Source organism: Symphalangus syndactylus, chromosome 1 (genome assembly GCF_028878055.3).
Source record: "Symphalangus syndactylus isolate Jambi chromosome 1, NHGRI_mSymSyn1-v2.1_pri, whole genome shotgun sequence".
NCBI classification, from domain to species: domain Eukaryota; kingdom Metazoa; phylum Chordata; class Mammalia; order Primates; family Hylobatidae; genus Symphalangus; species Symphalangus syndactylus.
In genome coordinates this window covers 100,269,163-100,398,281 of record NC_072423.2, presented here as the reverse complement: position 1 = coordinate 100,398,281, position 129,119 = coordinate 100,269,163, and the positions used below count along the sequence as shown (strand labels likewise).

At 49.0% G+C, this 129,119-nt stretch overlaps 2 protein-coding genes, 1 long non-coding RNA gene and 2 other non-coding genes across 31 annotated transcripts; 1 reads left to right on the top strand and 4 right to left on the bottom strand.

Moving 5' to 3' along the window:
• Positions 1–11,243: 11,243 nt before the first annotated feature.
• Positions 11,244–62,262, bottom strand: NAP1L4 (nucleosome assembly protein 1 like 4). Of its 20 annotated transcripts, none has more exons than XM_063644955.1 (17): positions 61,388–61,969; positions 57,964–58,017; positions 48,465–48,495; positions 47,545–47,603; positions 42,911–43,010; positions 38,989–39,166; positions 38,335–38,421; positions 36,632–36,763; positions 31,472–31,543; positions 26,539–26,678; positions 25,171–25,316; positions 22,525–22,547; positions 21,317–21,436; positions 18,561–18,590; positions 18,040–18,096; positions 16,024–16,061; positions 12,282–12,453 (listed from the first exon to the last, which is right to left on the bottom strand). In XM_063644955.1, exons 1-16 carry the CDS (start codon positions 61,455–61,457, stop codon positions 16,056–16,058), a joined length of 1,305 nt encoding a protein of 434 aa, XP_063501025.1. In that variant the 5' UTR covers positions 61,458–61,969; the 3' UTR covers positions 12,282–12,453; positions 16,024–16,055. The 20 variants fall into 20 exon arrangements, with proteins under 20 accessions (XP_063501053.1, XP_063501042.1, XP_063501034.1 ...); XM_055271675.2 differs by having other exon boundaries at positions 38,989–39,130; XM_063644983.1 differs by lacking the exons at positions 16,024–16,061; positions 57,964–58,017 and adding an exon at positions 62,097–62,136 and having other exon boundaries at positions 11,244–12,453; positions 38,989–39,130; positions 61,388–61,604.
• On the bottom strand, positions 30,567–30,689 carry LOC129461606 (small nucleolar RNA SNORA54). The gene has a single exon (XR_008650613.1). It is a non-coding gene; the product is annotated as a small nucleolar RNA SNORA54 (small nucleolar RNA).
• On the top strand, positions 62,233–66,017 carry LOC129479118 (uncharacterized). Its single transcript, XR_010122230.1, has 2 exons — positions 62,233–63,347; positions 65,648–66,017. It is a non-coding gene; the product is annotated as an uncharacterized lncRNA (long non-coding RNA).
• A 921-nt stretch (positions 66,018–66,938) lies between these two features.
• On the bottom strand, positions 66,939–122,656 carry CARS1 (cysteinyl-tRNA synthetase 1). Of its 8 annotated transcripts, none has more exons than XM_055271614.2 (23): positions 122,537–122,654; positions 112,900–113,148; positions 107,314–107,405; positions 106,038–106,126; positions 104,966–105,062; positions 104,320–104,418; positions 103,178–103,327; positions 94,510–94,650; positions 94,204–94,292; positions 92,896–93,017; positions 86,420–86,532; positions 85,317–85,445; positions 84,798–84,927; positions 84,589–84,692; positions 84,029–84,126; positions 83,279–83,468; positions 81,952–82,020; positions 78,093–78,174; positions 72,852–72,932; positions 71,333–71,400; positions 68,533–68,592; positions 67,954–68,045; positions 66,939–67,258 (listed from the first exon to the last, which is right to left on the bottom strand). In XM_055271614.2, the coding sequence occupies exons 1-23, from the start codon at positions 122,559–122,561 to the stop codon at positions 67,198–67,200; spliced, it is 2,430 nt and encodes an 809-aa protein (XP_055127589.2). In that variant the 5' UTR covers positions 122,562–122,654; the 3' UTR covers positions 66,939–67,197. The 8 variants fall into 8 exon arrangements, with proteins under 8 accessions (XP_055127589.2, XP_055127581.2, XP_055127598.2 ...); XM_055271606.2 differs by having other exon boundaries at positions 67,962–68,045; positions 122,537–122,651; XM_055271623.2 differs by lacking the exon at positions 112,900–113,148 and having other exon boundaries at positions 67,962–68,045; positions 122,537–122,656.
• Positions 113,502–113,664, bottom strand: LOC129461782 (U1 spliceosomal RNA). The gene has a single exon (XR_008650690.1). It is a non-coding gene; the product is annotated as a U1 spliceosomal RNA (small nuclear RNA).
• Positions 122,657–129,119: the final 6,463 nt, after the last annotated feature.

The window sequence follows — 129,119 nt, the reverse complement described above, 5'->3', positions numbered from 1 at the left end:
CTGCCCTGTCCAGGTGCCTGGACCCTTGGCACCAGAGCCCAGCTGTGTGAGGCTGTCAGCAGCTGGGGTAGGATGCGGGCACCTCTCCGAAACTCCCTGAGTGAGGTCACTTCCTTATGGTGACTACGCCAGGCCCTCCAGGCACTTGCCCAACGAGCCTGGCCATCCTCCCAGCCTGTGAGGAAGCTGCGTGTCACAGGGCCCGGCCCAATGTCTGGGGCTTGACACCACCCTCTTGTGGGAGGGGTTGCTCAGAGAGAGCCCTGCAGAAAGGCCCACTGCTCCTCAGTTGGGAAGGCCCACCCCTAGCTCCTCTCACCTCCTCCAGGAATCCCTCTCAGATTGCCAGGGCACACTCGAAGGCCTGCCTCCTGCCAACCACATACTGCTAGGCGGTGGGTCTCCAAGCCTCCGCCCACCTGAGCCTGGGGAGGCTGGGGGAAGACCCAAGCTGCCTGGAGCTGCAGCACCTGAGCAGTGCATTGGTGCCACCTCACTGGTGCCACCTCACCTGAGCCCAACGTGGCCCATGTGCCAGGGCCTGTGACTCAGGCCTGCCCTCGATCTGTCTCCTCCCAGCCGCAGCCTGAGGAAAGTGAGAGGACCCGTGGCATGACCCACCTGGTTTTCAGCCTGACCTTGGCCTCGGAGGGCTGTGCTCTCTGTTGCTGTGTCTCTTCCTGATCTCTTCCACTGGAGCCTGACAGGCAGGTCCTACCTCACAAGGTGTTGGGGATTGAATGAGAAGCCAGGAACACCCTTCTCCTTGGCCCCTGATGAGCTCCTGTTTATCCCTCAGTGCCCTGCTCAGAAGCTATTATCAGCTCCTTAAATGCAGTGATAATGTTTTATTCTTTGGGACCCTCAGGGACCAGCCCAGGCACTCAGGAAATGGCTAAAAAAGCATCCTGAGGCCAGGCTCGGTGGCTCACGCCTATGATCCCAGCAAGTTGGGAGGCTGAGGTGAGCAGATTGCTTGAGCCCAGAAGTTTGAGACCAGCCTGGACAACAGAGCAAGACCACCCCATCTCTACAAAAAATAAAATAAAAATTAGCCAGGCATGGTGGCGTGTGCACTATAATCCCAACTACTTGGGAGGCTGAGGTGGGAGGATCACTTCAGCGTGGGAGGTCGAGGCTGCAGTGAGCCGTGATCACTCCACTGCACTGCAGCCTGGGTGACAGAGTGAGACCCTGTCTCAAAAAATAAAGGCATCCATGTCATTGTCCAAAAGACCCCCTCTGCACTGACTACCGAATGTGCAGACTGTTGGCGTGTGTATGAGACCAGACAGCCCCTGGCTGCCTCGGGTGAGACTGGGAGTCAGGCGTGCCAAGATGAGGGGGCCCTGTGGGGCAGAGTGGGGCCTCCGTCAGGCTCCATCAGGCTGATGTTGCCTCCACAGGGCTGCTTGTGGGTGGCTGTGGAGCCTTCAGAGGTTGGGAGATGGGGCCAGGACACGGGGAGCTCAGGGAAGGGCCCTCCCAGCAGCCACTCGCAGATGGAAAAGAAGAGCAGCCAACATGACTGCCCTGCACCTGGCTTGTGGGGATGTCTCCAGAAGCTTGAAGGAGTGAACCAATGAACAAAGGAACAAACAATACAGGAAGGGAGAGAGGTAGGACTGAGGTGGCCCCATGCCCTGCACAGGGCTCAGATTGCAGAGTTGCTGGGGCAGCCTCCTCACAGCATAGATGCTCACCCTCCTGGCCTGAACTTCTCATTCAGCGGGCCTGGGGAAGCCCTGGCAGGTGTATCATCATTAATTATTTCCAACATTAAAAAATTACCAAAGATAGGCCAGGTGCTGTGACTTGTGCCAGTAATCCAGTGTTTTGGGAGGACCAGGTGGGAAGATTACTTGAAAATGGGACTTCAAGACCAGCCTGGGCAAGACAGCAAGACCCCATCTCTAAAAAAAAAAAAACAAAACAAAAAAAAAAAACAAAAAAGGCCGGGCATGGTGGCTCACACTTGTAATCCCAGCACTTTGGCAGGCCGAGGCGGATGGATCACGAGGTCAGGAGATCAAGACCACGGTGAAACCCCGTCTCTACTAAAAGTACAAAAAAATTAGCCGGGCATAGTGGCGGGTGCCTGTAGTCCCAGCTACTCGGGAGGCTGAGGCAGGAGAATGGCGTGAACCCAGGAGGCAGAGCTTGCAGTGAGCCGAGATTGTGCCACTGTACTCCAGCCTGGGTGACAGAGCGAGACTCCGTCTCAAAAAAACAAAAACAAAACAAACAAAAAAAACCCTACCAAAAATAGTAACCAATTGTTGATATAAAATGTAAAAAAGAGGCTCGAATTATTTCAGAATTGATGCTGGGCATGGTAGCTCATGCCTGTAATCCCAGCACTGTGGGAGGCCAAGGCAGGCAGATCACTTGCAGTCAGGTGATTGAGACCAGCCTGGCCAACATGGTGAAACCTGTCTCTACTAAAAATGAAAAAAAAAAAAAAAATTAGCCGGGCATGGTGGTGCACACCTGTAATCCCAGCTACTGAGCAGGCTGAGGCAGGAGAATTGCTTGAACCTGGGAGTTGGAGGTTGCAGTGACCTAAGATTGCGCCATTGCACTCCAGCCTGGGCAACAGGGCAAGAAAAAACGAAAAAAAAATAAATAAATAAAAACAAAATTGAGTGTTCATCTCTCATGTCCCCACCTAGGGCCACTCTCATCCTTTTTTGTTTGTTTAAGATGGGGTCTTGCTCTGTTGCCCAGACTGGAGTGCAGTGGCATGATCTTGGCTCACTGCAACCTCCGCCTCCCAGGCTCAAGCAATCCTCTCGTCTCAGCCTCCTGAGTAGCTGGGACCACAGGTGTGTACCTCCATACCCAGCTAATTTTTTTGTATTTTTGTAGAGACTGGGTTTCACCGTATTGCCCAGGCTGGTCCTGAGCAAGCAATCCACCCATCTCAGCCTCCCAAAGTGCTGAGATTACAGGCATGAGCCACTGAGCCTGGCCTCTTTTTGTTTTATTATTATTATAAATTTTTGAGACAGGGTCTTGCTCTGTCACCCAGGCTGGAGTGCAGTGGCGCAATAATGGCTCACCGCAGCCTTGACCTCCCAGGGTTGTGATCCTCCTACCTCAGCCCCCTGAGTTCAAGTGATCCTCCCACCTCAGCCCCCTGAGTTCAAGTGATCCTCCCACCTCAGCCCCCTGAGTTCAAGTGATCCTCCCACCTCAGCCCCCTGAGTTCAACTGATCCTCCCACCTCAGCCCCCTGAGTTCAAGTGATCCTCCCGCCTTAGCCTCCTGAGTAGCTGGGACTACAAGGCACATGCCACCATGCCTGGCTAGTTTGTATATTTTTTTTAGAGATGGGGTCTCACTATGTTGCCTAAGCTGGTCTTGAACTCCTGGGCTCAAGCAATCCACCTGCCTCATCCTCCCAAAGTATTGGAATCACAGATGTGAGCCACTGTGCCTGGCCTCATCCTTTTTAAAAAAGCATTTACATTTGCTTTAACAATTGCTTTTGTTTGTTTGTTTGTTTTTGAGATGGAGTCCAACTCTGTCATCCAGGCTAGAGTGCAGCGGCACGATCTTGGCTCACTGCAACCTCCACCTCCTGGGTTCAAGTGATTCTCCTGCCTCAGCCCCCTGAGTAGCTGGGACTACAGGCATGTGGCACCATGCCCGGCTAATTTTTTTGTATTTTTAGTAGAGATGGGGTTTCACCATGTTGGCCAGGCTGGTCTCAAACTCCTGCCCTCAGATGATCCACTCAACTTGGCCTCCCAAAGTGGTGGGATTACAGGAGTGAGCCATAGCACCCAACCTCCTTTAACAATTAAATATAGGATTGCCCTGTGATCCAACAATTCCACTTCTCATTCACATGCTCACAAGAACTAAAAGTAGAATCTCTCCTACAGATCCATGCACACCCATATTCCCAGCAGCATGCCAAAAGGTAGAAGCCACCAAGTGTCCACTGACAATGGGCACACACAATGTGGTCCACCCACACACTGAATAGTCACAGCCTTAAAATGGAAGGGAATGCTGGCTGGGCGCGTGGCTCACACCTGTAATACCAGCACTTTGGGAGGCCAAGGCAGGTGGATCACCTGAAAAATTAGCCGGGCGTGGTGGTGCATGCCTGTAATCCCAGCTACTTGGGAGGCTGAGGCAGGAGAATCGCTTGAACCCAGGAGGCAGAGGTTGCGGTGAGCCAAGATTGCACCACTGCACACCAGCCTGGGCAACAAGAGTGAAACTCCATCTCAAAAACAAAAAAAAGGAAGGGAATTCTAACACAAGCTACAGCATGGATGGACTCTGAGGACACTGTGCTGAGTGAAATAAGCCAGACACAAAAAGACAAGTACTGAATGATTCCACATGTACGAGGTCTCAAGATCGTCTGATTCAGAGACAGAAGGTAGGAGGGCAGGTGCCAGGAGCTGGAGACGACAATAGGGAGTGTTTAATGGGGACACAGTTTCCATTTGGGGAGATGAGAAATCATGGAGGCAGATGCTGATGGTGGCTGCACGACAGTGTGAATATGCTTGGTGTGAATATACTCAGTGTGAGTATGCTCGGTGTGAATATGCTCGGTGTGAATATGCTCAGAGTATGCTCAGTATGCATATGCTCGGTGTGAATATGCTCAGTGTGAATATGCTTAGTGTGAATATGCTCGGTGTGAATATGCTCGGTGTGAATATGCTTAGTGTGAATATGCTCAGTGTGAATATGCTTAGTGTGAATATGCTTAATGTGAACATGCTTAGTGTGAATATGCTCAGTGTGAATATGCTTGGTGTGAATATGCTCAGTGTGAATATGCTTGGTGTGAATATGCTTAGTGTGAATATGCTCGGTGTGAATATGCTCGGTGTGAATATGCTTGGTGTGAATATGCTCGGTGTGAATATGCTTGGTGTGAATATGCTCGGTGTGAATATGCTCGGTGTGAATATGCTTAGTGTGAATATGCTTGGTGTGAATATGCTCGGTGTGAATATGCTTAGTGTGAATATGCCCGGTGTGAATATGCTCAGTGTGAATATGCTCAAAGTGAACATGCTTAGTGTGAATATGCTCAATGTGAATATGCTTAGTGTGAATATGCTCGGTGTGAATATGCTCGGTGTGAATATGCTTGGTGTGAATATGCTTAGTGTGAATATACTCGGTGTGAATATGCTTAGTGTGAATATGCTTAGTATGAATATGCTCGGTGTGAATATGCTCAGTGTGAATATGCTCAATGTGAACATGCTTAGTGTGAATATGCTCGGTGTGAATATGCTCGGTGTGAATATGCTCGGTGTGAATATGCTTAGTGTGAATATGTTTGGTGTGAATATGCTCGGTGTGAATATGCTTAGTGTGAATATGCTCGGTGTGAATATGCTCAGTGTGAATATGCTCAAAGTGAACATGCTTAGTGTGAATATGCTGTGTGAATATGCTTAGTGTGAATATGCTCAGTGTGAATATGCTCGGCGAGAATATGCTTGGTGTGAATATGCTCGGTGTGAATATGCTTAGTGTGAATATGCTTGGTGTGAATATGCTCGGTGTGAATATGCTTGGTGTGAATATGCTTGGTGTGAATATGCTCGGTGTGAATATGCTCAGTGTGAATATGCTCAATGTGAACATGCTTAATGTGAATATACTCAGTGTGAATATGCTCAGTGTGAAAATGTTTAGTGTGAATATGCTTAGTGTGAATATTCTCAGTGTGAATATGCTTAGTGTGACTATGCTTAGTGGCACTGAACTGTGCACTTTAATAAATGGTTAAGAATGTAACTTGTGATGTGCCCTTTACCAGTTTTAAAAATGCATTTACATATGAATATCCATGCATGCGGGGGTATGAGCTTGTGTCTCTTCCTATGTCTGGGCCATTTTCCAGAAACCCCCCACCCCAGCCCTCATTATCTGGAATCCTCCATGTCTCAGCCACCCCTTGCGATGGATGGGCTTGTGCTGTGTCCCCTGTTGCTGTCATCTTACACGGCGCTGCCTTCCTGCACACCAGACATGGCACTGCTGGGCTAGCAGGGCCCTCAGATGTGTGGTAACTGCCAAGATGGCCCACCAGTGGGGCTCTCCCTATTCACCCTTTCCCCCGAGGGCTGCAATGCCAATCTCCCAATGGCTAGGCCAATGGTGGGCACTCTGTACTAAAAAAAAAAATAAAGTCAATCTGGGCAATGGCTCACGCCTGTAATCCAACACTTTGGGAGGCCAAGGCGAGTGGATCACTTGGGTTCAGGAGTTTGAGACCAGCCTGGCCCACATGGTGAAACCCTGTCTCTACTAAGAATAGAAAAAATTAGCCTAGTGCAGTGGCATGCACCTGTAATCCCAGCTACTTAGGAGGCTGAGGCAGGAGAATTGCTTCACCCTGGGAGGTAGAGGTTGCAGTGAGCTAAGAAAGTGCCACTGCACTCCAGCCTGGGCCATAGAGTGAGACCCTGTCTCAAGAAAAACCAACCAACCAACCAAACAAACAAAAAAACAATAACAACAACAAAAAAATCCCACAAACTGGTGGTCGAAAACTGAGGTCTTGTCTTCACACACATTTCTCTATCCCTGGGGTGGGGGCAGCCATCTCTCTGTGTGTCTGTGGCCTTTGGCATGGTTGTCTTTTCCCCTCTTCATGTGCTTGGGTCTGTTTGAAAGGCCCCTTTCATGGGCTGAATGGTGGCCCCCAGTAAGACGTATCCATGTTCTACTCCCCAAAACCCAGGAATGTTACCTTTGATGGCAAAATGGTGAACATTACCTTAGTGGCTAGGGTGTGATATAGGCAAGGCCCCTGAGAGCAGGAGCTTCCCCTGGACTACCCAGGTGGGCTTCACAAGGGAGAACTATGGAGAAGCAGGCATAGGGGGAGGAGGCCATGTGAGACAGAGGCAGAGATCAGAGGGAAGTGGCCACAAGCCAAGGAGCGCCTGGAGCCCCCAGATGATGAGGAAGGGTCCCCACATAAGGTCTGGTGTTCTGGTCCTTGGGGAGGGCAGCCCCTGCTGAAAAGGGGCAGGTTGAGACCCAGGGACCACCTCAGGCCCTCGCTGGCGGCCCCCAGGCTGGGGGCAGCAGACCCTAGCAACTTTGGCCAGTGCCTGCAACTGAGGCCCCATCTCCAGGCGTTCCCTCTTGTCCTCCCAACCCTGCACCTGCCTTGCTTGGTGAGGTGCTGTTCTCCCTCCTCAGACTGGCTTCCAGCCAGGCAGGCACTGGTAAGGGCTGGTGTGGGCAGCCCTGCCATGCCCAGGGTCTGGGTTCTGAGGAGGTGAGGCTTCTCCCCATGTCCCAGATACAGAAACTGAGACCTAGGGAGATTTGGAAACTTGGTGGACACCATAGACTTCTTGAGGAGCTCGACAAGGGTGACCTGTGTGGGTCTGCCCTGAGTGGGGTCCTGGACACAGCTGTAGCTGCCTTGTTTCTCCTGGGCTGGGCTGGGCTGGGCTGGGCTGGGCTGGGCTGGGCCAGGCTGTCAGGTCATGGTAAGTAACATCCGGCTGCCACCCTCGGAGAGCCATGAGTCAGCATGGCCAGGATGGGCTAGTGATTGGCACCTTGGGGACAGCCTAGCAGGCGGGGCCTCCCTCAGGCACACCAAGGTGACCTGGTCTCGGCAGGAGGCGTCCAGGCCTCACCCTGCAAGAGCTGGGCCCTGGCTTCTGTCCTGAGACTCGGGTCTGCATCTCTTAAATGGGGAAGGTCCCAGGCGCATGAGGTGCCTGGAAACCCACACCAAATTCAGCGCATCAGAAGCTCAGCCAGGGCCAGCCTGATGAGGCGTCCTTCCAGGAGGCCCTGCTGTTGGGGGCCACTGCTTGCCAGTGTCTCCTGGTGGGTGGGGCCCAAACAGCTGGGCCTGGGGTCCCCTGGGCCCCCCACTCCACATGGGGATGCTCCCTGGGGCGGGCTGGGGAGGAGGTGCCTGCTCCAGCAGAAGGAACCTGGGAAGGCACCTGTTCTGAGGGTTTTGGGGCAGAGGCCGAAGTCCATGCCACGCTGTGGCCAGGCTGGGCTGGCTGGCAGGGAGCCACAGGCTTCTGCACACAGCAACCCCTTCTACAGGCCCAGGGCTCCCTCAGGGCACTGCAGCTGGGGTTGGCTGAGTCTGGGATGGTCACTTCTCCCACCGCTGCCCCCGGCTGTTCCTCTGTTGCTCATCAGTTGCCCAGCCCTGAGCCCTGACTCAGAGCCAGGCAAGCCAAGGACCCAGCAGGGGCAGGTCAGAGGTCAGTAATATCAAGTTGTGCCTGGATGAGCCAGGCAGAGGCCAGGGGCTCCACCTACTCACCCTGGCTGCCCCCTACCCACCCCACCCCTGCCTCTCACCTCAGGGGCAAGCTTGGATCCTGGCAGCTCATGCTGACTCAGCCTGCCCAGTGATGGGGCTGGGGGCAGCCTAGGGCATTTTGAGAGAGGGACAAGATGGGTGAGGTGGCAGGAAGCCCTGGACCTGGGACTTGGGGAAGGGGGCTCTGGTCCCACAGGTGGCCCTTGGGCCTGGAGAGGTTTGCTGGGCAGCAGGACAGGAGCAGAGTAGGATGTTGGTTTGGTCCCAGCTCCACATTAAGGGGAGTCATGAGCCTAGAGAGCAGACTGGCCAGGTAGGGTGACGTGGGGGACACACCACTCGCGGATCCACATGCCAGGCAGCTGTGGACGAGGGTCCCAGGTGACCCTGCTGGGGAAAGCAGCAGCCGTCAGGTTCTAGCTCCTGACTCAAGGGAAAAAACAGAATTTTGAGTGGAATCACCCTGTTTGGGGTACTTCTGAAAACTGAGCTTCAGGCCGGGCACGGTGGCTCACACGTGTAATCCCAGCAGTTCGGGAGGCCAAGGTGGGTGGTTCACTGAGGTCAGGAGTTCGAGACCAGCCTGGCCAACATGGTGAAAGCCCTTCTCTACTAAAAATACAAAAATTAGCCAGGTGCGGTGGTGCATGCCTGTCATCCCAGCTACTTGGGAGACTGGGCAGGAGAATCGCTTGAACCCGGGAGGTGGAGATTGCAGTGAGCCGAGATGGTGTCACTGCACTCCAGGCTGGGCGATGGAGCGAGTCTCCATCTCAAAAAAAAAAAAAAAAAAAAAAGCTGAGCTTCATTGAGGACTAACTTATATACAACCAAATATACCCATTTTTGAGGTAACTCAATGAATTTTGACAGATGTATACACCTGTGTAACCACTTCCATCCCTCCAAAGTGTTCCTTGGTCAATCCCCCCACCCCAGATCCCTCCCAGGCAGTCACCGGCACTGTAGCTTTGCAGGCTTTAGAACCGGACAGAAACAGGGCCCTCCAGGTCTTCTGTGCCTGGCTGCTTGCTGTGTGGGTTCTTTCCTTCCTTGCCCAGGAGCACCCATGTGATGGCAGCTGACAGATACGTCTGAGCCACCTGTGTTGGGGGGTGCCCCAGGCCCCACCTCCCATCTCCCGGGCTGCTCCCCAAACTCCCGCCCTGACCCCAGTGCCACTGGTTTTGAGTCTCAGTTCCCGCACAGGATGAACAGTCACAGGGAGGGCAGGGGCTGGGGGAGCCCCAAGTGGGGTGGGGTGGGGCTGGACGGTGAATGTCTGCCTCCCCAGCCAGGGGCTCAGTCGGGACAAAGGAGGGCCTGGGCTAGCAGAGCTGAGGTTCTGTGGCAGAGCCCCCTGGCCCCCAGGACCAGAAGAGAAGCAGCCACCCTTCACCCAGGCCAGGCTGGGCGGCCGCCACAAGCCCCCACTTCCCAGCTGCCTTCCAGATGGTGGCTCTGGGCAAAGCTCTCAACCACTCAGTGACTTTCTGTGACCACTGATGGCTGAAGTCCCTGAGCTGACAACGGCCTGGGCCTGGGATGGTTCCTGGGCTCCTTGGCCACTGGAGAATGACCTTCCCTTTTCTGAGACCCTGGGGTGCAGGCAGGACACAGCGGCCATGCAAGGGTGACAGAGGCCAGAGGTGCTGAGGTCCTGGGGGAGACCAGGTGCCTGCACCCTCGGGCCTCCACAGCGCCCCAGGCTTCACGTTGAGGTCCTGCGCCCAGATGTCCTTGGAACTCGGCAGCATCCACGAACCATGTACTCCCAAGGTCAGACTCAGTGGGGGACACAGAACTCAGCTCTGTGAAGGATACACGCAGGTGGGTGCAGGGTCCTCACACTCTTCTCACTCAAAAGGGAAAATCCAGATACCCCCACCCCCAGAAGACACAATGTTAACATCCCCTTTCCCCTCGTTGTGCAAATCTGATCTAAAAGTGCAAATCTGAACTAAAACTACCCAGCTAGGTAGTGAAGGGCACTCCCCAAGCCTGTGGAGCCCTTCCTAAAAAGGCACTCTGGGCACCCAGTGGACAGGGCAGTGTGCAGGGCTGTCTCCGCAGCTGAGGGGTGGGTCACTGCAAAATGGCACATGCCCCTTGGATTATGGGGTCTGACCCTGGGCAGACCAAGTAAGGCCAGAGTGCTGTTCACCCATGGGGCCACCCTGAGGCTGGGGAGCCTGAGACCAAGCTCCCCCAGGTACTTCACAGGATGGGGACGGAGGAACAGGTGCAGGAAGCAGACGTCAGGCTCCACAGCCCTTGGGGGTATGCTGCAAGCATTCACTTCCCAGCCTGCACCTCCCCTTCCTGCTGCTCCGAGAGAAGGCAGCCCATGGGTGAGCTGGAGGCAGCAGGGCGGGGCCAGCCACGTGGGGGAGCAATGAGCCAGCTCCATGGCTGCCTTCTCATGACAGCGTTTCATTCACCAGGTGGCACTGCCAAGGTTGGGATTCCCACGGTCAGGGCAGGAAGCGCCGGTGCGGCAGGTGTTGAGTGGAGTGCCTCCTCTCATTGTGGATGGAAGAGATACCAGGAAAAGCTTCAGAGAGCACAGACCTAACATGGGCTTTATCAGGAAGCTCTCCTCTTGGAGCCTTCTGGATCTACAAGGCACCGTCCCACTAACTCTAAGAAATGATTCCCTCCTGGGGGCAGGAACAGTCTTTCCCTGGGCCCACAGTGAAGCTGCCTGCATACAGCAGCGACTTAGGTGTAGTGTGGTGGCTATAGCAGCCTCTGCCTCAAACTGAGCTTTCAAGGCCTCAGAAGTAAGCTGTACAACTAGTCTTGGAGTCACCAATACCCAGGGCTCAACAGAGCCCAACAGGGTGTGCAGCACATCTGAGCCACCGGAAGGGAGCCAGATGGCACCCACCCGCTTCCCCACCACATTCCCCTACAAAGAACCACACGGCACAGTGCTGACTCAATGTTTCACAACTTTAATAGAATATTCTAACTATTCTGTACAAATTGAAAACACTGTATTCAGTTACAAATGTGTTCTAAGGTTAGGCTGAGCACTCTCCACAGGCCTGGTCAGTGCGGACACGGCCATCCCCGGCTGCCGGAGAGCGCCGTCACCTACTTGAAAACCCCACCCACCAGCCGCCAAGCGGTCACACCAAACCCAGGACTTTCAGACAGGATGAATGGTGGGGCCCAGCAATGGGGCTACTGAGAAAGCAGGACTTGACGCTCATACGCTCAACTGAAACGCAGGACTTCCCAGCCCAGTCCCTCACTGGAGAAGACTGCCGAAACCCAGTTCCGGCAGCAGGGTGGCGCCTGCGTCGTGAGGACGGGCTCGCATCTTCAGCCCTGGTGGCAGGGAGCAGCGTTTCTTCCACACAGGCCTTGCTCCTGCTAAGAAGTGGCACATCTTCCTGCTCAGGTCACCAAGGTGGTTCAGAAATGTTAAGGACGAGCGACAGCAAAAAGCCGCAGTCCTCACAGGCAAGAAGGGATAAATAAATATGAGGTGAACCGCATCAGCTCTCACCTGGGCTGGTGTGTCACAACCCTGACCCACCCCTTAAAAAAAAAAAAAAAATCAAGAAGCAACATCCTAAGGAGAACACGGCCCTACTCTACACAGCCCTTCTGAGATGATAAGCATACAACAGGTGACGCAGGCTGCACACTCAGCAGATTAAGCGGCTGGAAACGGCAAGTGGGTTTCTTCGGATGAAAAGGAAGAATTCAGTCCAACTGCAGGAGGGGTGGGAGAGGTTCTAGATCCTGGGAACCACATCACCAGACCTCGGCCCTTTTGCCAAGTGACCCCCACCCCACCCCGATGTGGTCTACAGGGCCCTCCCACAGGGAAAGGCCCAGGCAAGTCCAGAGCTACAGGCACCAAGGCTGCAGAGGGTGCTGGACGAAACCTCCTATTTCTGAAATGCATTTCAGTTGCCACTGTACAAGTTAAGCAAAATAATAAGGAAAAAGGAAAAGTGAAAGTGAAAATCATGCACTTGAAAACGAGTTAGATGGAGTAAGCTCTGTCCACGGGATTGTGCTGCGGCAAGGACCGAGGCCCCACCCACAGGCCTGGAGTCCCGACAGCCGGTCTGCCAGGCACCCGCCTCCGCTTCCTACTGCTGCTTGCATTCCGCTGGCTGGCTGGGTTCCTTCTGTCAATGAAAAAGACAAGGCTTGTAGAGAGCAAAGCCAGCTCCATTCACCAATTAGCTCCAATCAACAACGAAAGCCAAGACTGAATGAGTTCATTCTCATTGACAAAAATGGTTACTGCAAATATACTTTTAAAAATAGTGACAAAAACAAAGCTAACTCCCCCTACGCCCGCAGTCAAAGCAGGGCTGCTTATTTTGTTTTTAAAGGTATGCCCTGAAGCATTCAAACTCATGGCATGTTCAGCAGGAGGGTTTTGGGGCTCCATGGGGTGGTGGAGCTCCAGGGGGCTGCCCATGAAAGGGCTGGGAAGCAGCCAGCACCCCTGCCCACACAGAGCACAGTGCGCTCAACACGGGCAGCTTCACCCAGGAAGGCCACTGCGGAGGCAACCCCTCTTGGTGCCAACAGTCCTCACTTCTCAAGGGCACATCTGTCTCGGGGTAGGCCAGACCCTTGGTGCTCATGGAAAGCAAATCTCTCCTCTAGCGGGTTCCTGCTCTTTGTACTACCAGGGAGCACCCCGGCAGATCCATCCTCTTATGGTGGCCTGTACTGCACCAACAAATGACGAGCTGCCGCTCCCAAGAGCTCCATCCGTCACTCACTCTCCTAACAGTCTCACCAAGGGGCAATGCTATCCTTCCAGTAACAGCATCCGGGAAACATGATTCCCCTCCCAGAGGAATGGATTAACTCCAATATTATCTAACACAGAGATCTTGTACCCTTTAAACCACATCCAGCAACTCCATGAATTTGTGTGGAGGCCAACAATAGCCTAAGAAATACATCACGATCTTGCTAATGCTTCTGAGCTAGTAACTTTACGAACCTGTAATCTATGATTTCTGGCTAAGATTACAAATTGCTCTTAATCCAGCGTACCTATGGAACCTAAGAACTTGTACCGTATGGGGCAAAAAGATCCCTGGGTTACCATAAATGACATCTTCCATGGTATAAGCTGAGGCTACAGTTCATTCTTTTGGAAACCACATTTAAGGGATGGCCAAAAAAATATGTATAAAAGATGCAAAAAACAAAATCAATAACCTTGAACCTTGGTCTAAGCTCCCAATCTCAGCCATCCCAGAGGCTGCCCAAAAAGCCTGGCTGAGACAAAACGAGGCTGACCAAAAACCCTCGCCATGTCAATCTGACATTCAAGGGTAGACCGAAGGTGGCCCAGTGCAGTGGCCAAAAGCACTGCGCCATTGGCCTTAGGAGTGTGGGGGATGCAGGGTGCCCCGAGCTGGAGCAGTGAGGGGAGGAGTGGGACAGTGTGCCTCCACCAAGGGACTCGCCTAGAAAATGGGAGGTCAGTAAAGGAGCTGTGCAGGGACGGGGAAGACTGGGGCTGGTAACAGACTCCATCTTTATGTACATTTAAATAATGCAAATACTATGTCATGTCATACACAGGATTTTATAATTTATCCTACCACAGATTGAGCATCCCAAATCCCAAATCTGAGATACTCCAAAATCTGGAACCCAAGACAAAGAAAATGCTCACAGGAGGATTCCAGATTTGGAATGCTCAACCAGAAATAAATCTAAATTATCCTAAGTTGCAGAAATGATGTAATAAGTATTTTCAACCACCAGAATGTAGTATTCATCTGTTCTAAATAAAACCAATATACTGGGTGAAGACTGCTAGAGGGAATAGAGTCCGCATAGAACAGACTCTCAAGACCGGTGTCATGACCCAGTGCCTTGTTGGAGGGGAGTAGGCCATGTACCTGACTCTGGGAAAAGCTGCCTCCCTTGCGCCTTGAGGGCACAGCCCCCTCTGGGAAGGCAGGCAGCACGTGGTCCACCCTTGCCAGGCTTTGGTGCTCACACAGCACACTGGAGCTTCTGCAAGTGACTGACAGGAGTTTTAGAAGTGAATTTTACGTATGAGAGACACCAATTGTTTTTAGCTTGTGATACATGCCGAAAAAAAAAAAAAAACTACACCTAAACTCCCAAACTGAAGCATCCTTTATCTCATGTCACAAATTTTAATGATGGTTGAGTCATCAATCGATGCTAAGATTATCAAGGGAGGAGGAGCTGGCATTTTAAAAGGTACCAACTAATAGGAAAAAAATCTCATCTCTCATGGGACCATTTAAAAGGTGGGGTTTTAACAGATAACACTCGACCTAAGAAAGGCAACAAAGACATGCCACTAAAACACACTCGACCACAGCTGCACTGGCGAAGAAGCCCCAAGTGCCCAGAGCCCTGTGGCTGAAGAGGCAGTGGCCTCAGTGTGACACTCCTCGGGGATTGCTGCTGTCACACCCTGCCCTTCTCTTCCAGGGACGCATACTGAAATACGGATAGGTGGCACGCATTGAGGATTCTCTTCAAAAGAGCTGGTGGCGTGGGAGGGGTGGCTTGGGAGGAGTGGGTGAGGGTACAGGTGGAACAAGAGTGGCTAAGTTCTTCAGACATGCGGGGACAACAGGAATTAACGGCAGCTAGACATAATTTTAAACATAAAGGCATATTCTCAAACCTGGCCCTGGAAAACAAAATCATTCCAAGAGCTGCATCCGCCCTATGTACCATCAGTTTCCCATGAAAGCAGCCTACATGAGGAAGACAGGGAGGCGGTGGTGCTAAGACCTCAAGGACATGTGGTCTACGGGCCGCCAGGATCATGCTGATGTTCCGTGACGAGACCCTTAAAAACGGAGTGCCTACTTATCCCGGCATGCAGAGGCCCTGCTATGGTTGTGGGGTTCCTCACGGCACCTCTTGTTCCCACCTCTCTGGTTTCTCCCACTACATCCCAAGAGTGCTACGAATGAACAGGTCTCATCACGGGCAAGGGCCTCTGTCTACTTACGGCCTCCTGTCAGCATTCCAGGACAGGGCAGAGCTACAGGGACTGAAGAAAGTGGGGTGGGAAACAGCTTCCAGGCTTACTGATACTCACTTTCATCTACAACTGGTTCTTGCTTCATTCAACTAGCACCAACCTCACAACAGTACTTTTTACTGCTGACACCAAAACAGATGCCAGTTAACATTTCAGATAAAAAATGCTGGCGCAGTAAAAGCTGTTACCCCTCTGTGTACCTATTGGTCTGCACAAAACATGAATTCAAAAAGTATAGATATTCAACAGACATGTGTTGGTAATGACAATGGGCCAATTTCAACTGCCTGTGACACAGTGTGTGTTCTGAGCACAGCTGTGACAGCCCAGTGTGTTATGCTCTCTGCAAGGACTGCTTGCTTATGGTGGCCTGTGTGTGCCACCGTGCAGACTGCTGACCATCCAGGGCCCTCTTGATGGAAAGCAGTACCATCAGCAATGAAAATAACACCCAAGTTACATCTTTGCTACTTGGTTAGCAAGAAACACTGGGCTCAGAAAGCAGGGACCAAATCTACGTTTGGTTCGTTGCTTTTAAAAGTACATGTAACAGACACCTATGTCAAACCTGTGACACAGTGAGTGTACCTGGACAGCAACTCCCTCTTTATTCAAAGTAAAAACAATGCATTGTATAAAGTATAGATCAGAAGTTTGGAAGTTAGGTATGAATGGAATTCCACCTTACCTAGAAACGTATGAATGATTAACAGACAAAAATTACACCTAAATGGGGAAAAAAATTGAAAGGAACTGTCAGCATGAAAGAAAATGAAATGCACAAAATTATACAGGAGGAAACGGCCACAATTTCTCATGATACAAAGGGCTGCAAGATACTGAACTCGGGGTGAACAACTTCAACACTAGATCATACTTTCAAAATGGGCAGAAGCATGATTTTCCCTTCTATCAGACTGCTCCCAATACTAAAACCTCCCTTCCTTCCTCGTTTTCTTTTGCTTGCACAGACTCTAACACTGCCCATCTCTTTGGAAGGTGCATGTGACAGGGACAGCAGGCTTGGCCTTATCCCGGCCGGCCGTCTCTGAACTTCATTCACACCATTAGCCTGAACATGTTTTTAGTCCCTTCTCCCCCAACCAACAAAACCGTTTATCAAAGGTCTCATGGGGTGTTAGCATGTGTAATCCACCACATCATGTTCTCTATAATGGCTGGTGAGAATGCTCTTTGAGAAACCTGGGACATGAACGGAGACTCAAGGTTCTCCAAGGTGACAGAAGAAAGCAGAACAACAGAGGGGAGGAAAAGAGAAGCTGAGGCACAGAATACAGGGAGGGGGAGAGACAAGTGCAACAAGGACAGAGGCAGCTGTACACGGAGTCTGAGGAGGTGGCCCTGCCAATTGTCCCCAGTCCTTGCTTTACAACTGCAACCTTGAAAGTGTCCATTCAGCACCCACAAGGCGGAAACACGGCCCAATAAACACACATGGCCCTTGGGTCCATCAGACACCCCGCAGAGCAGTGATGGGCAGCATTTATTCACCCAACGTTGTTCACTGGCTGACTGACAGCCCTCACCTTCCCTGTCCCCACACTGTGATGCACGCAAGGCAGACCCAGGCCTTGATCTCCTACAGCCCTCACTGCCCACCACCACGGTGCTGAGCACAGGTACACTTTCAGCAGTCCTCCCACATCAACAGGCCAAACTTTAGAAGATGAACATTTCCATGAGCTGATTATTCCCAGAGTAGTCTTTGTAAGACACATTCTCAAAAAAGTTTTAAAAGCTCTTCTCCCATCCCTTCCCTGAAGGAACCACAACTGTGAACATGCATTCATGGAAATAGCCAGTTTAAACCAACTGATGACAAAGCCAGGATATCACACTGACAGCTTTTAGTGCACACTCCAAAAAAAACAAGGGTAAAAACAAGCAAAAAACGTCTAGTCGGACAGAGACACATTACAAAAACACCAGGTAACGTTAGTATTCTGACAGCCCATAATATAATTAATTTTAAGAGGCAAGTGAACTACACATTTCGTGTTTTTCAAGAGGAAACTCTTATGATGATGTAGGATGACATTTAAGCAGTTCTGATTTTAAAATGTGCCAAATGGTCAAAGTACCTTGATTTAAGTTACTCTGAGACCACAAATAAAAATCTAAATTTGCAGGTAAAATTAATGGGGTTGCCCACTCATTTTCAACTCAGTTTTCTTTAGTAAACCTTCCCAATTTATTTTAAATTATCTGAGACATATGAGATATCTAGACATATCATCTGGGCATGCTCAGCTCAAGTGCAACTGTCAAATGATGCCCACAATCCCATTATTCTGTTCCTTAACAAAAAGAGCCCCAAAGTCCCTTCTTTGTACCTTTTCCAAACACTCACAAAGAAAAGTTTATTTATGTTGTCGGTTAAATCATTACCTTACCTTAAAAGAATGAAACATTTGGAAAGTCAAGTTGCTCTACTGAGGAGTCTATGTAAATAAGACACAGCTTGAGACAGCTGGAAAAGCTTCCACTGAATATGCACACTCAACACTCAAATTATATACACAGTGTCTGAATAATCATTCCAGTATTTTTCTGACACATTTTAAACTTTCTAATTAGGGGATAATGAATATTGTTAACACTACTGCCTCAAAGTGGGGAACATTTTTGAAAGTCTAAGACTGCAGCATAATAAGTAGGTCTGGGTGGCCCCTAAGTTACCAACCTTGGGGTTAATTTCCGCATCATCCTCGTCTTCTCCCTCCTCGTCACCTTCTAATTCCTATATTTAAAAAGTGAGAATTAGCTGGAATGACAACATTTAAACTTTCGTGGCATTCACAATCCACAAACACACGAAGCAAAACACTGCCTTAGACGGAAATCAATTACTGCTACCCACAAGTGACTCATCACTTCCTTTGGACACTTAGAATTATTTCTAGGTATCTTTTTGTTCTCACAGAGAGCCCTAAAAGAAACAAAATTCTGAAAAAGTAGATTTTGTTAAATGATTATTTTCTAAGATACATTTTCATGAACCAACTGCAGGGTCAAAAAGGATGGAAACTGTCACAGCATTTGCTATGCATTTCTGCTTAGTGGTTTCAAGAACGTTGTGAGAGTCAAAGACAGCATCACAAAAAATGGGTATAACACAGCCCTGTGAGTCCATAACCTTCAAGCAGAGAAAGCCGAAGAAACAACTTCAGGGAGTAAGTGGCACCACATAAACCTGTCTCTTACCTCCTCTTCTCCTTCTTCACCTTCTTCAAACTGGAAAAACACAGAAAAACATTTTAAGGTTTACAAAACATGACAGCAGCCTGCCCAAGACACCAGTCCCATCAAGTGACTCACTGACCAAGCCTAAGAGGAGCAGAAAGTCCAGCCACGCTGCCTGCTGGGCCTCGCTTGGCTGAGGAGCCATTTGCTTGTGTGCAGTGCATTTTAAAAGCATGCCAGGAAATTGAAAGTCACGCAAAACAAGGAATAGGATAGGACGCTGGTCAGCCAGGGTGTACACTGGACATAGCTGGGAACCTGGCACCACAGCTCTGCCCTGGCTGTTCTCACACCAAGGAGCAGGCACACAGGAAAAGATTTTTGTAAACCGATGAATTTGCTTTCCTTAATTTTTTTACAAGGCTGATCTAACCAGTAGCATAACGTTACTGGATACAGGAGTCTGGGTATCATTTTACATCTCATACAAAGGGAAAAGAAACCTTAGTAGAAATATATTAAAACTTTGGTGTTTAATCTTTAAAGTGATCAATAAGGTGCTCAAAGGCGAACCTCCACCATTAGTCAATTGTCTTGAATCAGTTTCTCCTACATCCAAAGACATCATTGGTCAGACTGAAAATCAAGTTTCAAACATGAGACTTACACCAAAAGCAAAACCACCTTATCACTACTGGTTGCATAACGAGGGTAGTATATGAAAATGCAGCTTCATTTATCAACATTTCCCGTTTTGTTGAGCTCACACCATGTATTCCTTAGAGCCAACTTCAATGGAACTTAGAAGGATCCTACTGTGCTGGTGTGGAGTTCACACAGTCTGCACAGCCTCCTGGCGCCACGCAGCAGCCAGGATGAGATGTGACTACAATGCAGCGCCCTTTCGCTCTAAGGATCCTAACTGGCATCAGGCAGGGAAAGACTTCTTAATAATCTTCCATTTCAGGTCAGATCCCAACGAGCCTCAAGCAGGCTCCAGGGCCTATTCCAAGGCTCTAAGGACAGCATTTTGCCCTTGAGGGGCTGTGCACAGGGGCTGCTCCAGAGGCATCGCCCACCTGGGCAGAGCAGGAGCTGCCATGTGCAGAGAAGACAAGACCAGGGTTCCCACATTCACCTCCTCCTCCAACAACTTTCTAGTGTTAGGGTACAGTCTAGAATGTAACATTAGTAAAACACTTTTTATGCCAACACTTACTGAATCATTGCTCTGTGCCAGGTGCTATGTTAAGGGCTTAACAAGTAACCAGAGTCTTCACCATGAGCTCTACTTACAGCTGAGGAAACTGAAGCTCAAGGAGGTGGTGGAGCTACTAAAGGGAGAATGGGGATGCGAGTCTGAGCAGTCTAATCTGAGCTGGCACTTCTAGCCTCTGACACTGCTCATCAGTAGTACCTGTGCTGAACGTATTATGAATGAAATGCACATTTACTATAAGCAAATGTGGCACAGTGCTCACCAGTAGTACAGACACTGCATATAAGTAAGCAAATAGCACACATGCATATTCAAGTCCTTTAAACTGACGGGTGTATGATCAAAAAAGTTTCAGATAAGCTTTCCAATGTGTAGCGACTAGCCCTTAGCTCACTATTTAAACTTAAACTAATGTAAATGAAATGTTCAGTTCTTCAGTCTCAGCAGCCATATTTCAAGTCCTCAAGTGGTCAGTCCTACTGTGCTGGACCAAGCAGGCAGAGGACAGTTCCATCAACGAGAAAGTTCTACTGGAAAGTGCTGGTCTAGAATCCATAAAACTATGTCTTGGCAGCTACCTGACTGTCCATGTTCCCTGACCTGCAACCACCTCCCAGCCTAGGGAGAGCCAGCAAGTTGAGTTTTAGAAGTTAAATGAACAGTCTAAGACCTAACAGCTGATAAAGAGCACGCTGGCCTATTCTCCCCACTGGTGGAACTCAGTACAATGGGAGAGGTGTGAGGAGATGTTGGCCTTTACTGCCACAGGGGGCTAAGGCCCTTGAACCCACCTAAGCTCTTGCCACCCTGTCTGAAGCCCCAACAGACCAGACCTTCTAAGAAAAGAAACCTAGTGCAGCCACAAAACCTAAGAGCTCCACAAGAAAGAGAATATCATCTAGAACATACTTCCAGTAACATTCTATAAAACAAAACTTTATTTTCCACAGATGAAGAAGACTTGAAGTTGCCTGAGCCTTGGTGAGAATGGGAGTTTCTAAGCGGTACTTGGGCTGTGTGCCCGCAAGTTCTGACAGTGGAAGAGCTGGCTTCCCTCAAGCCCAGAAAGGAAAGTGACATGCAATCTTGTTGTTTTCTTGGGGAGCACGGGTTTCTTTTTTTTCCTTTTTACCTAGTTAGATAGAAGTTCAGGAATTTCTATTTCTTTTGGGTTGATGAACCCAGGCTAGCATGAGTCCACTGTCAATGTTTGTTGTGGCCAGACCTCCATGAAAGAGATTTTCCCTGTGTTTAGAAGTTCCCTGAAGCTTAGGTTTTTAGAGAATATTGTTGAGTCACTAGGCAGGGCTCACATAGGAAACTGGCAATCACCTCTGAAACTGCCTCGCAGACACCTGCTTTTCCTGCTCTGTTCCTCAGACTTCTCCTCTTCAAGCATATTCCCCCCACAACAAGGGCAGCAGCTTGGACTACATATCTGGCTGATGATGTAATAAAAAGATTAGGCATGGGGGTTTCCCAAGCCACAATTCAGGGCCACTCTGCACCAACAGAGATAAGCACCCAGGTGGGAGCCCCCCTTCCCCGAGCCTCATACATTGTCATCATCCTCTATGGCCTCCCCAGTGAAGTACAGCACAGCCCGCGGGACTATCCGCTCACGGAAAAAGTGTCCAATTTCAAAATCAGAGGCTAATGTGAATTCAGAATCTTCATCCTGAGGAGGAAAAACCCACGTGTTAACTCATTTTAATGGGATAAAAACATTCACTTCACCCCTCTCAGCCAAACCTCAGCCCCTCACTTTTGATTTACTTAACACACCAAACTCCTGCACTGCTGGGGGACAGCCACTAGACACTCAAAGCCCCTTTAAAACAACTTTAAGTAGCTTTAAAGAGCTACTGAAGCAAAATGGCAGAGAAAGTGGGAAGTGAGGGCCCTATAGCTCCACGACTTGTCCAAAGGTGTCACCCAGAGTAGGGGGTATGAGTCTAACATATGGGAAACAGGCAGTATTAAAGCACTACACGTTTGCTACTGAAATCAACATATGAAACACATACTTTTACTTAGATGTGTAATGATTTCAAATTAATCCCAGAGTTTTAGGAAACAAATGGATTTTTTTATTTTTAAGAGACAGGGTCTCATTCTATCACCGAGGTTGGAGTGCAGTCGTGCAATCACAGCTCACTACAGCCTCAAGCTCCTGGGCCCCAGCGACCCTGGAACTACACAGTGCACCACCATGTCCAGCTAATTTATTATCTTTTGAGATGAAGTCTTGCTCTGTCGCCCGATGGAATACGGTGGTGCAATCTCAGCTCACTGCAACCTCCTCCTCTCGGGTTCAAGCGATTCTCCTGCTTGAGCCTCCCAAGTAGCTGAGATTACAGGCGCTGCCACCGTGTCCAGCTAATTTTTTTTTTTTTTTTTTTTGGTATTTTAAGCAGAAACGGGGTTTCACCATGTTGACCAGAACATGAACTCCTGACCTCTGGTGATCCACCCACCTTGGCCTCCCAAAGTGCTGGGATTACGGGAGTGAACCACCACATTCGGCCAGCTAATTTATTTGATTTTAATTTTTTGTAGAGATGGGGTTGTGCTATGTTGCCCAGGCTGGTCTCAAACTCCTGGACTCATGCAGTCCTCCCACCTCAGCCTCCCAAAGCATTAAGATTACTGGCATACCCAGTACACACACAGCCAGGACTGGACTTTTTTAAACAAGGAGACACGTAGACATTCACTCAAGAGAGACTTCAATAGGAAAATAAGACTATTAACAACGTATCTTACCAGTGATTCTCCATCCCCGGATGCTAGAAAAAGACAAGACAAAACATATTTAAGTTACAGTGACAACTTCCAGAATTTTAAAGCCCACACAGGAGGAAACTGTGCCGGTAGACAAAATGTAACATTTCTCACCTTGAGGTTTAATAGAAATCCCCAAAGCCTTGCATCTCCTCACAGACATCTTTGCAAGCTCCATCCACCGCTTCTGAAGCTGGCCTGAGTGCCTCTATGCCCCCCTCCCTTCTCCTCCTCCATCATGTGCCATGGGCTGGCACTCAAGCTTGAGAAAATCATTTTGACAGGGTTAATATATTAACAGGAGGAACGGCAAACAGCCCCCAGGCTGTGTCCATTCAGTGCATTTGTGCTTCATGGGGAAATTTAACTCATGTCCTGCAGAACTATACATGATGGTGCAGGAAAGAGAAAGTCCTTAAGCCTTATAAGCTGTGAGTGTTACTAAGGCACTGCAACTCAGTGAGACAGAAACTGCATTTCTATCTGTTTGGAGAGTGCTGAAATGCCCACCAGTGGCCCCCGTAGAGTGGCACAGCTCCTCAGCAAAAGCTGATGCTCAGACAAGCTAAGCACACCAAGACAGACAGGGACTTCTAACCACACTCAATGAAGCCATGCAACATTCAAATGGTACACGATCCAACCCCCTGATTTCAGAAACATTTACTACAAGACCCTGACCTTCATCAGGAGTTGAATGTTTACTCTGCTTAGTCTCATACCTGCCTTTTCAATCTTCACTGGGCTCTTCTCTCTGAGTCTCCCTTCCCATTAAGCGGCCACAACCCTGGCAGCACTTGCTGTTTGCTGCTGAGACATGAATGTTGGCTGCGTAAACACCACCCATGAGTGAGGCAGAGTTCCCAAGCCTCAGTGTGCTAGCATGGCCTGGGGTTTTAAGACATGGGTTAGGAACATGGCTGGGTGTCTAAATGCTAGAGCAGCATGCTCCCCAGGGCACTCTGGCCCAGGTCATGAATCAGCACAAGGACTCTGAGCACTCAGACTTCTGGACTGGCTTTGTAGTTTTAAGGACAAAGAAGGAGCTGGACTCATTAGCCAATGCCTCCTTCACTTCACACCACAGGGGTCCATTTTGTCTGTTCCTTCACTACCCCATTACCTACTCCGTAGCCATCCTCAATGTTTTTCAAAGCACTTACCATTTGGTATTATGTGTTTGATTACTTTAAAAGTCGCTTTATTGATGGGATTTACATACCATTAAAAGGCATACACTCAATGTACAACTTTATGACTTTCAGTGCGTTTAGAGTTGTGCAACCATCATACCCCTAAAAGTTTTAGAACCTAAAAAAAAAACACTTAAAAATTCCCTTGAGTCCACTATCAACTCCATTTTTATCCTAAAAATTATTTTTAAATCAGTTTTAAGAAAACTTCCTACACAAAGTGATTCTAGAAATTAAAGCCTCCCTTCTTCACGGTGAATTCACAATCTCCAGTATGCCCAACCCAAGTGTCTAAAATGAATCTTCCAAAAAAAGGAAATGTAATATCTAAATTTATGACTGCTCTCATTCCCCAAACCGTATAAATTTGCATCTTCTAGGTTCAAAATCTAATTGCAGAAAATAGGCATCACAATTAAAATAATGGACTGAACTCTGAAGGGTAGCTTGATAAATAAGGGTGCTAAGCTCAGAGACAAAATCAAAAAATCAACCACTCAGACTAGAGAAGAGATCCGCCCTGTGGCCCCACATACAAACACTCACTGATTATCTGCAGCAGGGGCTGGCATCTCTTAACTTCAAATTATGTTTTAGTTCGTGGAAACTAAAGAGAATATGGATATTTTAACACTGACAAGTCGCTTGACCTTCACATTTTCTCACGATTAGGAAATTATATGAAAAAAATCCCAAGAAATTTACTCTTAAAATCAATTGGTCAACCTTTACTAGCTCAAAGGTCTCATCTTTATTTTACCACTTAGGAAAATTTTAAAAATAAATAAATAAACAAAAAGCAGCAGCTTCCAAGCTGTGATTCTGCCGATGTTTTTCAAAACTGAAAGTCCCAACTACTTGTGTTTCTTACAATATATAAATTCCAAAAAATTCTATCAAATTATGCATAAAAAATTACAAGAAAAGGGGGACTAAGCAGATGATCCAAAAGCAGCACAACTAGAACCAGCGTACAGCAGTAACGGGTACCTGGAGAGCAAACCCAGCAGCTCTCCGAGGCTGGGAGTGGTCCCCAGGGGGTGCAAACCACACACAAAAGCGGGGCAGAAATGCCACCTGGTGGAGAAGGGTGCTCCAGGTGTCCAAGCGAGGAAGCAGCCCAGGTGCAAATACTCGATTCAGTTTTCTTAAAACAGAACTGCAAGTTTTTGCCTGGGCTGCAGCCAAGCAGAGTAAAGCTCTTCCCTTTCCTGCAGAAGATGACAATCCTACTCTTACTGTCCTAGCTACCTCTGCCCCCCATGATAAACTTGCCAGTGCACCAACAGAACAGCCTGGGACACAGCAATGTGCCCCTACTGACCACACTTGCCTGAAAAAACAGGACTAAAGTCTCTGGGTGTTAGGAATCTATCAGGTGACCAAAATTATTTTATACAAGAACATAATGAATATTAACAACCAACAGACTTGCCTTTCAATGGATTGAAGAAGTTGAAAAAGGACTCATTGGGTACTTGTTTCGTAATTGTTCTAACAGTGCCTCGACCCTTATGCTTCTGCTTTTTCTTGATGGTTTTGACAGTAACATTCTTTCCTTTCTTCCAGTCAATAGTACACCTACCAGGACAAGACAGCTGTCATGAACACACAATCCATGAGACAAATCCATTACAAATGCATGCAGGAAGCAAACCACAGCTCTATGCCAAACCTGGAAAACTAAATAAAACCAATCTGCAAACCAAATACAATGGCCCATGAAGTTCATCTGGAGGTTGGCAAAAAGAGAAACGGCCTGGTCCTCTTTCAACTTGGGTGTGACCACTGCCTCAAACTTCAGACTTTTGGAACAACGGTATTATTTTCCCAAGACATTTCATCAGGACTCTGAACTGTATATTCTGTGGCAAAGCCCTGTCAAGTCTGCACGATACACAAGAACTTGTCCGTGGCTTCCCAAGGAAGGAGGAGTTGCTGCTGTTCAAAGCAGCCAAGTGAGCAGGACAGCTGAAAAAAGGAAAGAGGTGGCCACTGGGAATATTGATGGCCAGTGCAGACCACTCCAGCCCCAGGGATGTTGGCGAGGGCTGAGCACAGCACGCTCTCTAACATACAATCACCATGGACCTAGGCAACACCTGGCAGATCTCAATACTGCCTGCTTAAGAACACGCTTGGAAAGGCCAGGCCTTTTTCTCACATGATGGCCTGGCCCTGGAAAATCATCTTTCTAAATTACTCCAGCAGGATTTTAATAAAGTCCTGAATTAACAATTAGTACTTAGTTCTGGTAAATAAACATAATTGTTTCAAGTCAAGACTAAAACCATTTCTCAGTCAACCCAACCTGGAGAAATTAATTCTAAATCAAATTCTCTCTTTAGTGATTTATAAAGACTGAAATCAGTGACTCAAACAACAGCTATGCTGCCCCCACCTATCTCCAAAGCAATCAGCTGATCAATACAGCCCTGGACTCAGACTCATTCATTCAATAAGTATTTATTTGCTGAGGGTAATCCATGAATTCAATTTTAAGAACTCCAATTCATGATGTCTAGAGAACCCAATACTTTCATTTAAATGAAGAAACAGGGCACTATCCCAAAGGCTTGCATGTGCAACCACGTGACTCATTTCCCAGGTTCAGCCGTCATCTCCAAGTTCTGCACTGTATACAAGCATTCCCAAACTGAAAGACTATTGAAATATCCATCTACCAGGCTTTTAAGAAGACTCAAGACTGTACTTTATTCCTTACTTCTATCTTACCCATCAAGTTACAAAATTACCTTTTGATTTTGTTTCAGAAAAACAAGGTAGAATGACATTTTCTTACCCGTCACAGTCCACAATCTCAGGACCTTCAAAGGAAAAGGGATCAGCCTTATCTGGTTCTGATTTCATCTTGTAGGTTTTTGTCAAGACTGAGTTGGTAAAGTAGTCGTTGGGTTCAAAGTGGAACTCTAACACAAAAGACTAAAAGTAGAAATTCAGAGTAAGCACCAGTTAAAATAGAAAAATAACGAGGACAGATTGCTTGGAGTACAAAACACTTACTAGAAGCTATTTTGGGGAAGCTCAACAGATAGGGCCATGGAACAAGAAAAACTTCTCCACCGCAAAAAAGACCAGCATGAAGTTAAAAAAACAAATGATGGACTGGAGGGAAATATCTGTTCAGTTCATGAGTAAGGGGCATGTTCCCCCTCCAATGCCTCCTCACCAATAGGCGTCAAGCTCTCCTAAGGAATCCTAGCTTCTCTTAGCGGCTCCCAGCCCTTGCTTCCTGGAAGGAGGGAAGGTGACCAGGGGAAAGTAAGGGGACCAGCAGGCCATCCTCCTCTCCTTTTCCACTCAGCCTAAGCCCCAGCCCCCGCCCTGCTGGGGGAAGCCAGGGTCTGTATTCTGTGCTGTGCAATAAAAGCAGTGACCCACAGCTTTTCTCCCGGGAGGTGGGTGGGAGAAAAGGACAAATCTCTACAAGGACAGAAAGCTCATCCCTCACTTACAAAGCATGCTACAGACCTGGAAGAGACGTGAGCACATCGGGAAAAAGGATGCAAACATGAACGCAGGCATAGGTAACATCCAACAGCAGCAACAAGGCATTCATGCTCACAAGTAACAAAACACACGAACACCAAAATGAGATGCCTTTCTTCGGGGCAAAATGTACAAAAATATGTAGACCCAGCCAGGATTTTGGGGTACTGGGCACACCCATATACTGTCAACAGATTTTATGAAGGACAATTTGGCAATATAAAAAAAAATTAAATTAAATTAAAAGGCATATTCCCTGACTCAGTAATTCTATTTTGAGGAATTTGTTCTATTTGAGAAAAATACCTGGATGGATGCATCGATATGTGCAAAGACATTGACCTCATCCCTAGTTATAGAAGAAAAACATGGAAGATGAGCTTGGTTGAGTAATTTATAGACAGTTTACAAGACCAGTTCTGCGCTCAGACAGCCTGGATTCAAATCCCATCTCTGCCTACAATGATAGGCAATTCGTGGAAGCTACTCAATGTCTCCCTGCTTTAGTTTCCTCATCTGTACACTAGAAATAACTCTCTCCCTTTCTAGGAGCCGCCTTGATGGTTAATCTGTATCACTTAGAGCCGGGTTTATAGGCAAGGCTGGCTAAATGTTAGCTGTTTCCATTTTCATTGTAATGGTAAAACCATCAATGGAGGGCAAATTAAGAAGACTAAAAAAATATATACAGCAAAAATTTCCTCAAAAAAAGTTTATACATTCAAACAAACCACTTGCACAAAGGAGAAGTGCAAAGACAACTTTCAAAGAAAGATGGAGGAGGAGAGGGGGGCCATGAGGGCTTAGGAAGTCAGGATCAGGGAGACAGTCTAGTTGGTTTCTAGAATGGATGACAGCAGGATCTGGCTAGGAGCTCTCCACTGGCCTTGGCAAGAGCAAAGGAAGGGGGTAGGGCACTGCAGATGAACCACAGGCCAGTCACCTGCCTGGCAAAAATCACAAGGAACGGAAGAGGTAGCTATAGGGAATCAGCATCAAATAAAATGCCTATTTCTCTCCCAACCCTCCAGGGCTTAAAAAATAAAACCAACATAAAGAGGGGAGACAAGTAGCCAACCAATGGAGAGATTACTATGATCCCAGAACTGTTTAAGGCTGTGACCACAGTGTGGACAACCAACCCAGGGCACGGGGTGGCCCCAATAAAACAAATAGTGCTATTAGACTTGTGGTCCTTCACCATGTCCTACTCATTTTTTCCCCTCCTTTTTACTTTCTCTTTTAAAGACCAGTTCTCCCTATGTTGCCCAGGCTGGTCTCGAACTCCCAGGCTCAAGCAATCTTCCCACCTTGGCCTCCTAAAGTGCTGGGATTACAGGCATGAGCTACCACACCCAGCCTACTTTTCTATAGATAGATTCATATTCTTCCTATTTTCCTTTTTTCTCTCCCCTCTGCCTTTGTTCAGTCAAGAGTAACCCAAAGACAACTGAAGATGATTCAAGAAACTGTTCAACTGCCCAAATGAAAAGTGGCTTGAAAATAAGACTGCTTCATTCACACATGCATTACAGCCAGGTAAGCCATAAATATGCTAACCATGCTCAATCTTACAATCAACTAAATAAATGCAAAATTAGGCAGGGCCTGGGTGGCTCATGTCTGTAATCCCAACTGAACGACCTTTGGGCCTTCTAAAGCTTCATCTTCTTTTGACTAGTAAGTACACTGAAAGGAATCTAAACTAAGGAAATCATCAAACATTTAATGTAACACAAATGTGGGTTCAAGTATGCTGATCATAAATGCAACAATTTACAATGGGGGAGGTGGTGCATGTAGGGGAATGTTAAACCATTTTATAGCCAATGGCTGCAGTAACAACTATTCCCTCCGGCAAGCCTGTGTCATCGATGTGGCAGCAGGGTGACACTGTGCACACACCATGTGGTGCGGCAGGAGCCGTGCAGCACACGTGTGCACTGTGTATCCAGGCAGGCAAGCGCTCAAGGGAAGGGAATGAGGCATGGTCATCAGGAGCTGCAAAAACACCAGCCAAGACTCATTTTGAAGTTTCATTTATCTTTATAAACTAAAATGAGTTAGACGCTTCATAATAATTTTACGAAGGAAAAAGAGTATGGGGAAATTCACTAAGCTGCTGAGATTTACTTTTAGAAGACAGATTTGTATAGTGTTCTTTACACTTGCCTGTATTTTCTACATATGACTTTTATAATAGGGAAGTAAAAAGAAAAAAAAAAAATTACTGGTCCACAGTCTACCACAACCAGAGCTCTAGTCTATGAGTCACAATGAGATGGAGGAAAATAAGACGACAGGCTAAGAAAGAAAGAAAATTGACCTCGGAAATCATCGAACAGGTGTCCAATAAGAAAAAAGAGGCCGGGTGTGGTGGCTCATGCCTGTAATCCCAGCACTCTGGGAGGCTGAGGCCGGCGGATCACGAGGTCAAGAGATTGAGACCATCCCGGCCAACATGGTGAAACCACGTCTCTACTAAAAATACAAAAATTAGCTGGGCATGGTGGTGCACGCCTGTAGTCCCAGCTACTCGGGAGGCTGAGGCAGGAGAATCGCTTGAACCCGGGAGGCAGAGGTTGCAGTGAGCCGAGATCATATCACTGCACTCCAGCCTGGCGACAGAGTGAGACTCGGTCTCAAAAAAAAAAAAAAAAAAAAAAAAGAAAGAAAGAAAGAAAAAAAAAGAAAAGGAGAAAAAAGAAAGGGAAAAAAAAAGGAACTGACCCAAAGGGGAAAAAAAGTTAATAGCGTCTGGATGAATCACAGGTAAGAAAGAAGTACAAGGAAAAAACACACAGAACCTTAAAGCACCACACGCTCACACCATGGGGAAGAGAATGCACACCAATGAGGGCAAACTAGGCAGACGTGCCCAGGCGGCTCCTGGGGGCCCTGTGATAAAGTCTAAAGAGAAGTGATGCAAGCCCAGAAAGAAGGACCTGCTATAACCCACATGGGGCAGGGAAGATGGGGTGTCCCTTCTGGAGGGCAGCCCCCAGCTGGTGAGCAGGCATCACTCCCGGCTCCCAGTGCCCCACCTAGAGAGGGACACCTGAATGTCACCTTCCATAGTGGAAAACAGACAGGAAAAAGTAGAAGGGACAGATACAGGTACATCCACTGCCCACCCCTGCTGCTGCCCCAGGCATTACTTGCAGCACTTGCAGTGAAGAAATCCCACTCCTAGTGGCCCTCATCCATTAGCCCAGGCCCCAGTGCTGAGATGTGGAGGAAGGAAGATACCGGTGATTGGCCCCAGGTCCCTACCACCATCACCCACCCCCAAGATCCCTAACCCACAGCCCGTCATGCAGCATTTGTCTCCAAGACCTGAAACTGAAAGCCACCAGTCAGTCAGTCATGTGTCGCTGGAAATCCTATTGCACCGGAATGGAACCCGTTAGCTACAGCCAGGCTAACAGGTTACGAACAGTGCTCCCTGGGAAAACCAGGCTGGGATGAGACAGCCTGGCAAGGCCATTTGAAGATGAGCATATGGTTCCTCAGATAAAAGTAAGAGCTGACCTAGTCAAGCTTATCTTACCAACTGGCAGGCTGATCCACGCCACTAACGTTACAAGTGCAATGATATGCCATAGCAAGCATATTGTAAAGATGTGTTTCAGGACAAATCAAAGAGCAGGAAAACATTTTTCAGTCTTATTTCCGCTTTTTTTAGGGTAAAACCTAGTAGGTTCAGATTTCTGAGTAAGTGCTGATCATATGTGTATATAGCTCCCATCTTTTTAAACATTAAAAATATACATTAGACGCATGCAAACTTCAGAGACACTTGGGAAAAGAATGGTATCATCTCCACCCAACACAGTAAACAAACAAACTACAAGACCGAGGCCTGGCACAGTGGACAGCACCACTACAGCCCAGGAGTTGCAGCCTGACTCCTGCGTTGGTGCCCACCCGGCTGCAGGGTCTGGAGCATCACATGGTCTGCATCACTGTCAAATTATCCAGCACAGACTCACGACTACAGCGCCAAGCATGACACAGAAAGGCAATGGGATCCCCATCTAACTCAGGGAGCAAACACACAATGCAGTTCTCAGTCTAACTCTTGGAGAGCAGTCTCACCCAGGGCTGCCCAGCAGATGAGTGGCTGGGTGTGGGTTTTGTGGGTTTCCTGCCCCTGGCTCCAAGTTCTTCCATCTTTGTGGACTGACCCTGTCTGATGCCAACCAGAAGGTCAAGTCAGTACTCACCATAGGCTGTCCAGGGTCAGAAAATTTCACTTTAATATCCTGCAGGTGTTTCAAGATTGGTTCATCATATTCCTAATCAAAAAGAGAAAAAAAATTCCAATAGGCTTTTAAAAAAACAACACATCTCTCCCGAAGTCATGGTTGCATAGGCTCCCAGATGTTGCATAACTAGCCCTACTGGAATTCTGTCCTTGTCAAGTAATAACTACCAGGAAGAAACCCAAACTTATTCACCAACTCCCTGTCACAGAGAAGCAGCACCAAGGTGTCCCCTTTCCCTAGTGTGGAGCAACAGTGGCTGCCACTGCCAGCAAAGGGCAGTGCCACTGACACCGGCCTGCCTGCAATACTGGGGCAAGGGCCTTCATTGCTTTCCTGCCACCAGCTGCCACTGCACACAGAGATCAGAAATGCTACCAACGAAGACTGTTGGTCCTCAGCCTCTCTGAGGAGACAGAGCAGAAACCTGGAAGTCAGAAGAGAAGGCTAGATCAGCTACAGCCTTGGCAGCCAGCTTCCCCACCTGTGGCAATAAAGTTGTGCATGGCTTAACAATGGGGGCACCTCCTGAGAAACACATTGTTAGGCAATTCGGCGTGCGTTCATCAGAGTATATTTACACAAACCTAGATAGTGCAGCCTACTATCCACTATTGCTCCTATGCTACAAACCTGAACAGCATGTGACTGTACTGAATACTGGAAGCAGCTGGTGATGATAATTATTTGTGTATCTAAACACAGAGAAGGTACAGTAAGAATATGGTATCATAATCTTACAGGACTGCCATCCTATATGCAGTCTGTTGTGACCAAAATATGTTATGTGGCTCATGACTGTATCCAAAACTCACAATACACACGGTCACTTCTTTATTTTTTTTGAGATGGAGTCTCGCTCTGTCGCCCAGACTGGAGTGCAATGGTGTGATCTCGGTCACTGCAAGCTCCGCCTCCCGGCCTCACCCTCCCAAGTAGCTGGGACTACAGGCGCCCGCCACCATGTCCGGCTAATTTTTTGTATTTTTATTAGAGACGGGGTTTCACCGTGTTAGCCAGGATGGTCTTATCTCCTGACCTCGTGATCTGCCCGCCTCGGCCTCCCAAAGTGCTGGGATTACAGGTGCGAGCCACCACGCCCAGCCACACATGGTCACTTATTTAAGGACACTTACATAGAGCGTGTCTGAGATCCAACTTGCGGGCACCACGGAAGAGTGGGGCATCATAGAAGAGCACACAATTCTTATCTGTGTCTGTTATCATTTTACAAGTGATATTTCTTTAAACTCAGTTTGCCAATACCTGTCAGCTTAGAAAGTCCCAGTGAGGAAAGTCAGAAGAGGAGTGGGAAGACCTGAATCCTCAGAAACACGCACTGGCAGCAGGCGCTTCGTTTGTAACATGGCAGTCGCTTCTCTACCCCCAAAGTCTGGGCACTGAACCTCAAAATGTCTTGAAGTTGCATTAAGTTTTTCTTAAATAATTTTTTCTCTTTTTTAGTTGTATGTAATAACTGTACTATTTATGGGACACACTGACATTTTGATGCACATATACAATGTGTAATAAATCAGGACCATCACCTCAAACATTTATTTTTGAACATTCAAAACCCATCCTCTACCTTTCTGAAAATACACACTAAATTATCGTTAGCCACATTCACCCTACAGTGCTACAAAACACCAGAACTTACTCCTCCCATCTAGCAGTCACTCTGTATCTGATAACAGACCTCTCAACAGACCTCTCCCTATTTATCCTCCCCTTTCTCTCCCTCTTAGCCTTTATCAACAATTCTCTGCTTCAGTGAGCTGTTTTTGTAGCTCCCACATGAGTGTGAACATGAGGTATTTCCCTTTCTGTGCCTGACTTTCCATTAAGTGAGTCCTAATTTTCAACTCTTCTGACATTATAGAACAAAACAGAAACATCAACAAAAAGATACCTGCAAGTATCTAGACAAAAAGTAACCCAAAGGCAGTTGTGAAATGGCCCACACCTGCATGCAATGTTCAGTCTCCAACGCTGCGAGTGCCACCCATGGAGGCATGCGCTGGCTCTAGATCACCAAGACAAGCACTTCCACCAGCATGCTTTACAGAGATGGCACTGGGAACTTCAAACTCATCCCACTCAAAGACACAGTGCCCACTCATGTTTTCCCAAACTTCATAAAATAACCATTATGTTCTAATTTCCTCAAGCAGCCATGTACCCTGTGGGTCAAAACTTTAAATGTCCAGGGCAGATATAAGGTAATGCCCCACAATGGCAGACACTCAAGACTCAGGAAGCAAAGGCACAACACTGGAGGCATCGCACTCAGATCATAAAGCTGCCATCTCAAATTTTCCACTCTACTTGCAGGAATATATTTCAACTATCCCCAAATTTAGAACAAAGGGAGTCAGTTAATCTGTCTTTGGAATTTAATATTTGACCAAAATGAGCTGGGCACAGTGGCGCACACCTACGGTCCCAGCTACTCGGGAGGACCCCTTGAGGCCAGGAGACTGAGACAGTAGTGCACTGTGACTGTGCCTATGAAAAGCCACTGACCTCTAGGCTGGGCATCATAGCAAGGCCATGTCCCTTAAAAATGAAAGGGCTTCTCTCAGAAATGGCAGACTTCAAAACCAGACATTAAAAAACAACGGTTGGCCGGGCGCGGTGGCTCATGCCTGTAATCCCAGCATTTTGGGAGGCCAAGGCAGGTGGATGACGAGGTCAGCAGATCGAGACCATCATGACTAACACAGTGAAACCCTGTCTCTACTAAAAATAAAAAAATTAGCCAGGCGTGGTGGCGGGTGCCTGTAGTACCAGCTACTTGGGAGGCTGCGGCAGGAGAATGGCATGAACCCAGGAGGTGGAGCTTACAGTGAGCCGAGATCACGCCACTGCACTCCAGCCTGGGTGACAGAGCAAGACTCCGTAATAAAAAAAAAAAAAAAAAAAGAAAAAGAAAAAGAAAAAATTGTTAAAAAAAAATCACAATAGAACACGCTACCATTACCTGCTATGAGGTTACAAACAGTACAAATAACGTTTCCTCATTCTCTGCATATTAAATGAGTACTCTATCAACCCCTGCATATCTTTTTAAAGCTGTTAAAACAGAAAGCAACAAAAGACACTTCATGGCTGAAATGCTGAAGCACTGACACTAATACAGAGGTGCTGGGAGAAAGAGAAAGGACACTCCATTAAAATGTGGCCAAATGCCTCACTGTGCTCTCAAAACCCAAGGCAGCGCTATCCATGGCCAGTAACCCCAATGCCATAACCAGGTGGCCACACGCACAGAAGGGGACACCAAAACTCACTCAAGTCACCTAACTCTAGCTCCCAAACCCTGTTATCACTGCACCCCCAATCCCACGTGAAGATGCTCCAACCCTGCAGGGCAAGAATCACCCCAGGGCCCATGAGACAGGCAGCCCCACAGAACCAGAATCTGCACTGCCATGGCCACTCCCCATGCCCCCCGAAGTCTGAGCAGAACGAACTAAGAGCTAGTCTCTCCACCTGCTCCCTGCCATGGAGATTTTCAACTCTCAGGGTGCACATTAGAGTTCCTAAAACCACCTCAAAACTCTCAGTGCCATGGTGACAGATGAGGCATTTAGTTTTTGCTATTTAGTTTTCAAAGCTGCTCAGGTGATTGTAATACACAGTTAGGGTGAGACTACGGCTCTGGTAGACATTACTTAATTTTTCCAATGAAATTCTGGTGCATGGCATTCCTTTAAAAGTATGGTCTAGTCTTCTTAAATTCCACCTTTTCCTATGAAAAGGAAGCTCAGATCAGGAAAAACCAAGGCTGTTCTATTTTAGATGCTTTCCGGCCTGGAAGGAGAATCAGAAATACATCACTCTTTCCATCTTTTCTCAAGTTTTGGCTTAGGACACAGGACACACATTAAACAAGGGAGGTAGCAGAGGCAGCAATGTGATACATTTGTGAAAACCATTAAAAACCGTAGCTGTAAAATCCTATGCAAATTACAATATACCAGTTTGCAATGGACAGTGCCTATGCTCTGTGATGGGAGAAGCACTCTGCCCACACAAGCAGAGCCTGGAGCTGTCCTGAGCAAGTCTGAATGCAGACGTGCTGTTTCTGGGGACGGTGGAGCAATAAAAACCGACAGCAAGTCAGTCAGTGAAACCTAAGGCAAGATTTGTTTCTCTGTTCTAGAAACTTCTATTGTAACTCATTTCAGGGAAAACCAAATTTGTTACCTTTTAATTTGTTCACCATTTCACTATAGGAAGTGAAACGTCAAGGCAAGACAAAATCAGAAATGGTGGCTGAGTTTTGTTGGTGTTTTTTTTTTTTTTTTTTTTTTTTTTTTTTTGAGACAGGGTCTCTGTCACCCACCAGGATGGAGTGCAGCACCGTGATCACGGCTCACCACAGCCTCAACCTCCTCGGCTCAGGTGATCCTCCTGCCTCAGCCTCCCAAGTACCTGGGACCACAGGTGCACACCACAACGCCGAGCTAACTTTTCTATCTTTTGTAGAGATGGGATTTCGCCATGCTGCCCAGGCTGGTCTCAAACGATCTGCCTACCTTGGCCTCCCAAAGTGCTGGGGCTACAGACATGAGCCACCATGCCTGGCCTTCTTTTTTTAAAAACAGACACTTTTTCAAGAGAAATGATCAGAAAATATTAGCAACTTGTTCAAAAATTCACTGAAATGTGTACACACACACACACACACACACACACACACACAGCTCATCCCTTCAAAATTCATTCTACTCTGGTCTCCTGCCCTCACCCTTTCCTGTGCACTCACACCACAGTAAGACAGAGATGGGCTCTTGAATCTATTCATAGGCTTTCCCACAGGCGAGACAACAGACCTTTACAAGAGGTAAAAGGAACTGATTTGAAAGTTTTGGATCAGGCTAAAGTGCCCAGCTTTCCACCAAGAACTGCAAAAGACAGCATGGAAGCCCCACTGTGAATAAACCATTCACTGTGAGATCAGGACTGCTCACCTGAGGTCCTGGTCAGAGAAAGTGCCCTTCCGCCCACTATGAACAACCTTTCAATGCCCAGTTTAGCGCTTAAAAAATGCCATAGATAAGTAATGTTAGAAGACTACCACATAATCTCTCTACAAGATAGAAATGTGCTTACCTGGACTAATTCACTTAGCATATCTACATTTCTAAAGATGGTAAACCAGAACTCTGGAATTCCTTTGGGATTTGGCTCTTCAGCTGTTGCTGCTTCTTTTTCTGTTATGACTACTTTATTTTTCATGTCTCCCTAAAAAAAAAAAAAAGATGCAAAATAGGTAACAAAAATACAAATTTACAAATAATGCAGTGGCTTAACGTAGAATATCATTTCTGAATCCTGTACTATCTCCAATCAAAAACCTTTCTTTCAGAGTTTGCATCTCCAGACCACTCACTGGGCCATGCAACACTTTTCAGATGCTTCTGAGGGAAAAAAGCATTCAAGTCATTACATCCACATGGAATTCCATACGATTTCACATCAAAGGCGAAGAAACTAAAGCAATGACAAAGTGCCACCAACTCTGGGAAAGGCCATCCAGTGCTAGCTCTGTGAGGTGCCATCCTGAGACAATCATCATCACAAATGCAGATGCAAAGACTGTACATCAACGTTAAGGAGATGCAATGCAAATACGTAGAACATCTATCACTGGGCAAAAAAGGTCCAGTGCAAGGATAAATAAGTTCACTTGGACTAATAATCTGACCTCTTGTTAAAATTTGTGTGGTGGTAAGTTGAAGTAAAAAAAAAAAAAAAAAAAAAATTTGCTGCAGCAGTATCTGCAGCAAGAAAGTGCTCAGCAGCTTTAAGGAAGTGGCTATAAATGCTGGTTCACAGACACCATGCAAGCATCAGAAAGTGACCAGAAAGGCTACATGGCAAAGTGAAGGGGAGTCAGGCCCCAGGGAAAAGGTAGACCAAGGGAGGTGAAACACAACACTAAATGGAACTATGGGAAATTCTGAATGCCTTGCCAAACGGGACTGTTATTATGAAATGATCTTGCAGGCCTTTTAAATCAGCGAAGGCAGATTTCCCTTGAGCTGTTAGAAACTGATTCACAACTGTATTAATCCACAGCCATGGCTTCAATTAGGCCAGGTTCTACTATTTTAAAAGGATCAAAAACACATATGGCTACCAAAATTACCATATACCTCAAAAAAAAAAAAAAAAAACCTGCAAAAAGTTAGTTATAGGATAAAAGTTACTTGTCTCCCAAACATAAAATCAGGCTGACAAAGTTAATTCATGGTACACTGGGAGTTTTCACAGCACTGGAATGGGACCAGTCACTAAAGGAAGGCTGTGAGCAGGTGACTGATGGCCACACCACAACAATCATACGCAACCAATCCACTGGCTGAGCACCTCTCAGGGGGCATGCTAGTCCGTGCCACTGAGCAGGAAGGGACTCCCCTCACAACTCCCCCAATCTTCCAGTGACTGAGAACACAGGGGCATCTCTTCTTGATCTTTGCTTTCTCTGATGTTTTAATCTTTGTTGGTCTGATCCCTTATTTCAATATGCTCCTGTCCCCAGATAACTGAGGTGGCACTACATCTTACTCCTATCAACTGACAGTACTTATTTCAATATGCTCCTGTCCCCAGATAACTGAGGTGGCACTACATCTTACTCCTATCAACTGACAGTACTGTGTCAGACGCTAGATCCATTATCAGAAAGGAATCTAAACCCAATCTAATGATGCAGCAGCACCTACTGTTAGAAGCACATAAGTTTACTAGTCATTAAAAAATGCTTAACAGTATTAAAACAGAACATGAGTCACATTTTTCTAAAGACTTACAGCCAATTTCTCTTCCTCCTCATTTTCACTGTGCCATTCCGATTCCGCATCTGTTGGTTCAACATCACCGGTGATAAATTCTCTTCTCTACATAAAAATGAGACCTTATTAGAATTATGTTATTAGCTTACTTGGAAACTCAAGAGTTAAATTTATAAATAATGTCTACAAAAAGACTTTGAAAACTGGATATTTTTATAACTTATTTTAAGATTCTAAATTTTAGGGTTCAAAGAAAAGTATTAAATGATTCCCTGGGTAAATCTGGATGTTTTACCTAAAGATGTAAAATAAAGACAGTTCCCGATTTCCAATGGTTCAACTAAAGATTTTTCAACTTCATGATGGTGCAGAAGCCATCACACTTTGGGCACCAATACAGCCACACTGTGTTCCACTCTCTGTGTAGTGTTCAGTACATTACACGAGATACTCAGCACTTTATTATAAAATAGGCTTTGTGGAAGATGATTTTGCTGACTGCAGGCTAACGTAAGTGTTCTGAGCTTGTTTAAGGTAGTCTAGACTAAGCTATGTTTGGTAGGTTAGATGCGTTCTTACCCTAGATGTTGTCAACTTATAATGGGTTTATCGGAACCTAACACCTTCGTAAGTTGAAAACTATCTGTATATTAAATTAACAGAGCCCCCTACCTTGTCAAAGAGAGGCTGGTATAGTGCTGCATACTTTCTTTCCAAGTCATGTACCTCTTCATAGAACTTGGCTTCTATGTGAGCACATCTCACCTGAAGTTGTTTCAATGCATTAATTCTTCTTTTTACTGCTTTAGGTAAACTAAAAAAGGGAGTAAGAAATACAACATCCTCATGCCTGCAAAATAAAGCAGCATGCTTTTCAATTTTATTAAAATAAATTTAGGTTAACATGGAATCAACATCCTTACTATGAACAAGACCTCTTAAAAATTAAGAAAAGGACAAATACCCCAATAGGAAAAAAAGGATACAAGAGGAAGCAGAAAAGATAATTCACGAAAGAAAAAACACAAATTGTCAAACATAAAGATTCAATCTCATAAAATATCCAAAAGAAAGAAAACATTTAAGAACACTCATCTTTTCCTTACCAAATTGGCAATTAAAAACCAAAACAAAACACCTAGGTTTTACGAGGCTAAGAGCCAAGAAGCCCTCTAACTGACTCATCTTTCTGAAGGGCAGAAATATTGAAAATGTTCTTCGGACCCAGTAATTCCACTTCTAAGAATTTATCCTTAAGGCTGGGAGCAGTGGCTCATGCCTGTAATCCCACCACTCTGGGAGGCCAAGGTGGAAGGATTGCTTGAGGGCAGGACTCCAAGACCAGCCTGAGCAATATAGCAAGACCTCTCTCTACAAAAATTTTTAAAAATTAGCCAGGCATGATGGTGTGCGCCTGTAGTCCCAACTACTTAGGAGGCTGAGGTGGGAGGATCACTTGAGTCTGCGAGGTCAAGGCAGCAGGGAGCTACGACTGCGCTACTGCACTCCAGCCTGGGAAACAGAACGAGACCCTATCTTACCAAAAGGAAAAAAAAATTTATCCTAATCAAGTATTTATGCTGGAGTGTCCATCGATAGATCTGCACAAGTGAAAAAGTGGGCAATGCAAGTTCAACAGCATTCAAATATGGCCTATTCATAATCACACTGTCCAGGAATATTTAGTGCCACGTGGGAGTCCACACTTGTTAACACACTGGAGGAAAAAATCTGAGAAACACAGACCACAGGCAACACAACTTTGTCCTTGAGAGAGGTCAACTATGAGTTTACCTTTCAATTCTGTTCTATGTTTTAAAAAATAGTTTGTATGTATAACTTTTATAAATCAGAAGAAAAATCCTTGTGTTTAACCCATCAAAACTATTTGTTTAAAACGAAGCCCCTGGTCACAATCACGTGGACTGAACAGCAGATTCCTGGCCCCATCATAGACCCAAATAATCTACCTGGGGCAGGGCCCTGGGTCCTGCATCTTGAATACTCATTCACACAATCAGAGTCCTCAAGTCTAAGCACTTGACTTACCCTCCAACAAGAGACAGTACAGAGCAGTAGGCAAGTCACACACACATATCACTGGTCTGGGAGGTATTAAAACAACTGCCTTGCATCCCAAAGGACCACTCTCCTGGGTGAAATATAACCACAGCTACCTCAAGCTAAAGGTCCTTAGTTTAAGCAAAGACTCTCAAATAATGCTTAACATTCTAGAACTACTGCTAGTAGTAGATGAGAACAAGGGAAAAGCAGAAAGAATTTAACAAAATGGTAGACTCCCACTGCCATTTGTACCTCTTTTCTGCACTGATCATTCATTCATTTATTGTGACAGGATCTCACTCTGTTGCCCAAGCTGCAGTGCAGTGGTGCGATCTCAGCTCACTGTAGCCTCAACTTTCTGGGCTCAAATGATCCTCCCACCTCAGCATCCCGAGTAGTTGGACTACAGGGGCACATCCCCATGCCCAGCTAATTTTTTTGCATCCTGGAGAGATGCGGTTTGACCGTGTTGCCCAGGCTGGTCTCGAACTCCTGAGCTCAAGCAATCTGCCTGCCTCGGCCTCCCAAAGTGCTAGGATTACAGGTGTGAGCTACCATGCCTGGCTAATTATACAATTTTAAATTAGTTTAATTTTTGAAGCTTTCCAACTCTGACAAAGGATTTTTTTTTTAAATTATACTTTAAGTTTTAGGGTACAAGTGCACAACGTGCAGGTTTGTTACATATGTATACATGTGCCATGCTGGTGTGCTGCACCCATTAACTCATCATTTAGACAAAAGATGTTAAACAAACTGGACCCTAGTGTGCCCACAACAGTCCTTCAATCATTCATACCAACTACACCCAGCCCTCTGCAGGCACTTTTCCTGCAATATGGCTAATATGGAACCACTTCTAGTCCCACATAAACTTGTTCCCACTCAAGCAGTTCCTCTCACAGAATGCCACCCCACCAACCCAGTTTCTAAAGCGAGAAAACTAGAAACCATTACTCATTCTCAATTCTTGCCACTCCCACTCAGTATCACTCCATCCCATCAATCTAGTCTGCAAAAAAAATAACATCAAAACACCTTGCCCACTAAGTAACCCCTGAGAAGCTTCTAAATGGGCAAAGCAAACTCTGAATGTCACCTTCTAGGCCAGGCGCAGTGGCTCATGCCTGTAATCCCAGCACTTTGGGAGGCTGAAGTGGGCAGATCACCTGAGGTCAGGAGTTGGAGATCGGCCTGGCCAACACGGCAAATCCGTCTCTACTAAAAATACAAAAAAAAAAAAAAAAAACAAAAAACAAAAAAAAAACGTGTAGCAAATCACCATGGCACATGTATACCTATGTAACAAACCTGCACGCTCAGCACATCTACTCCAGAACGTAAAGTAAAACTACAAAAAACTAGCTGGGCATGGTGGCGCACACCTGTAATTCCAGCTACTCGGGAGGCTGAGGCAGGAGAATCACCTGAACCTGGGAGGCAGAAGTTGCACTCCAGCCTGGATGACAGAGCAAGACTCTGTCTCAAAAAATAAAAATAAAAAATAAATGTCCCCTTCTTCTCATAATAGCCCTGGCAGTCCTGACTGGGGAAACCAGTCGGAAGGTGGGGCCTCCTGGGAGACCAAGCCCTGACCCAATTATAGATGGAAGCCCAGTAACAGCTCATCCCTTAAAAAAAAAAAAAAAAAAAAAGAAATTGCCATGCATGGTGGTACATGCCTATAGTTCCAGCTACTCTGGTGGCTGAAGTAGAAGGATTACTTGAGCTCAGGAGTTCAAGGTTACAATGAGCTATTACATGCCACTGCACTCCAGCCTAGACAACAAAGTGAGACTCCAACTCAAAAACCAAAAATTCCTTCCAGAAGTAAGACACGGAGGTCCTGACAAGAGCCATCCTAGGATTCTAGGATCACCATCCTTATCATTTTCATAGTGCAATACATCTAGGACATAGGCCTCTCGTAAGAAAGCAAAGGTGTCAGCCAGGCACAGTGGCTCACCCGTTATCCCAGCATTTTGAGAGGCTGAGGCGGGAGAACCGATTGAGCCCATGAGTTCAAAACCAGCCTAGGCAATATAGCGAGACCCCATCCTTTTTTTTTTTTTTTTTTTTTTTTAAAGACAGTCTCACTGTCACCCAGGCTGGAGGGTAATGAAAACTCACAGGCATGCGGCACTATGCCCAGTTTTTTTTTTTTAAGGTGTTGGTGTCACAGGCTTATGTGGATAAGTCAGGAAGGAGTGATTCTCTTAGTTTAACTTAGGAGCCACCAGCTGTCCTCTCCAACTCGGATGATCTGTGAAATCCTCTAGCCCTCCACAGGATGGCACTGTGCACTTCCTATCAGAACTGACAGGTCACTCTACTCCATCCACCAGGCAAACTCTGAGCCTAAGCACCAGGTAGGATCACTCCTCTCGTATCCCAGTGCCTGTCTCTCACAGACAATGTCTTGGAATGAAAAAAACATTTATTCCTGTTCTGAGGAACTGAAAAATGGTTTTTCCTTTATTGTCCTTTTGTTTCTCCAAATTGCATGAGACCCTATTCACAGCACACTTACGTTTCGATGTAGCTGGAAGGGGTGTGAGGGACATTGTCAAGTCGCTCCTGTAAAGCTGCCAAAACTCGAGGATTCTGCATCACCTGATCTGTGAGCTTTTCTATGAAGAGTTAAGACCAAACATATTTAAAATATGCCCACCACACACAATAGCCAAGAGTCAAAAATTAGTAACATCTACTTAGCTTTGCCTAGGTTTACATCTACTAATTTCTAAATACATATACCAGTGACTTCTTAAACATGTCTTGAAAATAATTAAAATTTTAAGAGGATTTAACACTCTGGGTTAATCACCTGATGGGTAGTTACAAATTTACTGAATAAATACCTAGCGAGTCCTGGCTCTCACCAGGACTGTGGCTGTTTAAGCCCCAGGCTTAAACAACTGAGGACATCATTAACGTAAGTTCACGTGGTCTACCCCCAAGTCCCATGGTGGTGTCCAGAAGCCAAGAACAGAGATGAGATCAGTTCCTCAAAGTAAAAGAGCATCCACTAGCTCCCCTGCTCACTGTGGTGCCATAGACTTCACTAGCTCCCTGCCAGCACTGTTCCCTAAGTTTTCTTTGCATGTGCTACTTGCCTCTGCCTTGAATGTCCTTCTGCCCAAACCCACCTCCCTCCAGGAAGCACTTCTGACCATTCCACCCCACTCAGGGCTAACCTACATGTGTAGTGAGCTCACAATACCGAGCTGTCTGTATTTATAAGCCCATTTCCCAATAAACCAATGAATGAGATCCTGAGAAGGTAGTGACTGTCCTTTCACCCAGTTGTGACTAAGAAGTGGCAGACATCTGGCTCATAACACAGACTCTTAACAATCTCCCTCTTAATGACACAATACAGAAATCCAAACCCAGCGCCCTTCCCTTGCTTAGAGCCAGCACATGCCCAAGTATTCTCCCATCCCGAGTATTCTCCCATCCTGAGTATTCTCCCATGATGTGGGTAAGTCAAACACACCAAGCAGGCACTCGATTTTAAACATTTATAATAGAACTGCAAACACAACCACTAACATGAAGCACATGAAGTGTATTTAAGGTACATAATTTGTATATATAAAACTGTGTACACAAGTATAGTATATAAATACTACATGCATATACAAACACATATCAATGGGTGCTAAAACCTCTGTGTGAAAGTTTGCCGAAGAAGAAGAGGATATCTACACGTGCCTGACAGATTGCTTCCAAGGCGAAAGGACCTTGGTAACAGAGAAGTCTGGCAGGCACTGTCTTAATCATCAATCTCAGTGTCCCTGGGCAGGTGCCGAGCCAACATTCTGTGCCTCCAGAAGCAACAACCACTGCATCATGTCACCTGTGTGCCCTTCTTGCCAAAATGTTTACCCTGAATCTCATCAGGAAGAAACGACTGGGCAAATCCAGATTGTGAGCATTCTATAAGACAACAGTGGCCCAAAGCGCTGATGTGTTGATGTATTAATAAAAGATGCAACAGGTAGGGAGATGACTCTAGAACAAAACAAAGCGCATGCTCCTTGAGTAGGTGCTAGATTCAGGCGTGGGGTAAAAATTGCTGAGAAAACCAGGGAAATAGAAGCATGACCGTCTATTACAGAATGGTATTGCTCCGATGTTGTTTCTTGGTAATGACATTGTAGAATTTTTTAGGAAAACAGATATCCACCACTTGCTTTCAAACAGTTTGGAGGGAGTGGGGAGTACAGATATATAGATTTTTTTTTAAATGGTGGAAAAATATCACATCTGCGAATTTATGAACAAAATGACATTCCCAGGATTTGCTTTCCAAAGGAAGGAAAGTAAAGGGTATAGACTTAAAAAAAAAAAAATGGCCAGGAGCAGTGGTCTGTGCCTGTAGCCCCAACTACCTGGGAGGCTGAGGCAGGAAAACTGCTTGAGCCCAGGAGTTCAAGACCAGCCTGGGTAACACAGCAAGGCTCCATCTCAAAAGTAAGAAAAAAGACTGGTCATTTGTTAATCAATACTAAAGCTCAGTGATGGTAGGTACAAGAAGGTAGACTGTACTATTACTCTCTTTACTACTGTAGAGTCTGAATTCCTATAATAAATAAATCTTTTATTAATGAGATACTGATTTTTCATTTTTTTTTTTTTGAACAGTAGATTTCTTTTTTTTTTTTTTTATTTTTTATTTATTTATTTTTTTATTAATTTTTTTTGCATACAAAAACAATAAACATTTTCTAAAAATACATACAAACAAAAAGATGCGTATCAAACATATTAGGAAGGTTGCACATGGGAAGTCGGGGAATAGAAATGGGGGTGGGAGTTAAAATAAATGAGAGAGGGACTTTATATGGATCAGTGATAATAACTCAATCCTCTATTTGACAAAGAAGAGGGAGAAGGAAGAGGAAGAAAAAGAAAGTGGGATAAAGGATCAGAAAGGGAGGAAAATACAAAAAATTAGAGTATGACTCCAGGGTAGACCTGTTTTGTTGTCATTGAGTTGGTTGGTTGGTTTGTCTGTTGTATTCTTCATGTTTCGCCAAGTTGGCCAGACTGGTTTCGAACTCCTAGCCCGAAGTGATCAACCCGCCTCGCCCCCCAGAGTGCCGGGACCACAGGCGTGAGCCACCAGGTCCAGCCCCCACATTGCTTCTGGCCTCCGTGGTAGACCTCCCAGATGGAGCGGCCAGGCAGAGGAGCTCCTCACTTCTACCCAGACACGGGGTGGCCGGGCAGAGGGGCTCCTCACTTCCCAGACGGGGCGGCCAGGCAGAGACGCTCCTCACTTCTTCCCAGACGATAGGTGGCCGGGCAGAGGCGCTCCTCACTTCCCAGACGATGGGTGGTCGGGCAGAGGCGCTCCCCACTTCCCAGACGATGGGTGGCCGGGCAGAGGCGCTCCTCACTTCCCAGACGATGGGCGGCCGGGCAGAGGCGCTCCTCACCTCCCAGACGATGGGTGGCCAGGCAGAGGCACTCCTCACTTCCCAGATGGGGCAGCCGGGCAGAGGCGCTCCTCACCTCCCAGACGATGGGTGGCCGGGCAGAGGCGCTCCTCACCTCCCAGACGATGGGTGGCCGGGCAGAGGCGCTCCTCACCTCCCAGACGGGGCGGCCGGGCAGAGGCGCTCCTCACCTCCCAGACGGGGCGGCCGGGCAGAGGCGCTCCTCACTTCTTCCCGGACGGGGCGGCCGGGCAGAGGCGCTCCTCACTTCTTCCCGACGGGGCGGCCGGGCAGAGGCGCTCCTCACTTCTTCCCGGACGGGGCGGCCGGGCAGAGGCGCTCCTCACTTCTTCCCGGATGGGGCGGCCGGGCAGAGGCGCTCCTCACTTCTTCCCGGACGGGGCGCCCGGGCAGAGGCGCTCCTCATTTCTTCCCGGACGGGGCGGCCAGGCAGAGGCGCTCCTCACTTCCCAGACGGGGCGGCCGGGCAGAGGCGCTCCTCACTTCTTCCCGGACGGGGCGGCCGGGCAGAGGCGCTCCTCACTTCTTCCCGGACGGGGCGGCCGGGCAGAGGCGCTCACTTCTTCCCGGATGGGGCGGCCGGGCAGAGGCGCTCCTCACTTCTTCCCGGACGGGGCGGCCGGGCAGAGGCACTCCTCACTTCCCAGACGATGGGTGGCCGGGCAGAGGCGCTCCTCACTTCCCAGACGGGGCGGCTGGGCAGAGGCGCTCCTCACTTCCCAGACGGTGGGTGGCCGGGCAGAAGCGCTCCTCACTTCCCAGACGGTGGGTGGCCGGGCAGAGGCGCTCCTCACTTCCCAGACGGTGGGTGGCCGGGCAGAGGCGCTCCTCACTTCCCAGACGGTGGGTGGCCGGGCAGAGGCGCTCCTCACTTCCCAGACGGTGGGTGGCCGGGCAGAGGCGCTCCTCACTTCCCAGACGGTGGGTGGCCGGGCAGAGGCGCTCCTCACTTCCCAGACGGTGGGTGGCCGGGCAGAGGCGCTCCTCACTTCCCAGACGGTGGGTGGCCGGGCAGAGGCGCTCCTCACTTCCCAGACGGGGCGGCCGGGCAGAGGCGCTCCTCACTTCCCAGACGGGGCGGCCGGGCAGAGGTGCTCCTCACCTCCCAGACGGGGCGGCCGGGCAGAGGCGCTCCCCACCTTCCAGATGGGGCGGCGGCCGGGCAGGGGCTGCAATCCCAGCACCCTGGCAGGCCAAGGCAGGCGGCCGGGGGGTAGAGGCTGCCGCGAGGCCAGACCACGCCACCGCACTCCAGCCCGGGCAACACCGAGCACTGGGTGAGCGAGACTCCGTCTGTAGTCCCAGTACCTCGGGAGGCTGAGGCGGGCAGAGCACTCGGCGTCAGGAGCTAGCGACCAGCGTGGCCAAGATGGCGAACGCGTGCCTGCATGCAAAGGAGAAAAGGCAGGCAACGGTGGCGCGCGCCGGCAGTCCCAGGCAGTCCGCGGCGCGGGCAGCAGCAAGCCGAGTAGATTGTAGCGCGGGCCAGAGAGGGAAAAGAAAGAAAGAAAGAAAGGAAGGAAGGAAGGAAGGAAGGAAGGCCGGCTGGCCGGCCGGCCTGATTTTTCATTTTAATTACTCTAGCTTTCATAAAACCACTGCAGTACAGGAATCCTTTACTTGCATTAGTAAATGTTTCCAGAGAGAGGAACATTCCCCATACTGGATGCAAACTCTCCATGTGCAGTGAACTGACCTGTGTTACTTGCATTTTTAGCAGCTTCCACGGAATCTGAAGGCACCCCATCTGAAAAACTAAAACAACAGTATGTTTAAAAAGTAGTATTGTAAAGAAAGTTCCAAAGACATAGCATAAATGGACATGTTTCTTATTCAATATATTAAGAGGTATCTCTACAGTGACATCAGATTTGGGCAGAAGACAACTACCCATGTGCATGTTATCTCAGAGGCTGTCCTCTCTGCTATAAAAATATTCTACTACGTAACATCCCCTCTCCTCTCCCAAACATAAAGCCCTACAAAGTTCTTATTTCCAACCTTAGCCAAAGCTTCTTAGCTCTCATTTCTACAGCTTCTTTCCTCAAAAAATCTGCTCCCAGCCCTCACACCAAATCCATCAACCAACGAACACGTTACTGTTTGGTCAGCTGCTCATGTGATCAGAGCAAGGCAGTCTTACCAAGTTAAGACAGTGCCCAAGTGGCTTTGTAAAATTAGCCACAACAAGTGTAAAATGAGCCATGAAACACTTTTTAAAGATGCCTGGACACACCTCCCTCACAAAATAAACATCAAATACTATACACAACTAAAAGTAACCCTCAATCCACAAAACAAAATCTTCCACTTGATCACTGACAACTACAGACCATTGGGAGAGTCTCAAAATTACCTGAATTCACCCCAGGGGTGTTAAAGCATGGAGAGCAAAACAATTGCTTTCCATAAAAGATCTGTAAGTACCAATGTCTGAGGCACTGTTCATGTCTGAAGTAATTTCTTTACGTGCTCAAATACATACACAAGAAATGAGCCATCAGCTAGACTCTGAAATGCATTTAACTTTGATTCTTATATTTATTGAAATATGGCTTGGCTGTTGCTCACCAATTGAATTTTAAACTCCAATAAACAAAGTCCACTTTGGCTTACCTGTGATCTGCCATCTGAATGTTTTTATCCCCTATAAATTAAAAAGAGTTGTAATAATTATATTCATAAACAAAAATATTTGTTCAATATACTTTTTAAACAATGGTTGTCTGTGGGATGGAGTCCACTAGAAGAGACAGGAGGGAACTTTCTAGAGTGATGAAAATGTTCTAGATCTTGACTGAGGTTACCTGAGTATATACATTTGTTAAAGCTCATTAAACTATACACTTCAGATCTGTGCATTTCATCACACACAAACTTTACTCATAAAAAAATTTCTCGGCCTGGCGCAGTGGTTCACGCCTGTAATCCAAGCACTTTGGGAGGCTGAGGTGGGTGGATCACTTGAGGTCAGGAGTTCGAGACTGGCCTGACCAACATGGTGAAACCCCATCTCTACTAAAAATACAAAATTAGCTGAGCGTGGTGGCGCATGCCTGTAATCCCAGCTACTCGGGAGGCTGAGGCAGGAGAATCACTTGAACCCAGGAGGTGGAGGTTGCAGTGAGCTGAGATCGTGCCACTGCACTCCAGCCTGGGCAACAAGAGTGAAACTCCATCTTAAAAAAAAAAAAAAAAAAAAAATTATCTTATTGGCACTAAAATAACCAGACTTCAGAATAACATCAATTCTAATCTGCCTTATTTTTTACATTTGGCAATGCAAACATATATTAATGATAGCACAATTATTTTAGAGTAAGTCAAAGCATTTACTGGTGTTTACACTTTCAAATTAACTTATGGGATTATTTTCTAATTGCATTTGTTTATTCCGTATCTTCCATTACTCCTACACTGAGGATGTACTGCTTGTGTAAAAACCTTGTGTAATATACTCAGTATTATTCCACTTTTAAAGATGATTATTTCTATATTGGTAGAATTAGATGACATCGTAACTGAATATTAAGGGTGTGTTCTAGGGCATTTACTTCTTAAATAGAAGAACTTGATATTAATAAAACTAAAAAAAATTTATCATTTTTTTTGAGACAGGATCTCAGTTACCAAGGCTGCAGTGTAGTGATGCAATCCTGGCTCACTGCAGCCTCAACTTACTGGGCTCAAGCAATCCTCCCATCTCACCTCCTGAGTAGCTGGGACAACAGGCCCAGGCCACCATGCCCAGCTAATTTTATTTTTTTGTAGAGACAGGGGCTGGCTAAGTTGCCCAGGCTGGTCTCAAACTCCTGGCCTCAAGAGATCCTCCCACCTCAGCCTACCAAAGTGTTGGGATTACAGGTGTGAGTCAACATGCCTGGCCTATACAATTTCAAAATCTAATCTAAATGCATTTAAAGTAACAGCTAAATGCATAACTTAAAAAGGTCCTTAAATGTAAAATAATATAGGTGTGGTTATGAAGTTCCTTAAACTCAGATGTGGGAAATACACCTGAGGGCCTCACTAAAGGGTTGTTCCAGCTGAAAACTGGCCAACAATGTTCATTCTTCAGTACCTGAGCAAAGCCCAAACCACTGAATCACATAGCTTTAGGGTAAAACAAACCAACAACAAAAAAACCCCTCTATATTTAACAAAAACAGTTCTAATTATGATCTATGACTGTTCTGTATTTAACTAAACTACTTTTTAAAAATTTTTATTGTTTAGAAATAAAACGCGCTATTTTTAAGATTCAAAATACAACAAATATTACACATTGTCTTTTTCAAAAAACTAAATTATGTTTTAATGAAGAAGATGAAAACCAAAAAGAAAAAAAAAAATGCAGTGGGCACAGTGGTTTATGCCTATAATCTCAGCAATTTGAGAGGCCAAGATAGGCAGATTACCTGAAGCTCAGGAGTTTCAAACCAGCCTGGGCAACATGGGGAAACCTCGTCTCTACAAAAACAAACAAACAAAATTAGCCAGGCATGGTGGTGTGAACCTGTAGTCCCAGCTACTCATGAGGCTGAGGCTGGAGAATCGCTCGAGCACAGGAGGCAGAGATTGCAGTAAGCTGAAATAACACCACTGCACTCCCGCCTGGGAGACAGAGTAAGACTGTCTCAAAACAAAAAGAGAGAAAAAAAAAAAGGAGGCTGGACACAGTGGTTGATACCTCTGGTCCCAGCTACTTGAGAGGCTGAGACAGAAGCAACACTTGAGCCCAGGAGTTGGAGGTCTGGCGGCTGCAGTGAGCTATGACCGCACCACTGAACTCCAGCCTGGACAACAGAGCAAGTACCCTGTCTCAAAAAAAAAAAAAAAAAAAAAAAAAAAAAAAAAAAAGGGCAACAAACCCTACAATGGCTGGCTATGCTCACCACCACGACCACAGCAGCAACCCAAACCCAGTCCTAGTCAATGAAGATTTAAAAACCCTTTAACGGAAGCCAGGCGTGGTGGCTCCCACCTGTAATCCCAGCACTTTTGGAGGCCGAGGTGGGCGGATCACCTGAAGTCGGGAGTTCAAGACCAGCCTGACCAACATGGAGAAACCCGTCTCTACTAAAAATACAAAATTCGCCGGGCATGGTGGCACATGCCTGTAATCCCCGCTACTCAGGAGGCTGAGGCAGGAGAATCGCTTAAACACGGGAGGCAGAGGTTGCCATGAGCCAAGATCACGCCACTGCACTCCAGCCTGGGCAACAAGAGCAAAACTCTGTCTCAAAAACAAACAAAACACCCTTCAATGGTCCCTGTCACCTTCTGCAGAATACACATTCCTACTGATTCAGGCCCTGTCTACCTCCCCACACTCATTCCCACTCACGCTCCTCCACCATGTTTGCTGTAATCACAGTATTCCTGAGGTTAGTTCCCTTCTCACATATTCTAAACGCAAGGTGTGAGACAGTCAGACTTCATAACAATTGTTTAAGGACAACATTCTAAGAGCTAAAACACCATTTACCAGCTGTTAAAGAATGAGGTGTTTTTTTTTCTGTTATATATCTTTGATAATGTCTCTATGAACATCTTGGCTTATATGGCTTCCCACTCCCAGTTATCCTTAATTTATATGGCAATAGCAGGACCGCTACGGTAGCATTTCTGGGTAAAAGAGCATGAATGGATTGATACATGCTGCCAAAATAGTTACACAATAACATCAACTATAATATGGCTACTTAATTGAAGCTCTCCATTGCCTAAGAAATGTATCTCATAGCACCTTCCTTACCCCACACATAACACACTAATTGCTGAAAGAAGCCTACTAACCTGGAAACATCTATCACTGTCAGTTTAATGGACAGATTCTTGTTGTCATCACCCAATCAGTAACACCTCGTAAAGACACATACTTCATTTCCAACACCTCCTATACTAGCAAGGGACCTACATGTCAGGCACTTCATACATTTTATACCAAGAGAAACTCCACTAGGGAGGGACTATCCTCAGTTTATACGAAAAGAAGCTGAGGCTTGAAAAGGTGAGGCGCCAAATCAAAAGTCACACGGCTAGTAAAACATGCATTTGTGTTTCAAACCTGACTCCTTCTAACCTTTCCCTAGTACCAACACCACTTCACTTCTGGCTGTTTCTACTTGCTCATTAAAGATTCTGTTGCTGCTAGGCCGGGCCCGGTGGCTCACACCTGTAATCCCAGCACTTTGGGAGGCCGACGTGGGCAGATCACGACGTGAGGAGTTCAAGACTAGCCTGGTCAAAATGGTAAAACCCCGTCTCTACTAAAAATACAAAAATTAGCTGGGCATGGTGGCACTCGCCTGTAATCCCAGCTACTGGAGAGGCTGAAGTAGGAGAATCGCTTGAACCCAGGAGGTGGAGTTTGCAGTGAGCAGAGATTGCACCACTGCACTCCAGCCTGGGCGACACAGCAAGACTCCGTCTTAAAAAAAAAAAAAAAAAACCTATTGCTGCTACTGGAACAAGTGACAAGCAACAGCTCAGTCAGGGTTGAAATCCTACTGTTCAGCAGCATCTCCAAGAAATCCATTTTGTCTACAAATGGAGTGTGAAAATACTCCCTTTTGATCCTGTTCACCATGCAGCCCCAGAGCCCATAACAGTTCCCGGCATAATAAATATCTGTTGAAAGCATAAACCACCTGCGTTAGGACATGAGCCAAAGAGGTTCACCTTCCCATGGAATGGTACCTGTTCCAACTTAACAGAGTCCATTGATAAAATGATTCACTCAATTTTCATTTAAGTGAAGGCATGTGCTTTTTTAAAGAGACACATAGTCTCACTCGGTTACCCAGGCTAGAGTGCAGTGGCAGGATCATAGCTCACTGCAGTCTCAAACTCCTGGCCTCAAGTGATCCTCCCACCTTAGCCTCTCAAAGTGCTGGGATTATAGGAAAGAGGCACCATGCCCAGCCCGGCATGTGCTGTTTAATACAATTTTTGTTAACAAGATGACAACGCAGTTAAGTTAAACCCAACACAGTATTCTGGAAAAAAAAAAAATTGTTAAATCAAGGATAGAAAAAAAAATAATGAATTTACACAATAAAAAAAAATAATTTTGACTAAAGAACCAACCAACCCAGAACTCAATGCCTAGAACAAGACAGACACACTGAACAGCCTGGTTTCAAATCCTACCCCTATCATAGATCACCTGAAGCTCAGGAGTTTCAGACCAGCCTGGGCAACATGGGGAAACCTCAACAACAACAAAAAAAACAAAATTAGCCAGGTGTGGTGGTATGAACCTGTAGTCCCAGCCACTCAGGAGGCTGAGGCAGGAGAATCGCTCGAGCACAGGAGGCAGAGGTTGCAGTAAGCTGAAATAACACCACTGCACTCTCGCCTGGGAGACAGAGTGAGACTGTCTCAAAACAAAAAGAAAAAAAAAATGAGGCCGGACACAGTGGTCAATGCCTCTAGTCCCAGCTACTTGAGTGGATGAGACAGGAGCAACACTTGAGCCCAGGAGTTGGAGGCCTGGCGGCTGCAGTGAGCTATGACCACGCCACTGAACCCTGGCCTGGACAACAGAGCAAGACCTTGCCTCAAAAAAAAAAAAAAAAAAAAAAAAAGTGGGGGGGCACCAAACCCTACAATGGCTGGCTATGCTCACCACCACCACCACAGCAGCAACCCAAACCCAGCCCTAGTCAGTGAAGATTTAAAACCCTTTAACAGAGGCCAGGGGTGGTGGCTCCCACCTGTAATCCCAGCACTTTGGGAGGCTGAGGCGAGCAGATTATCTGAGGTCGGGAGTTTGAGACCAGCCTGACAAACACGGAGAAACCTGTCTCTACTAAAAATACAAAATTAGCCAGGCATGGTGGCGCATGCCTGTAATCTCAGCTACTCAGGAGGCTGAGGCAGGAGAATCTCTTGAACCCAGGAGGCGGAAGTTGCAGTGAGCCGAGATCTCGCCATTGCACTCCGGCCTGGGCAACAAGAGCAAAACTGTCTCAAAAAACAAACAAACAAACAAAAAACTAACAAACACACTTCAATGGTCCCCCGTCAACTTCTGCAGAATACACATTCCTACCAATTCAGGCCCTGTCTACTTCCCCATACTCATTCCCACACATGCTCTTCTGCATAAACTTCCTCTGGACCTCAGTTTCATCATCCACAAACTAGAAGACAGTGGCTACCTGGGAAACTGTTAATGGAGACAAATTGCCTAGTACATAACAGCAGGCCAGGTTTCTTTCCACTTTTGTAACTGCCATGCATATAGACTACATCTATTCCTTGATATGAAACCAACAAATCAAGTTACTTTAAACACTGCACCCTTTATACAGGTTGAGTATCTCATCTGAAATGCTTGGGACCAGAAGTTTCAGATTTTAGAATATTTGTATAAACATGATCAGGTATCTTGGGGATGTGACCCAAATCTAAACATGAAATTCATTCATGTTTCCTACACATCTTATTCACATAGACTTAAGTTAATTTTATACAATATTTTAAATAATTTTGTGCATGAAACAAAGTTTTAACTGTGATCCATCACATGAAGTCAGGTGTGAAATTTTCCTCTTTTTTTTTTTTTTTTTTTTTTTTTTGAGACAGAGTCTTGCTCTGTCGCCCAGGCTGGAGTGCAGTGGCATGATCTCGGCTCACTGCAAGCTCCGCCTCCCAGGTTCACGCCATTCTCCTGCCTCAGCCTCCTGAGTAGCTGGGACTACAGGCGCCCGCCACCACGCCCGGCTAATTTTTTGTATTTTTAGTAGAGACGGGGTTTCACCGTGGTCTCGATCTCCTGACCTCGTGATCCGCCCGCCTCGGCCTCCCAAAGTGCTGGGATTACAGGCGTGAGCCACCGCGCCCGGCCGAAATTTTCCACTTTTAACATTAATGTCAACACTAACAAAGTTTCAGAATTTGGAGCATTTGATTTTTGATTCTGGGATCAGGAGTGCTCAACCTGTATAAGGAAAGACAATGTAGAGTGGTGGTATTATAAACAAGCTAGAGTTCGGCCGGGCGCGGTGGCTCACACTTGTAATCCCAGCACTTTGGGAGGCCGAGGCGGGCGGATCGCGAGGTCAGGAGATCGAGACCACGGTGAAACCCCATCTGTACTAAAAATACAAAAAAAAAAAAAAAAAAAATTAGCCGGGCGTGGTGGCAGGCGCCTGTAGTCCCAGCTACTCGGAGAGGCTGAGGCAGGAGAATGGCGTGAACCCGGGAGGCGGAACTTGCAGTGAGCCGAGATTGTGCCACTGCACTCCAGCCTGGGCGACAGAGCGAGACTCCGTCTCAAAAAAAAAAATAAAATAAACAAGCTAGAGTTCAGTCAAATTTCAGCACCACAAATTATTTATTTTTGTTTATCAATCCCTATCACCCTTAAAACAGAAAGTTATAAGGAACTATCAAATATACATGTTTGAGGAAAATAAATATCCGTTTGTTTTAAATGTTATGTTCAGTTTAATACTAGTCTTATAAAATCACAGCCCGAAGACTCATCCAGAAGGTTCTCTCACTTTTAAAAGGCAATCAAGGGATCTATACAACCTGGTGACTACAGTTAACAACAATGTATCACATAATTGAAAAATTGCTGAGAGTACATGTTAAGTGTTCTTGTCAGAATCAGTATACCACCTAATGTGAATTAACTTGACTTAGCCATTCCACAATGTATAGTACTTCAAAACATCGCATTATACATCATAAATATAATTTTGTGTTAATAACTAAAAATAAATAAAAGACAATCAAGTTAAATTATGAAAGGGATACCAGGCAAAAGAATGTTGTAAGTTTTCTAAAGTTCAGGTTCCCTCCCAAGGTCAAAAACTTTAACTGTGTCTACAATTCTAAATCTGAACTGGCAAGCAAATTTTCACCCAGTTAATTGGGTCAAGGAAAAAAAAATAAAAGAATTCCCATGATCACACAAATGTTCTTTTATTTATACTAGACACTGTAACAATCCTATTTATGGATTAACTTCCTTATACCCCAAACAACTGTTTTCATATGAAATTTTAAAAGATTTTTGTAACAAAATATAACCTTAAATTCCTAATTTTGAACTGAAAACATCTACTCTATAGCAAGAGTAACTATAAAATTGGGCCATGGCCAGGCACAGTGGCTCATGCCTGTAATCCCAGCACTTTAGGAGACCAAGGCGGGCGGATCACATGAGGTCGGGAGTTGGAGGCCAGCCTGGCCAACATGGTGAAACTCCATCTCCATTAAAAATACAAAAATCAGCTGGGCATGGTGGCACACGCCTGTGGTCCCAGCTACTCAGGAGGCTGAGGCAGGAGAATTGCTTGAACCTGGGGGGCGGAGGTTGTAGTGAGCCAAGATTGCCCCACTAGACTCCAGCCTGGGCGACAGAGCCAGACCCTGTCTCAAAAAAAAAAAAAAAAAAAAAAAAAAAAAAAAAAAAAAAAAGAAAGAAAAAAAATTAGGCCATGTTTGAGAGACAAAGCTAGAGAGTGTGGTCGTACTCCCCAAAACTTTTATATATTTACTCTGTCTTAATAAACTCAAAGGTCCTCAATGTCTTTATGGGAGATAACTGAAGGATTAAAATTAATTCAAATGTAATTAATGTTTTCACAAGACTCCTTATAATTTCCTTACATCCTATAAATCCTACAAAATTAGGGATGGTAATAATTTTTTTTTTTTTTTTTGAGATAGTTTCGCACTTGTTGCCCAGGCTGGAGTGCAGTGGCGCGATCTTGGCTCACTGCAACCTCCACCTCCCGGTTTCTCCTGCCTCAGCCTCCCAAGTCGCTGGAATTACAGGTGCCCACCACCATGCCCAGCTAATTTTTTTTTTTTTTTTTTTTTTTTGTATTTTTAGTAGAGACAGGGTTTCACCACGTTGGCCAGGCTTGGTCTCGAACTCCCGACCTCAGGTGATCCACTTGCCTCAGCCTCCCAAAGTGCTGGGATTACAGGTATGAGCCACCGCACCCGGCCTCTAAGATAAATTTCTAAAGCACAACTGCTTGGCCCACATTCAGTCTGAGGAATGGCAATCCAACATTCTCAATCCAACAGGGAGTCTGACCAGCCATTGGGCACAGGTTCAAATCCTCCAGGAGTACTGGATGTTTTAGATTAGGACATCAGAAGGGACAAAGAAATGATCTGTTCTCAGAAGGAATCAAGATACCCCTGTAGGACACCCCAACATCCCCACCCACAAAACCTGGTGATTATACAAAGCCCTGAGACAGTCCAGATTTCATTTCTATTGCCCAGGCCAGTAGACTCCTGATCCAGTCTATCATTACCACTCTCCAGGAGCAGAAGTTAATCATGTTGTTAAACTTTCCATAATGTTTTGTGCTTTTGTTGTTGTTGTTGTTGTTTTTTGAGGTGGAGTCTCACTCTGTTGCCCAGGCTGGAGAGGGTCTCAAACTCCTGACCCTCAGGTGATCTGCCCACCTCAGCTTCCCAAAGTGCTGTGATTACAGGCATGAGCCACCATGCCAGGGCCATGATAATGTTTAAAAGCAATGAATAGGCTGGACATGGTGGCTCACGCCTGTAATCCCAGCACTTTGAGAGGCCCAGGTGGGCAAACCACCTGAGGTCAGGAGTTCGAGACCAGCCTGACCAATATGGTGAAACCTGTCTCTGCTAAAAAGATACAAAAATTACCCAGGTGTGGTGGTGAGCACCTGTAATCCCAGCTACTTGGGAGGCTGAGACAGGAGAATTGCTTGAACCTGGGAGGTAGAGGCTGCAGTGAGCCGAGATCGTGCCACTGCACTCCAGCCTGGGTATCAGAGCAAGACTCCATCTCAAAAAAAAAAAAGCAATGAATAATACATGTTTGCCCACTGAAGAACAAGTTCCACGAGGGCAGGGACCCTGTCTACTTGCTCAATACAGAAGTCCCAGACCCAGCAATAGACTTGGGATGAGACTGGTTGCCAAGAAATCTTTGCTTAACTCACTGCTACCAAATGACAGCTTGTCTCTGTGTTACCAGTACGCAGCACGCATGGTGTCTGGGACCGCACGCACACATCTCAAGCAGTTTCTGAAGACACAGGGGAGAGACACTGCCTTAGTCATTCATGTTTGGTTACCAGATCTACTGAAATACCTGTCTCCAAACAGCAGCAGACTACCTCTTCAGAGACTTGTGGGGTGCCAAGCCCTGCAGTTTCAAGAAGAAAGTAAAAAATGATTTCCTTTCCTTAACCAAAACACTACATTTTACTTGTGGCGCAGCAGTCTTCACTGCTGCACTCCCATCTCCTCCACCCTTCTTTTCTGGGCAGTTCATTAGTATACAACTCAATGAGGCTAACTTCTTAATCCAGTACATATTAAAAGATCTTGTCATCTTGTCAGTAAGGCACTTCCCTCTCTACCTATTTCAAATTGCAACCACCAAAGTCCCCACTCCTCTCCACTGTTTCTCAAAAGCACCTGCCACCATTTAACTTGTTCGTCTGTCTCCCATAGCACAAACAAGGGCAAAGACTTCTGTTTTATTCAGCGGGAGGCCCCAGTATCTAGAACTGTGCCCAGCACACAGAAGATGCTCATGAATAAGTAAACAGATGCAAATCACTGAAAGCTACTTTTCAGTAACTGAGTAAACAAGTACTATTTTAATTATTATACTTAAAACCTCTGCACATAAAAGTGTACATTCTTTCTACCACAAATTAAACAAATCATCTCATCTTGTTTTTGAACAGGATTTTCCGGATAATGCACAGTTTATTTTTAAAAGTCCCAAGGACATGAAATGAACATACATTTCGTTTTTAACAGTTAACAGGGGATACTCGTAAGAAATTTAAGGCTACACAGCAAGTGGTCAAAATCAAAAAGTAAAGTTCACAAAGTGATCTTTCGTTGTTTTCATACTACAAAAACACAATGCCTCTGTTACTAAATGCAAAATGTAAAGCTCTGGCAAACAAAGTAAAGCAACCCTGTTCTCTCTTAAGACGGCAGGGTGGAAAACCAATGACTGCCAGATGAAAACAAATTTACATCACCACAAACTATTTCTTAAAAATTTCATAGCAGCCAAATACAAAATTATTTACTATCTACCTATTGATAAGAGTTTTCCATTACTATATGCTCAAAGACAAACCTTACAACTATAGTTTCAGGAGGCATAAATTTGCTTACCTCAAGAGGTCCCACAAAAATTCAGCTGAGGCCGGGTAACAGCAGTTTCCTGCAGAGATCAGCTACTTCCTATCACCATAGTGGTCGAAGAATCAAACCAAGTAATATCAGCTTTTTACTCTGGATGCCTAAAACACATTTCCCTTTAAGCAAAAAAGCAAGCATTCCTTAGCTAGCAATCTCAGGCCAAACTCCCAACAAGCTCATCTCTGCTGTCTTATTCAAATATAAACCATCATGGTTTCAAGCAGTAACAGCACCGGCCTATTTCACACACAGCTGACGCCTGTTAGGCCCTCAGGAATTTAAATCACCTTCTTGCCCACAAAGTGTTTTTCTTCCAAAACAAACTGAAAAATATAGGCTCTTTGGCAACATTTTTGGAAGTACAACATAAACTTATCACAATAATTTTTAAACTGCAGACAACTAAAGGGAAGGAAGAAAAGCACTACTATATATACATATATATTTGAGGTCACCTCCTCCTGATGCCAGAGACTATCAACTGCTCAAAAGAAGGAAAACAAAATAAAGATTTCAGTCCCCACACTTAGCTGCGAATAGCTAACAAAGGGAATTAACATGCAGTCAGTAACAAGAGGCTACTAAAAACTCTGACAGGTTAACGGAAAAGTTTTCATTTCAGTTTCAAGTTCAAATTTATACTGTAAAGTGGTAATGAACACATCCCAACCGCAGGTACTTAACCTCCATACAAATAAGAACTACCTCTCATATGGGCAAAAAGATCAAAATTCTACAGAAGAATCTGATGGCTAAACGGCTAATTTGCAAAACACAATGCCCTGTACATTTTGAGGACATCCTAAAATACGTGTAAACTTTTCAGAATTCAGTTTACCAAGGTTATCAAACTTAAAAATGATTAAAATTTATTTGCTACTGCAAAGAATTCAATCAATTTCTCCAATGACTACTCCATATCCATTTTGAAAAACAGTACCGGATTTAAAGCTTACACAACAAAATTCACAAAAGTGTTAAGATACTAACACATACGCACAAATAACTGCAGACATTCAGAAGCAGTAACACTGCTCAACCAGGAAAAAAAAAGACTGCAATTGGATATGTAATAACAGCTATTTAAGACAGCAGTAACATGTTAAAATGGTTCATAAAAATCACATCATAAGGCCCTGAAATTCTAGTAAAAATATCTCTAAGTAAACTTGTGAACTACTACTAAATAACTAATTTTCTCTCTCTGTAGTCACTTATTTTATCTTTGGAACACTTCACCATTCTATCACCACGTTCCTTTCTCTGAACTTTATTTTATATTTGCATATTATTTATTCCATTAGCAATTGCTCATCCCAGTCTGAATCTCAAAATTCTACTATAGGAGGCATTTGGCATTCTGTGGAATAAGATAATTTTGAGATGGAAATGATCAACCAGCTCAAAACCACGTAAGCTAGAGTTCAGTTAAGCTTAATATAATGATGAAAACAATTTCTCATTAAAACTTCTTTCATTCCCTCTACAGAAGCAGTAACCTTGGGTACAGTTAAAACTGCCTGGGTCTTTGTCACCTCGGACAAGTCATTATACCTAACCCCCCAGGGCCTCAGCTTCCAGAGTAGTTAAATGGAAAAACAATAGCAGCTATCTCACAGGTTATTAGATTATGAAATGAGTTAACACACGCAAACAGGCTGAAGGAGTCCCTGGTGCGCAGTGCAGGTATTAGTCATTTAGAGGTATAGTTACTATTACAGGAAGGCAGTAACTTACAAAGACTTACCTTTAAGGTCCAACAACCTAATCTACATATTTGTATATTTTTAAGGTAAGAGAATTTTTAAAAGTCTATTTTTATACCGTATACCTAATGCAGGAGGATAAGGCACGGATTACTACAGGAAAAATAATACAGACTGGGGGATGCGAACCAAAGCACAGACGAATGTGCCCCGACGATTCCTCCGAGAACATAATGAAATGGCGGACCTTCCTGCCAGAGGAGCGCACAGTCACCCAGGCAGGTGATGTGACACACACGTTAGGGTCTAAAGGTCCTAAGGCTGGAGTCCCCTTTACTGGACCCTAAACATGTCTGCCTCCTGCCCCGCAATCAGACTTAGAGAACTGGACGGTGGAAAGTCTTATCAAGACCAGGCCATCCTTCGCTGGGGTGAACGGAAAGCATTCAGAAGGGGAAAATGGAAAAAAACAAAGACTCTGGTCAGGTCAAAAAAATACAAATGTGACCTCTTCCACCATCTCTGACCTGAAAGAAAAGCATGGCACTTTCTCATCCATAACATGTACAATTTTTTTTTTTGGAGATTTTGCTTTTCCCTTGTGAAAGACGGTTTTAAATAGTAAACAGACTTGCTGCCCACCTTGGCTGGGAAACCAAGTCCCGTGAGTAACTAGTCTAAGGCCAGTCCTCGGGGAGCGCACGCCGCCCATCTCGCTCGCACCGCACAGCTCCCAACAGCTAAGAAGCAACGCCAAGGACTTTCTTCCCCGTCAGACATGCCCTCGGTCACACCAAATTGACATCAAAATCCCAGTTAGCCCAGCCTGACCCCACAGAGGCTCACGATGACAATCGCCCTACGGAAAAACTCAAATTCCTAAACATCTAATAAAGAGGTCCTGGACGTCTCCACCTTAAAAATGGGAAGCCTGAACGCCCCGGCGCGCTCGGCCGTGTAACCGCCACAGCCCCCGCACGCGGGGCGGGCCGGGCTAGCGGGAGATTTGAGCGGCCGCCGCCTCTCGCCGTCTTCGCCTCCTCCGCGGGGCCGCCGCCCAGGAGGCCGCCCGTGGCGCAAAACAAAGCGCTTTGACCTTCACTGAGGCGGGCAGCCGGGCGAGGCGCGCCGGGAGTTGGGAGGGGCCGCTCACCAGCGCCCCAGGCCCGGGCTCCAGGCCCCAAGCCCCAGGCCCCGCCGCGGCCGCCGCTGCCTGCCCTGACGAGAACGCGGCCCCGCCCCTGCCCCACCGCTCCGCGGCTTCCAGAGATGGCCGCCCGCCGCGCCCGCGCCGGACCCGCGGCCCCTCCCGCCCGTCCGGGCCCGGCCGCCCTCCCCAGCATGCCGTTACCGGCCCAGCACCCGTGTCTCCGCACCTCACGCCTCCTGGGGCAGTGGCGGCGACCGTAGCTTCGCTCACTTTGGGGCTGCGCCGCCGTGGCCTCCAACAACGCCGGCTCCCATTGGCCGAGGCTCCTAGCTCCTCTCTCCGCGAGCAAGACGAGCTGCGATTGGGCGAGCGCAGCGCAAGTCAACTGCGCTTCGCGCCGCAGACGGCAACCAATCAGAAACCTCCGAAGAAACGGCGCGCCGTATGCAAATATTCCTCCGCGCGGCGCGCGCCCTGCGTTCCTCCGCCTCTTTAAACGGGGCGGGGCGAGGTGGAGACCGCGTGTGTGGTTCCGGGCGGGCCCGGGTCCGCGCTCCCGGGACCTTCCCCGGGTGGCACCACATCCTCGCGGGACACTGGGCACCACCCCTCTCCGTGGGCCCCGGCCGTCTTTATCTCCTGCGCCCTCCCAGTTCCCTAGTTCAATCCCGTCCGCGGCGGGTCGGTGCTTCCAGCACTCCGTGCGCCCGCTGATGTGAGAAACCCACCTCCCGTGTCGTCCCCTCGCGCTATTCCTTGAGAACGTCGCGGGGGGCCCCTCCGCCTGGGAGCCGTTTTCAACCAGCCTCGTTAGTGGTTGGGACCTAAGTCTAACAACCCTTGCTCATCCCCCAGGTCCCGGGTTGGAGAACACTTCCTCTGCGAAGAGGTCGGGGCTGGGTCACCTCCGCGGACACGACGGGACTAGCCACTTCCTGCGTCTTCCCCCACGCCCTGAGCCCCGTAGTGTCCCAGCAGCCTAGTTCTGGCCTGCGGGAGACCCTGTCGGACAAGGAGGAAAAGCAGTGCGCACTGGGCCCTCAGATCAGGCCCCTGAAGCAGAGCAGGGCAGAGGGCTGGGGAGGAGCTGGCCCGTTTCGCCCGCCCTGTTCTCCCTCTCATGGTGCCCTCTGGGCTGGGGTGAAGGTACCAGCCCCAGCCTCTCCACATCACATTTTGTAGAAAGGCATCCGATTTGATTGGAAAATAACCCCTACGCTGGGACTTTTAAGGCTGGTTTATTTCCATGTTCAACCATGCCATTGGGGGTCTTCAAGCCTAATGTGCATTTTTTTCGGAAACGTTCTCTTTTTTGGGGTGAGGTTACTTTTGAAACCATTGCTAATTATTATTGTTATTAGCAAGTTATTCCTGTAATGGGGAAAATTTGAAACCATCTAAAGGTTCCTGGTTGAGGGATTAAGAACATAGCGTCGGTTATAAACCTCAGAGGTAAGCTGGGAGGCTGAGGCAGGAGGATCCCTTGAGCCCAGAAATTCAAGTCCAGCCTGGGCAACATAGTGAAACCTAATCTCTAAAAAGAAATTAATGCGGAGCGCCGTGGCTCAGTCCTGTAAACCCAGCACTCTGGGAGGCAGAGGCAACAAGTCCAGCCTGGGCAACATAGAGCACCCTTCCCCTGCTCCAAAAACAACAACAACAACAAATTACTCAGGTGTGGTGGCTCAGGCCTGTAATACCAGCTACTTGGGAGGCTGAGGTGGGAGAATTACCTGAGCCCCTGAGGTCAAGGCTGCAGTGAGCAGAGATTGGGCCACTGCACTCCAGCCTGGGTAACCAGAGGGGGACATTGTCTCAAAAAGACAAAAAAGAGGCCGGGCGCGGTGGCTCACGCCTGTAATCCCAGAACTTTGGGAGGCCGAGGTGGGCAGATCATGAGGTCAGGAGATCGAGACCATCCTGGCTAACACAGTGAAACCCCGTCTCCACTAAAAATACAAAAAAATTAGCCATGCGTTGTGGCGGGCGCCCGTAGTCCCAGCTACTGCGGAGGCTGAGGCAGGAGAATGGAGTGAACCCGGGAGGCGGGGCTTGCAGTGTGAGCCGAGATCGCACCACTGCACTCCAGCCTGGGCGACAGAGCGAGACTCCATCTCAAAACAAACAAACAAAACCAAACAAAAAATCTAATTAAAACAAAAAACATAAAAACCCCTCAGAGGTGACCGACCAGTGCATGGTTGAGGCCTGACCCACACAGCGTGCTCAGTCCTGTCTGGCCATCTGTGTTTTAGGAGAGGGTGTGTGTGCTCTCAATTCCTAATTGTCCCAAACTAAGCCAGTAGGAACTCCTGAAGCCTTATTTTAAAGTAATTATAGGTTCCCAGAAAACTGCAAAATTTGTTTCCTGATGGTCACACCTTGCCTGGCCAGAGTTCAAGATCAACACAGGAGACTGACATTGGTACAATGTGACTCTACATTATCACACATGCAGATTTGTGTGATCACCATGGCAACGAGAACACAGAAGTGCTCTCCCCACCAACCCAACCTCTTGCTGTCCCTGTGCAGTCACTCCCCTCCACCTGCCCCCCACCATCTTTAACCCCAGCTACCACCATCTGTTTTCTATTCCTACCGCTTGGATTTTGAGAATGTTATCTACATGGAATCACATGGCATGCAACCTTTCAGGGGTGGCTTTTCCACCCAGCAGAATGCCCCTGACACATACCACCCAGCTGCTATGTGTCACTAGCTTGTCCAGTGTCCTTCTGACCTGACTTCCTGGTGTTCAAAAGCTCCCCTTTTGGGGCACAAGAGTGCCTGGGCTCAGCTACTCCTGCTGCTGCAGACCTGGAACTGGCCATTTCTCCAGGGGGTGGGGGGATGGGGTTTAGAGGCCCAGATCGGGGCTGGGACTGCTCACTGCCACCAGGGCTGCCTTGCTTCTCCACCCTTCCCATCTACACAGCCAGGAAACAATCTACTTTTTAAAATCACAAGTTACTTCATATTGTTTTTTCTAATTCGTATTTAATAGGTGATTTTCCTTGACTTCTTTGGTATTTATCCTCTTACATTAAACATTAAAAACTTGATTGCTAGGCTGGGCGCAGTGGCTCACGCCTGTAATCCCAGCACTTTGGGAGGCTGAGGCGGGCGGATCACTTGAGGTCAGGAGTTCAAGACCAGCCTGGCCAATATGGTGAAACCCCATCTCTACTAAAAATACAAAAATTAGCTGGGCATGGTGGTGGGTGTCTGTGGTCCCAACTACTTGGGAGGCTGAGGCAGAAGAATAGCTTGAACCCGGGAGGTAGAGGTTGCAGTGAGCTAAGATTGCTTCACTGCACTCCAGCCTGGGTGTCAGTGATCTTATTTGTCTTGGCATATAGGGTTTGAAAATTACAATGCCAGTGTTACTACTAACAACAAAACTATTGAATTGTTTGACTTTTCTGCACTTTTTTTGACCTTAGAAGATACCCCATTAAAGATGTGTAGCAAAAAATGGCCAATTCTCAGAAAGTTGAAGTTCTTTTCTTGAGGTTGCCAATTTATGTTTTTGTGCCACATGGTACTTTCTGAAATAGCAGCAGTAGTATCTCCCATCCCTTCTGGAACCCAGTAATGCCCATCACAGGGTAGTGTCTATGCCTCCCCCTCCCCACGAATGTGGGTGGGTCTTGTGACGGCCTCCACTAGGGAGGACGGTGGAAGTCAGGACATGACCTCCGAGGTTAGATCCTAAAAGGCCATATAGTTCCTGTCTCTCTCTCTCTCAGGACTTGCACCTTTGGAGCTATAGGGTGCTGCAACAGAAATCAGCCACTCTGAAGCCGCCAAGCTGGAGAGACCACACAGAGATAAAAGGTGCCCAAGCAGCCCTAGTATGGGACCCAGGCACAAACTTAGAGATGACTCCATCTGCCTGCAACTGAAAACCAATCAGCTGAGCCCAGTCAATCCAGAGCCATGAGTTATTAACATGATCGTTGTTGTTTTCAGCCCTGAAGTTTTGGGGTGATTTGTTAAGTGGCAACAGATAACTGGAACATGTTTGTTTTACTTTGTTTGAGGGACTTTTCTTTCTTGCTGGTTGAAATTTTTTTATATATAAAACACTGACAAGGTTCAAAGTCAGACCTATCAATACCCAGAGACTGTCCTCATTGATTTATAACCTTAGTGCTCCCTGCAAAATTGGGTGGGTGCTCTCAAGCTGTGCCAAGCACCCTGCTGATGCACAGACAGGCTGGTTCCAGCCTTTTGCTGTGTCACACACTACTGCAGTAAACAGCATGCATATGCGGAGGGCAAGGACAAAGAATTGGCGCACCACAACCCAACACTGCCACACTCCCCATGCTGGGGCTGCTGCCACCATCCACGTGCACTGGATGGAGTGTCCCTCCCTGGCTGTCCACAGCACCAATGACTGTCTTTTGTCCCGATGGATATGGCCTGGCACCAGCTTCCGCAGGCATGAAGCAGGCTCTGGCTTCTGCTTACGCCCTCCTCAGCCAAGGATGGGTAAGCACCTTCGCGTCTGGGTGGTGATTCTTAGTCCAGGTGAACCAACTGTGGAGGCAGGGTGGCAAGGACAACACTGGGCACTGGGGACAGAAGGCCCCTGCTGTGTTGAGACCACCCCCACATCTCACCCATTAGCCATGCAGATCCTGGACTTGCTGTCTCCAACGGCAGTTCTGGGCAGCTAGCCAGGGGCCTGCCTGCTGAGCCACTCGCTGTGCTGCTGCCCAGTATGGAATGGCTCTAGGAAAACCTGCAGTGTGTTTATTCATCAGAACCCGAGGGCAGACTGAGCGGCCTTTGTCTAGGGCTCAGCAGGCTCTGCCAGTCTGAGCCTGTCTTTTTCCTACTCAAATACCTCCAAATGTGCCCACACACCAGAGATTAGCCGATAGCCATCAGCATGGGGGAGAAATTCCTCGGCCAGCTGAAGCAGCTCAACTGACCCAAGCACCTAAGTTGTGACCTGCTGACCAAGCGGCCCTGGCTGGCCACCAGGCCTCCTGCCAAGTGCTGAACATGCAGAACAAGACAGAGAGGGTCTCACTGTTCAGAAAAATTTATTATCAATGTCTCAGAGCCAACGACAACATGAACCTACATGAACACAACTCTTAATTTAGGACCCAAGGGTGACTGTAAACATGATTGGAGCACTGGGGCGTTGTCACTGAGGCAGACAGGAGCCACTAGTCCACAATGGTTTAAAAAGTCAGTCCCGTGCCCCCTCACTGGAAGCTTCCATTCTGGGCCATCTGCAAATATTCCTTGTAGAGCTTCTCCTGAGCCTCGAAGAGCTTCTTCAGCTTCTTGGCTTGCCCTTTGCTGAGCTCTTTGCCCTCCGTGTCGTGTGTGGGCAGACCCTGAAAAGCCAGAGCACAGCGGCTATTGGTCTCCTCTGCACCTGGGTAACCCCAACTCCCCTTTCTTTGCCCTCCTGTCTCAAAATGTGCATCTCCCTGATGCAGCCATGTCCTCTTGCTTGGACATTCAGTCACCACCCTGCTGTGGAGCCAGCGCACTGATCTGGCAGTGCTGGCTCTAGCAGCTAAGAATGGGAGAGGGGCGACCAGAGTCTGGGGTGCTTCCTGGTAAGGTGAGGGGCACTGTGCCCCTCAGAGCCTACCCATGGCTGAGTTCTGACATAGCTGGCCCAAAGGTACATAGCAAACACATCCAAATGCCAGCAGGGAGGGGCCTAGAGGTTTGGAGGCAGTGGCTGTGAATTGCTATGACGAAGGAAGAGCCTGGAGGTAGGAGGCCTATCTGTGCCATGGCACTTCAGCCAGCTTGTGAGGGCCTGGGGCCACAACTCCCAGGGCTGGGGACCAGAGCTCGCCATGCCAGTGGAGGGGGCCCTGGCACAGGCTTGCCTAGCTGCCTGGGCTGTGGAAGGAGCTCAGTAGTTGGGCCACGAGGCCCTGGACCTAAAGCAGGTGTCAGATTTGATTCCAAATTTTCTACAGACAGAAAATCTGCTTGTCCAAGGTTGAAAATTCCTGTTCTCCCAATTTAATGCAGTCTAATAAAGTTCTGAATGGAAGAGAAGGATGCTTACATGCTTACATTTTCATCAAACTTGGAGTATTTGTCGGTTTCTGACAGGAACATCTCACTGGGGGGAATCTTCATCTTGGCCAGCTTTGCTGCCTAGAACACGCAACACGGCACAGTCACTGCCACCGAGCAGCACCTGGGGCTCCACACTGTGAACGACATCTGCTCATACCTCCAGCCCTCAACTTGCTTCCAAGCCCTCAGATTCAGAGTGCTATGAAAGACGGGAAGGGGAAAGCCAAGGTGGAGGGAACATACAAGGAATTTAAAATTAAACCAGATGTTATTTCTACAGGAATAGTGGAAAGCTTACTAGAAACCCTAATAGTAATAAGTCTATAAACGCTGTCTTGGAGCTTGTGACCACATGGCACAGCCTTCCCCTTGGCCAGGCCTTCCCTGCACCCCATGTGAGAAGGGCCTGGCAGTCCTTGGGTGGTGGAGGCAGAAAGCGGAGCTCCTTCTGCGAGGGTCTGCAGGGGCCTGGCTAAGGTCCACGGAGGCATAGAGAGCCACAGGGCATGGGGTCAGGGTGCACGCCTGCCCAGGAGTGCCCTCACTCCCAAACAAAGTGCATTACTTCTTGTTCCTGTTTCCTCCGGGCCGCCTCCTCTTTCTTCTTCCTCTTCTCCTCTTCAACCTGGAGGGGCAATACAGAGCCAGATGAGACAGGGCTGCCTCAGGCTGCTGGGTCTCTCGGAGTCAGAGGTTTAGCAAAACGAGCCCCTTTCCTAGGGCCTGGCACGGAGGGCTGAACTCTGACCAGGCCCTCCCCACTGTGGGGAGACAAGCCCATGTGCTGGGCAGCACACCGACCCTCTTCCATTCCCTTTGGGGATCCTCAGCGGCATCCCTGAGTGCCTGGCCCTGCCCTAGATGCAAAGGTATGCAGCAGGCAGACAAACAGAACCAATGCTAAAAGATCCAGGCACCACTAACATGAAGAAATGGACCAGCATGGTGAGCCTGGCCCAAGGAGAGAGGATCCGTCAGGCGATGACCAGGACAGCACTGTGAGGGTTACCCTGAGTGGGTCTTCGGGTACCTGGGAAGGAGCAAGAGCCCCAGGGCAGGATGGGGATGGTGGGCGGAGGGCAGCCTTGGGGGCTAGGTGAGGAGACCAGAGCCCACTCCAACCAGCGGGCAGCATCCAAGCAGGGGTGAGGGCAGTCTGATGCTGCAGGGAGAGCTTATTAGTGGAGCCAGCAGGCTGGGTGCCGGTGAGGGAGGCCTTTGGTTGCTTTGGGAGGTTCTGGCCTGAGCCATTGCACGAACAGACATGCCCTCCACTGATGGAAAAGGAACAAGTTTGGGGAGTTGAAAATCACATTTTCACCTTTCCTTTGGACAGCCTAGGTCTCAGATGCTTCCCAGCCCAGTGGAGCTATCAGGTAGGCATGTCCTCCATGGCAGGAAGGAGGAACAAGTTTGGGGAGTTGAAAATCACATTTCCTTTGGACAGCCTAGGTTTCAGATGCTTCCTGGCCCAGTGGAGCTATCAGGTAGGCAGCTGGGCACAACTGTTTTTGGGCCACCGGGTACATGATAGATGGTGGAGAAGCTGCAGGACCAGATAAGGTCTCCTGGGGAGGTGCCGCACACAGAGCTGGGGAAAAGAAACCAGGAAGGCACAAAGGTCTCAGAGACTCAGGATGGGGCTGGGGCCAACAGGATGGAGCTCTTTCGAGGTAGATGGAGGGAGAGCAGGGCTGGCTGAGGGAAAGGGGCTGAGGTGGAGGAAGAGCTGGGCACTGAGCTTGGAGGAACCAGAGACACAGTGCTCAGGATTTCTGCTTTTTCCCTTTAAAAGTTAGTATGTGTTTATGTGCTGGTGGGAATGGTATAGGGAGAGGCAGGACCCCTCCCCCATGGTGTCTCGGGCCTGGGGATGCCTTCTTGCAGCAGCTTGGTGAGGTAAGAGTCCCTTGGCTGGGAAACAGGAGCTACTAGAAGTCACAAGCCACAGCCAAGGTGGCCAGTGGAAAGGCCAGCACAAAGAGTGCAAGGCCTGTGAGGCTCTGGCCGGGCCACCCCGGCGCTCCTCTTTTCTGCTTCCTGCTTCTGAGCACTCTGCCAGGGAGTGCAGCAAGCCAGGGTGTCTGCACAGCCAGCACTAGGCCACCTCACAGCACAGCACGGCAGGCGAGACCCAAGGCTAGGTGAGAGACTGGGATGGAATGGGGAGGGGCCCTGATGAGGCAGTCACACCAGCCAACCTCACAGGGCATGCCCAGCTCTTCCCAACCTGCCAACCAGAATGGACCTGCAGACCACTCACCACTGTCTAGAGCTTTCCCCAGAGTTCCAGTTTGTTATTTCTCCAAAGCACTGCAAACTCCAGCCACCCACACTTAGGGGTATCTGGCATGAGCTCTCCCCTCGTGCCTTGGGCCAGTGCAGGGCTGGGCATAGATGCCTTCCCTGACCTTGCACATCCCATCTATCAATCACCTACCCTGTCGATTCTCCTTCCTCAATTCCTCTCAGAGCCTCCTTCCTGAGAGCTGTGGCATCCAAACTCACCCTCCACGGCGGTCTCCTGCTTTAAGCCTCTTGGGGACCCACCTGCTGATGGCAACAGCCCCCATGGCCCACCTCCCATGGTGTGCACTGGGGGCCCAGGTGCCTCTCATCCTGCTGCCTGCATCCCAGGGTACCCCATGCGCTGTGCCCAGAGGTTCTGACATTGCATTTTTGTTCCTGTTCTTCTCTCCTATTGGGCACCGAGGAACCTGGGCCATCCCTGATCCTGGGGGTGTTGTGGGGTGCAGGTGGGGAGTATGCTGGGAATAGAAGGTGGAGATGCATCAGTGACACGCGCCGGGATCTGGGATCTTAACATGTCAGCTTCGGGCTGGGCGCGGTGGCTCAAGCCTGTAATCCCAGCACTTTGAGAGGCCAAGGTGGGTGGATCATGAGGTCAGGAAATCGAGACCAGCCTGACCAACATGGTGAAACCCCATCTCTACTAAAAAAATACAAAAATTAGCTGGGCACAGTGGTGCGTGCCTGTAGTCCCAGCTACTCGGGAGGCTGAGGCAGGAGAATCGCTTGAACCCGGGAAGTGGAGGTTGCAGTGAGTGGAGATCGTGCCACTGCACTCCAGTCTGGGCAACAGAGTGAGACTCCGTCTCAAAAAAAAAACATGTCGGCTTCACAGTTTGCTAAAAGTGACTAGTTTTCACTTAAACTGAGGGAATAATCTTTTTAAAAGAGGTCCTTCATTAGAAGATACTAAATTTTTCTTTCTGACATTTATAAATACTGGGATTTTAATAAAAGTGTAAACATCAATGCTTAAAAAGTAAACTATGTAATAATCGCAATGGTTTTTACATTTTCAACAAATATCAAGCTTAAGTCATTTTCACTTTACTCACCCGTCTCTTTTCTTCTCTCTCTCTTAATAAGGTGTTTCTGTCTACCAGTTTCACCACTGTGGGCAGTCCTGCAAAATAAACTGCGTGTGAGAAGAGGCTGGACTCTGTGGGCCATCCCCACTGCAGGGCCAGCCCTGCCCTGCCCTGCCCAGACCATGCCATGCTGCCCAGTCAGAGCGAGGGCCCACTGGAGAAAAACAAACAAAAACCTCCATAGCAGCGGTGAAGCACAGGAGAACATTTTGGTTTGTGTGTGTGTGATTTTTTTTTTTTTTTTTTTTTTTTTTTTGAGACAGAGTCTTGCTCTGTCATCCAGGCTGGAGTGCAGTGGCATGATCTCAGCTCACTGCAACCTTTGCCTATTGGGTTAGAGCAATTCTCGTGCCTCAGCTGCCCGAGTAGCCCACACCCAGCTAATGTTTTGTATTTTAGTGGAGACGGGGTTTCACCATGTTGCCTAGGCTGGTCTTGAACTCCTGAGCTCAGGTAATCCGCCCACCTCAGCCTCCCAAAGTGCTAGGATACAGGTATGAGCCACCACACCTGGTGAGAACATTTTGTAATGAGAAGGTAGGAAGGTCTTGCCAGCCAGGAGTAGGAAAATATGACATGTCATCTGAGATTTAAAATTACCAGGGGCAGAGTGGAAGAGTGGAATTGGAGGGTTCATAACACAAAGAAATGATAAATGCTTGAGGTGATGGACATCTCAGTTACCTAGATTTGATAATAATACATCATACGCATGTATCCAAATATCACACATAGCCCATAAGTATGTACAACTATTATGTATCCATAAAAATTGAAAATAAGGCCGGGCATGGTGGCTCATGCCACTTTAGGAGGCCGAAGTGGGCAGATTACTTGAGGTCAGGAGTTTGACACTAGCCTGGTCAACACAGTGAAACCCCATCTCTACTAAAGATACAAAAATTAGCCGAGCGTGGTGGCGGGTGTCTGTAATCCCAGCTACTCGGGAGGCTGAGGCAAGAGAATCACTTGAACCCGGGAGGCAGAGGTTGCAATGAGCCAAGATCGTGCCACTGTACTCCAGCCTGGGCAACAGAGCGAAACTCTGTCTCAATAAATAAATAAATAAAAATTGAAAATAAAAAACAAAAAAATTAATTTTCTGTGGAACAAAAAAACCTCCAAAAAGTGGGAGGACAAGCATGAAATTTGTTGACTGTGTACAGGATACAGGCTAGTTTCCTTAGCTGGGAGCATCAGAGGCGGCAGCAACACGGGCAGTGGGCAGCCAGGCCTCGAGGGGAGATGACGCACAGGGGAGGTGACGCCACCACACGTGGCAGTGAGAAGGAGCTACGGGGTGCTCCCCTGCCCCTGCCAGGCTGGCCAGCGTGGGAATGGCGCCGGGGGACCCATGGGGCTGCCACTTTGGGATTCTGCATCAACAATCATGATGCATGAGCCTCAGCCCAGCCCTGGGAGCTCTCCTTGTGGCACCTCTCCAAGCTCCTGGTAACTTCGTAGCAAACAGCAAGGGCTCACCCACCTTCATGGTCTTCGAACCGCACCCCAAGCTCGGGCAGGATGTCGTCCCGCAGGGCATCGCTGAGCTGCAGAACCTCAGGGACTGTAGGGAAAGCAGAGCAGTTCCATCAGACATGGAGGGGCCGGGGCCCACACAACGAGTGCCTCCTCCAGTGCTTGGGAGGGTGGGGCCAGCAGCTTGATCGGCTGTAGAAGCCCAGAGACTAGTGTCCCCCGTAAGCCCAGGGGCTGTTCTGGGGGTGCAGGGCAGAGCCAGGAGGAAGCATAGCACAGTGGCTGCTGGAAGCAGTTCTTCCAGGAAAGGGACACAAGTTGGGCCGATAGCGGGGGTGGGAGGGTCAGGACAGGCCTAGGGGTCCCTTCGGGTGCTTACACTCTTCATCTGAGGCAGTTTCTCTGTTGGTGCCAGAATCAGCTTTGTTATGGAAGGACCATTTAGACTCAAGCCCTAAGGACTTGGTTCCCAAATGCACACAGGACTGGGATGGGGGTCCTGACCAGGACCCAGGAGAGCTGAGGACCAGGACCCAGGAGAGCTGAGTCCCAGGACCACTAAGGAGCTCTAGCTCTGTGAGAATCAGGCCTCCCAGGGCTGAAGCGCACGCAGTTGTAAAGGCGGGGGTGAGCAGTGGGGGTGGACCGTAGGTTGCTTCCCAAGACTGTGCTCACCTCTGCCTCTGACTGGGGACCCGGCCCAGCTGGGAGGGTGAAAGGAGGCATGACAGGGAGGGTGGCTGTGACCTCCAACACATGGGGAGGGAGCTTCGCTTGGAAACCCATGTGTCTGTGGCTGACTGGCTTCAGAGCGCAGCACTGCAGACTTGCCCGGCATCCCACGGTTCTCCTGGGGGGCTCCTCACGCAGTCTCTACCAGACGCCCCCTCTGTGTCTCTGCTCTGCCCGAGTTTTCCCGTCCCCAGCCCACGCACAATGCCCAGGTGGGGAACAGGACATAAGGAGTTTTGGGTGTTACAGGGTAAATGGGATGCCAACCTAGCTCAGAAAGACTCCAGAGTATCAGGTGATGTGACAGCATCTCCTAGACTACATCAACAGGATGGACGCTTGCTGCTCTCCAAGTGACAACTTTCTGCTCTGAAATCTGACCTTGGGTTTGCTGGAATCACCACACCCTTTGGTTTTCTTCTGGCCCCTCAGCTTGCTGTGCCCAACTGTGCTAGGCGGGCAGGTGCCCTGCCCCCAGCCTGCTGGGACCCCCACCATCCCATCCCATCCTCCTGCCTACCCTGCCTTTGGGCAGCACTGACCATGTGCACGCTGCCATTCTCGTCTGTCCTTTTCCTGCTGTGTCCTCATGACTGAGACCCCTACAGCTCCTTGCTGGGCACCCCACACCTTCATTCACTGCTGGATAAAATATTCGCATATCCGGGCAGGCGCAGTGGCTCATGACTGTAATCCCAGCACTTTTGGAGGCTGAGGCGGGTGGATCATGAGGTCAGGAGATCGAGACCATCCTGGCCAACATGGTGAAACCCCCATCTCTACTAATAATACAAAAACCATCTGGGTGTGGTGGCACGTGCCTGTAATCCCAGCCACTCGGGACGCTGAGGCAGAAGAATCGCTTGAACTAGGGAGTCGGAGGTTGCAGTGAGCCAAGATGACAACACTGCAGTCCAGCCTAGTGACAGGGCAAGACTCCGTCTCAAAAAAAAAAAAAAAAAATTGCATATCCTTGGGCTTCAAGGCCCCGCTCACAAGCACAGCCACTTTGGGCAGCTTCCTGAGTTTCAACCTCCCCAGGCAGGGACCTAGGAGAACGATGGCCTTTATATTTGTCTGCAGTATCATTCCTGGGAACGGGCCCTCCTCAGCCACCTGAGGAGCAGCTGACTGGGGCATGAGCTGAGGTAGGTGCCTGCCCTTCAGTCTTTGAAAGCCACCCCTGGATAGCACCCTCATTAGAAGGAAGGCAAGCCAGCACCTGTGGTCACTGTCATGGGTGTCATGGGAGGCCACAAGGCCAGCACCCCAGCCCACCCACCATGGGTGATCATCAGAGCAGGCACCAAGAAGCCTCCCGGGCCACACTCCCTGGGGCAAAGGGACACACGCTGTACCCCTCAGGCCCACACCAGCCTCTGGGTCTGGATTCTGAGGAGCTGAAGAAGAAGCCTCTGTGGCTTCTGTTAGCAGAGCTGGGGCAGAGGAGCAGACAATGACATCATCATCAAGGATTTACTGAAGAGAAACGTGGGCTACAAAGATAACGCAAAGGTGATGAGAATTCTTCCATGGAAGAACAGACAGGTCAGGGCCCATCCATCCATGGAATATGATTTGGCCATTAAAAAGGCAGGAGGTCCTGACACAGGCTGCAACATGGATAGACCTGAGGACACTGTGCTCAGCGAAATAAGCCAGACACAGGACAAACACTGTGTGACTCCACTCATGTGGGGTCCCTGGAGTAGTCAAATCCACAGAGACAGAAGTAGAGGGTGGGCACCAGGGGCTGAGGGAGGGGATGTGGAGTTGCTGTTCCATGGGGACAGAGTTCCAGTTTGGGAAAAGGGAAGAGTGCTGGAGATGGACGGTGGCGGCTGCACAACACCGTGAATGTCCCTAATGGCACTGAGCTGTGTATTTTAACATAATGAAAACAAAAACGTGGTGATGGGGAAATGGCATCATCTCCCCAGTGCAGAGGGCCCTGGCCTAGCCCCTGGCTTTCTCACTTCAGTGCCTCTCTCCTGGTCAAACCCCGAACCCACTGCCCTCCTTGCCAGGCCTGTGATCTCTAGCTGACTGGCCCATGGGGGTATTTGCAGGGGAAACGGTTTCTTTTTCATCTGTCTGTGGCGCATCTGGCCTGGGCCAAGCAGATCCCAGCTGATCTGAGGGCCACCCCTGAGCCTGTTATACACTCACTTTCTCTTCCGCCAGCCATGAGATGTTAACAGTGAATAACAAAAAAGTCACTATTTGCTGCTGCTGGGGAGACAGGGTGATTGCACCAGAGCCACCTCTAACACGCTGCCCCATCGGAAGGTCTGAGGCCCCTGGATCCCCAGGGTCTCTGGCTCACAAGGCACATATGGGATGATGTACAGGGTAGGGATCACAACCATCTTAACCTGGGGCCACAACAACCATCTACCTGCTCCAAGTAACAAAACAAAAGTGAAAAGCAAACAGAAAGCAAAACCAAACTACTTCCAATACTGGCTGGCTGGTGCCACTCTCCAGGCCTGAGCAAGCCCTGTCCTGGTCAGTGCCACCGAGCAGGAACTTGTGCCTGGCCAGTCCCCCTTCAGCACCCTCCCGGGGCTGTGGCATGCCAGGGAAGCCAAGGCCACATGCACAGTCTTGTATTACCCTGGGGAGCTGGGGCCCAGGCTCGGCCTTCGATGTCCCCCAGAAGGCAGGTGGAAATGCCCAGGCTGCCTCCAAGAATGGTCTTCCCAAGCCCATGACCCTAGCGATGTCGCTAAGTTAGTGCTGCCAAGATTGCTGGAGAGCCCTGTGCTGGTCCTGAATGGGCTGGTCCAGGCTTGGTTCAGTTTGATTCCAGTGCTTTGAAATGCTGAGGGCATCAGGTGTTGGAAAGGGGCAATGGTGCTTATCTGGTCAGGTCAAGTGCACCCACCGCTGCCTGTTAGGGGCTCGGTCAGGCCCAGGCCCCTCTCCAGAGCACTTGTGGCAGCCCAGCAGCCCAGCAGCCCGGCCAGCCTCTCCTCTCACCCAGTGTCCTGCACTCTGTCCTGCAGCCTGTGGAGCTCCGAGCTCCTGAAACTCTTTCCTGCCCTCCTGCCTCCTGCTCCACTGTCCCCTGCCTGAAACAGGCCCAGATTCAGCTCCTCCGCCTCTCGGCCCCTCCACGCACCCAGGCTTCCTGATCCTCCCTCAAGGTGCAGCTTCTCCTAGAGGCTTGCTGGGTCTCTGTCTGCTCTGTCTTCAGCATGCCCTGCTTGGATGCCGCCCCACTGTGGCCCTCCATGATGGGCTCTGCACAGATGGGGACCAGGTGGATCCTAGGTCGGACTTCCCACCACACAGAGTCCCTCTGGGGAGGGAGAATAGCACAGCAGGTGATGGAGTAGCATTCGAGGTCAGTGTGACCCAGCCAGGGCTCTGCTTTCCTCTTTTGGAAGATCATGGTGGTAAATAAGGCAATGTGCAGAAAGCAGTGGGCAGGGCCCAGCACATCCTAAGTCCTCAGTGTGTGTTCCCAGCTGTGCTGTTACTCACCAATTCAGAACCACTCAGAGGAAGAAGCAAAGGTCTGCCTGACGCTGCTTGTTGCTGTGTTTAACACCTTCTTAAAACTGGCCGTCAAAATGAATGCTCAGATTCAGCACTTTCTAAGTCTTAAACCACACACATCTCAGAAATGTCAAAAGATGAAGGAATGGCCAGGCGCGGTGGCTCACGCCTGTACTCCCAGCCCTTTGGGAGGCCGAGGCAGGCGGATCACGAGGTCAGGAGATCGAGACTATCCTGGCCAACACGGTGAAACCCCGCCTCTGCTAAAAAAAATACAAAAAATTAGCCGGGTGTGGTGGCAGGCGCCTGTATTCCCAACTACTCGGGAGGCTGAGGCAGGAGAATGGCGTGAACCCGGGAGGCGGAGCTTGCAGTGAGCCGAGATGGCGCCACTGCGTTCCAGCCTGGGAGACAGAGTGAGACTCCATCTCAAACAAACGAACAAAAAAAGATGAAGGAACGGCTGCTTATGGACAGTGAGGGGCCACTGTGTGAACCCCAAGTTCAAGCATTCGCCTGGCATGCCTGAGCAGAAAAGGGAACCCTGGAAGCTGCAGCTCGGCTCCACTCTGCAGCAGGAACGAGCCACACCTCAACGCACCCAGCCTACCAGGTCACCAGGAACAAAAATAAGCCCCAGTGTGAGCCAAAGGGCAGGTGGTGACTGGGCTGGTCAGAGGGCCCAACCATTCTGCCTCAGCTCAGAGAAGGAGAGGCAAATCAACCCTGGCCCATCATGTCACATCCTTGGTCCCCAGTGCCCACTCATCTGCGCTCACTCGAGGATTCTGCCCTGCAGGGACATGCGGGGCTGTGGTGACTGGGGTGTGTGGTGCTAATGCACCTGGTGGGTCCAGGCCCGGGATGCTGTTCAACACCCTGTGGTGCATAGGGCAGCCTTCCCAGAGGATGATCTGGCCCAAATACCACAGTGCCTCGGGGGAGAAGCCCGAGTCCGGGGAGCCCAGTGAGGGGAGTTGCTCCCACACTCTTTCCAGCAACTGGTCCTCACCTTTTTGCTCTCGGGCAATCTTCCGCACTCCTTCTCGGAATTCTGATAACACCTGAAGGTAGGGCATGACTATGGACTCGAGCTGTGGAAAGAACAGTTTTGGTTCGCTGAGGGCTGCCCACACTCCTATATTCATAACTGAATAATAGCTCAGCGGCCACGACACAGGGCAGGGACTGGCATGGGCAGTGCTGCTGTGCACACTACAGCTGTGACCAGCATCCCAGAGCCTGGACGCTCTCGTCCCCGACACGCGGTCCCTGCTAGGTGTGCGAGTCACACAGACTCTCAGGCCAGAAAGCATGAAGTGAGCTTCCTTTCTACTGCAGCAGGTGGGTCTGCAGCCGCTCTGCCCAGCTGCTGACAGGCCCTGCTTTTCTCAGGTCAGATACGCTGCTGTGAAACAGCTTGTCTTTATGGTTTCAGAGGGGCCATCTCTGGGAGGGACTATTTCCTAAGGGGCCCAAGGACATCACTCCCCAGGCTGGGGCCTTACCTATGCTGAGGCTGGCGGCTCCCGGGCCGTGCTTTCGTCTGATCTGTGGTCACACATACACTTGTTTAAGATTAATGATCTCCATTAAGTACCTACTATCTACATGCACATTAGCAGCTACACTAAGACTCACCACCCACAGTAATACTGGGGAGGCGGCCGCAGGATAGAAAAACCTTTCTACTACATTTCTCTGTTTTTGAGATGGAATCTTGCTCTGTCACCAGGCTGGAGTGAAATGGTGTGATCTCGGCTCACTGCAACCTCCGCCTCCCAAGTTCCAGCGATTCACCTGCCTCAGCCTCCTGAGTAGCTGGGATTACAGGCACGCACCACTACGCCCAGCTAATTTTTGTATTTTTAGTAGAGACGGGGTTTCACCATGTTGGCCAGGATGGTCTCAATCTCCTAACCTCGTGATCCACCCACCTTGGCCTTCCAAAGCATTTCCCCCCTTTTTTTTTTGAGATGGAGTTTCACTCTTGTTGCCCAGACTGGCATGCAATGGCGATCTCAGCTTACCGCAACCTCCGCCTTCCAGGTTCAAGCGATTCTCCTGCCTCAGCCTCCCGAGTAGCTGGGATTACAGGCGAGCACCACCATGCCTGGCTAATTTTGTATTTTTAGTAGAGACAGGGTTTCTCCACGTTGGTCAGGCTGGTCTCGAACTCCTGACCTCAGGTAATTCACCCACCTCAGCCTCCCAAAGTGCTGAGATTACAGGTGTGAGCTACCACGCTGGGCTAGCATTTCTCTTTTCTTAATAGGACAGAAAAGGTTTTAGGCTTTTGAGCAAGGTTGCTCCCTGCCCCTCAGCCGATTCAGCAGCTCAATAACCAAAATAAAAACATTAGCAAGTGTTGGCTGGGCACGGTGACTCACAATTGTAATCCCAGCACTTTGGGAGGGCGAAGTGGGTGGATCATGAGGTCAGGAGTTCGAGACTAGCCTGGCCAACATAGAGAAACCCTGTCTCTACTAAAATACAAAAAAAATTAGCCGGGCATGGTGGTGCATGCCTGTAGTCCCAGCTACTCAGGAGGCTGAGGCAGGAGAATCACTTGAACTCAGGAGGCGGAGGGTGCAGTGACCGGAAATTGCGCTACTGCACTCCAGCTGTGGAAAGAAGAGTTTTTGTTTGCTGAGAGCTGCTCACACTCCTATATTCATAACTGCATAATAGCTCAGCGGCCACAACACAGGGCAGGGACTGGCATGGGTGACAGAGTGAGACTCTGTCTCAAAAACAGAAACACACAAATTTAGCAAGTGTAAAAGTCGGGCAGGCTAACAAGCCCTGGGGTCTAAGCCAAGCTCCCTGAGACCCAATTCTGCATCTGAACTTTGGACTTCTTGGGGGTTTTCGATCTACATCTCCAGCCACCACACAGCCAGCCCAGATAAGCCTTGGGGAAGGACAGAAAGGGAGGTATTCACCGCACTGCTGGGCTCAGTTCCAGCCCTAGGGGCACTGGAAGGGAACTCTCAGAATGGCTGCAGGTGTCTGTCTCAAGAACGCCTGGGGCTGCAACCCCCACCTGAGCATGCTAGCAGGTGGCCACGTGGCGACACTGAGGTGGTACAAGATGTAGGAGCTGCCTCCCTTGCTCCTAAAACCATTTGGATTTGGAAGTTAATCCATGAACGTCAAATGGCCATGATGTGTGGGCACAGGACGTTTTGCCAGCAGGCTCACCATTTGCTGCAGCTGCTTCTTCCCAATCAGCTGACTGCAAAGGCCAAACAAGGCTGCTTGGGGGATGCGGATGCGTGTCCACAGCACGCTGAAGGCACCCCCACAACCACAGCAGCCGATAAGATGAAAAACACTGCAGTTCAAAGGCAGGCTGACTTTTACCCAGGAGGTGTGTTTTGGTTTTTTGTTTTTAAAGAAAATAAATATCTTAGTATCATTTGCACAAAAGAACAAAGAAGCTATGTGGGTTTTCTTAAAAGCACCAAAGAGGTTCATATCAGGAAGTCTCAAAAACACCACACCAACAGCTAGCTAGTGCTAAGGCTGGCAAAAGGCACCAGGCACATGGGCTAGGTGCTCTGGCAGGACTTCTTACAACACGGACTGTTTTCTCTTTGCAAGTCGGTTCCTGGGGGAGCATCTGTAAGCTTTATCTGCGTGGGGGCTCTTCACACCACTTGTCATTAGGAAACAGGATTTTAAAAAGGTTTTGCGGCCAGGCGCGGTGGCTCAAGCCTATAATCCCAGCACTTTGGGAGGCCGAGGCGGGCGGATCACGAGGTCAGGAGATCGAGACCATCCTGGCTAACACGGTGAAACCCCGTCTCTACTAAAAATACAAAAATTAGCCGGGCGTGTTGGCGGGCGCCTGTAGTCCCAGCTACTTGGGAGGCTGAGGCAGGAGAATGGCGTGAACCCGGGAGGCAGAGCTTGCAGTGAGCCGAGATCACACCACTGCACTCCAGCCTGGGGGACAGAGCGAGACTCCATCTCAAAAAAAAAAAAAAAGGTTTTGCATTTTGACTTTGTACTAAGCTCCTGTTTTAATTAAAATTACAGTTGTTATATTTAAATATTTAGATCTGCATTCTAATCGAATAGTTAAAGAGCATTCTTGACCTAGAAGTGGGTGGAAGTCCATCTTTAAGAAGCCTGACTGTGGGCAAGTCAGAGGGGACGGGGGTTCACAGCAGAGGGATATGACTGACAGTGTGTGTCTGCTCACATGCCAACTGCAAACAGACGCCAGCAACGGACAGCCAGGGTGTTCCGGATGGATTTTCTCACCGCACAGACCCACTGGACAGGAGGCTCTACGGGATGACCTCCCCCTGACCTGTGGGCCACAGCTCTGGGGCAGGGGGTTCTGGTTCAGGCCATGTGGACCGACCTGGGCTCAGCGTCAGGACTGGGCCAGGTAGGGCATCTGCCCAGCCCCATGGGGACCAAGGCAGACAGTGGCTATCTCCCCATCAGTGTAAATTCTGTGCTGTTTGTGAACTCTGCAGCCTTTCGATGAAGCATTTACTGAATACAGGTCAGTATATGTGATGAGGTCACGTGGGAGTTCCTGATGCCAAGTGGCTACAGCAAAATGCAAATAAGCAGTGGCTTATGTAGTTGGGGTCCAAGACTAAGCTCATGGGACAGCACAATGGCAAAGTGCCCCAAACCAATAGTCACAACCAAAGCAGACCCTCCACACCGGCAGGGCAGCTGACCACACTTAGCACTCTCAGAGCCAGAACTGCCATTCAGCCCAAGGCGCTGTCCGGAAGGGTCTGGTGTGGGTGAGCAGATAGAGGAGGGGCAGTTCAGAGGGACACAGAGGGGTAGGCAGTGGGGAGGGAGCAGGTGCAGAAGGCAGGACCCTGCATGCTACTCACACTGAGGCTGGTTCCAGGCCCTCCAACCGGGAATCCCAGGGAGCTGTCCTCTTCTATGGCCCCAAAGATCTAGGAAAAGAAACAGATGGGACCTAAAGCTGCGACAAGATGAAGGCGGCATGTGGCGAGCAGCCAAGAGCTGTGTTCCTCGTTCACAGGAGGGGGTGCCCCAAGACCAGGAAAGAGATGGAAGCAGCAGCTCCAGGAGCCCCAGAAACCAGAGGCTGAGGGTGCCCTCATTGCTCCAGGATGGCCCTGACTCACAGCTACCCTCTCCAGCTCTGTTTCAGCCAGAAGCCACTGGAGCCCAAGAACAAAGAAAGAGGAGGAGAGGGGAGGGGAGTTGAGTCCAGGCCCTGCTGGCCTTTCAAGGTGCACTGCGGGGAAGGGCTCTGCACAGGATGTGTTCAGAGAGGAGGCCTTGTCCCTGGTTTTGCTTCTCTCTTTTTTTTTGTGAGATGGAGTCTCGCTCTGTCGCCCAGGCTGGAGTGCAATGGCACAATCTTGGCTCACTGCAAGCTCTGCCTCCCGGGTTCATGCCATTCTCCTGCCTCAGCCTCCCAAGTAGCTGGAACTACAGGCACTCGCCACCATGCCCAGCTAGTTTTTTGTATTTTTTTTTTAGTAGAGATGGGGTTTCACCGTGTTAGCCAGGATGGTCTCCATCTCCTGACCTTGTGATCTGCCCGCCTCGGCCTCCCAAAGTGCTGGGATTACAGGGGTGAGCCACAGCACCCAGCCTGGTTTTGCTTTTCAAACTCCAAGATGGGAGTAGAGGGAAACGGAGGCAAAGGAAAGAAATAGCTCTGAGTAAGGGACAACTATATGGATGTTACTTCTTTTTGTCTGCTTTTGAGACAGGGTCTCCCCTCTGTTGCCCAGGGTGGAGTGCAGTAGTGCAATCACGCCTCACTGTGGCCTCAACCTCCTGGGCTCAAGCGAGCCCCTCACCTCAGCCTCCCAAGCAGCTGGACAACAGGTGTGTGCCACCATCCCTGGCTAATTTTTAATATATGTTATAGACATGGGGTCTCACTATGTTGTCCAGGCTGGTTTTGAACTCCTGGGCTCAAGTGATGCACTCACCTGGCCTCCCAGTGTTGGGTTATAGGCGTGAGCCACTGTGCCCCACTTATGGGTGTTATTTATAATGCATGAAAAGCACACCAGGAACCAAAGAGGACAGAAGCATGTCTCCATGTCTCAGAGGTGCTGGGCACCAGGCACAGCACTTGGGGGCACTAGAGGCCTCTGTTCTCCCAGTCCTGGGGCCTGGCTCCTGTGTCCACACAGGCTGAGGGATACGCCTGCCTAGGGCCTGGCTTACCTTCAGCATATGAGTGAGGTACAGGGCGATGTTCTCCAGCAGAGCCTGGTTGGGCCTCTTCCTCACGGCTTTCCGGGCTGCCATATAGAGGTTGCACTGACTGACCAAGGCCCGCATCTCTTCCATGACTGTGCGGGTGTCAACATTATCACAGAGGGCTTTGTGAATTGCTGTCTTCTTGTCATAAAAGCTGAGCAACAAAGAGGAAGGAATGTGAAGTCAGACCTGATAACACACCATAGAAATTCCCCATGCGGCCAGGCGCAGTGGCTCATGCCTGTAATCCCAGCACTTTGGGAGGCTGAGGTGGGCGGATCACCTGAGGTCGGAAGTTCGAGACCAGCCTGACAAACATGGAGAAACCCCGTCTCTACTAAAAATCTGAAATTAGCCGGGTATGGTGGCGCATGCCTGTAATCCCAGCTACTCGGGAGGCTGAGGCAGGAGAATCACTTGAACCTGGGAGGTGGAGGTTGTGGTGAGCTGAGATCACGCCACCACACTCCAGCCTGGGCAACAAGGGCGAAACTCCGTCTCAAAAGGAAAAAACAAAAAAGAAATTCTCCATGCACTTCAACAACCAGAGCAGCTCCCATTAGCGGAGCCACCTACCCTGAATTAATTCTGCACAATGTACGACAGTGTCCCCAGCCCTTCCTCGACAGTCCAGGACACATGGTGGCCAAGATACGAGGCTAGGCATAGAACATGGGCATGCTCGAAAACCTCAAAGAAAAGGCACCACCTTACTTCTCATTCAGTTCTGCTTCTTCTTCTCCCCACTTCTCAAACTGACCAGTGATGTCAACAGGAGCGCGAAGGATATCTTTCACATTTAAGAAAAACTCCTGAAGTTAGAAAAATCAGTTTAACAGCATTTAGGCAACTTTTCCATCCTGAAATATCTGATAAAACTGTTCTACTGCTGTGATTTTATTTTTGGTAAAAATCTGAAAGACCAGAATGCACTGACATTACGCAAGTGGTCAGAAAGAAAGAAAAAGATATTTCTTTGACAGAAACGTGTTCTTGCTTTAGGTTTAGATGCTCATTTGGTGGAAAGTACAAGTCAGAAGGACGTGCACTGCAGTGACTAGGAGGACGAGGCCTCCGTCCACTCTGCTGAGCCATCGGCCATTTCAGGAGTGGCCCCGAGCCTGTTATACCCACTAGCATGGAGGTGCTTTCACCCATGTGCTGGTCTCCATTAGAGACATCAGGAGGCTGCTGCACCTATCACCACTGCACAAGGTGCCCACTGTGCAGGGGAGGCTGCTCCACCAACCTCCAGGAAAGGGCTGAGGACTCACATTCAAGAACTTCTCATATTGAAGTGCCGACTCCATGGTGTTGCTGGAGTAGTCGAGGGTATCCTTCCATGAGTGCATGAGGAAGGCCAGCCGCAACTGCCGTGCTGCGGGGGGACACAAGACAGCAACGCCCTTATTCTCCCGAGTGCTACAGCCATTACATATCTATGAGAAGGTGGGTGGGGTCTGTGGGAGAAGCCAGCGTATACCTGAGTGCTTTTTCAAGGCATCTTTAATGGTGATGAAGTTTTTTAGTGACTTTGACATTTTGCAGCCTGCAATGGTCAGGTGGCCTGTGTGCAGGAAGTACCTGACCCAGCAGTCATTTTCAAAGTAGGCCTGTGTGGAAAGAGACAAAAGACGTCAACAGTCATGTGTTACTGGGGCCGCCTCCTGCCACCTGCACTGTCTGCTGCCTTGTTGGTGCTGTCCACAGGCAGGAGCTGCATTTTCTAGGTGGTGCAGGCGGGGCTTGGAAGGACAGCCCAGGTTAATAAGCCAGCAGGTAACACAACTGGTTCAAATCCAGGCTAGTCTGTTGCCAAAGGCCAGGCTGTCAATGCGGAAACCACACTAAATGATCAAGGTTCAGATTCCACCCACAAACCCTGATGAAGGTGTCAAGTTCTAGTGAGAGAGGCCCTTCTGAGGCCTGGGCTGACTTTTCCTCTACTGCAGTAAGAACACTGTGCTCTTGCACCTGACAAGGGGACCCTGTTTTTACCTACCTCCGACTGCGCCAGCTCGTTGTCATGGTGGGGGAACCGGAGGTCAAACCCACCTCCGTGAATGTCCATCGAAGCCCCTAGGAGGGTGCCTGCCATGGCCGAGCACTCGATATGCCAGCCCGGGCGACCCTGGAGAAAGCCGAACACACAGTAACTGACCAGCCTACCTGCTTGTCCAGGACTTTATCACTTATCACTCCAAGTTGATGGCCCTTAAATCCTCTGAACTTTATTGGAACAAGCGCTAAATCCCACACATGAAAAGACTAAGGGAAGGCTGGGTGAGGTGGCTCACACCTGTAATCCTAGCACTTTGCGAGGACGAGGCGGATGGATCACGAGGTCAGGAGTTCAAGACCAGCCTGGCCAACATGGTGAAACCCCGTCTCTACTAAAAATACAAAAATTAGCTGAGCATGGTGACGTGTGCCTGTAATCCCAGCTACTCAGGAGGCTGAGGCAGGAGAATTGCTTGAACCAGGACCAGGAGGCGGAGGTTGCAGTGAGCTGAGATCGTGCCACTGCACTCCAGCCTGGTGACAGAGTGAGACTCTGTCTCAAAAAATAAAAAAATAAAATAAAAAAAAACAAAAACAAACAAACAAAAAACTAAAGATAGCCTTCTTTGGTGAAGTTCATAAACCAGTCCTATGTGGGCTGAGGCTTAGGTGAAGTTACTGAATTACATCCAGACCTCTGAGCCCTTGACAGCTGCAGATGGTCACGCCCCTTCCTAGGGTACCCTGCAGTCAAGAACTGCTGTCACCGGGAAGATCAGAAGGCACCCTACACCCTGGGGCCTGGAATACTCACATTCACAGAACACAAGAACCAAGAAGCCTCCATGGATGTCTACTCTGATCACGTCTCCACTTACAGACCAGAAAACAGAAATCCCGGGAGGGAAGTGATTTGTCCAGACTCAGGGAGTCTCCATGATGTCCAGGTCCCTGGGGCCAGGCAGCCTGTGCTGCACCAGCACCAGGCTCTGGCCCAGTGACAACATTCTTCACACACAGAGCGGCCCTCTGCTGGGGGCCTGAGAGTGTGGCTGGTGCCAGTGCCCCTGTCCAAGCCCCACACCTTCTAGGCCACTCACTCACCTTTCCCCAAGGGCACGGCCAGGACGGTTCTCCGGGCTTAGAAGCCTTCCATAAGGCAAAGTCGTTGGGAGAGCGCTTCTCACTCAGGCGGTCTGCAGAGATGCTCAGGTCGCCTGCAAACATGAGGGATGCCAGGCAAGGTCACTCAGCAGCACCCACAGACCCACATGTCTCACTCAAGGCCATCCTGGGTGCCTAATGGCCAGTCCTTCTGACTAACTTCTGTTTATTAACTTGGCTCAAGCACTTCTTCAAGTTAACTATGTATTACCAGATTCTGGTGTTGATCCAGTGTCTAGATTTACAAAACAGTTCATAATCCCCAAAGTCACCAGCTTATATACCTGGCTGACTTGAGGCCACATCTAGGGTCTCCGTAAGACATTCACCTTCCTGCTGCCTTCTCACAGCATTAGTCCACCAGTGTCTAGGACAAGTGATAGCACCCTGGTCTAAAGCTAGGAGGTGACACAGTGGTGCAGCCCACTGGGGCATGGCTCAGGGATCCTGCCTGGTTCATGCGGGTGGGGTCAATATGTCAAGGGCCCGCACAACTATTTGCTTATGGGTTCCGGGGGATACAAGGACGCAGCTAAGCTGCTGTGTACTACTGCAGGGAACCCGGCGGCAGTGCAGTGGTGAAGGGGACACTTGCTGTTTCTGTGTATTTATAAGGGGAAAAAAGGTGAAGGAAACTAAAGAATAGTCCAGGAAGGCCATAAGAAAAGGCGAGTACTGCTCTTGGCACAAGTTCTATTTCCTGGACAAAGCCAATGATCACCCGGCCAACAAAAACAAGACTGTCTATGCCTTGCCGGAGGGATGAGAAATAACCCCTTGGTGAATTCCATGCATTGACTCGGTGACACTCAGCCACCTGACACTCAGGGTACAAGACAGTCTGAGTCCCCAGAAAAGGAATGCACCATCACTGCAGATTTCTCTCAACGATACATGTGGGACCAATGGAAAAGATTAGCTGCTGTGAACACAGAAACCTGTGAGCCAGTCCAAAGGTCACACAGAAAATCACCCTTTGTTCGATGAATGGGCAGAGCAGAGGCCTTCGCTCTAGGCGCAAGGTTGCCAGGACCCACGCCAGGTCTTGCCCAGCTGCTGCAGCCTTTCCTGGTCCCTGGTCCAAGGGCTGCCTTAGGTGCTGTCACCCCCTTGTGGAGGAAGAACAGACTCCATCTAGGGTTCTAACTCAGGTGACCTTGAAGAAGCTGCAGTGAGATCTTTCCAGGTAACAAATCCACTTTTCAGGCGCCTAATCAGGCAACAGACCTAAGCTGCCCTGAGAAACAGAGTCAAGAGGAAAAGCACTGCTAAATATATTTTTCTAAACACCAACTTCATGATTATAAAATATGTACCAAATGTAGAATATTTGGAAGATAAAAAAAGAAAACTAGGAAAAAAATTGCCATAATCTTTTAACCTGGGAATTACTACTGTTACCATTTTGGTATACTGATTCCCAGATTAAAAAACAAACAAACAAACACACAAAAAACCTCTGCAAGCAATATCCAGATCTATCCACCAACACGGAAGGCCGCTGTCCTAGTTTCCTTCTACCTCCTCACTGTTCAGCCATTGACAATTTTGCAAAAGCACAATTTGACATGGCCCATGACATTCTCTCTTAGATGCTCTTTGATAGAAAATATACATTTACGTTTTTAATTTTTCATTATTATGAAGTTACTCATGAAAGTTTTTATCTGATTTTTAAAAAATACACTTTGAAAAAATTTATAACAGAGAACACAAGACCCTCCCCACAAACACCCTATCCTTCAGCAAACGTCACACTGCAACTGCCCTCATAGGGTTAATGAGAATTCCAAGCCAGGCTGTAGGCAGAATGATGAGGCTGGTCACTGGCCAGGTGCAGTGCACGTCCACCCGCTTCCCTGCAGCTCTGAGAGTCACACAGCACGCTGACCACCTGCTCCACCACTGTTCCTAGAGATAGAATCTCTAATCCTGGACCTTTTTACCAAGAACTGCTTAAGGTATTTTTCGGAACCTGAATTCCAGCAGGACAGCTGTTGCCAACTGGTCTGAAGACCTGCACCAAGGAACTGACTCGTCGCAGAAATGTGGTTTACCTCCCTGTTCCATGACTTCACCCCTCGCTTCCCCAGCAACCAGCAATCCCCATCACCTGTCCAGAGCAATTAAAAACCCCTCCCCAAATCTCTCAGGGAGGCGGATCTGAGGTTTCCTCCCATCTCCATTTGTCCACCATACAATTACTACACTTTTTCTGCGGCAACCCCTGGTATCCCGGTATACTGACTCACTGTGCATTGGGCAACAGACCTATTATGGTTACAACACAATCTCTTTCAAGTTTTCCTTCTTGGTTTCATTTCCTGTCTCTCTCCCCAGAGGCAGAGTGAATGTTTCTAGCTTTGACCCTACAAGCATGTTCATACCAGCACAACGGGGTCCTGTTCTCTCCCATTGGGGGAGCTTCCTCCCTGCACTAGGCCTTCCCGCCACGTGCCTTCCTGAGTGGTCTGCATGGCCCATCTGCCTCTGGTGGGTCATCTTACTTGGTGGAGTGAGGAGCTGTCATCATCTAGGACCACTTGGGCCCCAGCATCACCTCTCCCCTTTTCCTCTACCATTAGAGTCCCCACGGTGAGGAGCACATGACTGCACAGAGCTAAGGCTACACTCCTTATGACTCCCTATGGTGGGGGGAGGTTGTGGGGGAGGTCATGTGCCCAGGTCTGATCAGTGACTGTGGAGGGGTGGAAGTCCATGTCCCTCTTCGGTCCTGCGTATTGGCTGTTAGATTCTACTCCTGTTTCCTGGAACTTAAACCAATGCTGAAGTCATTTTGGAAGAAAATGGGTCCAAGGATAAATGGTACTTAAGAAAAAGAGCCTAGATGGGGCCAGATAGCAAAATTCATCATAAAGTGGTGAGTCAGTGTGCTCTAGCTGCCTCCAGAACATTCCTTCACCATGTGACCTGAGGGCACTGCTCCACTTACCACTCCCACCTTTCCCATGTGCTGCCAGTTCCTTCCTGGCATCTAAGTGCCAAATGCAGTGTGAGTTGTTCACGGCTTCCTCTAAGGACTTTAAGAAATGCTCTACTATATCCATAGTTATATTCCATTTTTATCTTGTTATTCAAACATACATACACATACACACACAGGATCTTACTGTCAGCCAGGCTGGAGTGCAACAGTGTAATCACAGCTCACTACAGCCTCGACCTCCCTGGCTCAAGCAACCCTCTCACCTCAGCCTCCTGAGTAACTGGGACTACAGGTGCATGCTACCACGCTCAGCTAATTTTTAAAATTTTTGTAGAGCTGGGGTCTCACTACATTGCCCACGATGGTCTCAAATTCCTGGCCTCAAGTGATCCTCCTGCCTTGGCCTCCCAAAGTGCTGAATTATAGGCATGAGCTATAATTCAGCCCTAATATGTTTTTCAATCTTCTACTTTTATTAATTAAACTTGCTAAGGGTTTTTCTATATTATTTTTTGAGAAGAATCAGCTTTTGGCTTTTACAATTGTTTGTTTCTTTAATCTCTGATTTTACTTTATTTCCTCCTATTTCTTTCCACTTCTTCTTGTTCCTTTCCCAGCTTTTTGACTGACTGCTTAGCTCACTTACTTCCTTTTTTTTTGTTTGAGATGGAGTCTTGCTCTGTCACCCAGGTTGGAGTACAGTGGCATGATCTCAGCTCACTGCAACCTCCGCCTCCAGGGTTCAAGCGATTCTTCTGCCTCAGCCTCCTGAGTAGCTGGGACTACAGGCATGCGCCACCACACCCGGCTAATTTTTGTATTTTTAGTAGAGATGGGGGTTTCACCACATTGGCCAGGCTGGTCTCGAACTCCTGACCTCGTGATCCGCCTGCCTCGGCCTCCCAAAGTGCTGGGATTACAGGTGTGAGTCACTGCACCTGGCAGCTCACTTACTTTCAATCTTTGTTTTTTAATAACCACATTTAAAAACATCAATTTCCTCTAATTGGTGCTTTAGGGGCATTCTCCAGATTTGGTGTGTGGCACCTTTGCTGCTGTTCTGCTTAAACACCCCTTATTTCCCACTGTGGTTTTCTTTCCTAGGAGTTATCCAGGAGCATGATTTCAACCCCCCAGACAAGTTTGTACACTTTAGATGTCCATCCTGTCAGTGTTGGTATCTTTTTTATTTAAAAAAAACATTTTTGTTAATGTTTTTGAGACAGAGTCTTGCTCTGTTGCCCAGGCTAGAGTGCAATGGCACAATCAGGGCTCACTGCAGCCTTGACCTCTTGGGCTGAAGTGATCCTCCTGCCTCAGCCTCTTAAGTAGCTGGGACTATAGGTATGTGCCACCACACCCAGCTCATTTTTAAATTTTTTGTAGAAAGAGGATCTCCCTATGTTGCCCAGGTTGGTCTGGAACTCCTGGGCTCAAGCGATCCTCCTGCCTCAGCCTCCCAAAGTGCTGCAATTACAGGTGTGGGTCGACATGTCCGGCCAAGTGTTTTTATCTAATACAATTGCTCCATGATGACAGAATGAGGTCTCTTTGACAGAATGAGGTCTCTTTGACAGACTGAGGTCTCCTTGAAAACGGTTCTTTGAGGTTTGTGGAAATCTTTCTGTGGCCTGGCATATGTTTCTGTGTTCTTGGAAGGAAAGGATGCTCTTTAATTCCTAAGTGCAAAGTTCCCAGCTCTCAAACCAAGCCTGTTAACTGTATTTCAAACCTTTCATATCCGTATTAATTCCTGGCCTACTTGATCTGTCAACTCCTGGGAAGTACATGAAACGTGGGCATGTCCACTCTGGTTCTAGGGTTGTGGAGGCTTCTGGTCCACAGAGGCCCAGGTTGCATCCTCTCAGAGCTGAGGCACTTTATCATCACAAACCCACCCCTCTACTCCCACAAACCTGGAGCCTGAAATGCCATGAGTCTGATATTTATGTGTTAACCTGGCTATCTCTATCTTTTTTCAGTCTGTGTTGTCTGGTTTTATTTTATTATTATTATTTTTTTTCTTTTTGAGACAGAGTCTCATTCTCTTGCCCAGGCTGCAGTGCAGTGGCACAATCTTGGCTCACTATAACCTCTGCCTCCCGGGTTCAAGTGATTCTCATGCCTCAGCCGCCTGAGTAGCTGGGATTACAGGCATGCACCACCACACCCAGCTAATTTGTGTATTTTTAGTAGAGATGAGGTTTTACCAAGTTGGCCAGGCTGGTCTCGAACTCCCAACCTCAGGTGATCCACCCACCTCGGCCTCCCAAAGTGCTGGGATTATAGGCGTGAGCCACTGCACCTTTATTTTAGGTTCTGATATTTCTTTAGAATAGAGCCTAAAATTAGATAAAAGTATGAACATTTTTATGGCCAAACTGTCTTCCAGAAACACTAGGGCAGGCGGGGTGGGGTGCAGAACGTGCCCTGGCACATTGGGGGGATCCCCACTCTGCAGGGAGGCTTCCAACCTTGCCTGTTGTGGATGTGTCCCCAGATTCACTTAAGGGATAGACATGAAGAAAATGCCAACGAAAGGGTTCCCAACATAATTCTGCCTGGTCTAGAAAAAGCCTGATATCTGGGTTTGAAGCATTTGGATCCACCTGGGCGCAGAGGCTGTTGTCAAATATGCATCACTTGGCACACATCCCAGCACCCCACAATCCCCCTAAACCTCACCAGCAAACACCAGCCAGCAAACACCAGCCCTGTGAATGCAGGCCCCAGGGGCCACTGTGTTTCTCAAGAACAGCACCGTGTTTACTGTCTTTTGTTTCTTAAAAAATAACGCACCATAAAAAAATGACATCTTGTCTTTTACAGCAACATGGATGGAACCGGAAGACGTTGTGTTAAGTGAAATAAGCCAAGCAGAGAAAGACAAATAGCACACGTTCTCTCCCTTATGTGGGAGCTAAAAAACGGTGGACCTCAAGGAGGTAGAGAGTAGAACAGTGGTCACCAGAGGCTGAGAAGGGTCAGGTCAGGGGGAGGGAGTGAACAGAGGTTGGTTTCTAGGCACAAACACACAGATAGAAGGAATAAGTTCTTGTATTCAATAGCACAGTAGGGCGACTACAGTTACCAAAAAATTTGTTGTAGATTTCAAAATAGCTAGAAGATCTGGAACATTCCCAATGCAAAGAAAAGATAAATGTCTAAGGTGATGAGCATCCTAATTACCCTGATCATTACACACTGCGTGCATGTATTAAAATATCACATGTACCCCATAAATTGCATAATTATTATATATCAATTAAAAAAACACATTTCATGGTCTTAGAGCTGCATAATGGTGAGTGTAGAAAACTCCTAAAATTCCTTCAGGTGAAAAAGCACTGTTCCCAAGAGTCTGAGGGGTGGGCTCAGTGCAGCCTCTGTGGCCTGCAGAGTCAACACAACCCAGCCAGGCTGGGCCAGGAGGGAGAGTCCACAGTGCTCTCAGGCATGCCCTCCTCACCTTCCCCTTCTTGAAGGGCTTTCTGATCTCCAACGGCCTCAGGCACCAGCTTCCCATAGGAGTGCTTCTCGCTAGAAGCAAACTTCGCTGTATCAAAGTAGACAGACCCACTGGAGACATAGCTGGAAAACAAAAAAGGAATTGGGTGGGGTGAATCTAACAGACCAAAAGTGTTTCAGCAGGATGACAGTAACAAAATGAAGTAGGGCTATAAAACCACGAAATCTGTGGCCTATCTACTCTCTGTGGTGGCCACTGAAAACCGTATCAGCTGCGTGGACTGAGTGGGACACCAGGGCCCATCCCACTGCGGAGGCAGCCTGCCTGCCCTGGGCAGCTCGTCCCTCTGTCTGGCGTCCAGTGACCCATGCAGCTCCCACCCTGCCTTGCTCAGGGCTGCTGCCGTCCTCATTCTTGTGTGGCCTCACCTTTCCCTGAATGTCCACACTCTACCCATCAGCTTAGCCCAGCTGAGGCTCTTGGCCTCCACGAAGCACTCCAGATTACTCCAGTCTGGAATGACCTGTCCTCTCTGAGCTTTGGCTTGCCTGTGCCTCTCAGCTTGGCACAGGCTCTTATGCTACAGTAGTTTGTGTTAAGTGGGGAGAGAAGCAGTGTTACTGCTTAAGAGTCTGCCCCGTTCCTGGCACTGTCACAAACTCTTGTTTCTCTTTCATCCAGCCTGTGTGGTTCCTGTGGGAGGGAAGCAATCTGAGGCTGGACACAGTGGGTCTCTGGGAGCAGGGGCACGGTACAGTGCTGAGCACTACAGACAGATAACCGGGTTCCTGTCTGCATTCCCATTTGTTGGCCATTTCTGAAAATGCTTACTTTGGAGATTGAGACAATACGGGCCAGGGAAGTGTGTGATGGATTCGCCAACAAAAAGTCACTAAAATCATAGCCAAGTGATAGATGCTGATGAAATGCACCCTCCCTCGGGATATGACACCAGGACTAGCACTCTCAAAATGTCCATGCAATGGCTGATGTCTGTGAAGGCCCAGCAGTATTCACGCTCACCATTATGCAGCTCTGGGGCCCCATGACCAACGGTCTTGGCTGCCGAGCTTCCCAGCAGATTCTGGGTTAGGTTCTCACCATGGCCCCCAGGACAGTGCAGACCCATGCTCCTCAGCCCCTGGGTGGGGCCCAGAGTTGTAGGAGGAAGTCTGCTGGGGACTTCTAGCTACACAGCCCCAGAACACCCACTCTTCTGCTTCCCAAACTCAGACTCAGAGCTGGGGAGCTCCTCCCTGTGCGATGTTCTGCAGCCCTTCCCTCCCTCGGGAGGGCCCTTGTGCTTACCCGTAACCGTTGTCCACAATCTTCTGGACAAAGTTCACGATTTCTGGCACATACTCACTAACCCGGGTTAAGACATCTGGAGGGAGAACCTGTGCAAGACATGATAAAGTCCTGGGATTTTCCTTCTGAAAACCACACGCGCCATAAAAACGTTACCAATTCATGAAACAAAAAGCCCATTATGCCCCTCAACTCAAGTTCAATGTTGACTTGGCCACTTAATTGAGCTGGCCTTGCCAAAACAGGAATTTAGAAATCAGGGCCCTTCACGCAAGACAGCCAGCACAAGACAATTGTGACACTTACGTTCAGAGCTTCCATGTCTCTGTGGAACTCCCCTTCCCAGAACTTGGGCAACTTGGAGAAGATGGAATTGTCAGTCACATCACTGCCAAGTGTAGAATCTAGCCAGTCAGAGAGCAAATCCTTGGCTTCTTCCAGCAACACCTGAAGAGAAAGAAACAAAAATCCAGGAGTGGGCCACACACTTCACATGAGCACATCTCATGCAGTTGGTGTGAGCCCATCAGTGCCCTGAATTCAAAGGTGCTGGCCTTGATCTGTGAAGAGCCACCGTCTCCTAGGGAGACTGTGATGCTCACACAACTGGCTCGGCAGGGACAAATACAAGACTCTACAAATGGGCAGGTCTCACATGAACTCAGAGCAGCAGAGCCGAGGAGACCGTGGGTGCAGAGGCACAAAGAGGTGGGAGGGCCAAGGTGGGCCTGGTGAGCATGTGCAGCCTACCTGGGCCGTGCAGGGCAGGGTTATGGGCAGAGGCTGGGCAGGAGCACACACTGTGTCACCTACAGCACAACCCCTTGGTGCATTTGGGAAAAGATTCACGACGGAGACAGCCAGAGGTTAGGAGAGACAGGCAGGGCACTGGTCCCGGAGGTCTCAAAAGCCCCATCTCCCTGATGCCATTGACTGAAGATGCCATCCCACTTGACACACCATGGAATGGGACGAAAAACCACCAATCCCAGCAAAACATGGCACCTGTGTGACCCAGGTCCTGACCACACACACACACACAGTCTAGGCATGAGACACGCCCCAACTGCACTCATGTCAGAAGAGAGAAATGTCTACCCTCCACCTACCTTGGAGGGACCTAGAGTTCTGAATGCACTGACGTGGACCTAGGACAGGGTGTGGCACCAAGTAGATGGTCTGTGGCCTACTACGGGAATGGGGGGCAAAGAACCAAGGCTGGAGAGAAAAAGTGTAGGAAAATGGCCTGGCAGACAGCGAGGACACAGGGTGGACAGAGAAGCCACAACACAGAGAAGGGGCACAGGGCCCACGTGGGCCAGGTTCTTGATGCAATCCCTGCCTACAGCTCCTGAATCAAACAGATGTGTTAATGTATTGCAGGCCTGCAAGTGGTAAGGCACGTCTGCAGGAATGAGCACACCCTCCCCATCACTGTGGGGCATCCAGTGGGCAGACAAGCACCAAAAGCAGGGTGTGCACTCTGGGGAGCAAAGGCTGCCAAGTCTGCTGCCCAGGAAGCAAACATGGGCCTGCCCCAAGTACAGGGAAACATGTGCATCCTGGCCCTCAGGATCGCCAAGGTCATGACCCAGCAAGAACTGACATCCTAATCGAGGTCACCAAACGCCCAAGAACATGAGCAACTGTGAATGGGAGTCAGCGGAAACGACAAACAGATGGACACTTCACATGGAAGAGTTATCAGATACATAATAAAATCCAGTAAGTATTACAGGCTTAAAGAAATAAGGACGGACGCACAGATGATACACAATAGCAAGCAGCGAGAGGCCAGAAAAGTGGCCCAGGTAGATCTGAAAATAGAAGCAAACAGAACCTGCAGAGGTGAAATGTATTAACAAGCCAAACAGTCTTACCTATCCTACTGAGTGACTGTGTTTCACTCCCTGTCTGAAGGAGAATGAGTGACTGTTTCACTTCCTGTCTGAAGGAGAATTTGTGAACAGGAAGACAGAACTGAAGAAGTCATCCAAAATGGAATAGAGACAAGAAGGAAAATTTTATGAAAGACAGGTTAGGAGACACGGAGAAGGATGAGGTGAAATGATGAGACTCACATCTAATTGGCATCCCAGAGGAGAGGAGAGAGGGAATCGAGTAAAGGTGATACTTGAAGACACATCTGAGAATTTCTCAAAACTCATGCAACAATCCAGTCCCGGGAAGCACACAAAATATCCAATAGGATAAGTGAAAACAAATCTCTTATAATGTCTTAGTGAAATAGCAGAAAACTGAAAAGAGAGAATATTTTTATAATGCGCCTGATAGAAAAGACATATTTACCGATCAAAGAAAAGTGATTTGAAGGCAGCCGATGTTTTCAACAACAGCCAACAATGGAAGCCAGAAGACGGCAACCACCTTGAACAAACAGGGAAATATACACACTTCGAGACAGACAAAAGCTGCTTCCCACCAATACTTCTAAGATAACATTTCTAAAACTTGCCTGATGATAGGACTGGAATACTCAATGTTGCTGGTCAAGCATACAGATTAACAATCAAAATGCATAAATACAAAATGATAAGAGACTTCTGGTTTCCAGTTGCACGTAAGTCAGGAGCTTGGAAGTTGCCACTCTACCTAACATGTAAAAAGCTGAATAAACTGAAAAACCAACTCTTCTTAGATCCGTAAGAGAAGTAAGGTCATAGGGCAAACCACTGCCCCCCAAACTGGAGAGACCAACAGGAGAAGACAGAGAATCACAACTTACCAGAGCAGAGACTCTTAAGCTGAAAACTCTGTGGGAACCAGTGTTGGGGGAGGAAAACCAGGACTGTAACTGAGAGATTGCTGTAGGCAAGTCAGACAGTTGAAAACTCCAGGGACCCAGTCATAGGGGACCCCACGCTTTTGTGAGTTTTACCTCTAGGAACCTGACCAGGCTCTCACAGTGAATATTGGAGAAAAACCCCCTTGTGTTTCCAATAGCAAGAAGGGAAAGGAAGCATTCCAAAATATAACAGTGCACTCTGTTCTTTTTTTTCTTTTTTTTTTTTTTTGAGACGGAGTCTAGCTCTGTCACCAGGCTGGAGTGCAGTCGTGCAATTCTCCGCCTCCCGGGTTCAAGCAATTCTCCTGCCTCAGCCTCCTGAGTGGAAGGGATTACAGTCACGTGACGCCACGCCCAGCTAATGTTTGCATTTTCAGTAGAGACGGGGTTTCACCATGTTGGCTGGGATGGTCTCAATCTCCTGACCTCGTGATCTGCCCATCTCGGCCTCCCAAAGTGCTGGGATTTCAGGCGTGAGCCACCGCGCCTGGCCAATAACTGGTAGGTCAGAAGTATAGGTAACAAACTACTACTTTCAGTTGGCACCTGATCTGGGGGACAGTCTTATGGGACTGAGCCTTCAACTTGTCAGATCTGATGCTGCCTCCTGGCAGACTGTGTTGGAAATGAATTAAATTTTAGGACTCCCAGCTGATGCCTGCTAGAGAACTGACTGATTATCGGGGCAGAGGTGGGCTGGGTGAGGGATAAATCCCTATATATTTTGGTGATCAGAGGTGAGGTATTCTGTTTAAAAAATTTTTCCCCCTACCTCAAACAGAAGCCAATCTGAAATGGCTACAACACTGTAGGATTCCAAGTATGTGACATTCTGGGAAAGACAAAACTATGGAGACAGTAAAAAGACTAGATGTTGTCAGGGGTTGGGGTGGAGAGGGAGGGATAATAGCTGGAGCACAGAGGATGTTCAGGGCAGTGAAACTATTCTGTGTGATACCGTAATGGTGGATACGAGACAGTATTTGTCCAAACCCATAGGATGTACAATCCTGAGTGAACCCTAAAGTAAACCACAGACTCGGGGTAATGACGTTCAGTGCAGGTTCACTGACTGTAACAAACGTACCCTCTGGTGGGTGCAGATACTGGGGGAGGTGATGGTGAGGTGGGTAGGGGATATATATATAGCCTCTCAATTCTGATGTGAACCAGAATCTGCTCTAAAAAAAGAACTTTTTTTTTTTTTCTAAAAAGTGAAAAAATAAGGAGAAACAGACAAATTCACCATCAGAGGCAGAGTTTTGTTTTGGTTCTTGTTTTTGTTTTTTAAGAAACTGTATGAATAGGCTAAGCCAGCAGGAAGAATTAGCAAAGACACACAAAATATTAACCACACAGCCAACAGGTACAGCTAAGTGGATGGCATGAGGAACTGTGCACTAGTTGATTAAACAAAATCTTCTCAAGCACAAGAGAACATTCAGAAACCAGCACACACAGGGGCCACAACACAAGTCTCTGTTCACAGATCCAGCTTGGGACAGACCATACTCTCCAACCATTGGGTAGTTAAGTTATAAGTGAATAACAATAAGTTAATATGAAAAAATACCATCCATTTGGAAATTTAAAACTTCTACGTAATTCTATATAACTAACTTTTAGATAATTACTTCTAGATAATTCCTGGGCTAAAAAATCCAACATGGATATTAGAAATTGTTCACAAGTAAATGATGTCAAATTTTGCAGCAAAAACAGTCAGAGGAAAATGTATAGCCTTAAATTCTTAAATCAGAAAATGAGCTAAACTGCTAAGTGAGACAAAGAAAAACAGAATAAATCCAAAGAAAAAAGAAGAAGTAATAAAGAATGGACAAAAACTGATAAAACAAAAAGACTAGAGAGGATCAACACAGCCAAACTGGATCTGAGATGGTTCTTAGATACAACGTGTAAAATCCCAACAGTGTCTTACATGGAACTTGACAAGCTGAGGCTTCAAAACACACCTAATGACAAAACCAAGATGGGGCCTCTTACCCATCAGATACCTATGAGAGACAGCATGATACTCCTGCAGGACTGGGCAATTTTTATAAATTTTTTAAATTTTAAATTCTTAAACTTTTTGTAGAGATAGAGTCTCACTATGTTGTCCTGGCTGATCTCGAACTCCTGGGCTCAAGGGATCCTCTTGCCTTGGCCTCCCAAGGTGCTATGATTACAGGCAGGAGCCACTGCACCTGGTCTGGGCTGGCCAATTTGACCAACAGAACAGAATTAAGAGACACAAACACATACAGACCCAACATGTAACAGAGATGAATTCGTGTCTTAGTCTGTTTTCTTCTTTTTGTTTGTTCTGGTTTTTTTTTTTTTTTTTTTTTTTTTTTTGAGACAGTCTTACTCTGTTGCCCAGGCTGGAATGCAGTGGCGTGATCTCGGCTCACTGCAACCTCCGCCTCCTGCTTTCAAGCTATTCTCCTGCCTCAGCCTCCAGAGTAGCTGGGATTACAGACGTGCGCCACCATACCCGGCTAATTTTTGTATTTTTAGTAGAGACGGGGTTTTGCCATGTTGGCCAGGCTGGTCTCAAACCCCTGACCTCAGGTGATCCGCCCGCCTCAGCCTCCCAAAGTGCTAGGATTACAGGTGCGACCCACTGCGCCTGGCCAGGAATGGGTAAAAATTTTTTTTTTTCTTTTTGAGACGGAGTCTTGCTTCGTCGCCAGGCTGCAGTGCGATGGCACGATCTCGGCTTACTGCAACCTCTGACTCCCTGGTTCAAGGGATTCTCCCACCTCAGCCTCCCAAGTAGCTGGGATTACAGGCACACACCACCACACCCAGCTAATTTTTTTTTTTATTTTTAGTAGAGACGGGGTTTCACCATGTTGGCCAGGATGGTCTCGATCTCCTGACCTCGTGATCTGCCCACCTCAGCCTCCCAAAGTGCTGAGATTACAGGCGTGAGCCACCACGCCCGGCCTGGGAATGGGTAATTTTTAAAGAAAATTTATTTCTTACAATTCTGTAGGCTGGAAAGTTCAAGGTCAAGGGGCCACATCTGTTCTGGGCCTTCTTGCTGGTGGGGACTTTCCGCAGTCCCAAGGTGGCGCAGAGCATCACATGGCCAGGGGGCTCATGAGGGTCAAACCAGCTTCTGTAACAGCCCCACTCTCATGATAACTACCCCACTTCTGTGATAAGCCATTCGTGAGGGCAGAGCTCTCCTGACCCGATCGCCTTGAAAAGGCCTTACCTCTTAATACTGTTACACTAGGGATTAAGTTTCAACATGAGTTTTGGAGGGGACAAATATTCAAATCATAGCAATTAGTATCAGAAGACATAAGAATGATACAAAACAGTAAGAAAAGGACCAATAACCTCATGGGAAAGGGGGAGAGATGGGGGCAAAGAATCACAGCTGGAAGCAAGCATGTGACAAGATGCTCAGTCTCAGGAGAGGTTGGAAAAAGGGACATTCAAACCACAGCAATCAGCACTTCACATTCATTGACTGATGAAAGGGAAGCATCCAACAATACAAATGCGAGTGTATGTGCAAATACACAGCACACCCGAAATGTGGTAGAAGAAGAAATTTGCATAGACATTTCTTTCTTTCTTTTTTTTTTTTAAGAGTCTGGGTCTCACTCTGCTGCCCAGGCTGGAGTGCAGTGGTGTGTTCATGGCTCACTGCAGCCTCAAACTCCTGGGCTCAGGTTATTGTCTCACCTCAGCCTCCCCAGTAGCTGGAAACACAGGCATGTGTCACCATGCTGGACTAATTTTTAAATGTTTTGTAGAAATAGAGTCTCACTATGTTGCCTAGGCTGGTCTGGAGCTCCTGGGCTCAAGTGATCCTCCTGCCCTGGCTTCCCAAAGTGCTGGGATTACAGGTGTGAGCCACTGTGCCTGGCCATATAGACATTTCTGATATGGCTACTATGAAGATAAGAGTGAGCCTAGCAGGTCTGTGTCTGCCACCTGAGAAAGGCCTGCCTGCAGAGCTGGCCATTAGCTGGCATCCAGGAGCTGAAATGTCCCCTGTGCTAAGAGGCCGGGAAACCCAGCTCTGTGGCAGCAGCCCCCATGGGCTGTTGAACAAACACTGTGGCTTATGCAGGTGGAACACCAGCTTTCTTCCTGGGGAGTCGGGAATTGTGGCATGTGCCAGGCAGAGGGTGCCTATGTGACGGGCTTCCCTAGGGAGGGACATTTCACACATGTGGCTGCATTTTTTCCTGGCGGGGGAGAGTGTGCTGTGTCCCCTCATGGGAGGGCGGGAGGAAGCTTCAGCAGCCTGCCCATGGATGATTGAAGACTCCATCTGAGCTTCTGCTCCTCACTGTGTCACTGTTACAAACCTTAGACGAGATGATAACTCGATGCCGAGTCTCATGAGTCCTTCTAGAGGACCCCAGAGTGTGTGGGCAGTGTTGGGAACCCCCGACACAGTCACTTACATATATCCTACACAACCCAGCGATTCCACTTGCAGTTATATGGCCTAAAGAAACTTGCAAATGTCCACCTAGAGACAACACAAAACAAGTCACAGGTCAGGAAAAGACGCTCCACATCACTAGCCATTAGGGAAATGCAAACCAAAACCACAGTATACCACTTCACACCTACTGGGATGAAAATAAATGAAGAATAACAAGCTTTGGCAAGGATGTGGAGAAAACAGAACCCTAGTGCACTATGGGTGGGAATGTGTAACAGTGCAGCCACTGCAGAAACAATACGGTGGTTATGCAGAATATCAAAAATAGAATCATCATATGAGCCAGCAATTCCACTTCCGGGTATATCCTCAAAAGAAGTGAAAGCAGGAACTCAAACAGATATTTGTACACCCAGGTTTATAGCAGCATTACTCGCATCGTCAAAAGGTGGAAACAACCCATATGTCCACGGGCAGGTGAAAGGATGAGCAAAATGTGGCCCATCTATATACAACAGAGCATCATTCAGCCATAGGAAGGAAGCAGAGTCCGACATGCGCTACAGCATGGGTCAACCATGGGGACACTATGCTGGGCAAAATAAACCAGACACAAAAAGACCCTGTCTCTACAAAAACAAAGTTTTTAAAAATGGCTAAGATGGTAAATTTCTTATGATGTGTGTTTTACCACAATTAAAAAAAAAAAAGAATATTAGTGGAACAACTGGGAAAAAAATTACAGCAGCATTGTTGGTAAGAAGGAAACCTAACTGCCCATCCCAGGAGAACAGACAAACAGCTCGGCCCCCAGGCAGGCACTGAGGGAGTGACAGCGACCACATGTGGGTCCGTCCCAGAAGCACAGCTTGGGTGAAAGCACACTGACGACTACACACACGGCGCGTTTCCATGAAGTTTGGAAACAGGCGCAACGAAGCGATCTGCTGAGTCAGGACACAGAAGAGACCAAACTAGAAAGAAACATGCTGGCGAAGGGCAGACACAGACTCCCTGCCCCGTCACTGAGGTGGGGCCAGGGCAGTGGTGAGGGAAGGGGGGCTGCGGCCTGAGTGGAGCCTCTTTTTCTAAGCACAGCTGCAGCCGTCTCTTCTCTTTTCCATCGAGTTCTTAAAGGGTGACCAGCAGGCGGCGCTGGCACAAAGGAGAAGGCCTTCCTGACTGTGTCCAGGGCGCCAGCCACAGGGAAAGGCCTCAGGAAGAGGGCAGGGTCCCCTCTGCACCCAGGTCTCTGCCCTGTGTCTGAAGGAGATCTTGGCAGGGACAGGAGAGCTGGTCAACATGAAGGCCCCAAGCTCAGTAGGTACCCACAGCCCTCAATGCTCAATTCAATGTTAATCCCTGCTCCTCCTTCTCCAGCTGGTGTGGGGAAAGTCCGCTGGAGAATCTTGGAACACGTCGACAGAAGGCTGCCTCCCCATGTTCCAAGTGCACCTGCTGCCTATCTGATGGAAGTGGTGGGAGGGTGTGGATCCTGAGTCTCCTTCCAGTGGCACAGGCTCTGCACCCAGGAAATGGGGCAGGAAATGGGGCAAAAGGGTGTGGGAGGGGAGGGGCACTGATTCAGCCACCACAGAACAGGGCCACCTGCCACAGTGGAGCTACAGGAGACACAGAGTGTCCTCCACTGAGACAATCTGTGGAATCAATCTGTGCACACAGATCAGTCTATGCACGGCCCGACATTTGACCCAAAAGGGCTGGCTGGGAGATGTGTGAAGCCTCACCTCCACATAGCTGTTGACTTCCTCTCCAGTGAGTCTGGACTGCACAGCTTTCTCAAGTGGTTCCATGGCAAGCTGCACTGCATGCTGAATCCGTTCAAGCATCTGCTTTTTATCGGGATCCGTGGTCTCATTTAATTTTACTGAAAATGTCTACAATAAAGAGATGTCAAACCTATTCGATACTGCTCAGCAAAACCCCAAGTTCATAAAGGGGATTCCAGGTAGAAAACAGACCAGTGCTTCCCATGGCCCCATAGAGATAGAGAAGTTTGCACCCCAAGTGGCCGGGCAGTAAGTAACTAAGAGAGACCGAAGCTCCCGGCTCAGGAGCTCCTGGTTCTGCCCTCTCATGTGTGACCCTGGACAGGGCACCTAACCACTCTGTGCCTCAGTTTCTCCCATGCAAATTGGGTGTGAGAGCAGTATTTCTAGGGCTGTTCTGGGGATGAGGAAAAGTGGGCCACCCAGTGGGTTCTGAGGTGTGCTGCAGACACATCCATCAGGAAGGTACTCAGGCCTCACTGACCTAAAGGATTGCTAAGCTCTAATTTTATTCCTGTTTTTAATTCCAGAGATAAAACGCCATAAACATATCCATAATGATTACTGTAATTACTAGGGATAATTAGTAGAGAGTAAAATGACCTATTCTTACTATTGTAATAAAAATAACTATATAATAATGGTTATTCAGAATGAAAATACTAGAGATAACTAATTTCTTCAAAAGATTCTGAAAATTTACAGTATTACCAAATTAAAAAGCTTAGTATAGCTTTTGTATCTTGGGCAGAAGTTTCTGATTTAGTTGTAACCTTGGCATTGAAAATTAGACAGAAATATTGGTAAGCATTTTTATAAGTGTAATTAGTGGCACCGTGATGAATTCAGTTGTTTTCCTGTAAGTGGCAGGAATGTCACCTACTCTCCACTCCACTCCAGTACGTCTTTCCTGGTGACTTTGTCACAAGCCAGGGGACCTTACCTATAGAGACTTCAGTGCCCCTGATGGAACTGGCTTGAGTAACATACACTTTGTGAAAGCCTGTGAGACCGACACTACCCTAGGGACAGTAGCCTACAAAGGACCGAGAACAGAAAGCAAAGGGCTCGGTTTCTAGAGCAGACAGCAAGAGGCCCACCTTCAGGGCGGCCTGAACATCCTCCAAGAGCTGTGCCCCTTCAGGCCTCTTCTCCCGATACTGCTCGAACAGGTGGTTCTGCCGGGCCCTCTTGATGATCTGGGGAGGGAAGGCAGACATTGGGGAGTGATGCTTGGAGCCCACCTGCATCCCTCTGCAGCAGCCCATTCTCTCCCTTGGCCAATTCTAAGTGAGGGTGAGGGTGGTGGGAGACAACTGTGGGCCCCGGACATGCACACCATCATCAAATAGAAACACCACCCTCCATCTCCCACCTGCCAAGTAGTGCCCAAGGCCTAACGTGATCTTTCTGACGCTTAACGAAATGAGCCCTGGGGGCCCCAGCTTCCCCTGCAAGCCACATGTCGAAGTGCGTGCTATGGGAGGCCTTCCTTCTGTAAAACACCCAGGGCTACCGACCCCTGAGCAACATGCAGGTTTCTAACCGTGTCTGAACATCATAGAAATGATCATATCAGTAGCATAAGTGGGAATATTAACTCATTGAGGGGATTAAAATGATGTTTATCAGGTCAAAACACAAGCTAGCTCAAGCCTACATTATTTTATTTACTTACGCGAAAGTCCTATCTTCTTTTACGCCATCCAATTGCATTTAAAATTTGATCTTACAAATTTCCTTTACCTTGTCATCAATATCCGTAATGTTCATGCAATAAAAGACATCAAATTTGAAGTAATCCTTCAACACTCTTCTCAAGATATCAAAAGAGATGTAGGACCTAAAGCAATGAAAAAACAAACATTTCCAAACCAGATGATATGTATAGCTGAACCTCCAACAACATGTGTTTGAACTGCATGAGTCCATTTATATATGATTTTCTCTGCCATCCCTGAAACAGCAAGACCCCCCCACCTTCTCTTCCTCAGTCTACTCAACGTCAAGATGGCAAGGATGATGACCTTTATAATGATCCACTTCCACCTAATGTATAGTAAATATATTTCCTCTCTCTTATCATTTTCTTCATAATATTTTCTTTGCTCTGGCTTCCTTTATCATTAGGAATACAGTATGTAATGTATATACAAAATATGTGTTCATTGACTGGCATGCTATTGGTATGGCTTCTGGTCAACAGGAGGCTACTTTAGTAGTGAAGTTTTTGGGGAATCAAAAGTTACGTGTGGATTTTCAACTGTGCAGAGGGTCACACCCTCTACCCTCCAGGTTGTTCAAGGGTTGACTATACATGACCTTGGCACTGCAACTAAAACATGAACAAATAAAAAGACTCTGGCATTTACCCCAACAGCCAGCTACTCGTCAGGAGCTACAGCCATGACCATCCAGTGGTCGGGGGATCACAGCCAACTCAGCGTCAGGCCTGTCAGGTCTGAGTGTCACGGGAACTCAGCATCTGGGGACCCCCACGAGCACTTGAGGGATGAGGGAAAACTTTAAGGTTTGTGAGAAAAAGTGCCCAGGTCGAGTCCAGCATGTTAGCAGTGAGGCTATGGACATTTTCTTTTTGGTGATCTGTAGTCTTTCTGCAGTGAATATGGATTACTTATGGAATTAAAACTTTCATCTTAAAAATAAGGGAAGAAATTCAGGCTTGATTCCTCAAATCTTAGGTCTCTGTAGCAGATCTAGGATCTTTGTGGACCTAAGATCCCTGCTGTGGATCCCAATGGCTCTGACTTCTGCGTGCAACTGCAGAAGCTGCAGGGACACCCCGCAGTGGACCTACCTGGCGTGCCCCATGTGAGATGCGTCATAGACGGTTGGCCCACAGCAATACCACGTCACCTTTTTCCCATCTTGAGGTATGAACACTTCCTTTGTTAGGAATGAAGGAATGACGATCACAAGAAATGCAAGAAACACTGCACAGGATTACCAAAAACAGCAACAAACATCACAGTGTGGTTTGTGTTTTGTGTAAACAATTCAACAGAGACCATTTTGTTTTATTGTGAAAAGTCACAGTCTCAGTGGGAGCCCAGTGAGATGTACAGCACCTCCCACCCACTAAGCCCTGGGTGGGTGGAGCCTCTTCCTCCCTGGGGTTCTACTCATCTATGGAGGGAGGCGATAAAGGGAATCAATGATTTTATTTATTGTTGAAATGCTGCTTATTTAACACTAACACAGCTAATATTTACTGAGTACCTACCATGTGCCAGGCCCTGAGCTAAATATTCAATACGCAGTACACTCTAGGACGTAGGTTATGTCATTTTCTTTTTACAGATGGAGAAACTGAGGAAGACAACACTTGGCCAGGGTCAGTCCCTGTTGGAGGAGTCTGGCTTGGAGGCCAGGACCCCTGAATTGTGGTGCTGCTCACTGCTGCTCTGGCACCACTCCCCAGCATCCAAGCATCCTCAGACCTCTCTGGGGGCATCATCCTCAACCAGTTTCCCAAGGAAGGCCATGAACTCCCTCACACCTGACTCTCTGTCTGCCAAACGTGCTCCCTGATGGAAATCCAAGCAGCCCCGGCCAGAGCCTGGTCTGAAATCACTGGAGTCACTGGCCATGCCCTGAGCCAAGCAACCCATGCAAACCCCATTCTGTTAGGAACCAATCCTGCCTTCTTCTCAAAACCTGCTGTGCTCGCAACAACATCCAGCCGGTTTGCCGTTTTGTCCAACCTACTTGGCTCATACAGTGCCACCTGCTGCAACCACGCGTCCTCCTGAAAGGCCTGGCTGTGGATGACCTCAAGTATTCATGGTTGGGCAGAGTCCGAGAGACAAGCCAGGGTGATCCATGCCCAGAAGTCATGGGCAGGCTTCCACATGAGGCGTGATACTTCACGTGTCTGGGTTTCAGAGGACAGCTCTGCCTCTGGGCCACAGAGACTATAACATGGAAGTGACTGAAGGATCTTAAACCTGGATTTATGGAACTCCAGAGCCCAACACAAGGAACAGAGAAGTCTGTTGTGTGACAAGGCACATGGGCCGTCCTGCCTCCCCATCGTGTGCGTGTGCGTGCCACGGCATCTGTGTCCTCCTTACCTTGTTCCTGGTGAGGCTGTTGTAAAGGTGGAGTCTGCACGGCTGGGTCCCAGCAGGAGGGGACCACTGGGGCTGCACACGCCGGCCTTTGCCTGGGAGGCAGAGAGAACAGGATCAGGGTCCAGGGGCAGCACCAGGAAGTGCAAGTCACCTCTTCATCTGGAGACTTGGTTTTTACAACGGGACTATAGTTTTCCATGAAATTTAAACAATGTGAAACCACATGAACCTCGGTCAACATTACGCAGGGCAAAGACAACTGCGTCTTTTTTTTTTTTTCTTTTTAAGACGGAGTCTCGCTCTGTCGCCCAGGCCGGAGTGCAGTGGTGTGATCTCGGCTCACTGCAAGCTCTGCCTCCTGACAACTGCGTCTTTTTTTTGCTTTCTCATATTCTGTATGGCAGCATACCCCAATAACACCCTCAGAACCCCAGAGGGCTGAGGAATGCCTACACAGCGTGCCCAGCACATTCCACTGCTCTTCAAATACTGGCCCCTTGCTGGCAGTGAGCACAACACCACCTGGCACTCCTGGTCAGTGAGGGCTTAACACTGACAAGGTATGGTCTGTGCTTCCACAGCCCTGGGAACCTCCCCCACCCAGGATCCCTCACCTGGACAAACTGACGATTTTGAGGACTCTTGTTGGGACAGAGGCCACCTCCAAGCCTCCAAGCCCTTGCAACAGAAGCCAGGAGTCAGAGCAGAAAGGACCCCCGTGGCCATGGCCAGCAGGCAAGACTGGCTCCAGCCCAGCCCCTCCTCATCACTTCGGACACTGCAGAAGTGAGTGGCTACTCCCAGCTCTGGGCCCACAGCCCAGCAGACTCTGATCCAGACACTGGGCTTCAAGCTCCACATAGGTCTATATTGCCTTCATAAATAACCTGAGCTCCTCTCAGCCTCCAGGCGGAGACCCCTGCCAGCCAGCCCCTCAGTCCAGTCACCTCCTTCTGGCCAGACTTTCCCAGTTGTTCCCCTCCACTCGCCTGTGGGCTGCCTGGGCTGCTCTGACCACACTGCTTCCAGGCCTGGCTTCCAACCTGGCACAAGGCTGTCCTTAGACAACCTGCATCTGAGACCCCTGAAGGGGCAGAGCTCTGTCCCTGGGGCCAGGGGCAGCCACAGGGTGATTATTCACCCTCTGAAACATCAATCCTGCAAAGCTAGGTGTGGAGGACGGTACCTGGTGACTTTCCCATTGCCCTCAGCCGGCTCCGGCCTGCCCTGCCCCCTCAGCAGATCCCCACTTTTCTCCACAGTCGTCGCCCACAGGTCCAGGTTCTGCATTATGCTCTGCTGGGCACCTCTGACCCCAGCTGGTGCCTGGCCCTGGGAAGGGCTTCACATGTCTCTGCTGAGTGGCACCAGGAAGGCCTATGAGATGGATACTCCTGGCACTGACCTGGGCCCACCCCAGCAGGCCACCTGGCAGCTCACCAGGGTGCTCGCATCCTGCCTCCTCCTGTCCCTGGCTTCTGTGCCAGAGGGTCTGGCAGCATGGCCAGCAAATCGCCACACACTGATCATGGGAAGTTGGTCCTGGGCACCAGCCATCTCCTGGCCTCCTGGCTCCTGCTCAGGCCACACGAGCCAGGACGGCAGACGCTGATGACTAACAGGCCAAGGGGAGGAAGGAGGGTGGCTGCACCATGTGTGTCTGGGCAGTGGGGGTAGTGTGTGCAGGTTGGAGATGGGGCAGGAGATGGAGAGAGGGCCAGTGCTCAGCAGGAGCCCCGACTCTAGGTGAGTTCCAGCAGTCACAGGTGGTCAGATTCTAAAGCGCGGGCAATCTCCAATCTTAATCAAACATCATGTGCTTATTGGGGCCAAGTGCAGGTTGGCCTCAGTGTACTTTAAATGCCTCACAAGCCCTTGAAGGAGAATCTCACTCAGTGCCTGGAGGCATTCACCGGCCACTCTAGGATCCCATCACTCTCCTCTCTCACAAAGACCCTGGAGCTCCTTCAAGAGGACACTGCTGCCATCTCAGACAGCTGGAGACACTGCCCAGAAACACAGCCGTGAGGCCACGGGATCATCACACTCACCCTGCTATGAGGAAACGGCCCAGGCTTCACAGGACTGAAAGCTCGTCCAAGAAGCCTGGCCACAGCCAGCATTCCAGCTCCCCTAAGGCTGCTATCTCCACACAGCTGGCGATGGGCTCCCCAGGAAAACGGGTTACCAGGCCCAGATATACAAATTCAGATTTGCAAAAGGGAAGAACTGAGAGATATCACATAAGGACCCTTGCCCTTTTTCTTTTTTTTTAGACAAAATCTCGCTGAAGCGCAGTGGCGCAATGTCAGCTCACTGCAACCTCGGCCTCCCGAGTTCAAGCAATTATCCTGCCTCAGCCTCCCAAGTAGCTAGGACTACAGGCGCCCGCCACCATGCCCCGCCAATTTTTGTATTGTAGAGATGGGGTTTCACCATATTGGCCAGGCTGGTCTCAAACTCCTGACCTTGTGATCTGCCTGCCTCGGCCTCCTAAAGTGCTGGGATTACAGGTGTGAGCCACCGCGCCGGGCCTGTGCTTTCGTTTCTTTGGAAAAAATGAACACACATTTGTTGATTCCACAGTCCCACCCTGACCTGAGTGATCCAACAACAGAACAACTATGAACCGCTCATGAGAGACATGGCTTTGAAACAGGGATGTGGGAGGCTGAAGATAAAACGATGGAGAGAGAAGCCAGGAAGTGGCAAGCAGTCTGCCTACGTCACACCAGATGCAGACAAGACCCAAGCAAGGGGTTCATGGAGAGAAATCCTTCATCAGGAAGTTAAGGGTCCTCCATCCAAGGGTGAGAGCAACACCAAACCTTCATGTTCCTAAAACCATGGCCTCGGCGTCTGACAGACCCACACCCTCCTCAGTGAAGGGTATGCCTGACACTCCTTCCCGGGGGGTAGGGAGAGGCCAGCAGGCTGGAAGGGCTGAGCCTCCACTGCGAGTGAGAAGTGCTCAACAAGTTCAACGTCCTCATATCCAGTGGACCTCCGTGCTGGAGGCTGGCAATCCAGGGAAGGGATCCGCCAGGAAGGGGTCTGGCTTCACAGGAGTAGGGACCTAGGGGTTAAGCAGAGCCTTTCCTTTTTTTTGTTTTTTTTCCCCCCGAGACGGAGTCTCGCTCTGTCACCCAGGCTGGAGTACAGTGGCACGATCTCGGCTCACTGCAAGCTCCGCCTCCCGGGTTCACGCCATTCTCCTGCCTCAGCCTCCCGAGTAGCTGGGACCACAGGTGCCCGCCATCACGCCCGGCTAATTTTTTGTATTTTTAGTAGAGACAGGGTGTCATGGAGCTAGTGAGCATGGTCTCAATCTCCTGACCTCGTGATCCGCCTGCCTCGGCCCCCAAAGTGCGGGATTACAGGAGTGAGCCACCGCGCCTGGCCAAGCAGAGTCTTTCCATGTCTGAGAGGATCTTGGAGATAGGACACAGAAGGCACATGGGAGGGGCTGGTAACAGGCAGGCATACTGAGGGCCGGACACAGGCACATCTGATGCTGCTGGGATGGCCAACAGAGGTGGAAGGGCAAGTAGGAGGAGGGGCACATGGCCCACCGTGCCAGGAAGGAAGGTGCATGCTTGGGGAGCATGAGCAATGGAAATAGAGGGCGTTCCCACTCAGTGAGGCAAGCGGCTCTGATTCTCATAGCTGCATGGAGGGAGATCCACAGCTACTGTCATCCCAGGGACATGGGCGAGGACACTACACTGGACTCCATGGCGCCTCGGACCCACTCAAGGTCACTGGATGCTCTAGCAGTCCCCGACTCCAGCTCCCACCTCCCCCTTCAGCCCCTGCTCATCCCCTGCTCAGTGTACACCAAGCTTGAGTGAGGGTCGCCTGACATAATGTCCATCATTCCTGGCACAAGCAGACCCTGGCAGCCTCTTGCGCAGCCTGGGTGATGAGATTTGGAACCTGGGGAGGGCACAACAACTCCATTAGTGCTATCCACGGTCCATTCTGTTACACAGCAACGTGGCTCTGCTTCCTCTCTGTAGGTTAACAGGTGTTTGCAGGAGCAAAACCCTTCCTTCATCCCACAGTGTGGATGGAGGCTTGTGTCTGTGCCGCTCTTTCAGCAAATCCCTATGAGGGAAGACTGGACAGGCCACTGCTGAGCTGGAGGGGCCGGGCCCGCTCCACCCTCCCTAAGCCTGCCCCCTCTGGCTGTGTCTTGGAATGGCACACGGCAGGGGAAACAACCTGACACCCGAGCCCTTGGAGAGAAGGCACCTCATAGCACAGGTGTCACTTGGGTGACCGTGCTGGAGGCTCAGGCAGGAATGGCTACATGGGGAAGGACATGACCTGCACAGCAACGGCCTCCACCCTATGCTGGGGAAGGAGTGTCTGCTGCAGAGTTATCCAGAAAACACGACCCCTAGGAGATGTGACATCCCCACCTCCCCCCTGGTTGAAACAATGGTCTAGCAGAGGCCTGACCCATGGCAGAGGCAGGGTGGCATGTTCCAAATCCCAGGCCCCAACGGAGTCTGGAGAAGCCCCCAGAAGGCTGCCAGGTACAGCCAGGACCACCAGAAAACAGCACTAAACCTGCCCCCACATGAAGGTGGGGAAGTGCCCACAGCCACAGGAGGAGCTGAGCCACCCAAAGGCATACTTCAGTGATGATGGCACGGAGCCCCCTCAGATTTGCCACAGAGAGTGACAAAGCCACGCAGGCATCCCAGGAGTATCTCCTGCAAATAACCACAGGCACGTTCCACAGACACAACCAGCACCAACAGGCTGGAGCTACGGGACAGACATCATCTCAAAGAGAAAAAATGACTTATTTCTGATTTTTAAAAAGTTCAATGCCGGCCGCGCGCGGTGGTTCATGCCTGTAATCCCAGCACTTTGGGAGGCTGAGGCAGGCGGATCACGAGGTCAGGAGATTGAGACCATCCTGGCTAACACGGTGAAACCCCGTCTCTACTAAAAATACAAAAAATTAGCCAGGCATGGTGGCGGGCACCTGTAGTCCCAGCTACTCGGGAGGCTGAGGCAGGAGAAAGGCGTGAACCCGGGAGGTGGAGCTTGCAGTGAGCGGAGATCGCACCACTGCACTCCAGCCTGGGCGACAGAGCGAGACTCCATTTCAAAAAAAAAAAGTTCAATGCCAATTAACAACTTTAGGATTCAATGATTCTAAAGCTGGAGGATAGACACGCTACAATCTTATGGAAAAAATAAAGAACTGAGTCAACCAGAGCAAGGCACAGCCTTAGCTAAAAATCACAAGGCTAGGGCCCGTGGCCTGGGCATGCTATGTGGAACCCCAGAGCCGCAGCGGCTCTGCACCCCACCACCTCAGGCAATCCTGCTACACCAGTGATGTGAACATCTTGCTCCTGAATAACCAACTCCATGGGGCGTGATTTTATCCCAACCTCCATCCAGCAAGCGCTGGATCTGCCCATCCAGGCCACTTGCTCGAGACACACTTGGGCGAGGCTCCCTCTGGGGTATCCGCAGGCGCCAGGTAAGCACCAGGGTGATGGAGAAAGCCCTTGACCTTGGGAGAGAGGTTCTAATGGCCAAGGAACCCACTCTGTTACTCACTTGCTTGGAGCCTGCAGGGCTGGCCTTTGCCACAGGGGCTACCCAGGAGCGCTTCTATGTGCCTGAACCACCGAGCCACGTGGAAGAGCTGGGGGTCAGCGGGCGGGGCCGAGAGCTGCCTGAACGCGTCCACGTCTGCCTGGGACAGTGAGTACCCCTGGACATAGCTACGCGTGCTGAGGTGCTCGTTCAGGGCTTGTGCCCTGGCTGCCTCGTCACTAATGCTCAGAATGGACCTGTAGTCAGGAGCTGCAAAGACAGAGGGCACATGGTGTCAGGCAGGCAGGCAGGCAGCCCAGAGGCCGCCAGAAACACAGGGACTAGGGGATGGTGCGGAACCAAGGAAAAAGGTGTTCAAGCCCTTCCCTGGACACCAAACATCCAGAACAGGTAAAGGCACAGGGGCAGCGTGTCGACTGGGGTCGGGGGAGTGACCGCCTAACAGGTATGGATGGGTTTCCTCTTGGGTGATGAAAATGCTTTGGAACTAGACAGAACTGAAGGCTGCATGACAACATCGTGCACCAAATACCACAGAATTGTGCACTTTTCATTTTATGTCATATAAATTAGTTTTTACATTTTTAATTTATTTTTTCTATCACGGAAAGCACAAACACAGGTCCACACCATCACAAATTACGCAGTTCAGTTTCTGATATTTGGGGAAATCACAGGGGTCAGCACATCTGGAGTGTAACGGATAAGCCTCGCCTTGGGAAAGCTCCCTACACGATCATGGCATCCCTCCTGTCAGCTAAGTCTGTTACGTGAATTTTACCTCAATTTTTAAAAACTCACAACAAAAATCCCCGAAACCAAACCAACTTCAAGCCTCTTTGTCGCAGCCGCACCCTTTCCCTCTGGGTGCTGGGGGATGAGGGGTAGGGAGAACCCCACATTGACAATGTGTGCCATTTACACCCCTGCACCAAGAGACAGCTGGACTCCAGCGTGGCTTCTGCAGGTCAAGGCCACAGCCTCAGGAGGATTGGGCCCCCTCAAAGGACCAGCCCAAGAAAGCACAGGGCTGCCAGGAGAATGTGGCTGCTCCAGCCAGCCTCACCTGGCCCCTGGCCCCAGGCCCCAGCCTCCTTCCTTAGAGCCTTCAAAGTAGTAAGTGTGCACCTCCACCACTCAGGTGTGTCACTCAAGGACCCGAGAGCCACTGTTCCTCATGTCACCACTGGGAGGAGGAGCAGAACCCTAACTTTCACCACTGCCAGCTGTAGACAAGGCCGCCTTGACACATGCATGCTGACCAGCCCCATGGCATTTTTCACTTGAGCCCCTGCCCACCCTCCTTCTCCTCCTTCATTCTCCCTTTTTTATTTTTATTTATTTATTTAGTTTTATTTTTTAGAGACAGGGTCTGACTCTACTGCCCAGGCTGGAGTGCAGTGGCGCAATCAAGGCTCATCACAGCCTCAAAATGCTGGGCTCGAGTGACCCTCCAGCCTAAGCCTCCTGAGTAGCTGGGACTACAGGCACATGCCACCAGGCCCAGCTAATCATTCTCCCTTTAAATCCAAAAGTCACCTCTGCTGAATTGGCAGGGAACGCAGCTCCTTTCCCTACTGTCAGGAATTAGGGAATAAAATCTGTCTCACCATTCTAAGGAATATCTGCCTGCAATTACCTCCAAAATGGGAGTTGGGGACCAGGTGCTGTGTCCACCAGCCCGCGTCCCTAAAGTGGGGGCAGAGCAGGCAGATGGTGCCAGGCTTCTGGCCAGAGGAGGGAGTCTGGTCCCTGAGCCCATGAGCACAGGTGCATCCAAACCTTGAACCAGTGATTGTGTTTGCTGAGAGGACTGTGGGAAACAGACCGATGCTTGCTCCTTCCACACAAATACCCTCTCACCCCAGAGTTCACTCAGGGTAGGAAAGCACATGTCTGGCCACCCCTTGCTGTGCCAGCTGCCCTTCCTGGGCACAGGCTGCCCGACATCACAGCCATGGGGCGTAGATGCCCTGCACATCACAGTCCCCCTCTCTGCCTTCTCCCATTCCCTTTTGTCCCCCATCTCTGTGTTTACTCCTGGCACAGAGCCAGAGTCACCCCAACCAAACCCACACAGCTTCTGAAAACAGACAGCAGAGTGTGTCGTGGGGGTAACTGCACACGAATACCTTTCTCTGCTTTGCTTAGTGTGGGGAAAACCCTTCGTGTCAGGCCAATAACTGGCACTTCCAGGAACGCTGTAGTGTCAGCAAAGATGAGTCAGAATGGAGTACACAGCTGCAGCAGCAAGAATGCCCCCACTGGGCCGAGCTCTTCACCTGCCAGGGAGCCCACGGAGCCACGTGATGCCCCAGGGCCCGGCCTCCATGGCTGCCAGAGAAGATGTCCTGAAGCCACCTCTTCTCTGCAGTAAAGGGGTGGGCACTGTGTGGGAGAGCCTTCCTGAAGTCTCAACATGGATGCAGGGCTTAAAATGGCTTCCTGGGATGACTCTCACTGGTGGGATGAGAAGTGCAGCGTCCCTCTAACTTGCCCTGCTTCCTTCCCACTGCACGGAGCCACTGTCCCATCTGACCCCAATAAGATGGCCACCCACTCCAAGCAGCCATAGGCACCCAGAAGCAAAGGTCTGGGCACATTCTCTAGCCAAAGCTGGAATCACACCCCTTTACAAGTTATCCTTAGGAGCACCCATAGCCAACCCACGGGAGGATCCAGGGCCTCTAACTCAAGAGGCTTTGGACTTGAGAGCCAGCCCTTGTCACCTGGATTCCTGCAAGCCAGACACCACCACCTGTAGCCAGCATGGCTCTCCCCTCACAGCCACAGGGCTCCTGCAGCCCTGCTGCAAAGGGCAAGTTCACATTACTGCCCCCTAACACCCACTTCGCCAGCAGCACAAGCCTGTCCTCATGCTGGCCATGGGCCCCCACCTGACTCACCATACCCTAGTCACACAGCCCCTCCACCTGCTGCTCCTTTTTTAGGGGGCATGCTCCCCAAATACCAGCAGGCCCCTTAATCCTTCACAGCTCTGCTAGGTGCGGCTTCCCCACCAGATCTTCAAGGACTCCCTGTCCATATGGCACCTGCCTCTAGACCCTGAGCCTGGCTGCTCTTTCTCTCCGCAGCACCCCTGTCTAATACATGCCCACATTTCTTTCCTTCACCATCTGCCCCACCACTCCATCTACCTTATTCACTGCTCGATCTTCAGCATCTACAACTGAGCGTGTGACATTCCAGATACTGGCTAAAGTTACCGAGGGAACAGATGAGTGGACAGCAGAATGGCACCACAGAGTGCATGCCACCGGTGGGCTGGCGTTCCCCTATGACACTGGGCCTCATGCACCCTTCTCAGAAAGACACCTGCACAAGGACCAGTGCTGGGAACTGGCCACAGCCTCTGCTGCTTTGAGCCCCCAGGGGCTTGCTTAGCAGGAGCCCTGCTGCCCAAAGATATCAGAGACACAAGAACAAGTCACTGTTCACTTCAGCTCTTCCAACAGTCCAAGGAAAGAGAAACAGGGGCGGACTCTGGCCCCGCTGAAGGTGCCAGGGGGGTGCCAGGAGCTCTTGAGGGCCTCTCACTTGCCCCATCCCCACAGTTACAGGCCCGGTGTCAGCACTGGCACTGCCGGGGGCTTCCCTCTGAGAGGAAGGAGGCTGCCTACATGGAGATGCGCTCTCCACCCAACTGGAGATGAGATCAGGGAGGACGGAGGCGGAGGCAGACCCACCATGGCAGCTCCAAGCACCCCAAAGTGAGGTCCTGGAAAACTAACTCTAAATAAATATCAGACTCCTACAAACTCTTTTGCAGAGCAACTTCCAGCCAGGAGACTTCTAGTTTAGCTGGATATTTCCCTCCAACAGCTCTGTAGCTGCCAGCAGTGGTCCCATTTCATGATACAGAAAATGAAGTTCACTAAAGATTAGAGAACTTGTAAGAGGGATGGACAGAGCCGGAAGGTGAGCCTTGTCCCCTCATGGGTCAGGCCACAGTTCGAAAGCTGTTCCCCAATGCTGACCCTCCACACTCCTCTCCCCTGTCCCCTCCCTGAGCCTTGGTCTTCTGCAACTGCTCATGCCTGGGTTGGACTCCACGACAGCAAGAGGGAAGAAGAGACAACAGCAGCACCCTGAGAAACAGTGACACAGCATCGGCTTCCAGCTCAGTGAGCTGACAGTCATGTGCCTCTGACACTCAGTCGATTCTGATGGAGACCACCCCAGCAATGGCCCGAACACTGACAGTGACCATGGTTGATGACAGGGGGTTACAGGTGATTTTAATTCCCTCTTTTTCTACATTGCTCACATTTTCTGCAGTAAGCGTCTGCTATTTTTAAAATGAGAAAAACATAAAATGTCCTAACGGCTGCAGTGGCTTTGAGTGTTGAGGAAGCAGTCTGGGACCTGAAGCCGCTGTGGATCCACTCTCTGGAGACCTGAGGGGCGGCCCCGACGCCCTCCAGGGCTGAGTGCCTACACTCACACACACGGCGGCATTTCCTCATGGTAAAACATGCTCATAACATCAGCCTTGTAAAGCTGCAGGCCATTAAGTCAAATTACACTTGTAAAATGTTTAAAAGCTGCGTGGCACAGAGCCAGGGGCCCCGTTTGCCATCATTATTATCATAATCGCTCTGGTATTATTAATGTTATTGTAATAGCTGCATGCTACACACAGAGAATTTCCTGGCGTTTTCCTGGGGATCACACACTCATTTTTATTTAATTAATTTTATTATTTTAAAAGTTTATTACCAAATCTGCCTTGATCTTGGATCACATCATTCTTAAATGTACCGTCTAGAGCAGCCTAGGCGGCTCATCAAAAGGGAACCAAGTCCACGCTTGGGAAGGATCTTCTCAGAGCAGAAAGGTGCCAGTGCTCAGGGAAGCACAGGAGAATGACAGGCTTCCATGAGATGGACGCAGACAGTCATTTGGGTAATTGTGGTAGCTGCATTTAAGTGTGTCTCGAGGAAACAAATAAAAATAGGTCAGCTTTCAAGTGGTCATGGGTTTGAGCCAGGCTGTGGTCTATCAGTCTGATGCTGAGATCAGATGAGAACACTTCTGGGCAGATGGAAAACCTCCCAGGGACCTGTTCCTCGACACTGGCCCTCATCGTAGAGCCTGCACACTCCATGCTGAAACTCCTGCTCTGCCCGCACGGGAAGGAATGTCCACCACCGGGTGACCTTGCAGTTCAGTTCATCAACACATTGAGGGACATGGGAATCTCCCAAAGGTGGATGGTGGTTATCACCAGCTACAAAGGTGGAGTCTCTACAGAACATTTATTGAAATCACATGCAAGTACCAGGCAATCACTCAGCACAGATACCAAAACAAAGCCACACCAAATGAACATCCCTGACACGTCAAACAACCGTGGCAGTGCGACCTCTCCCTCTCTCTGGCTCTTTCCTATCAGCATTTATTTTTTATTTATTTTTATTTTATTTTATTTTTTTTTTTTTGAGACGGAGTCTCGCTCTTGTCACCCAGGCTGGAGTGCAGTGGCGTGATCTCGGCTCACTGCAAACTCCGCCTCCGGGGTTCAAGCGATTCTCCTGCCTCAGCCTCCCGAGTAGCTGGGATTACAGGTGCCCGCCACCATGCCCAGCCAATTTTTGTATTTTTAGTAGAGACAGGGTTTCACCATATTGGCCAGGCTGGTCTAGAACTCCTGACCTCAGGTGATCCACCCACCTCAGCCTCCCAAAGTGCTGGGATTATAGGCGTGAACCACCATGCCTGGCCTCCTATCAGCATTTAAACCTCTCCTGGCTGCCCTGTTTCTCTTCCAGCGTTCCCTTGAGGCTCTCCCAGCTCCACTCCAGGCATGGCCCTGGTGTGCCATCAGCAGCAGAACCTGGGGGATCCAGAGAAGTCACATTCTTGGGCTCGCCAGAGACCTGCCAAATCAGAATCTCTGGGGTGGGCCCAGCAAGTGAGGTTTAAATCAGCTTCCCCATGGGTGGGTAGCTTGCTAAAATGCAGACCCCATTACAGCAGGTCTGAGCTCCTAATAAGTGCCTCAGTTTGGTGGGGGTCTGCACCCCTCACTCACCCTGACCCTTTGCCCTCTGACCCTGCTACTTCAAAGGTCCCACCAGGGTCCTCATCTTGTGGGTGTCCAGGCAACATCCCACCCTGCAGGTTACTCCCTTTCTGCAAATGTTCCCCTGGTCCCACCCTCTATAGTTGCTCCTCTTGGGTCCTTCCCAATGACCCACTCCCTGCCCAAGAAGTGCTCAGAAGGGGACTGGAAAAAGCCCCCAGACATGAATCGTGGGGAGGAGAGAGGGGCATGCACCCCTGCTCTCACCAACTAGGAGCCAACACCACCCACTCCCAGAGACCAGAGCCTCCTCCTACAGGTGAGGGGTTACTCTCCCCCTCCCCATCCTGATCACCAGCCCCGGAGGTCCAGCTGCCACTCGTTCACAAAGGTAGCCCCCAGGCAGCCTCTCTCACCCCCAAGAATGGCATCTCCATCTTCCTCCTTACTGGGAGGGAAGTTATTCATTATTAGGGGAATCCAGCATCCCTCACAATGAGCCTGTGGGGTGATCAGACAGCAATATTGCCACCCAGAGCACCCACACTGGAAATAGCTTAATCTCTACCCCAAGGGTACTGCCTAAGACTCTTCAAATACCTGGAAACATGGTACCTGAGTTCATAGAGGAGCAAATATTTCATGTGGCTCTGGGGAAAACATCGAAGGGCATCAGCTTTATTCTCGTCTGCCTTAACTCACTGGGTTGAGTTATTGTGAGTCTGAAGAGAATCATCAAAGGCAGCACAGCACAGCACAGCACAGCACAGCACAGCACAGCACAGCACAGCAGTTAAGGTCCCTATTGAGTCAGGCTGCCCAGGTTGGGAGCCTGGCTGTGCCTCTGGCTAGTCATGATGGTGGACAGATTGCTTGACTTCTCTGAACCTCAGGATTCTCATCCATACAAGATGCCAGCAGGATCTTCCTCAAAGGGGTTCCTCCGAGGGTGGCAGGAGATAACAGATGTAAAGCATTTAGAGCAGTGCCTGGCACAGACTCATGCTGAAAAAATGCTAGCTGCGTTATTATGAAGACCCTTGAATTAAACTGTATAAAAATTAAACTATAAGTCTGACCTGATGAGCAGCCGCCCAAGTGGTATCCCCAGTCTGTGCGAAAAGGCCCTGAGGTAGGCTCCATCTACCCTAGAAACCTCAGAAATGAAACTTATCCTTCTGAAATAATCAGGCTCTTGGACAGGCACCAAGCCTATGCACCTTCAAGACTACAAAGGAGAAGCTGTATACGCAATGAGATCAGGAAAGAGAAATAGACGTTCTGAGTCAACTTAGGGAAGATGGTACAAAAATGAAGGCGTACTTGAAAAATCTGGGAAGATGGTCACTGAAAGCATTTACGATTGGATTTTTTTTTTTTGAGACGGAGTCTTGCTCTGACGCCCAGGCTGGAGTGCAGTGGCGCGATCTCAGCTCACTGCAAGCTCTGCCTCCCAGGTTCACGTCATTCTCCGGCCTCAGCCTCCGAGTAGTCAGACGCTCGCCACTGCGCCCGGCTAATTTTTTTTGTATTTTTAGTAGAGACAGGGTTTCATCATGGTCTCGATCTCCTGACCTCGTGATCTGCTGGCCTCGGCCTCCCAAAGTGCTGGGATTACAGGTGTGAGCCACTGAGCCCGGCCTACGATTGGATTTTATTTCCTGTTCTCATCTTTGAGAGTGTGTGTGTGTGATGGGAGGAGGTGATAGTAAAGGCAGTGGGCCATGCCCTGGGGCAAAAGAACACTGGCTGGAGATGCTGTGCGCAGGCTGAAGACTGGGCAATCTGCCTGCTGCCCTGACAGCCCGGAGAGGGCAATCCCAAACTATATGGCAAGCTCCAAAAAGAAGGCAATTCTTACAAGGCTCTGAAAACCTAAAATTCTAAAGCTATTTTTAAAAACAAGATACAAAACACTACTAATATGTCATTTACGTTCACAAATAAACAAAAACACATTTTTAGTTTGAAAACAAACAGGCTCTGACTTTCAGCATGGACACAGCACTTACTGAGTGCCAGGCACTCTTCTACGTCCTTCCCATCTATTAATTCATTTACACTCCATGCTCCAAGGTAGGAGCCATTACCCATGGTTTGCTGTGGGGCGGGGGCAGAGTTGGGACTCTGGCCCTTCCAGGGTGGTTCCAGAGTTGGGGCTGTTAACTACGATGCTGTTTTACAGGAATCTGGGTGACTTCTGAGGGCTGCCTGGCTCTGGGACGGGTGGAGATGGTGCTGGAATCCAGGCACACAGGTAGGGTGGTAGGTGGCGTGCCTGGAAGGTGACTACCTCCTGCCACTTGACACAAGAGTGTAGCCCTGTCATCTGGGTGTCCCCATGCCGCCAGATTACCCAGGTAGTCAGAACTACCTACCTATAGCCCAATAAACCCTCAGGGGCAAAGGGCACCACCGGATGCTAAGGAAATCTTGGTACGATCTAAACTGAGGGTGAGGGCTGGAGGTGTCTTAGAAGAACTTGCATCTAATTTTTGCCAGCCAAAAGAATTAAAAACTAGATACTGAGAATGTTTCCTTTGGAAAGCCTGCTCCAGACTGTTAGGAATCTGGGCTTTCTGATTCAGTCTCTTGCCTTTCCAGCACCTAAAATCTTGCTGGAGGGACAGTGAGAGAAGACTCACTGGTCTCTCAAGGTCTACCCGCTGGTGACACGAGTGACTGGGGGAGCTGACACAGCTGTGTCCCTGGGGAACCTTCCCGGGTTGGCAATAAAATGGGGCAGTAATGCTCTGACAATCAGCTTGCAGTGGACTGCCTGCAGAACTGGAGATGAAAGCCTTGGTAAAGCCCCAAGCCCTTTTACTGTGTGTACGCGTACCCCTGGCGTCCTCTGCCCCATTTCCCTAAGTACCAACCTCAGGTGCCCTCCGCCCACCTCTCGGAAGCTGCCAGGTCTGGGCAGAAAACCAAAACAACCCTTGGGCCTTTGTCTCCCCCCTAAAGTCCAGCTGGGGCAAGAGGGAGCGAGGGCCCGCCCAGGCACCGGCTGGGGAGAGGCTGTTTGATGTACGGCCACCTCCCGGGGTGAGGATGCAAGGGGACCTCGGCAGGAACCAAGTGAAGAAACTGAGGCTGGGTGGTCTGGGCAGCGCCCCGGTCGGGCTCGGGTCCCCGCGGGGTCTGTGCTCCAGCCACGGGTCTGGCAGACCCTCAAGCAGGGGTCCCAGGGGTCCCAGTGGCCGTCCCACGGAGCCGGGCACCCGTTGTCCTTCGGATCCTAGGACGTGCCACCCCTCGAACCTCAAGACCCGCCGTCCCTCAGACCCCGGTCACTGACACCCCTCAGACCCCGGGCACTGCTGCCCCTCAGACCCCAGGCACCCCCGCCCCTCGGACCCAAGGACGTGCCGTCCCTCAGACCCCGGGCACTGACACCCCTCAGACCTCGGGCACTGCCGCCCCTCAGACCCCGGGCGCCTCCGCCCCTCAGACCACGGACACAGCCGCCCCTCCGAACCCAGGCACCCCGGCCCCTCAGACATAAGGACTCGCCGCCCTTCGAGCCCAGCACCCAGCGCCCAGTCAGGCCCCCAGCCGCCCTCAGCCTGGCCCGGCCGCGCCGCTCACCCTGCTGCCCGGAGGAATCTGCCATGGCTGGGAATCCCGGACCCGAAGCTGCAGCTACAGCTACAGACACTTCCTAGAATCTGATGCAACCGCCGCCCCGGAAGTCGCACCCCGCGCCGGGCCAGTCTTCCGGGACACGCCTGGTCGCTAGGCAACCACCAGGGGCTCCGGATGTCGCCGGCCCGGAGCATGCTAGGAGCTGTAGTTCAACCCAATGGCGACCCGCGCTCCGGAGCATCGCACGGCCAAGCGTTCAGTGTCCGTGCTGGGAGTAGTCAGCCCAGCCGCAGGGAGACAGGCACTAAAGACTGAGCGTCCTATAATAGGTGTTTAAATCACGATTGCGCTAAGCGCCGTGGGGACCAGGCCCAGCCTGGAGGTCAGAGGCGGCCTCGGGACAGGGTGTGCTGGCGAGACGGGATAGTTCCCAGGAGGCCGACCTGGAGCAGGGCCTGGGGATGGGCGGGAAGCGCGCTCCAGGCCTAGGGACCGCCCTGCCAATGACCCTGCGGAAAGCAAGCCACTATGAAGTGTTCCGTGAACAGGCTTCTCCACTCCTTCTCAGACCCCATTCTGGAGCCATCCCCAACCCCCTTAGGGCTCCTGCCTTCTGTGTGCATGATGTCACCTCCCAAAGATATCCCACCCCAGGTTCGTGCACCCACCCAAAATGACAGGAAATGCTATTTAAGAAACAGAATTTTAGTATGTCAAGAAAAGTTATTAGCCAAGACTAGTGGCTCATGCCTGTAATCCCAGCACCTTGGAAGTCCAAGGCGGGAGGATCATTTGAGTCTAGGAGTTTGAAGCTGCAGTAAGCTATGACTGTGCCACTGCATTCCAGCCTAGGCGACAGAGTGAGACCCTTTCTCAAAAAATAAAAAATAAAAAATCTTCTAGTTACTTTTTGGAATCTCATGTCTAATTTCGTAATAAATTCTAAGGCCAGCTGAGCGCGGTGCCTCACGCCTGTAATCTCAGCACTTTGGGAGGCCGAGGTGGGCGGATCACAGGGTCAGGAGATCAAGACCATCCTGGCTAACTCGGTGAAACCCCGTCTCTACTAAAAAAAAAAAAATACAAAAATTAGCCGGGCGTGGTGGCGGGTGCCTGCAGTCCCAGCTACTAGGGAGGCTGAGGCAGGAGAATGGCGCAAACCCGGGAGGCAGAGCTTGCAGTGAGCTGGGATCATGCCACTGCACTCCAGCCTGGGCAACAGAGCAAGACTCCGTCTCTAAAAAAAAAAAAAAATTCTAAGGCCGGGCACGGTGGCTGACACCTGTAATCCCAGCACTTTGGGAGGCCGAGGTGGGCGGATCACGAGGTCAAGAGATCGAGACCATCCTGGCCAACATGGTGAAACCCTGTCTCTACTAAAAATGCAAAAATTAGCTGGACATGGTGGCGCTTGCCTGTAGTCCCAGCTACTCGGGAGGCTGAAGCAGGAGAATCGCTTGAACCAGGGAGGCGGAGGTTGCAATGAGCAGAGATTTTGCCATTGCACTCCAGCCTGGCAACAGAGCAAGACTCCTTCTCAAATAAATAAATAAATAAAATAAAAAATAAATAAATTCTAAATTCTATTGGTGGCTGGAAAAAAAAAAAAGAAGAGTTTGTTTACATTTCTGCAAAGATCCTGTAGCATGTGCTGTAACTTGCCCAGGACGTGCGAGGCTCTGTGAGACCCCAACTGATCCCAAAGAAGGGACCAGGTCCAGGACTTAGGGGACAAAGTTCTGGCCAGGTCCTACCATGACTCTCACAGTGCCTGTTGCTCACTCATCACTCTAGGACCATGAATCACCCAAGCCCAGCTCGGCCACGTGCCTTCTTGGGAGAAGGAACTGGAGGTGCCCAGGAGAGTCAGAAGCCTCTTGGAGATAAACAGTCGGCTAAGGCTTGCCCTGCCCTTCCTTTCTTGCACTGAGAAAGCCTCCTGACATCAGGTCAGGCAAGCCAGAGTTTGGCTGTGAGACCTGGGGTGAGTTTAACTTCTTTGAGCTTCCAGATGTCCTGTTTTTAAATCTGCAAAGTGGGGCCGGGCGCCATGGCTCACGCCTGTAATCCCAGCACTTTGGGAGACCAAGGCGGCCAGATCATTTGAGGTCAGGAGTGCAAAACCAGCCTGGCCAATGTAGTGAAATTTCAGCTCTGCTGGGAAAAAAAAAAAAAAAAAGGTCTGCAGAGCGGAACTGGGAAATGATCATCTGCTCAGGTGGCCGAGCTGTGTCTAAGAGTGCTGCAGTGTCTAGCAGCAGTGGGTCCCGCCTCCCCAGTCCTGCTGCGTCCCAGCCCTACCACCAGGGCAAGGACACTCTTTGAACCTCAGCATCCCCCTGGTGTTGTAGTTCTTTGGGACAGCACAGTGGGTTACAGGTTGTTATGGGTTGCATTGTGTCTCTCCCAAAAGATGTGGAAATCCTGTAACACCAGGACCTGTGAATGTGACCTTATTGGATATAGGGTCTTTGCAGATGATAAAGTCGTAAGATGAGGTCATTAGGGTGGACCTTAATCCAGTATAACTGATATCCTTGTAAAAAGGGAAAATTTCAGCTGGGCATGGTGGCTCACACCTGTAATCCCAGCACTCTGGGAGGCTGAAGAGGGAGGATGGCTTGAGCCCTGGAGTTTCAGGTTGCAGTGAGCTATGATTGTGCCACTGCACACCAGCCTGGGTGCAGAGTGAGACCCTGTCTCTAAAATAAATATATGAATAAATAAATACACATATATAAATTAACTAAAACAAATTTTTTGAGACGGAGTTTCACTCTTGTTGCCCAGGCTAGAGTGCAATGGTGCCATCTTGGCTCACCGCAACCTCCGTCTCTCAGGTTCAAGAGATTCTCCTGCCTCAGCCTCCCGAATAGGTGGGATTACAGGAGTGTGCCACCATGCCCGGCTAATTTTGTATTTTTAGTAGAGATGGGTTTCTCCATGTTGGTCAGGCTGGTCTTGAACTCCTGACCTCAGGTGATCTGCCCGCCTCGGCCTCCCAAAGTGCTGGGATTACAGGCGTGAGCCACCGTGCCTGGCCTCTCCTAAATTTTCATAGCTAAACAGCAAACATCCTCATGACTAAATATTAGGTTCAGTTTTATTGACTTCTTTGGGGCACATTCCCAGCCTGACCACTGCTGGGCCAAGAGGCTGCAGGTTTTGAAGTCACAGAGGATGCCTTCCGTGCACCCACCCTCACAGCAGATGGAACATGGCAGCAGGAGTCCAGGCCATTGGGGAAGGCTGTAAGTGTCACCTGGTCACACTTCATACACTTTCCTTGGGTGTAGGAATTCACACAGGGTTCACCAACACACTCACCTAGGCAAGAGGTTGGGCAGAGGTCAGATCCTGCACCAGGGCACTCTGGCGTCTTGGGCTGTGCTGTCTGCCCATCCAGGCCCAGGAGGTTCACACCTGGAATGAGAAAATAGAAATACGTACTGGAGTTTAGGATCAAAATAATCTCTGGGTTGTTACAATTTCCTATAAATGATTGACAGACTGCTTCGGTGGCCTCCAAGGGCTCCGGCTATCTGTGCTGGGTTTGCTTCTCCAAATAGCTGTACTGTGAGCCATGATAGGAATCCCAGGCTCCCTCTGACCTCAGAAACTGAGGCTACTGAGAGTGAGCTTGTGGTCAGTAGCAGGACAGCTCTTCCACCTCCCCAGACAGGGCTCACCGCCCAGCTGCCTGTGTTGCAAATGAGAGCAGGTGAGTGCTCCGTGGGATCAGAGGCTCTGCTGCCTCCGTATGAATCATTATGCTGGTTTCCACCGAAGGACCTGAGACCTGGCAGAAAAGGATGCATGCTCCATTTGACATCCTGTTAAATCAAGTTTGGCCTAAAGCTGCCTCCTTCCATATTTTAAGTTCAGCCTAAAGGTTTCTCTGTACATCATGAACTAAAACCTAAATGGAGTTGTAAACAGAGTGTAGTCGACTCTTGTGCCAGTCACTGAGTTTTGGCCAATCAGAGGTGGCCAGCTGTTCAAACTGTGTTCAAATAAGGCAAACGCCAAGTTGTAGCCAATCCAGCTATCTCTGTACCTCACTTCCGTTTTCCGTACATCGCCTTCCTTTCTTTTTCTGTCCGTAAATCTGCTTCTGCCGCTGTGCTGGAATCTCTGAGCTTGCTCTGGCTTGGGAGGCTGCCTCATTCCCAATTATTCTTTGTTCAATTAAACTCTTAAATTTAGGCCGGGTGCACTGGCTCACACCTGTTATCCCAGCACTTTGGGAGGCTGAGGTAGGCGGATCACCTGAGGTCAGGATTTTGAGACCACCCTGGCCAAGACGGTGAAACCCCGTCTCTAATAAAAAATACAAAAAAATTAGCCGGGCGTGGTGGTGGGTGCCTGTAATCCCAGCTACTTGGAAGGTTGAGGCAGGAGAATCACTGGAACCCGGGAGGCGGAGGTTGCAGTGAGCTGAGATCATGCCACTGCATTCCAGCCTGGGCAATAAGAGCAAGACTCCGTATCAAAAATAAAATAAAATAAATAAATTGAATTTGGCTAAGGTTTTTCTTTTAGCAATCTCATTAACATTTCACTGAGACAGTGTGGGCCCCCTTAGGCATGTTTCCTAAGGGCAGGCCAGTTCTTTCTTCTAGAATGTTTTCTCCAGTTCTCACCTCAGCAGCCCTCCACCAGCCTCCCTGATATGAGGCTCCCTGCTGCAATGTTAGAAGAGTGGACCTGGCTCTAGGAACTTCCTTTCTTTTTTTTTTCTTTGAGATGGAGTCTTGCTCTGTTGCCCAGGCTGGAGTGCAGTGGCACGATCTTGGCTCACTGCAAGCTCTGCCTCCTGGGTTCACACCATTCTCCTGCCTCAGCCTCCCGAGTAGCTGGGACTACAGGCGCCTGCCACCATGCCCGGCTAATTTTTTGTATTTTTTTAGTAGAGACAGGGTTTCACCATGTTAGCCAGGATGGTCTCCATCTCCTGACCTCGTGATCTGCCCGCCTTGGCCTCCCAAAGTGCTGGGATTACAGGTGTGAGCCACTGCGCCCTGCCTTTTTTTTTTTTTTTTTTTTGAGATGGAGTCTTGCTCTGTTGCCCAGGCTGGAGTGCAATGGTATGATCTTGGCTCACTGCAACCTCTGCCTCCCAGGTTCAAGCAATTCTCCTGCCTTAGCCTCCTGAGTAGCTGGGATTACAAGTGCCTGCCACCACATCTGGCTAATTTTTGTAGTTTTAGTAGAGACAGGGTTTCTCCATGTTGGCCAGGCTGGTCTCGAACTTCCAACCTCAAGTGATCCACCTGCCTTGGCCTCCCAAATTGCTGGGATTACAGATGTGAGCCACTGCGCCCGGCCAAGTCTACAAAACATTCAAAGAAGAACTAACACCAGCCAGGTGCGGTGGCTAATATGTGTAATCCCAGCACTTTGGGAGGCCGAGGCAAGAGGATCACTTGAACCCAGGAGTTCAAGACCAGCCTAGGGAACATAGGGAGACCCCCGTTTCTACACAAAATAAAAAATAATCAGCTGAGTGTTGTGACATGCACCTGTGGTCCCAGCTACTTGGGAGGCTGAGGGAGGATTGCTTGAGCCAGAGAGGTTGAGGCTGCAGTAAGCTGTGATCATGCGACTGCACCCCAGTCTGGGCAACAGAGTGAGACCCTGTCTAAGAAAAAAAAAGTCAAAGGACTTGAAAAGACATTTCTCCAAAGAAGATATAGAAATGGCTAAAAAGCAGATGAAAAGATGCTTGGCTGAACGTGATGGCTCATGCCTGTAATCCCAGCACTTTGAGAGGCTGAGGCTGGAGGATCACTTGAGCCCAGTAGTTTAAGACCAGCTTGGGCAACATGGAGAGACCCCGTCTCCATTAAAAAAAGAGAGAGAAAAAAGAAAAGAAAAGAAAAGATGCTCAACATTACTAATCGTTAGGAAAATGCAAATCAAACCCACATGATATACCATTTCAGACCCATTAGGATGACTGTTATCAAAAAACAAAACAAAGCAAAAGAAAAGAAAAGAGGTGTTAATGAAGAAAATGGAACCCTCATGTACTGCTGCTGGGGATACAAAGTGGTGTCACTGTTGTGGAAAACAGTGCCTTGAAAAATTAAAAATAAGTCAACAAAAGCGGATATAGACAAATGTGATTACATCAAACCAAAAAGCTTCTGCATAGCAAATGCAACAGTCATCAGAGTGAACAGACAACCTGCAGAATGGGAGAAAATATTTGCAAACCGTACAACTGATAAGGGGTTTATATCCAGAATATACGACAACTCAATAGCAACAAATCAACCTAATTAAAAAATAGGCAAAGGACTAAATAGACATATCTCAAAAGAAGATATGCAAGTGGCCAATAGGTATGAAAAAATGCTCAGTATCTTGATCATCAGGGAAATGCAAATTAGTACCACAATGAGATACCACCTCACACCTATCAGAATGGCTATTATCAAAAAGACCAAAGATAACAACTGGCGGTAAGGCTGTGGATAAAAGGGAACACTTCCTCATTCTTGGTAGGAGTGCAAATTATTGCAGCCATTATGGAAAACAGTACAGAAGTTCCTAAAAAAATTAAAAATAGAACTACTATATA

Coding starts and splice junctions, on each gene's coding strand:
- CARS1 (XM_055271606.2), bottom strand. CDS start 122,561: ATGGCAGATTCCTCCGGGCAGCAGG. Junction 104,419..104,965: donor TTACGGATATTGATGACAAG/GTAAAGGAAATT, acceptor TTCCCTCCCCAG/ATCATCAAGAGGGCCCGGCA. Junction 93,018..94,203: donor ATTGTGGACAACGGTTACGG/GTAAGCACAAGG, acceptor TTTGTTTTCCAG/CTATGTCTCCAGTGGGTCTG.
- NAP1L4 (XM_063644928.1), bottom strand. CDS start 61,457: ATGGGCGGCGTGCGCTCCCCGAGGACTGGCCTTAGACTAGTTACTCAC. Junction 47,604..48,464: donor ATTCAGATGGCAGATCACAG/GTAAGCCAAAGT, acceptor CTGTTGTTTTAG/TTTTTCAGATGGGGTGCCTT. Junction 18,591..21,316: donor CCATAGAGGATGATGACAAT/GTATGAGGCTCG, acceptor GTGTTTTTCCAG/TTTGAAGAAGGTGAAGAAGG.